General features: G+C 35.7%; 1 protein-coding gene across 3 annotated transcripts; it reads left to right on the top strand.

Moving 5' to 3' along the window:
* The first annotated feature begins 44,437 nt into the window (after window positions 1-44,437).
* Window positions 44,438-130,492, top strand: GLRA3 (glycine receptor alpha 3). 3 transcript variants are annotated; one of them, XM_036382237.1, is made up of 11 exons: window positions 44,726-44,782; window positions 64,850-65,056; window positions 65,726-65,853; window positions 71,154-71,221; window positions 89,432-89,655; window positions 92,403-92,485; window positions 102,507-102,644; window positions 114,531-114,745; window positions 116,307-116,453; window positions 121,421-121,540; window positions 125,184-130,492. In XM_036382237.1, the coding sequence occupies exons 3-11, from the start codon at window positions 65,769-65,771 to the stop codon at window positions 125,451-125,453; spliced, it is 1,350 nt and encodes a 449-aa protein (XP_036238130.1). In that variant the 5' UTR covers window positions 44,726-44,782; window positions 64,850-65,056; window positions 65,726-65,768; the 3' UTR covers window positions 125,454-130,492. The 3 variants fall into 3 exon arrangements, with proteins under 3 accessions (XP_036238128.1, XP_036238129.1, XP_036238130.1); XM_036382235.1 differs by lacking the exon at window positions 64,850-65,056 and having other exon boundaries at window positions 44,438-44,782; XM_036382236.1 differs by lacking the exons at window positions 64,850-65,056; window positions 121,421-121,540 and having other exon boundaries at window positions 44,438-44,782.
* The last annotated feature ends 13,687 nt before the right edge of the window (window positions 130,493-144,179 follow it).

The raw sequence follows: 144,179 nt of genomic DNA, 5'->3' as shown, positions 1-144,179 counted from the left end.
GATGTGACATGAAAACATTTTGTTCCCTGGTGCAATCAGCAGACACAGCATCCATTCTCATGCTGCAATAACCTAGCAACAGCAGGATGTGCCCATGTGACCAAACCCTGCAATTAACTCCCACTTCACAAGGTTTACAGCTCAGAAGCTCCACTACCTGTGGCTTGTTTCAAATATCACAACATGTTTTCCAAGTAATTGGAGCAACTGATTTGCTATGCAGACCCACACACTTTTCTTTATTTTCCTTTTAATGTAAAACATTTCAATAAGATTAATCAGTTCTCACTGTATGAGGAGCTACCATAAATAAATTAGATTTTTAAAAAATGAATACGCTGAGTAATTTTTATTTTTGTTAAGAGTTGTCATTATCTCAGGTCATTAGATGTTTTTAGGTCCTACTTGAAGTGCACAATTATACCTATCCTCAAAGGCAAAATTGCTGGCTATTCTGTACTGCTCGCAAGTTGGTGCATTTTTCATGACATGACAGGGAAAAGGCCAAATCAACCACTGAGAGGAAAAACTTGAACTGGCCAAAATTATCTCACAGAATGTGTAAAAATAGTCTTTTTTATATCATGAACCATCCACAGCTCCCCATAGGATGCTCCCCCCTATTTCACCTGCCAAATGTAGTCCCACATGCCTCTGAAGCAATCCAGTCTTTGTGTCCACAGTCCTGTGCTATTCCTGGCCAGATTACTCATGTGCCCTAACAGGGTAAAGACCAGCTGTTGAATTCCTCATGACTCATACCAGACCAGAAAGGACATTTAGCATGATGAATTATATATTTCTCAATTTTGAGCCCAAGAGGAAAGCTGAAGATTCAGGATAGGTTAAACTCTGTTTTTTGAGGAGGGGAGGAAGGCTATTCTAACAAACCTATTCAGAAAAACCAACAGCAAAGACAGAAATAAAAAATATAAAAAACAAGTAAAGACATAAGTCTTTACTTATTCTAATGCAACAAGATTAATGGGTAAACATTTTTCTTTACCCAAGATGATAATTACATTTTCCAACAGAGTTTTTGAAACAATAGCATTTGTGTGCATGGTAAAGAAACACAATAACTAATTGTGAAAAATTAGTCATAAGCAAGAGTGAGATAAATTTGTTTGCTTTCAATTTAGTATTTATAAATAGCAAATCATTTTAACTGCCAAAGCATATTACAGATGGATGACAAACAAGTGATTCCCATAGCAGATTAAGAGAAAAACATTTGTCCTATGTGTCTGGAACCCGAAAGAAATATACAGTAAAGATAACTCCAGCAGGGTGAGATCGCTGGCACCAATTCACAGCCCACCAACTCAATAAATCCACTGACTCAAAAATACTGAGCATGCAGACTAATTAGTATTAGACAACTGTGCAGCCAATGAACATTAATTCCTATGTTTGCTGAAATGTATAAATAGTGAAAATTTTTAACAACTTCTCCAGTACTGAGAAGCCATAGGTAAATAAGGACCAAAAGGGATGCTACAGGATCCATGGATGTTAACTATCTTGCACTTGATTTCTCTCTCCTTTCTATTTCTTTCTCTCTCTCTACTTCAAATTAATTGTTTAATAAAATCCTCATTATTGAATTTCGCATGCAGTCTCATTTGCACTTTAATTCAGGTGGAAACATCTCTCACTTATCAGATCTTAACCTGGGTTAACACCTGCTGCTGTTAATATTTGGCTCACTTCTTTTTCTCAAATAAAATTAATTCAAATAGCACATTTTCTTAAAACATATTGAAATGATTGCTCTTAAATCAAATCTAAGCATTTTCAAGAGATTTTTTCAGAGTCTTTGGTAAAAAGGGTCTTTTTCAAGACCCACTCCCCCAGAAAAAGAGGAAAAAAAGTCAACTAGGCATCTTTTTTTTTTTTTTTTAACAACTCTATATGATCCTTACATCGAAAATGCCACAGGACTGGTGGCTACAGTGCTAGCCTGGCACAAGAGACTGGTTTTAGGATTCTGGCTTGGCATAAGGAGCGTGGAACTTCTATGAGCACTGTTACACCTCTCAAAAGTGCTCTGGTTTTCAGGCTACTGTCTCCTCCTGCTATGGTTATCTAGTCCATTTTTATAAATCAACTTCTCACCTGGTTTTTAGGAAATGGCTTCAGGCATACCTTGATCAGGGATATTCACATTTACATTCTTTGCCAGATGAAAATAATTTCTAGAGTATTAAAAAAACCTTTCTAGAAAAAAAAAAAGGTCTAAGGTTTAAACTATAAAATAAATTATTGTCCTAACTTTATAAAATTAAGTCATATTCTAATTGTGGTCCCTTTCAGATCCGTAACATTGCAAGCAATTACTTGGTATTGGCATTGCCCAATGACAACTGCCAAGCTTCAAAATTCGTGAACTAAACTCTTATCTCAGCAGTGTTTAACCTCTCTTGTATTTTTCTCCAGATGTAGCTCCTTTTAGTCTCAAGGGAGCAAAAGTGCTATTTTTTCCTTTGGTCATTCTCACTTTTCTCTTCACACGCATTGCACCATTATTATTTTTTTCCTCCCTATAAGAAAATTTGATCAAAAACCACCCAAGGCACACCAAATGAGAGCCTAATCAAGTGACCTGTTTATAGGCCAGAAAGTGAGGAGAAATAGCACTATCAAATCATGTTACCTTGAAAGACAGAAGGATCACCTACACCCACAATGAGGAAATGTGAGGTTACAAGCAAAAAAAAAATTTGTTCCCTTGATTCAGAGATCTGTGTTTCAGAAAGAAACACAGATTTTCAAAAGGCATCTAGTTGTCTTAAGATACTTTAAGTTTCCACTCCCTAGTTACTTTTTCTTCTCTCTTTAGAGTAAAAGGAAATTTAAATCTTACCACTTACATATACAGCACTCCTCTTTGGTTTTTCTCCCCTAAATAGAACATTAGTATAAATACGAAAGAAAATAGCAAATTAGCATTACAGCATGGTTTTTTGACCCTATTTTTGCTCCTCATTACTTAATAAAGTGTTAATTTGAAGAGTAAAATGGTTTAGATCCTACTGTTAATTTTCAACATATTGACACACTTTCAAACTTAGGAAATTTCTGTGCAGAGTCAACTTACGACTTTTTATTTTTACACATCAACAAAGTCCCTTTTAGAGTTTGGCAGCTGCTGTGGTTTTGGCATTGAGTATATTTGATAAACATATTCAGTGATATTCACATAATTACTAGCTGCAGTAATTGCAAAGGTACTCTTTTAGGATTTATACAGCCTACTCAACTCAATCTGGACCAAATTACTCACATTGGTCAGTAACATTAGTACAAGATTTGTGCTTCTCCAAAGTTATAGTCCATATATCTGGACATGAGGGATACAGAAATTTTACAGTTTATATATAACATTATAGAAATTTCATACTTGCCTAAAGCAGTTTTTACATTTCTACTTGACTGAAGATTCCCTATTCAAGTCCCAGTTGCAAAATTCTAAATAGCAAAATAAGTGTTCCCTTTTAGCTACTTAAATAATTCCATTTTTGAAATGGAATATTTATTTTACTGAATTAGCTCATTTGAGAAAAATATCTGTCGAAAGAAAACCTGAATGTTTTATCTGCTACCTGAATTTCTATGAAACTCTAACCTTTAAAACACGAGTTGTCATTGCTGTGCTGGTGCTGGCTGGCAAAGGCAAAGGAGCTGTTCCACTGCCACAGACTGACCCTGCACATATAGCATCTAATTTTTTAATACATTTTTAAAAAAAGCAGCATCTTTACACTCAGAAGGCTTTTTCTCCCAAGGGGTAAGAAATGAAAATAAATGCTAACAGATTTTTATTTATATTGCTACCTTGAATCCACTTGCGACCTTCAGTACTTTTTGTTCCTGAAGATCAATTTCTTCATGTCAAAAAACAATCCAGCAGCATTAATTTTACTTTATACATTTCCTGATATCCACTGAAATCACCTGAAATGAACTGAAGTCCTCAGAAATAATAATGAACATTATGTTCACTTGTTAACTTCAGAGAAAGCAGTAGTTAAGAGCAGCCCAGGTTCGGTTCCTTATTTACTAGCAGTTAATTACAAATCTCTCCTATAAATATCTTCTTCCCTAAGAAAGGAAGGCTCATCAACCCCTCTGTATCATCTCAACCTCTTGCAGTCTATTAGCATGTAAAAAAATAAATTGGAAAAGATAAAAACTGCCAAGTAAACAATAGAATTTTTTTAAGCCTTGAGAACTCATAGGGAAATTGAGTTAGTGGAAAGGAAATTATTTTATCCTATAAAAAGTTATTCTGAATACAGAATTCTGTTATCTCAGACAATGAAGGAAAAATCCAAACCAAGAAGAGCAGTCTCTCTGATACCACAAGAAATTATTCTTATAATATCTCATATAGTCTGTTCTTCATTGCACCATTTATATTCTGGATACTGGTTTTGTGTTAATTTAGACAACATTGGGGGTTGGGATTTATTTCCTTTGGCCTTTCTTATGATTCTCATGGTCTTTTAGCTGGCCTAATACTCAATTATTTTTTTGATCATACCTAAGAATGAACAAGGATGAAGACAGCTTATTAATGCAGTAAATTTTTGCAAAGAATACCATAGAAACAGAGGATCACTGAATTAACTAGAAAATCTAGATCTTGGAAACTAGATCTTGGAAAAGATCTCTGAGATCATCAAGTCCAAACTATGACCTAACACCCCCTTATCAACTAAAGCATGGCACTGAGTGCCACATCCAATCTTTTTTAAGTACCTCCAGGGTCTCTGAATCCACCTCCTCCCTGGGCAGCCCAGTCCAATGTTCAATCACTCTTTCTGTGAAGAATTCTTTTTTAATGTCCAGCCTGAAGTTCCCCTAGCTCAGCTTAAGAATCTGTCCTCTTTTCCTGTCGCTGGTTGCCTGGGAGAAGAGACTGACCCCCACCTGACTACAACCTCCTTTCAGGAGGACCTTGACCCTTCTTAAGATTGTTTTAAAATATCTTCCATTTCTTACCATTGGTATTAGTAAAAACAGGAGTTCTGTCTTTACATAAGACAGCCTAAAATCAACAGAATATGTTTTTGTAAAAGTTTATAGGATGCAGCTAACCTAGAATGATAGAGAGTGTTAGTAACTTACATTTGATATTTTATATAATTTTAAAAATTTATCAACTCTCATCTAATTAATATATTCTTTTCATTTGAGAATTTGAAATGTTGTTTTCCAACTCTCAAGAGGAGTTGGATTTTTACAACAATACTCTTAAAATTCTATTAACATATTTCTTTAGAAGGTTTTGACATCTCAGTTACAGAACAAAAGCAACACAATTTACCTGAAAAATGTTATTCCTCTAACAAATATCTTCCTGATCTAGTGGAAAATTCAAATTGTATAAACGCAGTGAGAATAAATATTTGTATATCTCCCCAAACTGGACTTCACAAAAATAATAAGAATTTTATACATCAGTTTTACTTTTTAAAATAAAATTTATCTTCCAATTTTTATAACAAATATTTTTAAGTAATAGAAAACAAGTACTTGTTTTTCTTAAAATCTGATAATTTATTTTGAAGATTTCATTTTTTTATGAGTTCAAAGAACTACTTAAAACATAATTCAAAATGTTTTGTCATCTTAATGAAATAATATATAGAGCAGATGGCACAAATTAACTTTCATTTTCCAAGCAAGGTGAAGAAATACAGATGATTTATTTTGAACCTGGATCTGTAAAAATAATTTTCCTTAAGAGACAGCCTACACATAATGTGTGGCAAATGCAGTGAAGAGCCAACTTCTTTCCAGGATGTACTTTCGTACACACAACATTTGCAGTTCCCCAATTGGTGCTCTTCTGTGATACCAGAGGGGCAAAGTCAAATTCTGGAAAGTCCCCCAAGTCATTTTGTCTAAAACTGAACTATAGGGTATTTCACCAAATAGGTCCAGTTGTCATTGTTGACTTGACTTGTCAGATAGAGGGAGGCTTATTTGGTGAAGTAACCTGACTTTGCCAAAAGCAAGATCAGAGATTGGACATCAGAGAGGGGTTCGTTTTTTCTTTTTAAAATAGCATTGATGTTTATGAAAATAGATTCTAAATGGCATTGCTATATTTTATAAACTGTTAAAACAAAATATTATCCTATCTTCTGACAGAATTTGGTCCAAATCACAGAATGGATAAGGTTGGAAGGGACCACAGTGGGTCATCTGATCCTACTTCCCTGCTCAAAAGCCGGGTCATTCTAGAGCACATGGCGCAGGATTGTATCCAGATGTTCTAGAATATCTCCACTAGGGGAGACTCCACCATCTCTCTGGACAATTTTTTCATATGCACTCGATCATCTTCAGTAAAATACTTCTTCCATGGGTTCAGATGGAACTTCCTGTGTATCATTTTCTGCCCATTGCCTCTTGTCCTATTGCCCAGCACCACTGAGCAGAGCCTGGCTCCATCCTCTGACACCCTCCCTGCAGATATGGACGGACACTGATGAGGTCTCCTTCAGTTTCTTCTCAAGGCTGAACAGGCCCAGCTCCCTCTGCCTTTCCTTGTAGAGAGATGCTTCTGTTCCTTCATCATCTTTGTTGCCCTCCACTGGACCCTCTCCAGGTTCTCCTTGTCTCTCCTGTACTGAGCAGTCCAGAACAGGACACAGCACTACAGATATGTCCTCATCAGAGCTGAGAGGAGGGCAGGATCACCTCCCTTGACCTGCTGGAATGCTAGCGCTACACATTAGGCACAATGTCCACATTGTACATAACTCCTGCCGAGGCCAGAAATATTCTGTGTTGTATTTGAAGGACAGGAAGCTGCCAACAGGCTTTGTTAAATCAAGGCAGTAAATGGAGGCTCAAGAGAGCAGCAACAACCTGTTGTATCTGAAAACAACAACAATATCTTTAAACTGAATATCTCCATTTAGTTAAATGGAAATATGGAAAGAATTTTTGATATCCTAGCTCCAGGAAGGAGTTATTTCAATCAGGGACTAAATGTAGATATTTTATAAAAGGAAAATTGCTTCCACTGTCTCCTTAGTAACATTAAAAATACTTTAACTCAAAGTTTCATGTTATCTTTCTGACAGAGAAAATTTTACTGCTTTATTAATTATAAAGGAAAAAATCATAGAGAATTTGGTGAAGTAATTTTTCATGAAAAAACCCAATAAAACCTCCCCCAAAAAATCAATATTTGGCCACAGCTGTAGCTCAGTCAACCAGTGTATGTTTTGGAATAATCGCTGAACTGTGAAATTAACAATTGAAGCAATAAATTGGACTTTTTATCAGTTTCAAGAATTTTTTATAAAGCTTTATCAGTAGGACAATACAAAGTAGCTAAATGTGAAAGGAAACCAAAGTTCCTGTGAAAACATTGAAAAGCAATGCTTACCAAGGAAAATAAATGATGTTAGATTTCATTTAATCTAGCAGCAATTGGATTCTGCAGAATTGCTGAGCACTTTTTTTTTTTGGTAAAAAAAGTCGTTCTAATGATACCAGCTCTTCTGCTAATAACCCTTTAAAAATAAATACTGTGGATTTATGGGCTACATAAAGGAGAGATACAACAGTGAAAACACCAATCATTAACAGCATTCTTTTGCAGGTTTTTAAGAAAGGGTAATCTGATTAGTATTGTGTGGTGCACTACACACCTATTTTGATTAGGGGATCAATCTTTTTAGTATGATAGTAAGCATGTTTACAGATGGTAAATTTTAATTTAAAAAATAAAACAAAACACAACTTCCTTCCCACCAAATTGGATGCCACAGCTCTTATCTGTCAAAGCTATTCTCCTCCGCTAGTGACAAATTACAAACATTTTAACATTTTACCACAAACCTCTTCAACTTCAGACATCAGTATGACTAAAGCTATGATTTTAATCTTTGCCCAAATATAGAGACTGTTTTTGTACCTGAATAGAAAAAAAAAAATCAAAATCTAATCTACCCGGACAGGAGGTGGCAGCTATCTGAAAACTGACAAGCAAGGCACCAGCCTTACCAGATAAAAGTCTCAGTTTCTTTGTAAACTGCAGCCTTACCAATTTTGCACCATACAAAAACCCACTGCATAACCCCATTCCCACCCAAGTCACATACCTATCTGGGAATGGGGCCCTATGCACCAGGAATAGCAGGGAATAAAAAGGGATTCTCTCCTTCAAACACTGTAATATATATTGGACTCTCGTCCCTGTAAGGTATCATTCATCCCTACACTGGTAATTACAAGCACATTGTTCAAAACACACCAGAGCTTGCTTGACTAATTGTTAGACTGTGATTGCTCTGTTTGTATCTACATTCCATTATTAGCCTTTTCATTTAACCCCTTGCCAGTGGTCCTAGCCACGGCACAAAAAAACTCTTCTTTTGAATTTCACTTCCAGAGTATTAAACCAGAAACCAAATTGAATTCCTTCTAACTGATACTGTAATAGAGCTCCCTTTGCTAACACTTAAAATCTTAAACTTTTCATTGTAATGGGCAGTAAAAATTAGCAGTTCTTACTTTGTAAAGGGAAACCTAGATGAGACAGAGCTTTTAATCTGACCTCTTCTGAACACAAGCGAGAGATCTCATTATCAGGCATCAAATTAGGACTATTAATGTCACGCTTATGCCACCTTCACCAAAGTCTTTGTGGGATTGTCAGAGCAGTATCTTGTTGGTGCTTGGCTGGTCTATTTCATCAAAAGATTCAGTGGCATACGTGTTAGGTAACAGCATGTTCTTTTAATAGCTGCTGTCATATGATAGAAAATGCTCTTTTTATCCCATCCACCTATTTTAAGGCATTATTTCCACTTGAAATGCTGTTGAGAAAGACTATACTAGCCTAAGGTGATACAAATGTATTATCTCCCAGTAATAGGAAGATAAATGTATGACAGTTCAGAGAAATACATCTTTGCAAAGAGATCATATGAACAAGAGCTGTGAGCTAATTTCTTTCAAAAGCCCAGGAGCTGCTGCAGTCTAGGAGAAATAGTGTGCGGAAAATCCAAGTAAAGGGCTAAAAATATTGGGTTTGAGGTGGAAGGAGACAGGAAGGCAGAGGGAAGAAATGTGTACAAATAGTAAGTTCTTTAGAGATGGTAAAGCTCAGTAAATCCTGAGTAAAAATGAAAGTCTTCCTGAATTAAAACTTCATAGAAAATCTGTTGTGTAAGACTGCTACCAAATGGAAGAGCATAAGCAGAGAATATTTTTCTCAGGTGCCAAAATATAGAGGATCCTCTCTATTTCTCACAGGTGTGTTGACTTTAGGAAGACATAGCTACTTGTATTGGAAAAACAAAGGTAACATTTTGTAATCAGCCCTGAATGCAATAAACACAGGAGGAATGAAAACATGGCCTGTGTGTGCAGCACAATACCATGGATAGCGAATTACTTGAGTTCTGAAACAACAGAGAGCCCAAGCTCCTCTCTCAAACCTTTGCAATGTTCATGACTTTCCTGGTCAGCAGAACAGGAGTCCTTTCACTGTCCCACTGAGGCTCTGAGTGCTCATGCAAATCCTAGAGGTCTTTGTCTTTTTTGCCAGGTGATGTTACCCCACCAACTTTTCAGGATCACACTGCTCTGCATTTGCTCCAGTTCTGACAAGATGCAGACCGAAATAATTCTCTCACAAATGTCCTTCTGGAGCTACCTTCAGATTCTGAAGCTCCCCATAGCATTCACACCAGCAACATTTGCCTTCTTTTTGTCCTGTATGAAAGCAACTAATTTTTTTCTCAGAGCTTTCTGTGATGTTAAGGGATAAAATATCAATTTGTCTCATCCTTGATAGTGAAAACCCCATTTGGATCATAGATGAAAGAACTCTTCTCTACACTTTCAATACAGCTGGAAAAATATTTTTAAATGTTCTTTAGTTTTCTTGAAAGAGAACACAATTATAAATTTAATTTTCCTTTCTTGAACAAATATAAGAGGGGAAGACTGTCTTGTGAGCTACTGAACAAGGGGTAGAGGTCACAATTCAAAACTGAAAAGGTCCAGAGCCTAGGGGTACTCTTTCCCACAAGTGGCTCAAAATGTCACAGCCTAGAACTTCATTCTCTCTTCACAGGTTTCCAATTTTAAAGAATTTACTGGAAGGCTATGGTGTACTGAAAGATAGAGCAGAATCCCAAACAAAACAAACAAACAAACAAAACTTTGAAGGCCTGACAGCATGATAATTATGACAATTCCTTATAAAACTGGACAAAGTTGATTTATTCAATACAAAGATTTAAAATTGTAGGCCATTGAAACTTACACCCAAGAGTCAAGTGTTTGAAGGCATCCTGAAAACATAATAGCAGCAACTGAGTTTAACAAAAAAAACTGGTCATCATTTTGATCTTCATATGGTACAGTTCTGGGGGAAAGAAAGAATTCCTTAAAAATTCTGGTACAGGGATAGAGTTTTTTATTTGGTTTAGATTCAACATCTAATTATAGATTCATAGAATGATTTTTCTTGGGAAGGACCTTAAAGATCATCTAGTTCCAACACTCCTGCCAGGGACAGAGACATCTTCAGGCTTGAAGTCTTATCCAAACTGGCCTTAAACAGTTCCAGAGATGGGGCACAGTCTTTTTATCTTACTAAGTTTCCTGACTGTGATTTTAGTTAAAGGAGATATGTCATGGAAGAGGACTATCCAATCTGGAACTCTTACTGCTTTCCAAAACTTAAAACATTCAGTGAAAGATGCTAAAACACAAGCAATTACCTTAAAAAAAAAGTCAAGACATAGAAAACAGAATATTTGTATCAATGCCTCACTTACCCTCCAGCCCCTAAGAAATATATTATCAGTGAAAATAATGCAAGTAGTCATCTTGACTCTAACATGTACTTGAGTAATTTTGTACTGCTGTAAGAGATCCTCCATTCCAGACTTTTTAATCCATGTACAGCTCTGAAATAAGACTTTCAACATACATTAAATAAATTAAAATTCCTCACGAAATATGGAATTATATCATTCCCAATAGAAATATCAGCAATTTTCACTCCAAGCCAACAATGCTAGTAATACAACCAAATCATTGATGGATATAGAGAATTTCTTTTTTTTAAGATTTTCTATAAATTTGTCTACTTTTAATTTGGTTTACAGATCAGATCAATGTCTAAAACTCCTGTTCTTCAGGAGAACCAATTTCAGTTGTGTGTATTTCAGTGCAGTCTCCTAATTTGTGACTGTTTCTTTAATAAAAGAAATAAAACTTATGCTGTGTCTTGTAGCATTTCATCTTGTTATTTATATAAGCTGAAATTTTGTTTTGGCAATGTCCATTAATTTAAATATCAGAGTAGAAGTTAATTGGAAAGTTCTTGCCCAAGAATTCTCTAAAATATTAGCTTTCTGAAACAAGAAAATTTGATTTTTACAAACTTTTGATTAGACAGGTTTCCATCATAAGCAGCCCAATGGTTTCCTGTCCAAGAACCCTAGAAAGCACCAGAAAATCAAAGCAACAAACGTTCACCACTGCCCACTGGTGGAAAGCAGGTATCTCTACCAGCTCAAGTACTTAATCTTAAAATAAGGAAGTAATAGGGATGAGGATATGCAAGCATAGGACTTCCACATAGAATATATGCTATTACTTGCAGAGACCTTCAATTACCCAAAGCAGACCCAAAAAATTCATTAAACACATTACACTGCTTACACTTAAAATTCAAATATGCTAATTTATCATAGGTAAAATGGTCACCCCCACCAATGTTGGAAGGCAATTATTTTGTGGACAAAAATATTAAGATATTGGACATGGAGGCTAAGGTAACAGCTATCATCCTGCTCAAGTCATCCTTATTTGCATATACCATGGATCAAATTTAAGACTGTATTTGAATGCAGGTCAGTTGAAACCCATAGGAATTCTGAGGTATATATAAATAGGTTATCAAAGGCCATAATAAAATACTTAAATTTAGCCAGCAATATAATTCACTTTTAAAGTACTTACAAAAAACAACTAAAATCATTTGAAGTGCATCGAAGCAGCTGTTCCACCTTGAACACTAATTTATTTTAAAAAGTAGAAATACCACCAAAAAAGTCACAGTTTTTTTCCACTAGGAAGTGTTCCAGAATTAGAGAAAATTTATTTCCACTAAATCAAGACAATATTTTGGTTTCTGAAATATGCACATCACTCCTTGATTTTTTTGTTTAAAAAATATTTAAAAATTTAAGAATCAAGTCACGGCTATTCAGGTTTGCATTTTCAGATGTAGATGACTGTACCTAAACAACCTGGGATGTAAATTAGTTTTCTTTCCCCTGAGAATATAATTTTTCAACTCTAATGGCTAAGGCAGAAATGTGAACTAGCAAAATGAAGTGTGGCACTTCTACTAAAGTAATGTGCAAAAAGAGGACAAAACCAGTCTCATATTTCACTATCACAATACTTGCGCTATAGCAATATTTGTCTCCAATTTGGTGGCATGAAAATTCAGGTCTGAATACCCCAGGAATTAAGAATAATTGCACATTTACTTTGTAGAACATAAGATTACACTAGGCATTAAAGTTTTTGAAGTATTTATCCTGTTACTGACAATGAAAGAGAGACACCTTAGGCAAACTCTCATTTTATGGAAGTGTGGTATCATTAGAAATTTTTATATTCAAACATTCTCTTCCAGAATTTTTTTAACTAAAACACGGACACTGAAAAAAAAAGTTATGAAATAAGAAAAACCAAAATGATTTAGGAGACAAAGAGGAAGAGATCTGTCTGCATCTGTCTGATGTTGCAACTAAACAAAGACAGCATTTGCCTTGACAAATCTGCACATTTGAGTGAGCTTGGATTGAAACTCATCTTTAAGAGTACAACAGCCAGCAGTTTGGCTTTATGAGATAGATGGTTGTCTAATGGGGTATACTCCCTTATATACTCAATAATTTTGATCACACTTTACATCTATGTTGGTACATCAGTGCCTTATTATCAAGGTGTTGCAGAAAACAAAAGCCATTCGTTAATTTCACATCTTTGTAAACAGTCATACCCGCATAGGGTTTTTTTCTTGTTAGAATATAATGTGATAAAATGCTTGTCTATTTTCTAGAATATATATTTTATGTTCAAAAATTCTGACAGTATATTGAAGAAAACCTATTTACAAGTGCATTATAGGATTTAAGGACCTGTTACAAAAACAATGTAGTATAATAGTATCTGTCAATAATATCTGCGTCAACAAAATTCATGAGAATTTTGTTCTCAAATATTTCAGAGAGACAAGGAAAAAAGGACTTTGCTTTTAGCTTTGCACTGTGGGACCCAGACACAGATGTACTCACAGCCAGACTAGCTAACAGCAAGGCAAGGAATGCTGGGCCATCTTTGCTCCAGGCATGTTCCAGATAGGGCAAGGCAGTGTTGCTTGCACAAAATCTACAGCTCCTTTGCCTTCAAAAGTGCAAAAATAAATTAGACTAGGAAGGGAGCATAATTTACCTTTAAATGATTCTTTAATTTTCATTTAGGATTTGTGTAGACAGGATTTATGAAACAAAAGAAGTAAAGTGTTTAGAAGTAAAACATCCAAAAGACAAAGAATACTGATCATATATATTTTTAATACAGACCATGGATTTTATTGTATCACATGTATAACTGAAGTCTTTAAACTTTTACTTTGCTTTTACTTATACTTCAGACTATTTTGTCTCATGCTTTACTGAGAGAGACTATGCCAACTGAAGCTTCAAACCAGTGGGAAGGAAAAACAAAGGACAAGTGTGATCATCCAGAGAATATCATACCTGAAGTGAGCCAACTGAAGGCCCAGAGTGAGCAAGATAAAAGCCCAAGATGGGGAAGGAAGCAAACTTTTCTCTTCTTGAACAGTCAAACCATATGTATAGTTGCAAAGTTCATAATGTCTTTCTGAGGTCTATGCATTTATTTCTTCAGTTCTGCTATCACATTCAGCACAGGCATGTAACGTAAAAGATGGACGGTTAAAAAAAATATTTAAGACATTCTTCCGTTTACAAATGTATACACCTGAAGATCATTATCCAAGAAGGTCTAGAGAAAAAAAAAATCTTCACAGAAATAGGAGAGTGGAAACATTAATCTTAAGATGTCAGATCTTTCAAAGCCTTTTAGAAGAATCTTAGCTAGTGCACACTGACACTAACCTTGTGATCTCACCCTCAGTTCAAAAGATTTGGAGCTCAAGTAACTGGAAATCAGATCAAGTTTCCAAGTGCACATATATTTGAAAATAAAAACAGCAACAACAAAAATCCAGGGAATTCAGTTAAACTAGAGTCAAATTTTGGGATTTAGTATTACCTGTGAGCAAATGTACAAAGCTCTAACTCTGTAGCACTGTCTGCAGGCATTGGAGCACCCAGCCATTAATATTGCATCTTCCTTCACAAGCTGCCAGGATGCAGAACCTCTCATAAGTGTTATTTCAGGTTCCTCATATTGCTGTCACATGTAGTCATTTCATCCCAAAATAATCCCTCTCACAGTGTATAAGCACAAAAGGGTACGCTCCATAGCAGAAAAGGTGGGTTGAGAAAAGACATGGCAAAAAGAAACACCATAAACCTATACCTGAGACAATGCAAATCATCTGCAGTGCAAGTTCCAAACTGTCAGTGAGAAGAAATTTCAGAAAAGTTTACAAGGAATTCTTGCCAGGTAACAGGATTGGCAAGACCAAAAATACACCTCCTCTTTAGCCATGTAGATTCCTTTCCCTCTCATTTCTCATATATATTGATTTTTAGATATGATACACACATGCATACTTTTCATCAGACATTAAATACACATTTGTTCTGCACTGTAAGATTTTTCTTGAAGACATCTTTTTTATTAATTTTATGCTAAGAAATTAGGCCCAATTTCTTTCTAACACCACTCCCAAGAACAAGATTAAAAGGAAGTTATTTTGAAATCTCAAAGTGTTCATGCTGAAAACAACTTCACAAGCCAAAACAAACAATAAATTTTGTTTTTATTGCAGTGTAGTTTTCATTAACTAAGAACCAAATTCCATTGAGTTTTCTATTTGTATCTGCCTTGAAAAAAAAGGAATGTAAAAATCAGAGCAGACTTTGTAGCACAAAAAAGATGTATTAATTCTTCACACAAATTTTAAGCCCTTCAGTTACTATATTAGACTACACATTTTCCAAATAACTACATTTTCAGCATAAAAAACTAGCATAAACTCAATCAAATTTTTATCTGCTTCTCTTTCCCCTTATTAACTACTAAAATAACAGAATATAACTCAGACAGTATGTAAGCTTTATATTTCTTTCTGGTTTCACTATTTCAACACTAATACTCAATACATACCTAGTTAGTTAAATAACTTAACAGAAAACACACCAGTTTTGAATTCTTTTCTTGATACACAATGTCACACTTCTTCATTATTCCATATCCTTACTTTTGAAAAATATACTTTTAGAAGACTGTGTTGGTAGCTTTGTATTCTAAAATATTTTTCCATCCTGAGAGGTAACACAGATTTTTTTAAAAAGACCTAGAAACACGTCCATATATGTCATACACAAATTCTTGTGTTCTGTTGTTTTTTGTTTTCTTTTGCCAATGCAATTTCATCCAAAATTTCCTTTTTATTCTTTTTTCATCACCCAACATCCAAAACATCTATAATTTTCAGAGTAACTTTATTTCATGCAATAAGTAGTAAGTCAGGAGGTTGGGATGGAGAGAAGTGTCAGAAGATTCCTCCACATCCCACAGTAGTAATATTCCAGTTTCCAGCTGTCACCTGTGTCTGCAACCAGAATGTCAACAGGCAGAAATGATTTAGAAATCCCGGCTCCCTCATGTGCACCTGAAAACCTAATGTTTCCTTTACTTCTGTCATACTTGCTTCCACTTGTCTCATTCTAAATTAACTGACTGATATCAAATAAATGTTGACACAATAAATAGAATAAGGCAGGATTAAAGCAAATTCCCTATATCCCCTGTTGTTTGTAATCACTGGACAAAGACTTAGGTGGAGGAAACTCCTATCACTAAAAACGAAAGAAACCTCAAATAGCAAACAAAAATTCCAAAAAGCCCACAGAATGCTGCTTATCTCAGCAGAAATGAAGTATTTCTGGGTATTTTTAGAAAATCATGGGATAGTTTTATTGATAGATGCCAACATCATCAGGGGAATTTTTCAAGTCAAAACTTGACCTGAATAGAAACTTCAGACCCTAAAACATTTCTGGATCTCATCTCTTGTACTCCCAACCAACTGAAAGTAGACATCCTCCCACAACCCCAAGAGAGTATTGGTGTTTACTATTAAACTCTCTAATTAAGATTATTGTGTTTGGTGAAAAACAGCAAAAGGCTTATAAAGAGTTTCAACATTGTCATTTAAAAACACAGTGATGGATTCACAAACAATACAGAGTATCATATTAATTTCAATTGCATCTAATATCACTCAGGAGAACAGTGAATAAACCTAAATCATTCTGAATTATTGTAGCACAAGTAGCAATAAAATATGACAGATACTGCAACTGCATTGTAAAAGGCTGTTATATTTTATGTAACACTGCAAGTCAAAGCTCTGAAGTGATTGCATTAAAATCTTTCAAGCACAGATAAATTCAAGATTTTTATATCTCAGTAGAAAATATACAGAGTTTGCATATATCTGCAAATGTAAATTTCAGTTTTTAAATTCTAGTAAACAAAAAAGAGTGGCTAATGATTTACCAGTGTTTACAATGCTAGGTGAAATTAACTGGAAAACAGTGAAAGATTTTATTAGCACTAAGAAAAAGGGCAGAGTATAATAAATTTATGAAACTCTATACATCTGAACCTATGAATTTTTATAAAAGGTTACCTGGATACTGAAAAGAATCTGGAAAAACATTTCCAGAAATGCTGTGTTCTCCCTTTCTTATAAATTCCTTAAAATCTAGGGTCAGAATCTTACAGTGGGAAGAAAGAAGTCTCACTTAAGGAAGGGGAGAGAGAACATCTCTGTACCAGGTATGTAAGTCAAAATATGTGATTGATTGCTCTCATATACATTCCAGTCTTCAACACCAAAGAAAGCCAAATATTCATTTATCCATGTTATCATAAATTCTTACCATTATACCCAGCATTAAGTTACAATGTAGGTAGTTTTTATTTGACTACTTGGGGAAAAGGAGGTTTTCCTTGTTTCAAGGCTTAATTTGAGCCATTTTTAATGAGCCATAATTCCTAGATAATAACATTGGTAGAAGTATTAGCCTGGAGACTATTTTCTCCCTGTTGATAAAGTCTATACACAGAAATTTTTTGTCCTGTCTCTTATTAAGCCACTCATGAATCATCTGCTTTAATAGGCTCGCACTTCCAACTGATAGCTTCTCAAATGCTTCACCAGTCACTGAACATTGAGAAGACTGAGCAAGGATTGATGGTGCAAGCATAAAAGTGCATTAAAATCTCATTTTACTGTAGAATTTTTATTATTTTTCATAATAAAGTTTTGAAATTTGAGAGCACTAAGTGCCAACAAATTTAACATCAGCCATTGAGATGTGGGTAAACCATGACTGCTTATAACAATAAATTTGTCTGATCCATGCATATATTTATTATTGAGTCTAGCTTTTAGACTAGTGGACTCTACTGAAAGCAGAAAACTGAAAACCAATCAATTGTTTTCAGCGTCTAGTATATTTCTGCACTGCAACATTCAGGACACAGGACCAAAACTGGCTAAGTAAAAATTCACTTAAACCAGCATTTATTCCAAAAAGTATTAGATGATACATGGAATTCAATAAAAGGAAATATAAACCAAATATTTCGCCAGAATGTTTAATTCTTCCTTGAATACAAAACACTTTAAAAATTCTGCACAAAAATGTCTTTTGGAAACAGAAGTTTAAAATCCTAATTATTTGCAGGACACTGCTGCTCAGCACAGAGTCTTACAATGCTGTCGAACTGCCTACATAATGTTAATATTCAGGCCTTGAACCCAGAAATACCTTGGTGCAATGTATCTGTCTTAAAATGTAATCATACTAAAACTTTGTCAGGAGCAAGATCAAGCTCGAGAATTCCTTTCAGGAAGTGTAGTTTAGAGGCCACATGTAGTTTCCTGAAGTATAACAGAGTAGGGAAAAAATGAATCTTCTTTTTTGTAGAAAACACAAATGATTTAGTAGAAGTTTATCTCTTAGCAAGAGATTTGTAATAGCCTTGTAAAAGATCAAGTCACAGACAACTCAGAACATGACAATGTCAGACTGGCGCGCATATCACTCTTAATAAACCATACTACAGAAGTTCATTGGGCTGCTGTTACCCACTTTAGGCCATTTTGACAAATATGGATAAAATTAAATACAAATAAAGTCATAGTTCTCCCCTTTACTGTAAGGCATATCTTTCTTATTTTATGAATCGTTTCAGGGTCAGCAATTGGCAATGCATGATGAGGTTTCTAGGCAGATATTTGTTCCCACAAGGAGTTAACTGTTACCCTGAAACCATGTAACAATGAGGAAAAAAATCTTTTTATAGAGTTCTTAAATAGTACACCTAAAGGTTTTGTTGAGATTAATAATTAATAATAAGTACTTTGAATACTCTATTAACATTTGATAGGAGAAAATATGTGATTAATTGTATTTTTGTATTTTACTTTCTTGACACAGTTCAAGACCAAACATTGCATTGCAATAAATACTATTTACTTGGAAGAAGAAACCCAAACAAAACACCCAGGACAAACAAACAAAACTAAAAAGTGCTCATCAAAAGGTCAGATTGCAGTTGGCAAGATGAAGTTCTCTCAACCTTACTAACATTGAATATGGTAGCCACAAGAGTTAGTCTTGCATGATCACTGCTGCAGGCAATGGCAGCCTGAAGATTTTCAGCATGAATAAAGTTGCCTGTCCATGTCCACTGGCAGAGTAAACTTTGGTTTCAGGAATAAATATCCCTTAACTTCCTTATTAATTTGTTTGGAAATATATTCTGTTTTATTTAAAGTAATGCATCTTATATCCAGGTTACAAAATAGATATTATTCTCTTTTCAGCTCTTCTTAGTTCCATTCATAATGTTAAAGCACCCTGAAAGTTTAAATGTTTTATGAACTTTTCTATCTGCAGGCTCATTTTATGATTCACTTCTTGGCTACATCCACAATTTCTTATGCTTTGGCTCTCTTTGAGATATCTCATAGATTCAGCTGTGATGCCAGCCTTGTCTAGATCTTGTGCCCATGGGGACAGCACACATTATCACCTCACAAACCCATGAAGTCACAAGTAAGATCTTTATTTAAATTTCACATGATTCAAAAAAGCAAGAAGTGTTTAAATGATCTGTTTGTTTTTTTTTTATTAGAGGCATTTTATTCTAAGTGGAAGTTGATCACTGGTGTCTTGGCAACAAGCATTTAATTGTACAGCTGACAGAATTCTCTATCAAGTTAGTGGTATAAACAAACACCTTATTTCCACTAAGATATTGATCTCATCTATTCAGTTGTTGTGGAGGATTTTTGTCTAAAAAAAAAGTGTATGTTTGCAAATATCCATGCATGATCCCTTGTGCATAAGTACCAATCCCACCAGTATCCAAATTACTTGGTTACAATTACCCACCCTCCTTTGATTGACAAAAAATTCACTGTTTCCCAAAGCGTGTTTTCAGTTACTCTGAAAGTGGAAATATTTCATTCAGCAATACTGATACATTTATTTCGTAATGTCTGGATTCACTCTTGGAAATTTGTCTTGGCAAGTCACTCTCTGGCAGAACTACATTTAACTAGGATTATCTTGGGAAAAGAAGATAACAGAGAAGTACTCAGTATACTAACTTCACATTTATACAAAAACATAAAATAGAATAGAATCTATGTGGAAGGCTGCCACGAGGAGCAGTTTAAGGAAATCAGTACATGCAGCTGTCTCCTATTTCAAAGCTTCCTCTAAAGAAATTTTTTATATTTTAGCAAGACAACTCAAGGCCGTAAAAAGATAGTGAAAATGAAGTTGACTTTCCTCTAGCAACACAAAAGAGGGAGAAGAAATGAAAGATTTTACCCTTGTTACTGTACTCCTCCAAATTATTTCTAGCACTTCTGTTCGAGGCAAGAATTGTCATCAATATAGGAACAAACTGTAGAAGCATATTCACTATGACACAACCACTTAGCTCTTCATAAATCCAAAGACACTTGGATCACCTATAACAGCCTGGACGTTTATTTGTAGAAACATCAAACAAGTTTGGAAGATTCTAAAAATCAGTGTTTCAAATAAAGTCCAAGAACGTTCCATGTCATGTCCCTTGTACGTCCACTTGCTGTTGTAACTCTGTTGGATACCAAAATAACATATAAATATCTGAAAACAGTAATAGGCTTGTAGGATCATCTAAATCTTATCTCTGTCTAGACTTGTTACCAAAGTATATAAACTATGTTTTGATTCAAAAATTAACACTACCTACATTTTTGTGTAGCAAAGTTAGGTATTAAAATCCTGAGTTGGTATATTTTTTTCATTATCCAATTGTGGATTTAGTAAACTTTCTTACCAAAACCAAATGTTCATACCTACCAGCAATAAAAATGCCCAGAAACATTGACAAATAAAGCTATCAAAGACCTTTTATGTGTGTGCAAATTGACATGCAAATGAAAAATTGTTCCAATACAAAACACTCAGAATAAGGTGAATATTTGCTGAGAAACATTAACCGAATGTTAATGTTTCTCAAATTCAATATAAAAGGATTTCCCAGAGACTACTTACAGAGAAATAAAAACATAATTCAAACAAACAGCTGCATAAAAACAACTCAGTAAGTTCTTAACATACATGAGTTGGTAAGTTATTTGTCACTGTGCACTTAACAATTCTCAAGAGCTTGCAAAAGTTTAACAGTAGAAATACAAACTATTTCAGCTACCTAGAAATAAGTGTTGCAAAGCAAAACCACTAATGACATGAGATATTTCACTGCTGCCACCACAGAAGAGGTTCAGTTTTCAAACAAGGAGCAGAGCATGAATTATATTTAAGCTCCACCAGACTGAACACAGACTGTATTGAACTCATGGATTTCTGAAAACTCTGGGTGTTCTGGATTCACATTCATTTTATAGCTATATTTTCCATCACTCTGAATTTTTCTTAAAGTGCATTCCCAGCTCTCTTGTCTCCCCTCCTCCCCAGTCATTCCTTTTACAAAGGGGACTTGAGCCACAATCTTGTAGCTGGTACAAATACACTACGTCAGAGCTTTGTGCCTGAATTAAACCAGGAAAATATTAATAGTCCCTGACAAAGTGAGTTTATTGGACTATTTCCTCCAGCTAAGCCAACATAAATTCCACTGACATTAGAAGCCTGGAATGTTAGTTCACTTAATATCAGCCTCGTATGTTTAATGTGCCTACAAGAAAAAAGTGGGTTTTGCATATTTCTCTTTGTGTGCACAGATAACCATAGTCACAACAACAGTATTTTATGACAAATGAGTAAATTCAGATGCCCAAAAGAACAGAGGAGGATAATCACCTTCCCTGAACATGACACTTTGTTGTGACATCCAGGATGTGGTTGGCCTTCTAGGCTGTGAGTGCACATTGCCTAGTAATATTGAATTTTTCATTTAAAAGAAGAAACCACCCACTCCAAGTCTTTCTTCCCAGGGCTAGTCTTGATCCATTCTCTGCCCAGCCTGCATTTATGCTTGGGATTGCCCTGACCCAGATGCAGGATCTTGCACTTGGTCTTGTTGAACTTCAAGAGGTCCACACAGACTTACCTCCCAGGCCTGTGTAGGTCCCTCTGGGTGCCATCCCTTTCTTCCAACGTGCTGATGGCACCACAGAGCTGTGTGTCATCAGCAAATGTGCTGAGGGTGCACTCAGTCCCACTGTCCTTGTCACCATGTTAAACAGCACCCATCTGCTGTGAGGAAAGGGTTAAAACTGGAAGAGTGGAGAGGAGGATGATAGATTCACTCAAATGACCTCAAAGCTGGGAATGTTGAGGCCTGGAGAATGAGTGTGGGAAACCTCATGTATAAACCATATATTATGCCTACTGTTGTTTATCCTCTGTGTTTTGAGGAGTGGAATCTCTGTCTAGAGATAACATAGGTGCTTGCAGACACCTGGAGGCACTCTCACAGATGCGCTTGAGCTCCCTGTCTTGGGAGAGAGACCAAAGCTCAGAGCTCATAAAAAGCACAGGGAGATCACAGCATGGTGATAAACCAGGTGTGTGTGGACCCTCGATAAATGGGTGCAGACAGCAGCCCCACCGTGTTCTGGGGTGAACTGAGCCTGACAGGGTCTCTGTTCCTGCTTGTGTGCCTCTGCCTGGGTGTTGCTCTGGGATCCTCTGGGTAGTGAGGTAATGAAATAAATTTACTCTCAGCAATTAGGCTGTGGCTTAGGGGTTGTTCTGGCTGCCTGCCTGTGTCGACTCACACATCTCTCTGAGGAATGCCACTTGTCACTGCTTTTCACTTGGACATTGAGCTGTTGACCACAAGTCTGAGTACAACCCTCCAGCCAATTCCTTATCCACTGAGCGGTCTGTCCATCAAATCCATGTCTCCTCAGTCTAGAGACAAGGATGGCATATGGGACAGTGTCAAATGCTTTGCACAAGTTCAGATAGATGACATCTGTTGCCCTTTCCTTATCCACCACTGCTATAATTCCATTATAGAAGGCCACCAAATTTGTCAGGAGTGATTTGCCCTTAGAAGAGCCATGTTGGCTCTCACCAATCACCTCCTTATTTCTGACCATGCCCTAGCATACTTTCCAGGAGGATCCACCTCATGCTCTTGCCAAACACTGAGGTGAGACCTGTATTTTCCTGGATCTTATGTATTCCATCTGGTTCCATGGACACATGCACCTTCAAGTTCCTTAGATGGTCTCAGTGAGCAGTGCTTCATTCTCCCAATCCCTGCTTTCACCTTCTGCAGCTTGGGTGCTTGGCATGAACACTTGCTGGTGGAGACCAAGGCAAAAAAGCTAATTCACCTCCTTGGCCTCCTCCATGTCCTGGTGACCAGGACTTCTGTGTTCTTTCTGAGAGAATTTTTATTTTCCCTAGTATTTCTCTTATTGTTGGTGTACCTAAAGAAGCTCTTTTTTTGTACTTTGGATGTCCTTGGCCAGATTTAGTTCTGCCAGCCCTTTACTTTGCTAACAAGATCCCTGGCTGTTTGGACAATTTCTCTGTATTCCTCCCAGGCTACCTTCCACTGATTCCACACTCTAAACTACCTGTTTGTGTTAAAATTTGTGCAGGATCTCCTTGTTCATCCATGCAGGCATCCTGGTGTTCTTCACTGATTTACCCTTTGTAGGGATTGCATTTTTATTGAGCCTGGAGGATACAATCCTGGAGTATCATGCAGATCCCTTGGGCATGCCTTTGCCTGTCCTTCCTAAAGATCCTGCATCCTTTCATTTCAGCACTCCAGTCATAGGAGCCTTTCCACAGTGTTTCAATGATGCCAGTAAGGTTTTAGCCCTGCAGGCTACATCTCATTTCTCCTCTTTATTCCCCATGCTGCATGTGATAGCACAGAGGCATTTAAGCCTGGACACCAGTGAAGCTGGTTTTCTGACTGAAGTGACCAGAATTCCTTGGTGTGGTCCTAATGACCTGTGCAACCTCAACAAGCTCTGGGCATCTCTTGTTGGTTCTGCCATCTAAAACATGAAATTAATTGGTTTCAATTGTATGCCCTACTACTTGATTACTCTTATCTGAAGCCCATGGTCCCTGACTACAGATAATCCTCAATATTAGCATTCAGATTACATCCCTTATCTTGCTGCAGGAAAAGTGTGTTACCATTGCTCCAGTCTGCTGCATTTTAGCAGACTAAATATGTTAGATATCACCTCCTTGATACAATATCAAATGAGATAAAAGGAGGCCATGAGGTGAGACAGCTCATCTAGCTCTATGGGTTGCTGATATTCTTTTTTCCTGAGATTTGTCGTCCCCTTGGTTTTGGGATTTTTTTAATTTTTATTTTTGTTTTTAAATACTTTTGTTTTTAAAAGACAGAGGTGTCTTCATAAAGAAGAGCATGTCTTCCCAAAGTTTGATCTAATGCAGGTAGTGTAGGTGCTATTGTGTCCCTGCTCCCCTTTCCAGACCAAAGGGACATATCACCACCACCTAGCCATAGAGTAGTTCTAGCTGAGGAGAAGGACATCTCATGTTCCTCTTCCTATACTGCAGCTACAACATAGAAAAGCATTGCTAAAATTATGACAGCATATCAAAGATATCAAAGAGGCACAGGAAGCAACACTACTGCACTGACTCCCATAGGGGAAAAAAGATCCATGCTATAGTTAAAACTTGCATATATTTAGGCTATTTTCCTTAATACAGACCAGACCATCCTGAGGCATATTTTCCTCAATCCTGATCCACTTCTCCTATACCACCTATTTCTCAACCTTTTTGAAAATGTAGTTTCAGCTCCTTAGTGCCCTGCCTTTTTGTCATAAGCTTCAAATAGGAAGGAAAAAGTGAGAAAAGAAGTCTGACACAAGACAGAATTCAGTTCAGTAGGTTTGCTGTTATAAACCTGTCCCTTTATGTGGTTTGTTAAACAGAGCAACTTAAACATCTCACAACACCCTTTTGAGAAATAACTATTAATGCATGTTTTCTCATAAATATTTACAAAGGCAAGACACCATAGTTCTGATCCAGTACCATTTAAAATATTCACATGTTAAGCAAGTATGTGAGAGGGAGAAAAAAAATTAGTATTTACATCTGTTCAAATAAAGACTAAAAATCTGTTTTATATTGTGCTGTTCACATAATTTGTGTGTGGCCAAGAGGGAGTTCTGGTCATTACAGTTCAAGTCTAAAATCAGCAATAAATTGCATAGCAGTAGGCAGGATCATCTATGAACCTGCCTGTGGCTGAGTTACCTCTTTTCAGTAATAGCCAACCTCTGTTTAAGGTCACTTGCAAATCTTGGTAGAGAGCTTTGTACACAAAGACTGTCTGTGGCTTAAAAATCCCAAACAAACAAATCCCTAAACCACACATAGTATCATAAGTTCTACAAAGCAGATGTACTAAAAATAAGTGATTTACCATTATCAATCCCCACAGCCCTTGTTTTGGGTTAGAACTTGTTTTGGGTTGCATTTATTACTCCAAAAATGCCATCAGTTGCAAGGTAGTGCATATTAGGCAGAACAGGTAGCAGGTTCTGTTACCAAAGCAAATGGGAAAGAAAAATCTCAATACCAACCGCCTCTTCCATACACACTTCTTTCCTTGTTTACTATGGACTACTTTCTTCTGAGCCTACTCCTTGTTAAATATCTGTGATGGCTAACCAACCTTAAGATGACTCAAATGTATGTGGGAGTTTGTCTTTTTTAATTAAATAAGCCTTGCAGTTGCCAAGCAGCAAAGAAAACTACAGAAAAAGAAAATAATGTTGCAGCAAAACCTTTTTCAGTCTACTTCCAAAAAGATCAAAATAATAAAAAAAATTCCATGCATCTTTCTCTAGTAAAATTCTAAAATGCTCTTCCATTAATTTCATTACTATCCTTGCAAGTAAAACACTCTGTTTACTTGTTAGACTAGCATCTCTCAGGGAAAAAAAAAGTCTTAAAGCATGAAAACAAAGGGAAAACAAAAACATAGTCACAAGATGCATTTTTACTGGCTGTGAAAGACACTCCAAAATGATCTGTCTGGTCATGGAATGAAATTTCCTCTTTGAAATTCATTAAGTCAGACATTATCAGTCCAATCCTGCAATTCTGATTCAGGCAAAACTGTCATTGACATCACTGAAAGCTTTGCCTTTATGAAAAAGCAAGAACGGATTTCAGAACTGGAACCTAGTTGTGTTTCATTTCATTACCATCTTATTTCACAAACAAAGACCCCATTAAGATCAGAATGATATTCTAATTTAAAGGAAAAACTGCATATCCACGGAACACAAACCAAGCAGGGTATGAATTGCGGTGGAATTTTATTGTGGCCTTTATTTTAACTTTCCGTTAGATGTCAGGACTGTGAAAAAATCAACATATATTTTCTTTATGAGTGTTGGCTTCTCTCAAAGTGATTTATGAAAACAGATCTGCTGCTAGAAGTGCTGTAGGGTAGACAGAAGGTTGTAAGGAAAATGCCAGCACACTAAAGAGACTAAAGAAAAATAGGCAAGAACAAAGCACAAAACAAAGCAGTATAGAAATATTTAAGTATTTAATATTTTCTTAAGGTATTACAAACACTAAAGAAGCTATCCCATTTATGCATAAATAAAAATAAAATTTAAAAACCAAACATCTATTGCATCAGAGGGACTTTCTCTCAGAACTCTGCTAAATTTGGGAATACAGACCTTCATTTTTCTCTTGCTTTTCATACAAGACTAGAATTATAAATCTCCAAATTTGAGACTTCTCATTGCCTGATCAGACGTTACATCTTCTCTTCATAAATTTATAGAATATCTTGAGTTGGGAGGGACCCATAAACATCATCAATCAACTCTCTCCTCCTCCTCACATTGGTGCTATTTAGGTATTAATAAACTATTAATAGAATATAAGCAATCATTTTAAGACAGAAAATTTGCATTCACTTTTCCTAACTGAATTGTTCCCAGATCAGTATAAAGTGCAATGCTGTTGAGATACATAATAACGCTTACAGAGTAAACTCAAAAATGGTTGTGGCTGTATTTCAGACCTCCTGTGTCTGAAAGCAATCACTATATATCCCTCATTTTTTGTTTAAACTTTGCCTCCAACAGCATTCTCCTAGCCATGAAGTTACAAATGTCAACATTTGTACCTCAAATTAACTTCAACCAGAATGGGGAGTCAGAAGAAAATTCTACAAATGTATCTGCCCCAAAAACCTCACTATATAGAATCTTAGCATTTTTTGATTAGAAAAGATTTCTAAGGTCATCAGGCACAATCATAGTAGTCATCAGTCTGTCCACTTCCACAGGATGTCAAGCATTCACAGCTGAGGTTTTATACCCCAGAGTCACACACTTTTCTAACGCATAGGTATGGTCATCAACTCAATACTTTTGCTCTGAAATTAAAGTTACTGTGCTTAAATCTGCAAGATCTGGTCAAGCATTGGGGAAACTATATTGGCATTGGAATGACACCTGGAAAAACCATGTATTGTTCACTCTATTAAAACACAAGGTAACGCAAGAAGGCAGAGAATGTTGCTTAGAGAGCAACATTAGAGGTTATTATTACAGAATATCTTAGTATCACATGTTTAAGATTCATGTCACTTTACTGAATGTGCAAGACAGTTTAAAATATGAATATAATGGAATATGCAGTGCATATAAAAAAATTATAAATACAAAGAAAATATCAGCATATTATCTTAGTTATTCTATATATAAACCCAGTTTTCCAGAAGGATTATTTAAGAGAAAAAATAAATTAAAAAAAAAAGTTTGAGGGGATAGAATAGAGTTTAAAGGTTAGAAAGCAACTTTTTGCTAAATATGCCTGTTTGGAAATCTGCTCTCACTACAACAGAAAAATTCATGAATTTAAAAAAAAAAACATTCTCTTGGTAATTTCAGGAAAAGAATACATTTGAATTATCTCTTGGATACAGTTCTCCTCTTTGGACAGTCTTCTGAGTAAACATTTCAGTCCTTAGTATTGTTTGATATTAATTTTTTTTATTATTTTTGATATATCTGTTTTCACCATATATTTTTATTTGCTTTAGGAGGGGGCAGAAATAGGGCTTAAAAGCAGTCTGATATTTTCAGCAGTCATCTCATCATGTATAAATGGATTACATTAAGATTCAGTACATGAAAACACCAGATAATAATTTTTTTCAAATTTTAAAATAGTACATTGTACATCAAACTCCTTTTTTTAAATTGAAATGTAAATTGTGGCAGTTTGCATTTTGGAGACACAGCTTTCCCTCTTTTGTTTCATTGCTCAGATGTGCTATAAAGGCAATTCTAAAATACACTGTAAAGTAGACCCATGTTAAGGAAAGAGCATTGGAGAAACAAAAGCTCTTGACTTCTCTCAGTTCTAATCAAAGTTGTTACTGGGCAAGTAGAATCTTCAATAAAATGGTTTTCTATGCAACTCACAGAAGTCATCTCTATGTGGAGCTGTGTGGCCTTTCAGCACCTGTTCTGCCCAGGAGTACCTAAAGGCACTTGTTTCTACTCTTGTAGCAGTGCTCCTGCCTAGGGGCAAGTCAGCTAGACCTAGATGACCTTTAGGGTCTTTTTCAACCCAAACCGTTCTGTGACTCTGAACTGTGTCACAAACATGATGGTATTCATTCTTGAAGTAGTGGTCAGCCAGTTTCTATCTGGCCTGTCCAGCCAAATTGAAACCTACTTTTGTGTATTATATTAAAAAAGTGAAAAGAAATTTCTTCTTATGGGAAGCATAAACACGGGAAACCAAAGGACACTGCTACAGATCAGACCAATATTTTACTGTACAGTATATTGTTACAATTAAATCAAATAATGCTGAATCCCACTAACTTATTTTCAATATGCTTCACAGCCCAGGGAATTAGCTGTGTTTTGCTAAGGCTGCAGAGCAGTGCTCCAATTCTGGAAGCAGGAAGGCAGAGATTTTAGCCACCCAGATGAGATTTTGCTTTGTGATCATTACAGTCTCAGGACTGGGAACTGCAGAACCACCTGCAGCAGGTGAAGACCTGCCACTCTTGGTGATTTTTTAAGTCTGACACCATTTGTCTGTCAGTGATAAGCTATGATTTCATCCATAAGCTATGATTTCATCCAGACATTAATGCTACCAAGCTTCTGTTTTTATTCAGACAGCTTAGATGCTGCTCAACCAACACCCTTGACCAGGCATCCTGTTAAACACACCGGAGAAGTCACTTAACACCCTATCTTCTTAAAAGGATTTTACAAATTCACAGCACATTAACAGCTTTCCCTGTTACATACTACTTGGAAATTGGCAGTTAGGCAACACAGTGTCAGTAATCTCAAGTGCAACACCATATGTCAGATCTATTAGAATTAACAATAACAGCAGATAAACACAATCTCCGACATGTACATTCTCCTGAGCACACAAGTAGTGAGTACACATGAATTTTTACAGGCTGTGAAGAAGACTCTGCAAGGCCTTGGTGAAATAATGCATTAAAATTCAATTATAGTATCCATGAAAAAAAAAAGTGAGGGCATTCAGTGTTGCTTGCATTTCCATCCCTCAATTCCTACACTAAAACGTAATGTAACTGGGAACTGTCTTCATAAGATCTTATAAGCCATGAAAAATTGCAGCATTGTTTCCTCTTCAGGTAAGACCATTGTGTGAATCTGGTAGATTTTTTATTATTTTGACAAATTCCAGTAGTGAGAGGGTATCAACAAAGAAAAGAACTTAGTCCATTAAAAAGCAGTTTTCCCAGATGCCACTTTCAGGCTTTATCCATAGGCACTTCAAATCACAAAAGGTTTGTTAAAATCTCAGTTATTTTGATGACCTGGCAAGATCTAGAAAACATTGTCTTGGCAGAATAGCCCTGTCTTGGAGCTAATCAGTTAAGGGTAATAGTACAAGCTTTCCCATAAACAAATAGATCCAACTCACAATGGGTAGTTTGTTGTTTGTTTCACTATCTGGAAAGCAAATTATCTCAGATGAGGCATATCAATCACTACTGGTCATAAATTACTGTTGACTTTGACAAGCTGTCAGTGAAAAAAGAAAAAGTCATATTTCAAAATTATTATCTTAAGACAAAGAAAAATTCCTTCCCCCTAGCAGTAAATACAAACCCTTCAGAAGCCTCAGACAAGCATCTGCACCTGAAAATGGTCAGCATGAGACCCAGTCCCACACAAATCTTGTAAAAGATGTCTATTCCATAGGAATAAAAACAGCCCAGGTTGGAAGGGACCTTGATAGATCATCTGGTCCAAACTGCCATGGGAAAGGAAGCCTAGATGAGATTATTTAGTCATGTCCAATTACATCCTGAAAATCTTCAGTTATGAGGACAGATGATGATCACATCCCTGATAAGGCTGCCCCCAGTAGCCCTAGCATTTTATGAGACATTTGTAGCATTCTGAAAGTCCTCCCATTTGCCTTCATTCAATAAAAAATAGATTTAAAAATAGATTCACATTTTGTAACACATTTACACACAATAGTTGTGCCTTAAAACTTCTGAATGCTATGCTGAAAGGGGAAAAGTGGGGTACACTAAGCAATCTTCCTTACTGCATTCTAATGTCTATTGAGATAAACTCCTCGCACACATCTTGGTTTTGGAGAAAATGTTTTAAAGAACTGAAATTTGCCTTTCTTGTAGCTGGAAAGAAATTCTGGTTCACTGTAATGCCAGGCTCCAAATGTCTCATGGCTGCCCAGGTGTTTCCTGCCCACTGGCTTTGCAAGATGCCTGTACTGTATTTAACTTCAGAAATTCATTTATATGTGCAACCTATGATAAAGGAAATTATGTCTCACTACTGCCAATATGCATGAAATAGCTTTGTTATTAGCTCTGGCAACTCAACAGTTTTTCCATTTTACATTTGTTTCACCTAATGGCTATCACTTATTCAGAGTGCTTCCCACTGGTATCCAGGCATTCATAATAATAAAAAAAACATTTTTCTGAGCTAATAGTCCATAATATACTACCTTAAGAAAAAACACTGTGAAAGAAGGGTCATGCTGGTTATACTGAAGTTTTTTTTCAAAGCATACTCCCTAATCTCAGTTTTAAATACAACCATTTAAACGAAGCATAACTATAAAACATAACTGCCAAGATAAGTCTACATACTTTTCTAAACCCTTCCCCCTCATGCTGCATTGGCTACCTCATTATAATAAAAATAGTCTGTCTCATTTTAATATTGAAAGAAAAATAAACACCATAGTTGAAGTCTGGACTCTTGATAAACACTGCTCAGATATTTGAAACGCAATGTTCTACCTTATTTTTCACTGACATCAGGGTTCACTCCATTTACTGCTAATCTTTGTGAAATACTGAAACAGAATGTGAAACAAGTAAACAATTACTATTGCCTGAGCAAATAAAGAATTGAGATTCTTTCAAGAATCATTATGAATTTGCTTGGATTTTCTTCATACAGATTTTGTATTGCCACTTTTTCATTAATGTGGGACCTAGCTTGGGTTTTTTAGTGCAAACAGAGCTGAACTATGTCAAAATTTTGTCTGTTACTATAGCTGCTGAATCCCATTCAAACTAAGCGGAGGTAGCAGTCATCTTTTTCCTCAATGTGTTTTGATTTGTTGCCTTATCTGCTGACAAGGATGTCATAAAAGCTTCAACCCTTCCACCTCTATTAAAAACTTTTGATGAATGAGATATTTTTGTGAAGACTTTTTTATATAGCAAAAATATTTTGAACTTTCCTCTGGCAGAAGTATCTTGATACTGATGACAAAATTAATAATATTTCCAGCAGATCAAGTCTGCTTGAAAATGCTGTATATTAGTAACGCCTCAGACATTGGATTTCTTCTTTGCCTCCATCATCAGGGTGGTACTCAATGAGCTGGATGGATCTCACATCTACATTCAGCTATGCCAAGAAGCAGATAAGAAAGAATTTTTACTCCCATTTTAGAGTTTGGAAAGCAAACTATTTGGAAAAATAGGAATACTATGGATCAGATTTTCATAATAACTATGCACATTTTCAAGGTCAGACAACATTACAATCTCCAAAGCATTTGGAGACTCTTCAGTTTGTCAGAGAGTTAAAAACACAGTTCTGTATTCTTAAAACTGGTATGAGGCAGTGCCACAGAAACAAGAATAGAACTGTTGACAGCATCAGTTTCTCTCTGTACCCCTGAAGACTGCATCCTAACCCTACTGAGGCCCAGAAAATGCACAGCAGTTTAATTTGCTTTTTGCCATTACTGCAGTCCTCTTCCCTTGGTAATAGGCCTCATATTGTTAGATACCCTAATTGCTGAACTGACACACTGCATTTGTAATGCAAGGCTATTTACATTTGCATTACAGTTTTTCATGCAACTTCCTTTCTTCCAAGGAAGAGGTCACAAAAATCCACTATAGGATTACTCATCAGCAGAGACTATTTGAGTTTTGCACATTTATGTCTCCAGATTGAAAGTATGAATCACTCTTCTACATCATTTCTGCATATAGACCACAGCTCTCTATCAGGAAATATGAATGAATTAAAATTTGATCCACCAGGGCCTCATCTGTTCAAAAATTTCACACTCAATATAACTGGCATATTTTTCTTCTGTGTCTCATCTCCTTAGCTGACATACAGGACCATTTCTTTAAAAAAAATCCAAAACACAGTTTGATAACAATTCCAGCAAGAAGCACCCTTACTGAGAATTAAAAATGAAAAACATAATTTATATACAATTGAAACGGCGATGATAAATTTGCCTTGTTTATTCTTCCAGTATTTCTGGAGTTGTTCAGGGTTCAAACTCAAACTTTAGTATTAAATACATACTAAGAGTACATGGCACGTTCACCACAATTTTAAGATTTTAGTCGAATCTGAATTTTCTTGTCTACATCTGTGACTGAAATAGACTTGCTTCAAGTTCTGCCTCTCCTCAAGAAAAATCTAAACTGTAAAAATATACAAGAAACATCATTTAGAATGAAGAAAATTGATACTCCAAGTTTGATTGCAAGATAACATAAGCAGAACCGAGATATTTTTCAATGAAAGAATCTTCTTAATCCAGCAAAAACTTTCTTTCATTAATGACTCAAAGGAACACTAAGCAAGTTTGCTGATGATACTATACTGGGAGGAGTTGTCAACTCCCTTGAAGGCAGAAGGCCCTGCAGGTGGACCTCAACAAATTAGAGGGGCTGAGCAATCACCGATCATATGTTTAACAAGGGAAAGTGCACTTGGGTTGGGGCAGCCCTGGATATACAGACAGACCAGAGAATGAGAGGCTGGAAAGCAGTGCCATGGAAAGGGACATGGGAGTCTGGGTTGGCAGAAAGTTGAACATGAGTCAGCAGTGCCCTGGTAGCTAGGAGGGTGTGAGTCTTGAGTTGTCCTGTGCAGGACAAGGAGTTGGAGTCGATGATCCTGATGGGTCCCTTCCAACACAGAATATTCTACAACTCTGCGATTGCCAGGCTTCAATAAGGCCAAAGCTGTGAAATGCATGGGAACTTGCCATCCTGCCAACAAACACAGAACTCCCCTTCACTGGTACTGTTTTGCAGATGGAGAAAGGTTTTTCCTCTGAAGAAACTAGGCTTTTTGACACTACAAATACTGCAACGTGAGCATGGAAAGCTACAGATTTCCACTTCCTTTGATCCCCTTATCTTCGTGTCTCAAAGCATCCTCAAGGATATTGTCATTCAGAAATTTACCAAAATTAGAAATGTTTAGAAACTGCTAGCTTTCAATCCATTAGCTAAATCATTAGAGCTACAGTGAAACGTAGCCTATGGAATCCCACTGTGCTTTGTAAAATCATCCTCTGAAATATGACTCAGAAATAACAAACACCTGTTTGCTTACAGAGCAGGACACATTTTTTTTCTCCATGGGGCAGGACTACAGGGTCCCTCATGTGCCTGTGCTTTGCAAGCACCCACTTAAGGGCAAAGCAGATAATTTCTGAGTGCACAACACATGCGTGATCTAAGTGAGTGGGACTCTCTGAGTAGAGTACCTCTTCTATTTCCCAACAGCTATCCTCTTCAAGTGCTTACATTAAGTCCCCAAAATAGTTTTCTGCATCTACTAATGGAAAACCTGTATGAGGACAGTGTCTTTCTTCACATTAAGAAAACATTTGTTTAAGTAAAGCCTTGAAATAAAAATCTCAATTCTTCTGCAATTTTATATTGCTTAATGACTTTACTACAAGTGAGGAAAGAAATGCACTTCTGGAAATTTTGTATGCAGAGCCTGCTCTTTTCTGAAGTTCTTTATCTTAGTTCATATGTCTTCTTTATTAATAAATAAAATAAAGCCATAAGTTCCATATCAACTTTATAGCTACACCTGAAATAAAATTCATCTTATATTGAACTAAAAATGCAGCCAAGGATGTTGCATTTAATATGTGAAACATATATATGACTAAAACAGACTGGTTTTATGATTCATTATCACTTTATACTTCTGAAGAGTCTTTCAGTTTTTGGTTATATTAGTTTTAGTTATGTTGTAGTTATGTCAAAGAAGGCACTTAAAAATTTTAACATTATCTCCACTCAATGATAACATAACAGAGATAATAAAAAATAAATATTTGAAATTAAGGTATAAACATTGCTAATCATTAATTCAAGATAAGGCTTCAATATTTCTTTTGAGCCATATTTAAGACAAAACCTAGTGCTGTGTCATATTTAAGCATATGCTGTACTGTATTTATGCATGTGCACACCAGTCACAAATACACATCTGATTCAGGCCATGTAATTGTTAAAAAGACAGAAAAGAAACAAAACACTATCTACAGCTAAGTAGTACAAGCTGTCTGTCACATCTGTCCCCTACCTACAACTCGACAATAACCAGAGCAGGATAGTCACTCCAGCCTCCTTTAAGTGTCTGGCCATCACTCTAACCTCCCACTGTTGAAGCATCTAGGAGTGTAGAGTTAGGAATTTCTGTAACTGGATCATCCATGTACAAAATAATTGCCATGCTGGACCAGAAAGCTGGCAAAAATAAGCTGAAATAAGAACAAGCTTGCTGTTTCAGACTTTTATTATTCATTTTAAAAATGTTACAAGTCAGTTCAATGAGATTCAGTTTGTTATAGATAATTTAAAGGTGAGATGCATCATGTGAATGATCAGCACATACATTTAGAAAATACTGATCATTGAACAGAGATTTCAAAACAAAATTTACTAGATATAGATTAAGATTTATTTCATAAAAATGTAGAATAGACTGGAAACTCGATGAGTAGCTTTGAGGCAAAACTCTTTGATTACAGCACATTTGGAGAGGAAAAAATTTCTGTAACACTTTATATTCTGGCACATACAAGTTACAGAAGCAGCAGTTAACATTTAAGTCTGAGATCTTTTGAGACAAATAAAAAGCAAAAAAGTATCTTTAATAGTGTTTTTTGTTAACAGCCTAACCTATAACAGCTAGAACACCTATCAGAAAGAATATGTAGGAAGCCACATCTTAAGGGATGAAACAACATGTGTTTAATAAGTGCTACTTTGCAATCAATATCTGATAGAGAGCTATTACTGAAATAACTTCTTCCCTATGACACTAACATGTTCTGTCTTTAAAAAAATCCACATTCAGAAACACACAAGCTGTTCTCTGCAAGACTCAACAGTAATGTGCTAAATGCACTAGTACAATAGCTTTCCTCTGACCTTCCTCTTAAAGGATTACAATGAACAGTAAATCTGATGAAACCAAAGATGAGTTATGGGATATGGATACTTGAAGACACATTGGCACCAATATTGGAGTCACAGATCAGGTCAGGACAATCATCTTCATAGCTCTACAAAGACAGCTGTTGACTTTGAATCATCTCCAGCTATATAGTTTTTGTCAGTAGATAAGAGGATTTTTAATTCAATAAGTACATGTATATGATCACTTGGACAGCAAATTTAAATTAAACTCCACATTTTCTGTAAGTTATTATAAAATACATGCTCAACCAAGTTGAAACTCGAAGTATTTCATAGCCTCATTTAGAGCAATAGCATCATCATCCTTAAGAATCTGACCACAAGCCAGTACTGACACCAGTGAACCACATCCCCAAGTGAACAACTTCACATCTACACAACTTTTAAATACCTGAAGGGATGGTGTCTCCACCACTTCCCTGAGCATCCTGTTCCAATGCTTGACAACCCTTCGGGACATTAATTTTTTCCCAATATCTAAGCTGAAACTCCCCTGACACAACTTGAAGCCATTTCCTCTTGTCCTATCACTTGTTACTTGGGTGAAGAGACTGACCTCCACCTTGCCACTAGTGGGATAGTTAGAGAGAGAAGGTCCCCCTGGATCTCCTTTTCCCAGGCTGAATACCCCCATCTCTTTCAGCCAGTCCTCATCAGACCTGTACTCTCAACCTTCACCAGCTTTGCTGCCCTTTTGTGGACAGTACCTCCAAGTCTTTCTAGTAGTGAGTGGCCCAGAACTGAACACAGGATTAGAGCTGTGGCCTCACCAGTGCCATGTGCAGGGGGACAATCACTGCCTGGTCCTGCTGGCCACACTATCTAGTGCAATCTAATGTATAATATTCTCAAAACTATGTCCTATATGCATTTCTCTTTAAAGCACACATGCTGAAGAACACCCCTGCAAGCTGCACATGCCATTTCTACAGAAGTGAGCCTCAAAAGGCAGACAGACTTGTCCTAAAATGTAAGTTAAACAGGGGACCTTGAAAATTAAATTACTTTCATTCATTCCCATTTTCTAATGTTGAAGAACTCTCTGGGTGCAAAGTGCCTGGCAGAGCTTTATCATTACTGAAAGTTTATGCTTTCAAGACTTACATATTTTCAAACTACATCCCTTTGAGTTATGAATACCTGAGCAACTCACCCCTTCCTCCTTTCCAGAAGAATGAGGCTAAGAAAAAAACCTCATTAAAAGGATGGCCAAATAGTTGCATTAAGTGAATCAACAAAACAGGAGTAACTGTTTAGAATTATGTCTCTCAAAGCTTTCTAGAGCCCTCCCCATGTAAAGCAGTTTGCCACGTACAAATAAAAGCTGGACAGTGAGTTGAGAGTAGCACACCTTCAAAAAAAAAACCAGTAGTCAATTATTGAAACCATCTTCTCCCACTGTCAAGGTACTGTTAGGCAAAAAATTAGAGCACATCTCTACACAGTCCACAGCTTTAGTTGTACAGTCAAATTTTAAAGGACGTTATGAGTGCTCATGGAAAAGTTTTTGCACTTGGCTTAGAACTAGAGTTATCAAAATAGTTTTCATCTAGAGCAAAAATCAGAAAGAAAGAAAATGCCAAACAGCTCCTAGAAATAATTCCAAAATATAGGCACAAATTCAGTACCGACTCAGGAAATACTATACTAACATCAACTGATACTCGTGTTACAAGCCCTTCTCATATGGTCTTCCTCTCACGTCTATGTTTCAGTGATGAACAGCACTAGCTAGTGATGTATAAGTAGGAAGCATTAGATAAGAGCAAAACCAAACACTATCAGTTTGTTTCAGGGAAAAAAATTCAAATGATTAAACATGATCTTTTCAAAGGCATGGCAGATACTGCAAACATGAAATAAGGAACGAGACAGTATGTTAGGAGGTAGATTGATTTGAGAATTAATAGAATGCACATGAAACAAACATCAAAATAATAGCAACATGAGAAGTCCAATAAACATCTGTCTTTTCCCTAATAGTAGGCATTATTACACCTCAATCCAAAAGACCCAGTGATCCAAGCCCTTAAAAACAAGTCAAAATATGTTATCAAGCACTCATTCCATATAAAAAGTAATGAATGTAAAACCAATGTAATGTAATTGATTATCACAAAAATAATACATTTTACAGTAAATTAATTAGCTAGAATTATAGTCAATAGATGTAAAAAATTGTTTAAGAAAAGCTACTGAGGAAAAAGTGGGAAAAAATAGTTTGGTTTTCATTCACAACTCTGAGAATCAGTTTCGAGTAACAATGTTTATAAAAAAACAGCCAGCTACCAAACTAAACTTGCCTAGGTCTTACATTTTGGAATCACTTTCCAGATCTCCTAGAAAAAAGGATCTTCTGCAACCTATTTATGTCATACAGGAATCCAAAGGTTATTGAATGTTTACACAGCTCATAATATCCTTACTAGATTTGTGTCCTTTCTTTAACCTTGTGATGTATGTATTTTGTACAGTCAGTAGAAAGGAGCTGAGCACAAACCACAGCAAGAGGAAGAGAACAATCACTGGGAGATTTTCCACTGTTTTATGTCTTTAGTATTTACTCTCTCCCTAAGTTCATATTTGTGTTTCTTACTCCCAGGACATACTGAAAAAATCTGTGTACTCTCAAGATGAACAAGGAAAATGCTGTAAAGTAGGGCAGGATAAGAAAATCTGAGTATTAAGCTTTCATTCCTCTCTTTTTACATACACCTGCTGTCACTATGGCTTTGCTGCATCTCTCCATGGCCACTGAGAAGTGCTTTTAGAAAGTAGTTTGGTTTGGGGTTTTGGTGGGGTTTTTTTAACATTTTAATTTATAATACTTCAATAGAAAAAAAGGTAGTCCAGCCCAACCTGATTTCAAAAATATCTAAGCCCCTTCTTTAAGCACAAAAATCAACACAACCTAAAATATAAAGCATTGAGACATCCTTATTATAAGTCTACTCACCACAAGACCCACAGATTTTCAACTATATTAAAAAATAGTCTCAACCCCTACTATGTTTTACACATGCAAGCAATCATATTTCTAGCCTCAAAATCCATGGGAGTTAATTTGCACAGGTACAATTTGCTTCTCTGTTATTTTTTTGCATGCAAAATTATCCCATGGGTGAATTAAAAAAAAACCCACTCAAACAAAAATAAGAAACTGAAAGTTTCACACTGGGAAAATGGCAGGCTCTGGATATTTAAGAATTGTTCTAATGCGATTACATGGAGTAATTAAATTTAAAAAAAAAGAAGCACTCACTTACTAGCAGGAATGGTCTCCCTTGGGGCTTGAGCCAGCAAAACACTCACAGGGCAGCTGACTCTAGCAGAACAGCTCACTTGCTTTGAGCTAAGCAGAGTTAAATGGATTGAACCCTTGATTAATTAATGGAGCATTTTATACAAAGTATGAAATTAACTTGGAAATCTTTCTATTTTTGATTGAACTGTTAACACAATTGTTCATAGGCATCTCTACCCTCTTTATAGATTGTTCTGATGTCTGAGAGAAAATACTAAGTTCCCATTGATTCTTATTTTCTAAGAGAAATTATAAGCACATAAAGAGAAGATTAGATCTTGCTCCAAGGCAGTCAAGACACCACAGACAACAGATCAGCTACACCTCAGAGCTTCTTTTCAGTGATGACTACTTTTGGAGTACAAACTTATACTGCATTTATATCCTTTCTTAGTTGTCTTCCTATAAAGTGAATACATACAGACACTTTTTGTAACTTTTTGTAAATTACTAATATTTAACAAAAATTTTATATTTTCATATCAGACAACTTGGTGGTATTTTTATGTTTATACTTGTTATTTACAGGTTGGGGAGTGTTTTCATGTGACATATTATTACTCTGAAATAACTCTTAACATTGATTGGGATCTTACACTAAGAGTAAAATATAGACCATTTATCTGCATTTTAATTTCTGTTACTACCATAACACACCTCTCCAGATACCGGTGTCTCCTATAGATTAGCACAGATCTAAAGATCATGATGGATAAAACTGCTGCCACTGGAAGTCAGAAAATCCATCTGATGTATGAGAATTAAGGTTAAAGGTCGAATGTGTTTGAGAAGAAAAAATATCTAAAGAAAAATACGTGCAATCTGGTGTTTCACAGTTTGATAAAAGCCTGAAAGTTTATTCAACCATGAATTAGAAACAATTTATTTGTAGGCACCCTAAAATTAAATGCAATGGCCAAAAAGCCTATTTATTTTAGTTATCCCAAGTTCTTGCTTTTGAGGCAATACATTTTCAGAATGCTATGTTTCAGCCTTGTGGTGAACACACACACATTGAATTTTTTAGAGAAAACTGTCTGGTAAATTATTTCATACAGACTCCACTTTGTTTTTAGAGACTGAAATACATTTCTAAGCCTTTTCTTGCTTGTTGAGCTACATTGAACAACTACATTTTTCTTTTTAGTGAAGTTACTCTCATATTTTAAAAATGGCCCTTCTATTTTAGGACTGCGTTCATTGAAAAACATATATATTCTATTTGTAGTTTTGTGTTTAGTAATAGGTCAAAGCCTCTGGGGTTTCACACTTGAATGGATTACATCCTGGGGAATCCTGTGTACTGAGAAAGCCAGACTAATTAACATAATAAAACATGTCTCAGTAAAACCAGTATCTAAAACTACAGTGATGTCATATCCCATCACAACACCCTCTTTAAATGCTAGAATGTACAAACTGGCAATGCAAGTGAGGTAAGGAATGCATACTTGAGGTCTTTACTCCTTACCATTATGATATGTGGGGTTTTCAGCTGTCAGTTTGGAAGCCAATCTTATAAGAAAGTAATTAACTCTAACTCTGTAGCTGAATATATCATTATAAAGCATTTGGGGTTTATAGGTTCACATGTTTTAGTATTGGAGCCATGGCTGACTTGAACTGAATCTCAAGGGTCATCAGACTTTACCCAGTGGCTTCTGGACCAAATCCAGAATATACAACTGACCAAGTTCTAAAGACTTCATCACCATTAAAGAAAGGTGATCAGTTTTGCTCCCTTTTTAGGTATTTCAATAATTTAATTGCTTCAAAGTAAGGTTATTATTCTTCTATTCCTGTACTCATCTTTTATCAGGTTCCAGTCTTGCCAATTTACTACCTCTAATTATTTCAGATTTTAAAATTTTTACCTTGACTTCACAATTTCTTTTGCTTCATGCAGGTGTCTAAAGACCTTTCAGTTTTTTACAAGGTGAAGTTTAATCTTATATTTAAAAAACTATTCCAAGCTGTAACATTCTTGTAGTTCTTTCCATAAACCTTTGAAATTTGTTGGCAGCCTTTTTACAGGATGATTAAACATACTGAACCACAATGCGTTTATGATTGGGCATACTTAAATGATAATAATAACTTCTCATGACTACAACTATAATTAGTTTGTCTTAATATTCCAGAATAATGCTATGACACCAAAAAGCACATTAATTAATCCTTCTACCCATATATGCACTTCAGTTTCTCTGTGTGAATAACTTGAAGTAGCTACATTATCTTGCATTCAGTTGTATAAATTGTGCGTTAATAAACTGAGGTAGACTATAATATTGACCCATCCTATTTCTTGTTGTCCTAATACACAAAATTTTTCAAGTTTTTCAAAAGTTCCCCATTTTTGGAACAACAACAACAAAAAATATTGTTATGATTCTCATTAGGAGCATCTTCTTCCAGTAGCCTTAAACCACTTTTGCCTCACAGGCTACTGTGAACACTTGAAGTTCACTCCTGGTGAACACTTCTCAAGCTTATAAACACAAGTGATTTACTTTCATATATACCTAAACCAACTAAAACATGGCTGAACCAGGGATATAGTAGCTATCAGCCTGCTGGTTATAAGGAGAATTAGAGATTGACTTTAGAATATTTTGGTGAAACCTTTTTTTCAACATACTGATGTTTTCCATGTGTAAAGAATGTACTTCAATTCACTTCTAGTACTACTGAAAATAAATGAAGCAGCGCATTTATTTTCAGTAAATATGCTGAGTTTTATATGCATGTGACACACACCAGCTACCGTGTTTTGAATTATGAGAAATATTACTTGATTTTTAAAATATAAATAACCAACATTAATACTTGAGACAGAAGCTCTAATTTCTGGATTCTGATTTTAAAATAGATGTTCAAACAAATCTAATTTTTCAATCTACTGTAACTGCCTGAAGTATCAAAAGATACCATAAAGATCTTCTAAAGATGGGACATCTTACCAGTAATGATATGGAATGACTAAAAAGGTGGTAATTAAAACAATATAGTAAAATTAAAACAATAGGAAATATTTTATCAAAGTTTGAAGTCTACAGTAGTGTTTTGTTGAACTGGAACCTTTTATATACCAAGGTGCATTGTTTTAATTCACTCAGAAGAAAATATTTTAATATTCAACACTTCCAGCAGAAAAGTTTGAAAACAGTCTCATTTAGCAGAATAAAATATTGCAACGGTAAGCTGGCTACCTAAAGCACAAGCAAGCATATATATTTCCCACAAGGATTTTGAGAAGCTCGAACTCTGCATATCTAAAGTATAGCCTGCATTTATAATTAATAGAACTGTTCCTATTGGAGACATGGAGAGTTCGTGATGGCAGTTTCAACTAGTAGCACCTTAAAAAAAATGCATATGCCTCAGTGCAAATAAATTAATTTAGAACAATTCACTGTTGAAGTACATAATGCACAAAGATAAATAGCTCCTGGAGAAGCAGCCTCACTGCATACTCATTTTAAGAGAAAAGAGAGGAATCAACTCTTCTAAATACAGAAAGAAAGCAATCACTGATTCTGCAGAGCACCTGCATTGACAGACTGTCCCTGAGTAAATAGAGGGATTTGTTAGTTTGTTTGCTATTGTGTTTTCAGTTGAAGGTGTAAACAAGTTTCTTTCATTATCATTGTTGACATTTAGGGCTACAGAGAGAAAAAAAACCCAAAAGGATCAACTTTTTGCAAAGTGGACCTAGAAACCTACAGTATCCCTTCGTTTATGTAACCCCTACTAATTAAAAAAGTTCAGGGAATGGAGGAAAATTTGTTAGTGATGTTCTGCTCCATTCTTTGCCATAATCTTGATAGGTATCAACAAAGAAATCCCAACTGGCTCTAAAATGTGTGGTAGGCATTAATATTTAGTGATGCCTGCTTGGAACAACTTTGAAGAAGAGCTAAAAAAAAGAATAGCAATATTGTAAAAATGGACAATGTAAATTAAGAACTGTGGTGAAAGTCACATGTGGGGTATTTTTTGAAATTAAAAAAAAAAAAAGAAAAGACAATATACCTGCAGGTGGAACAGGTGATTACTTTCAAGGTTTCTAATGAAATGCCTTCTTTCTAACTCACACCTATCTTTGGATATAAGGAATGCATAAAATCCTTGTTTCTTATTTCTTTCCTGCATCTCCTCTACTTGATTACCTTATAATTGGGGTTTTTTCTGTGTTAAAAGGTTTTCTATATTTCACTCTCTCTCTTTCAATCTTCCTTTTTCTGTAATGAATGTATTATACTTCCCTCAAATTTCAGTTTCTTTTTGTTTGCTTCATGTGCCTTATCTTGCTGAACCTTTGCCTTTTTCCACATCTGCTTCTGTCTTTGGCATTCAAGTTTTCTATGTTTTTTTTTTTTAATAAGAGTCTGGCATGAGATAATCCTGTGGGCTGTGCAGTTATTGGAGCTGCCCAAGTGTTGGGGCTGCCATCTGACTGTTAGTGTTTCCTGTTTAGTGGCCACAGGGAAAAATAGCAGGCAGATCATACTGAGGAGGCAGTCAAGGAGAGGGAGATAGGCCCAGTCAGATGCTGTTCACAAATGCAGAGCTGTGTCCTGAATGGTTCTCCCAGATTTCTCTTTCCACTGGCTCTCCCTGGCATGATATGGCAGTTCAAAGGCCATTGTCTTTTAGGTTCACAGAGCAGCCCTACTCTACAATCCCATAGATATTTTCCCCTTCTGCCCTTCTCCAGGTGTAGCCCTTCCTGAAAAATCCTTCATTTTACTTGGTGCACAAACCATACAGATTCCCACAAGAATTTCTCAAACAATATTTCTCGACATCAACTCATAAAGCCTTACCCTTGCTAAGGAAAGCAGCACCTGCTTTGCCTGACATGTTTGGTTTCTTTGACAATAAATGTAATCATGTCACTTTCCTACTGCCACCTGTACTTGTAACATTGTTCTCTGTCCCCCGTGTTCTCATTAATAACTTTCTGATTTCCCTCTTAAGATGTTCCTTCCCATAATCCCTTCCGCTCTCCTTCCCAGTCAAACTTTCAGACTATTTGGGTTTCCCTATTAGCCCACCCTATGGCTCTAGATCATCTTTCTTTACTGAAAAAGTCAAATAGAACAGAATATAATGCTTTTTCTGTGTTAATCAGAACCGTATTTTCAAAGAGACTGAAATAAAGAGATGGGTTTCTCACACCCCCTAACCCATTTCCTAAGAAAAATCCTACCCTCAGACCTACAGGCAAAGCAGAAGCGCCCCTCTTTGCCCAGTCTTTTCCGAGACCCGAGGTTCAGTGAGTTCACCCGGTCTCTCTGACCCGTGTAGGCATCGGCTCGGTGGCCGCTGTTCCCGCGCCAGGGACGGCGCTCGGGCCGGAGCGGTGCTGAGCCCCGCCAGCCCCAGCAGAGCGTCCCCCGCGCCCGGTCCCGCCCCGCGCCCCCGCGCCGGCCGCGCTCTCGGGGGGCGGCCTCAGCCGGCCCCGGCCCGGCCTCCCGCCCGCCCCGCCGCCGGCCGCGCCGCGCCCCGTGCCCGGGATGCGTCCGGCGGCCGAGAGCCGGCTGCTGCCAGGAGCCGGGGGCAGCCGGGCGGGCAGGGGGGCTCCCGCCGCCGCCGCGGCTCGGCGCCGCCGCCGCGGCTGGGATTAGCTCCCGCTGGGCTGCGATGCGGAGCGGCGGGGCGGGCGCGGCGGGGCCCAGCGGGAGGGCGCCCAGGCGCTGAGGCGGCCGGCGGGCGAGGAGCCGCCGGAGCTCTCCAGGGTGCTGGGCTGCCCGCCCGCGGAGCCCCTCCGATGCCTCCGACACCGCCGCTCCCGGGCTCCGCCGCCTCTCCGAGCAGCATGGCCCGGATTAGGTACCTCCGCGCCGCTGTCTCGGGGTTTTATCTGTGGGAAGCCGCGGTCCTGCTCAGGTGAGTTGCTTTCTTTTGGGAACTAGAGGTGTCCCCCTTCCCGGGCGTCGGGCAGCTGAAGTGCCTGGGACGGGTGCGGAGAGCCGCCGCGGTCACCGCCTTTCCTCACCACGAACGCCCGGCTACCTTCGGCAGCCAGGCTGTGGGCACAGAAACTAAATGCGTGAGCTCCACGCTTCCTGAACGGCTTCATAACATTGCACTGTCCCGAATCCCATTTTGAATTTTACAAGCAGGAGGTTGTGTACTTCCTGCACTTGCTCGCAGATAGTTTCCTTGTAAGATCTGTGAATTTTATCATTGCTTTTAGCAGGAATTATAACATCAACGATATTGAAAATTCTTAAGGTGCAAAGTGTCTATATGTAAAAGTTACGAAAGATGATCTGAGTTGGGAATATAAAGACTTCTTTATTACTATCAGTTCTTTTCAGCAAAATGAAAATCACAGATTGCCTTAGGTCAGAAGACTTGTGCAGAAACAGAGAAACACTAGCTGAGTGTTTCTGAGAGGATATGGTCTAAAGAAGTTCCCTTAAGAGGGAAAGCATTTGCTGTGCTACTGACAGTCTACGATTTGTATTATGAAAGATGGCAACATATCCATAAATTATGACCTGAGTAGAAGACTGAGGTTTGTACGACTTTCTCAGCCCAGCACACTCTTTTAGGTAAAGTGATGTTACTATATCAATGTAAGCATTCTTTTAACACATAGCTCTGGAAGTGTGGTGATACCAGGCTAAAATGAACTTAGAAAGTCCATTTTAGAACCGGTATCACCACACTTCCAGAGAAAGAGATTTCAATGTCTTATATTCACTGCTGATGCAGTTAGCCATGCTTGTTATCAACAACATTCTAGCCCTGTATCACAATAAACAAACTATGGCATATAACATGACAGTGCCAGACTATTTTAAGAATCACATTGTTATTTAACAGACAAAAATTGAAACTTAAATTTGAAAAGAGAGTTTGAGGATTATACATGTAAGGGATTTATAGCCATGAAGTTAAGCCAGCAGCATGTATTCCCCACAATGATGGCACACTTCAGAAGTGCTCACAGTTTTATAGCAAACCTTTCCATTTTAAAGTTAATTTAATGATGTCAACATATGTAACATAAATATTTTATAATGCAATTTTATTGTAATTGTGCCAAAAGAAAGAGATTTTAAGAAACTTGGTCACATGGTATGAGATTGACACTGTCAGGAAAGAGTCAATGCATGTATATTACACTTTAAATTTTGCAGTGAGTATTTAATGTTCAGTGTAGGTGACCAAACACTTGTGTAGTGTAAGCAATAAAAGCAGTACTATGCTATTTTTATTCTATTTCAATGTACTTATGGAACTTATTTCTCCTCTGCATATTATTCCATGCAAATGCCATCCTACTGTTGAATTGTTCATCCTTTATTTTAACGACGTAAAAACATTTATTCCAAAGGGGAAAAAAGCTATAAAGTCAGTTATGAAAGTCATAGAGGTATTTTTTATCACATAAATCTGTACCAATACTGAATTGTTTCCAAACATATGCAGAAATCTTATGTAGCATAAATTCAAACTATTCTCTTCAACATCCAGATAACTGTGGTATTGTAATAACATTCTGCTTATAAATAGTCATTTTATGATAATTAACATGGTTACTGTGCACAAGGACTATATAGTTGGAGAAAGAGTTCAGAAAGCTGCTCAAAGTCCATGTTTATCTTCCATATCAATCTCAAGATAGAGACTGCTGATGACTTTAGGTCTAGAAATAATACATGAGAAACCTGAGCCAGTTCAAAATACATAGTAGTCTTCTCCACACTTTGAATATGGAAAAAAGTGAAAAAAATGTAAAATATGAAAATCTGTAAAATTCTCAACTTTTCTAGAGCCATTAATCCTATTTCTTTTCCAACTTAAGCCTTGTGAAATGATTCCCATTGGAGCAAAGGGAGCAGGGAATAGTAGAATGCTGCTCCTAATCTCTGTTAGACACAGACTCCAGCCTCAGAACCTGTATAACACTTGATGGGAAGGTGGGTGTGCTATGGATTTCTAGGAACAGTCAAAGTGGTTTATTTACTCACACACTTTGGAAGAAATGATATTATCTTCTTTTACATTGTGAAACTTTGAAATTTTTCTGCTCTTCATTAAGAAACTAAAGGCTGTGTGAGAAAATTGAATGAAACTAACAAGAAAAGCCTTCATTACTTGTCCAACAGCCCCGAGGCTATTTAAAATTAATGTTTAAATTACATGCCTGTGAAGATAGGAAAAAAAGATGGTTTTCAGTGTAAATTTGGACTGGCTATTTTAATGAGCAAAATCTCGAAATGCATGCTTAACAAGAAGAAACTTCACCTGATTTACTTTTTTTTGAAATAACTCATTCTTCATTCCACATCAAAAGATCCTTCAAATTGCAATGACTGAAACAAGATGTATATTGGTCATTATAGGGTCTAATTATTTGGTTTCTGAAAGATGTAGGAAAAAAAAATTAGAAGAGCAATGAAGCTGGGAAAGGGTCTAGAGAGCAAGTCTTGTGAGGAGTGGCTGAGAGAGTGGGGTTGTTTAATCTGGAGAAAAGGAGGCTCGGGAAGACTTTATTGCTCTCCACAACTCCCAAAAGGAGGGTGTAGCCAGGTGGGGATCAGCCTGTTCTCCCAGGCAACAAGTGACAGGACGAGGGAAAATGGCCTCAAGCTGTGCCAGGGAAGATTCACATTGGATATCAGGAATAATTTGTTCATAGAAACGGGTGGTCAAGGATTGGAATGGGCTGCCCAGAGGGGTGGTGGAGTCACCATCCCTGGAATGTTCAGGAAACGACTGGACGTGGCACTTAGGGCTGGGGTTAAGTTGAGAAGGTGGTGCTCAGTCAAAGGTTCTACTTCGTGATCTTGAGGTCTTTTCCAACCTTAATGATTTCATGATTATCCATAGTCTTTCACTATTGTCTTTCAATATTGTGCATGTTTGTACTGTTATGTCATAGATTAACACATATATTGATAATGTATTAATAGATTTTAAACCTGAAAAACAATGGTTAAAGCACATAACACTTTGGTTTATGCAAAATATTTGAGGATAGAGACAAAATTTATTATCAGACCCAAAATAAAAAAAACCTATTACTTATTAATATTACTGCCAGTCTGAGCCTGAGTGTGGTACTAAGAGGGTTCAGGTGCAAAAAAGAGGCAAAATCTAGGAAAAATAATGTAATGTAGCCTTAAAATAACTGTAATTTACTACCAAAGAAATAAAAAAATCCTGAGATATAGTTTGAAGTTATAATAATGTCTAAGACTGAGTATTCTCCTGAGTTTTCAATAAAGTAATAGTGTTAATGAGAAATCCTCTGGATTTGCCTGAATTCCAAAAGGTCATGATGAAATAAAATCATATTTATAGAGTAAATGCAAAGATCAGATTTGTGAGTCAAAAACAGTTTCATAACAGCTCAGGAACTTTCACAGACACCAGCACTGATCTGTTAGAGCTACGCTGTCGGGGACTTGAAGGTATTTGCTTTTTCCTTGGAGGATGTAATGTATCTATTTTATATGTAGACCTGTGTATGAGGAAAGAACAGGATGAAAAGGTAGATTGCACTGGGGAAATGCAAAATAGATTCTTCCTATGTGGTATTTCTTTATTTATCTATATTAGCATAGACTAAGAATCATGCTATAATTCGACTCTTGCCTCTTTCCTGGTTCTTTTCACTACTCCATTGAACTTACATTGAAGAAAACAGTATCACAGACACAGATAATTGCTCTTAAAAACCAGATTTTTGTGGGGAAAACCTCCATGCAACCTAACTTTGGGGCATATCTGAGTTTAAGGTTAACTGATTTTGAAATTGTTCCTGCATTTCATTGCAAATTGATTTCAGGTGAATAGCTATAAGAGGCAGAAGTCATTATCCTTTAGGCCAGTATTAGTTCCTTCAAATAATGAAAGAGAAAAAAATACAGCAGCTAAAAACTATTAATTCTGACATAGCATCACAAATATCTTTGAAAATAAAGATTTTCAGGTACTCTAATGAAGCTTCAGTAGCTTATTAATATGTTAATAATTAGACCTACAATGCTACTCAAGAAATAAAAGTGTCCAAATCAAGATGTGAATAAAAGTTTGTAAAAGAAAACCTACTAAAGCAAGATGACATCACTGAGGCACAATGCCTTCTCTTGGCAGCCCAGACTTAATATGAAAGTTAGTTTCTGTGGAATAAATCAGGTGACAGACTCCAGGTCCCATGAAAAGCACTTAGCACATCTCAGGGAGTAGCAAAGGAAGGGTAGGCGAGCTGGGAGCTCAGACTTACAGCAACGCAGGAAGGAACAGGATTCTGCCATATAAGTTTGCAGTCCCACAGCACTTGAGCAGGAGAACAGTTCGAAAGTTCAAATTGATGGGCAAAGGTGGTAATGAAGAGGTATGCCCAAGGTCAAAGCCAAAGGGTCAGGTCAGCAGGTCGGGCTCACGATGGAAATGATGAAGGTACAAGACTGGGTGAAAGCATGCTTGCATACTAGCTCGTGCAGAGACCATGAGAATCTCCCCAGCACTTCTGAGGGTGAAAAAAAAAAAAGGAAAAACAAACACAAGTCCTCAGAGAAGAGAGGTGAACCCCTGCTGAGGGTTCTACAAAACAAACATCTCTGTTTCAAAGCTGAGTTACCAGAGCTCACACTGAGCCCAGTCAAATTCCTGTAATGAAAGATCCTTCCAAAAGTTTAGGAGGAGAGCATCAGTACCATTAGGGAAGCATTGCATTTTCCTAAACTCAGACAAAAGTGACAAAAAGGGGTTTTGTGACCCCTTATTTGAATATGTAATTCAAATGCTCTTGTATTTCAGCTCTACTGATTTCTCTTGTATTTCAACTATACCACTGAAGACACAAAAATCCTTTTGTACCAAATAGGTGCAATTTTTACTTTTCATGAGTAAAAATTTGATTAGTGCTTTAGCTATCCATTCTTTATATCTATAAAAATGTGGTGATTTTTCTAAGAGATTATCATCTTTATAATTTCAGGAAAGGATTATATATTTATATATTATGTATATATTTTTGTGTTTACAGTACTATAATCTTTAAGAAAATTAAATCACACAGAAATTTCAATTAAAACCATGAATCTTTCAATTCTTACAGTGCTAGTGACATTTTCTTACTTTTCAACTTCTTATAATTCATTTCTAGCCAACTGATGGTAACAACAACTGATGGTAACAACAACAAGTAATATTGTGAGATAAGTGCTGTGCTTCTGTATGATGATAAATGTAGTAACTCCTCTATAATATTATTTTTGTCCAGGCATCCTAGAAATCATGACAATCAGAGAAAATAAAAGTTTTTACAAGATTAGAGCTTCTTATTTTAACAGATTCAAAATACAGGCTTCAATGACCTTACTGAGTATTATGTAATAATACCTATAGGGAATTATTCCTGCAAATCAGCTTTTCTCAAGTAATGCATGATGAAGAGCTCTTTTCTCTGGTGTTGCTTCTTGTTCTCTTTACTGCTTTTCCTACTAAAGTTCATGATGTTTAGTGAAAGAATCAGTGAAAGAAGATAGGAAATAGAAGATATCACTTTCACTGATAAATAGGCATCATGAATAGGTCACGTAAAAGGCACCTTTTTGAGGATATCAACTACCAGCAAAAAGGGAACATCTCAGAGAGCAGGAAAATGCACCGTAAAAAACTATGTTTAACAAGGATGCAGGACCAAAACAGAAGAACGAGAAGAGCATCAGAAAGCAGAATTGTTTGCACTGTAAATTCAAGAAAAATGGGTGAGAATCTTAAAGACTGTACTTTTTTCCTAGCATAATCTGTTATTTTTTATGGCTTTTGAGACAATATTATCCTTTCTGGCTGTCCTTTCTGCCTTTAGATGGTATGGCAATGGAAGTGTAAGAAGTGACAATAAAAAAAAGAATGAAAAAAAAATATAGATGGTATATATTTATATAAAAGAATGCATTTCATTATTACATTTCCAGTCAGATATCTAATGAATTGTTTCAACACATTATTGACAACCCATTATAGCAAACAGGGTAACAACACCCAATCTACACTTAACTGGACTTTTCACATAATGAACAGAATCACAGAATCACAAAATTCAGTTGGAAAAGACCTCTAAGATCATCATGTCCTTTGAATGAACATCCCCATATCAACTAGACCATGGCATTAAGTTCCACATCCAGTCTTTCATTAAACATCTGTAGGGACAGTGACTCCACACTCCAAATTTTTATGCAATTTTTCCACACCAAAGACCACCCTGTTACTTCTCTGAGCTTACCTCTGATGTACAAAATGAGTGGGGACAGCTGGGAGAGTCAAGGCTCTTTCTAGGTAGGAACTTCCCCAAGGAAGATCAGTCCTCTTCAATATCATTATTACAGAAGTTTCTTTCTGGTGACAAAAAATATTAGCAAAATGCAGTTTTCACAGTTTTCAAGACCACAGAAAAGGTAGAAAATTTCAAGAATGCTCTGGTCTGACATGATCATGGTCACTGATGGGGCATTGAAATAGTGGAGCTGCACAAGTAGTGGGGCTACTGACTAATACAAATCAATGGTTAGAGGAAAAAGCAAGGCAGCAGGTTATCCTGAGGCTCTTCTGGTGAAACAATAGAGTAGAACACAGGAGTACTAAATTTTCTCAAACAGTTCCTTAGGCTGAGTTAATTGCTATTCACCTGCATGGGATTCTTACAGTTAAAACTAATTTAGGAAAAGCATCATAAGCAAAATCAAAACAGCTATAAAATTTAAAAAAACAAAATTATTCTTTTCTTCTAATAAAATTCAAGCTGTAGTTATAACTACATCACCTACTGTCTTAATATTTTTTCTCTTTTTTGCATTCTCTCTTTGATATAAGATAGATATATAAACATATTTAATCTAAACAAGGTATTAGCTTGTGCTGCCCATCACAGCATTGCTCAAGGCTTCATGTACTATGTACAGTTTACATTAAGACTCCACTATGTCTAGAGTTCGAGTTCCTTATAAAAAACATTCCAAATACCTTCTCCCTTTCTGAATTTTGAAAGGTAAAATGTGAACCTAATGTAATCCTAGTATCTCTGAAGATCCACAAGTACCAGAACATGCAATTTTACAGATGATTTTCTACAAAATTGGCTGTTAACAATTTTGTATGATTTTTACCAACACTTAACTTTAATTAATTTTAATTTCACAAGTAACCACTCAGCAGAAATACCTTGCTAATACAATTATACCAGCATGGTTCTCATAGGTTTCTTTTCCTTCGTTTCTCTTTGAAAGTGTTATGATGTTACATCTTAGTGGGAGACTGCACTTAGGGACTATTTCAGGACTGAGCTTAGGGACTATTTTGTGAAAAGTTGGTTTATAATGTTCTGGCATAGAGTGGGATTCAATTTCTAAAAGGATCTTGAGTTTTTGTCCTGCTAAGTCTTGTAGTTTCATGAAGGGTTCAAAACTGCACTGTCCTTTATGGGATTCAGTAATGCACAGGAGAGTTCATCTTCTGGGCTAGGTAGGCTAAGACATCTTCAGGGACCAAGTGAACTTGCAGGTTTGTGAGTAATATATGTGCTGACTAAGAATGCCCTACTAGATAAAATAAATGTCACAAAGTGGTAAATTGCTGGCAAAAATAGAATAAATACCTTGAAATCAATCATGACTAAAGCACTGACTTCACACAGCGAAGTTGTGCCTAACTCCTGTGTTTGAGGGTAAATGTCCATTCTGTGCCTAAGCACATACATAGAACTTTTGGGAAGGGATGTGCATCTGTGGGATGTTTCTCCTGATGCTGTTGAGTCAGATCCATTACCTCTGACTCAGCAGTATTAGAACTAAATACAAAGTGGCCAGATTTCAACATCATATCTGCTATACATCCCCCAAAAGACTTTTTTTTGAAATCCGTAGTGGATTTATTCCACAGTGCTTTATTCCGCTAGAAGAATTCTTTGTGGATTGTTTCTTTTCTTTCCTTTTTTATTTTTTTTAAGAAGAGATTTATCAGAGTTTGCTTAAACTCTTAATTTGCAAGACTTAAAGTAGAATAAAATATTTTGTCATTTCCCTCAGTGCTTGCACACTAAAATTGATAGTCAAATATTTCGAACGTAGTATTGCAAGTTTTACCACACAAAATTAATATGAAATGTCCCCACTTGAGACAGTAATATGTGATTACAAAAAGTACAATATAGCGGGGAACTGGAATCAAAAATGCTATTTGGAAGTTTCTCCATACATGTGTTAAAATTTTACCTTTTCTCTTCAAAACTTAAACCCAAATTCTAACACTCTGCAAATGAGCTCTCAGAATATCCCTCTCTCTTTACCTCTTACTGTTGTTTCTCTACACATATCTTTGGATCCAAAAGTGCTCAAATTTTCATCTGTGATCAAAATGTGAGCACAAAGGCACTCGTTCAGATTCCCTAAATAATGGTTAACAGAATGCTCTTTTTCCTCCTTTTCAACAGGGATGACTCCTTCAGGAGAAAATGGATCTTGCACATAATAAAGCCTTTAACACTGTTTGGGAAGGAGGCAGTGTCCTCAATGCTTTCATGATGATCCAGGGAAGGGGAGAGGGTGCTGTGTGTGGACCCCTTGCTCATCTGGTGAAGGATTTGTGAGGGCAGTGCAGGATCAGCTCAGGTCATGACCCTTCTTTCCCTCAGCTTATTTGGAAGTTTTTACACAAAGTTCCTAATACTGGGATGATAATTTAAGTGCTGCCATAATAAAGACTAGAAAAGCAAAGACTAAATATGTATCTGAGGGGAAGTTTAAACGCCACTTTCTGTGTGTGAAAGAGAATGAGTGTAGTGGACCAGGATAATTTTGGAGGAAGTACGAAAGGCTAGCAGCACTTTTTTTTTAACCTTCACATTATTTTCTCTGACTTATTCCGTAAGGAATATGCTTCAGTGCATGCATTAGGAATACTGGGTTCTGTCATTATGTGGCATGAATTCTGTCACTCTCATCATCACCCTGAAGCTCAACTCTGTTCTTGTTAAAGAAAGTCTTATACTGATTTATTACAGTGTTGATCCTGGATAGAATTAATAGAAAGGAAAAAGTTACTTAATCCACATATCTCATGTAAATTAGCACAGGTTGGTTAAACATCACCATTCCTGTCTCACAAAAAATTCCAAAGCTCTGAAAATATTTTCTCACTTTTTAATGCATTAAAATAAGTTTAAGTTGCAGAAAGCAAGAAAAAATCTCCTCCTTCTTTGAGGAAGATGTTCAGAGTCTTTGAAAATTAGAACCTGATACTCCAACTTCAGTTTCCATTGACATTGGAAAACTGATTGTTACTGACAAAATAGAAAGGACACTGAACAATAGTCCACCCAAGGCTGTCAACATTTCATAAAGCTACATTGAAACATATATGTTTCCTTAAAACTCCATTTCATGAAAACAGTATTTTTTCAACTAGAAATATTTTGTCTCATTTGAAAACTCTAAATTATTAGTAAGAACACAGATCTACACTATAATTAGCTGACTAGTCAGAATAAACAATGTCATGAGAAGTATTTTGGGAAAAAAATACTTTATATAGTGACTTTTCAGGCTATATTGAGCTCTTCTCTAACAGAACTTTTATCAAACTTATTTTAGAGAAAAAGTCAAATCTTCTAAACAGCCATCTCACATGTTCACTCAAGATACAGGACTGATATAACCAGAGCTTCCCTAAGGCAAACAGAATATTGTGTCATTGAATTGTGGTTCAGTCTTTACAAATCTGGAGTTTTAATTCAAAATCAATTTTTTTATCTAGTTTTGATAAACCTCAATTGTTTTATTCTAATGTAAGATTTTCTGAGAAAAATTTTATGCATACTAAAAATTAAGAAGAAGAACAGCAAAGAACCCATTTTCAGTTTTGTTTAGGGTTTACTACCCATAAAAGTCAATTTTTAAAACAAAATATAAAAAAGGATCAGAATATGTATGACATTCTAATTGGCCATTAATTATGATTACAAGAAAGATGTCTCTTCTGCAGATGTACACTTTAGTGAACACTGTTCTGGTTATACTGTTAAGAGTACTGCAACCTAATAAATGCAAAGCCGATGGGGCACTCCCATAATAGTAAAAAAATCCATTAGAACTAAGAAACTCAGTGATAAGCATCTCTACAATTTAAAGGACATTTTGAAATGTATTCTAAATACAGAATCAACAAAGCAGCTATACTCTGTAGAATTTTGTTTGCAGAATTCACAGGTTCTTCCTAGATCTAGGAAGAATTGCCTTGAGAAACAGTAGTTTACAGTCAAAAGTCTCACTTGCATTAATTTGCCTTTCAGCCTTGTGTTGCCTCACTGTCAGCAGCTGCATTACCATCCATTATGGTGGTGAAAGACACCAGTCAGGTCCTGTGCAAGGTCACTTGGTTAGGGGAATCATGCATTAATCATGACAATAAATGTAATTATTCAACTCCGACAGCTTTTATAGAAGAATATCTGATGTAATAACAGAATATTCAAGAAATTATTTTACTTGGTCATTTTGCAATCTATCCATTATGCCTATAAATTTTCTGCATTATTTAGTGAATACACAAATTACTCTTTATAGTGAGATAATAATGCAAGTTCAGACTTCTAGAAATAAGTGGTTTACAGATTCTGTAATATTTTTAAAAATATTCCATTCCTTTTAGCTAAGTACAATCGATCAAAAAACCCCAAACCAAAACAAAACAAAGTTAATTGAATTTGAAGAATTTTTAATCAACAAATAACGTTGCCAAAACCTAAACCCATTCATTAGGTCCTCGGAAGAGTGAGAGATTTGTCAGAATTTGAATATTTGAAATATTCTCTGCTCCTCTTTGAGTTAGCTTTTTCCTCCCCCAAAAGTAGGCTGAATAAATTAAAAAATGGCAAGAAACTAAGACCTGAGTGTAGATCATTTATAAAAATAGTCTATACAACAGGCTAAAAGAATAGTAAGTAGGTTCTTCTGGGAAAACAATGAAAAAATATTCAGAACAGAATCATAATTTATAAAATATATTAATTCATATGTTGCATTGCTGAAACTGACAACAATAAACTTGTCTTATACAAAAAGGCAAAATTACAGAGACAACCTGTAGTTGTTAATTCATATTTTAATGAAGATAGAAAGCCTTGCCCGTAGGATTATGAATAATGCTGATAAATTAGTTTTCTTCTTTTACCCTGAGATTTTTTTCCCTAAGGAAAGTGTAAAGCATTGTGCTTATATATATGAAATAAGTCACAAACAAAAAAAATTATGTAAATCTAACATTATCTAGACTATAATATACTAGAATGATGATCATGACAGAGCAACTCATTCAGAAGACTTTAAATCACATTATTCTCTTTCTTTTCTCTCTGTTAAGATGAGCTGAAACATTCCATATCAATCTAAAGTTTTTTGAAACTGTAGCCCATCATTTATGTACTTTATGTTAACATGTGTTAATCATGTGTTCACTTTAACAAGCTATTTTACTTCCATGACAAACATGACTAGAGGAAGATTGTAGAACTGGAAGAATTCTCAACTGTATTAATAAATGCAAAAAAAATATGGCACCTTAAAGGTATCAGGAACATGAAAAAATGCATGTGACTATTGCCTAAGCTACAGGAGCACTAAAATTTAATGTTAATTCTGTAGATGAAACAGAAAAAAATCTCAAATCTAAAAGAAAAATACTTTTCTAATAGTTGCATTGAAATGCAATCCCCTATATATTTAATGTAGCTTTCATTTATAGCCACTAAAATAATAAAGAATAAATATTTAGTAAACTTAAAATAGAAAGGGTTTTTTGGTTGCACGTAGGTATTGTTACTGAAAATGTGTCGTGATGCAACTCTACTTATCTCCACAGCTGTGAAAAATCAGTAGAAAATCTAAATTTTACACAAAATATTTCAAATTTTATTGAGGGTTTTTCTTAGAAAATACCTTTTTAAAGTCTTGATGATACAATGCTTCTGCTCCTCTTAGTTGATATGACACTGGCAAACATGAGTTAAGAATTCTGTGTTTGTTCTGATAAAATTATCATTATCTAAAACATTGCAGGATATGAAAATCTGCATTTTCTTTGCACAAGGAACTGTCAATTTTATGACCTACAACAAGTAAAAGAGATTGCATCTTTAATTAGCAAGAAACACATTATTGTCAGTTTTAGCAGAAGTACAATGAAATGCACTTGCAATCTCAGTCTTTGTTAAAACACTGCAAATTTAATTCTTTCTCTGTCATTTACTATCGTTGGCTTTATTATATGCCACCCTCTTCCACTATTCTTTCACCATAGGAAACTTTTTTTTTGTCCCCCAGAATTAAATTAATTTATTCACCAATAAATCATTATTCAAATAGAGTTATTTTCATAATGGAATACAAAAGAGTTGGAAGAAAATTATCTCCTTGAATGGTAGATGGTAACATTGTCTAATTCAGGCATCTAAACTAAGAGTTCAGTTTCCCTGAGTTCACAATACAGATAATGTAAAGAGCTTGTCTTCCAAGGATAATTCAGAAAAGGAGATTAATTTTGTATTGTTTTGTTTCTCAGAAGAAAGTATCTCTATGTGAGTAGAATGGAGCAGCAGTGACAGATTATTTAGTATGTCTCTTTCAGTACTGGGTCCATGCAGCTGTGACCCCCTGACATAGCTCCTGGCTTTCCAGAATGGCGCTGGATTTTCATAAATAAATATTGCTGATGAATGGCCTCCAATCAGAAAAGTCTGTTTGTCTTTTATTTTCTATGAAGCATTTCAATTTTCAGTAAAGAGGTTGGGTTTAAATTTTATTGAAATTTAAAAAATAATTGCTTAAAAAATTTTATCCTGTCTTCTGAACTCCCTCCACAATATTTGCTAATCTTTAAGGTTTCCAAATTTAAAATTCTTTATTGCAGTAAACCACCGAGACTTGTACTTCTCTCCTGACACATCTACCTCAGTCAGTTTAAACACATTACACCTCAAAAGAATATCTGTGTCATGCCACTTAACTGAACAAATGCATTTCAATGATAAATGATGAAAAAATTTGGAAAAACCTTAGCCTTATCCCAAAAAATAAAAAAAATAGTATTGTTTATGCTTTACATTAATGGATTACATTTTTTGGTGTAAAATTGAAAGAAGTTTTTGTCTTTCTAAAAGAGCAGGGTTTATTTTTGTAAAAACAAGGAAAACACTAATTTGGATCAGCTTGAGGCCTTCAGTAATCATTCCTGTTATATTTTTTTATTTTATTTTAAGATATCACATGCTGGAACATTCTACTCTCAAAAAGGTATTTTTGTTCAGGTTTATGCACCTCTTGACTAATGTGTGCAAATTATGCTTACTATAGACTCTGATCTTGTTAGTCCTTCACCTACTTAATTAGTAGATCAGATAGTTAGAGACATTTCCATTACAAAAAAAGCCGTATTTTTGTACCATTACAAAAATGCTTCTGACCTCACCAAATTAAAAGCTTGCTTTCCCCATTAATTCTACCAAATGTATTTGATGAAGTTCTGTATCATTCAGAAGAGGCTTTGAATGCTTTCTTCATAGCACAAAAACTTACTGCTAAAGTTTTCAAAAAGCAAGACACCATCAGATGATCCAACACCTCCAGTTAGAGGATCATTTCCTTCCTAGCAGACCTCTAAATTACATGGTTACACTGAATATCTTTTGTTTTAAAAGCTGATGAATTCTATCACCATTGCTTACAGCTATAGAATCAAGGACACTAGTTATGAGGTTAATTCTCCTAGCCATTGCTGGTGAATCAGAGTAAGTACCGCTCAAATAATTTACTGAAATGCTATTGTGTAGCAATGTATGTGAGATGCAATCAAATGCATATTGGCTGCAGTTTTTGCTTTCCTTCTAAGGGTGTAATTAATTTCTTTGAACTTCTCTGGGAAGTATTTTCATATGAAGTGCATTAAAACATTCAAACATCAAGAGAATGGACCACAAACACAACATCCAGTTGCTCCAGGGGTTTGGCCACACTTGCTGTCTGAGAGAATAAGTTAAATAATGAAATGAAAGACCTACTGGATCATCACAATGCATGTAGTGGCACTGTAGTATGCATTGTAAAATGAAATGCAAAACTTCAGCCTCTCTGAATGACTAAAATGGATTGTGTTCAAGACAAAATTAGTAATTTTTGATCAGATGAAATGAATCCCCAGGACAAATGTGACAGTAACTCAGTGTTAATGTGAGAAAACATTTTTCAAGAAAAAATGCATCAGTAGTTTACCTATGGAAGGGAGAAAATGAACTTACCATATAATTCAAAGATAATTTGTATCAATTGAGTTCAAAAGTAAGTCTGCGAGACTCTGGAGACTACTCAGACCAATTTGGAAAAATTAGCAGATTGTCCTAAACTGGACTTGGAAACATCTCTCTAGGAAGTTTCCAGGAAGGTATAATTACAGCACGCCATATTCTTTCTCTGCCTGTCACATCCCTGTTGCAGCAGCAAAATGAGAAGACCCAGCAAATGGTGAAAGATGTAATTTCTTCCTTCCCTTTTGTCTATACTGTTCTTATTAAGCCCCTCTGGAGCAACACAATCTTTTTTATAGAAATGCTGATAGTACTCACCCTTTTTCTTCAATATTTTCAAACAAATATATGTATTTATAAGGCTGAAACCACACACTGAAAACAATTTTTAATATCCTACCTTGAAGATGAATGTTTAAATGAGGGAAATCAGTAAAAAACAGCACTTTCTGCAGTATAAGAGTGATAAGTCTCAAAGGTAGTAGGCCTGAAATTACATTTGAAAATGTGCCTTTTGAAATAAAGATTGTATAAAACACTTTCATATGTAAAGTTTCTTTCCCTTGTTTGTGCTTTCCTAAAAATGTGCAGAAGGTTAGGATAGATAGACACAACTTAAAGGTAGAACACAGTAGTTCTTCAGGAAAAAAAAAAAAGACATGGGAAAGCAATCTGATTATCTGATTTTTTTCAGCCTTAAATGTTTTAGAGAAGGAAACATTTGTGGTAATTGTACATGCCCTTTGAAGAGTTTTTTCCAATAGTTTTCTTTTGGAGGAAGAGGAGAGAAAGATGTTCTCTCACAAACATTCCTACTTTAAATAGACATTTCAGGAGAACAGATTCATGACCCATGCTTTATCTTATTCATGACCCGTGCTTTATCTTGGTACCTAAATTGCCAGCTGATAGATGAGACCTCCCATTTAAATTCTGTAGATTTTGGTGCTCTGGCTGTATAGCTGTGTTAACTATACTTTTTTCAGACTTCTGTAGCAGCAAATATTTTAAAAACATGAAAGAATCAATAATAATGTAAACATATTCTCAGGAGAGGATTAAAAAATAGCTGAATCCCATCACCTGCAATCACAGTCATACATGTCACACTCTCCTAAGGCCTAGTTCCATCTTGAAACACACAGGGCTATCTATCTCTGCTCAAAGTGTTATACTATTCCATAACTAAAGTGTTTCAGTGATTGAAAGTCTTTTAATTTTGATCTAAATTTATTCCTGGCAACTTCACATCCATTCACTTTCATGATAACGTTATCATTTAGCTTAAAATTCTTTATTCCTTGCAGGTGCATGTCATAGACAGAATAGTTGCCTCTCTTTTTCCTATTTGTGGTCAACCTCTGATTCTTTAAACTGCTTCTTGTTTCTGGGCAGCTCAAGTGCACTTTCCATTCCAGAGCTCAAGTTCCTACTGTGCAAGGAGCTGATGCTCATACAACTGCTTAGTAAGTCAAATACCCAACTGTGAAAGGAATTGAGCAAGATGAGCCAACATTACAGCTATAACTTTCAAACCTCATTACAGCAACTGCAAGCCTGAGACCCAACCCCTGTGTAGAAGGACCCTGAGAAGACATCATTTCACACTTGGAACTATGCCCATTGCTTCCCTTCCTTCAATCAAATCAATCAAGTGCCTTTTGACTGTCTGAAGATTTCTGCATGAGATTTGCATTGTTTAATTTGAATTTAGCTTGCTTTTCTATATATCATTCCTTTTCACCAAGCTAGCCATAGATGAAGAACAATACCTCATATTTTATTAAATTGTTTCATCCAGAAAGCTGTATTGTCTTAGTTGGTACAATCTGATCTTCTGTTATTAAATTGTGTGTCCAAATTCCCATTTGAATTTGTCCAAATCTCATTGGTTTTTCTTCTGCTTTTATTCTTTAGATAAATGTCCAGCATTTTCTGCTCTCTTGAGATATTTATACACTTCAATCAAGCTATTTTTTTTTCACTCTTCTTTTTTGATAAACTAAGAGATTAAGCTTCTAAAGTCTCTTACTTGAAGCAAATTTCCCTAACTCTCAGGTCATAGTTTAGTGGCTTTGTTCAGTACCTTTCCAAATGCTTTAATGTCCTTTTAAAACTCGGACGTGGAATTTGATGCAACATCCCAGAACTGGTCTCATTAATATCATATAAAATAATAAGTGACCTTCACGCTTCTACTCACTCTTCCAATCTTTCCACACCACTGGATAACACAGCAGCACAGTGAGAACTTCACCACAACAGTGCTGAGTTGTTTCAGGAATTCTGAATCCTTCTTCACTGCTTTCTCATGTTCACAGTTCATACACCTCTTAATATCCTCGCTCTAATTGTTTTAAACTCTCCTACTTAAATGGGCTGACTTCAGGAAAGAGGTTGTTTTCTTCACATCATCAATTGTCTCTGTCAATTCTTTTTGCATTTCTTAGTTTCAAACCATCAATTGCTTTGCATTTTCTTTCCAGATTGTAGATGGGATTGCTGAACACCATTCTTAAAAGTAGCTTGCTTTCTCAAATTTAGGATGTAGTAGCTGATCTAGAGAAGCTGCATCTAGTCTGTGTCAGGCTGCTTCTTCTCTCTAACATTTATATCCCACTTGAAATATCTTCAGCTTGACCTAACAGTTTCTGATTTAAATATGACTCTTTGTAGGTAAAGCACCTGTGATTTAGGAGAGTTTTCTATGTCCGTGATTGAAATTCCAACTTGACAGGCTTCAAGGCACTGATGCAAAGCTCATCTGTTCTCAGATTTTCAGGCAAAAAAAAGGTTAATGGACAGAATAGACCAGAGACAGGAGTAATTATAGTCCTTGTGATTCTCATTTTCTGATCTTGTCTGGTGTTGTGTGACAGCTTATTTGAAACAAAAACTCTAAATTTTAACGGTTTGAATTTGTCTGGTCAGAAATAATTTTTAATATATCTTTTGACATTTTCAATTTTTTTCTTGATTCTTTTCCACAACTTCAGCTATCAAATTTCTTTTCAATTGTTTTTGAAGGCTTAATTTACAATTTAAAGATTTTCAGGAGACATCCAGGAAATTGAAGTCAAGTACTGTTCTAAGTCTGAAATTAGAAAATAGCATAAATCCTTATAACTGATAGTAATATTTGCAAATAGCTCACAGGAACAGCTCAGAATCACTCCCAGGGAGAGCATTCTTGTTGGGAACTTTTCCTCATAAAATATGAACAGACCAGAAGACTGTCAGGTTATAATCTCTCTCCAATAAAAGACTTCAGCAATGGGAAGCTTCTACCTCCAAAAAAGTGTACAGCTTTCTTTTTCAGTAATTTAAAGTCACATTATGACTTTATGTTAAACACAAGTCCATTATACCTTGCTGATATTAAAAATCTTACTGATATTAAATTCCTATAATTCTTTCTGTTAGAAAATGCATGTACAAATTCTTTAAAGTACTGTGACAGGTCAGAATGAATTCTCTCTGGAGGCACGCAAAGCCATTCCTGGACTTATGCAATAGTTGTGTATCGAGGACAAAGTTATGTGCATTATTAACACTAAAAGGAGCTCAATTCTTGGTTCATGAAAGGAGTATACCCTCCTCTAACCCCTTAGCCAGAGGCCTAGCTTTCAGAGGCACTGTGCAGTAAAACTGAAGAGCCCTTACCATGCAGAGTAAATTTTTATATTAATCTGGACACAGAAAATCCCTTCCTAAAATGCAGTGCTTTACTTGCTTTTACCAGAATATCAAGTCTAGCTCCTTTTTAACTAGACGATTATTCCACATGCCAGCTTTGACTGATGAAAGTTTTATTTGTCGAACAGTATTCTTGAAATACATATTTTCAATAAAAGTTAAATCAAAAGGCAGAATTCTGCAGAACTCAAACAGCTTTTTCTCATTGCACCCCAAGCTTAGTAAAAGGAAAAATATTCCTTGAAGAAATATTTAGCTACAAATTACAAATGACTTTTGAGATAAAGCTTCTTTATATAAAAGGTATTAATTATGCTGAGTGTATTCTTTTCATAAGCAGGCATTGAATTATTCAAGATGCTCTGAGACTTAAAGCTTACTAATGAAAGCAAATACTAATGATTCCATCATACAAAAAGGTAAATGTCACTTTGAGAAAATCCATAGTCAGAGCAATTTCTATTTTTCCCAGTTAGCATTAGTTACCCTAATTTCAAATTACTTTATTCCATGGCAAAGCAAGAGCTACAAGTACAACAAAGAAAGATTTACAAAAATTCCATTGAAGTAAAAAAAGAGCAAAGAAACAAGTTCTTCCTTTCCAGCAAATGATATTCAAGCAAACAATGGGCCTTTCCATATTTGAGTTCTGGATAATTTATATATATTAAGAAAAAAAATATAGGATTGCATATCTCATAGTATAGAAATTTCATATACCTAAGGAGTAGAAATATAAATTCCTTACAGAAGACTACTAGAAAGAAATCTAAGTGTTTAAGTGTATATACTAAGTGTGTACACGCAGTAACTCGCTTCTCCTGCCTTCCAAGTAGATAGTACCCAACAAAGGTAATCTGACTCTTGTATCCTTTTTGCTGTATTAGTGATGTCTTACAGAAACAGAAATCACTACAAGTTGTAATAATGTGAGGAATAAGATCCGTTCAGAATTATTGATAATGAAATTATCCTATTGTGGCAATAGGATAATTTCAAACTGAACTACAAAAAGAATATGTTGAATACTTACTTTCTCAGAAATGGAAATACATTCTGCAGCTATGGGAAGAAATAAAAAACTAAGTTAGCTATTGAAAGAGAGTAAAGAAACATTTCTTACTGAAAGAGATACCAAAATATTGATAACCATTTAGAAATATCCAACAGTTTAACAATTTATGAACAATTTAAGAATATACTAATCAACTTACATATAGAATAGAATAAACACTTGCTAAGCAATTAACTCAAGGATAAAATTTAAACCTTCTGCTTTAATATTACAACTAAAAGATCTAATTTCCATTTTTAATTAAAATATGAGCAAACAATAGCATTCTAGAGGTTTCTGTGTTCATATTCTATACGTGCCCAAATTTGTAACTCTCAAGGACTAATATGAAATCTTTTTTTATTTAAGATAATAAATCCAAATTTCAATACTTGAAGACAAAAATTTTAGCTGACCTTCTAAATGGAAGTTTCTATAAAACTGTAACTTTTATCATCCTGGGTAAAAGAGTCTTGGAAAGACAGAAATTACATTCTCAGTCTGTGCTCCACATGGCCTATGCATGCACACATACTTGTATGAAATTTTTCCATTTTGATATTCCATCCATTGTTTAGAAGCAAAATTTAGCATGGTTTTTTTATGAGTCAAAAATTCCTAAAGTCTTTACATTATTCCCTGTGTTTACATCTAAACAAAAACATATTTATGTGGTTCTAAAAGAGTGACTTGATATGGAGACAATGAATTGGGTAAGTAAAGGAGGTTTAAGTCCTTCTGTAATGGATTTTTGACTTGAATTCAGCACAAACATGCAAAGCTCTTGATCTTTTTTGAGACTCCAAAAGCCACAAATAGTTTCAATTGCACCGTGTACCACAGTATAACTCAAAATTTATGTATTTTCTGACTGTTATTTTTCCAGTGTGTTGGACAGCACTCAAGAGTTGTTCCACAAAACAAAAATCTTTCCTTTGTGTCCCATGGCTGATCACAGCGCTCTCTTAACATGTGCAGAACACACTTTAGAATGTCAGTGGGAGTTGTGCATGCATATGAAGAGGGAGCTATAGGAGATGACATTTGACATGTGGCCCTGAGAAGAAAAGTTTGCCCTAAAACAGTTTCTTCAGTAAGTTGTTAGGGTTTTGCTTTGTTTTTTTGGGTTTTGTTTTTGGTTTGGTTTATTTTTGGTTGGTTTGTTTGTTTGTTTGTTTGGTGGGTTTTTTGGTTGTTGTTTTTTTTTTACCCACTTGAAGACAATGTTAAATACCACCTGCCAAGAGACTGATCTGTTTTATTACAGTTACCTATCAACATAAAACAAAAATTGGTGATAGTAGTACTATTTTAATAAATTCCTCAGTACTTCTTTTTTCTTCTGATCCAGGCTTCTCTCACAGCACACACAGTTAAAATAGATCAGTCTCAGAATAAACTCTACAATAGGACATTCCACATATGCAGATGACATTATTTAACTCTGTGATAATGATATTGATTATTGCTTACTGAAAATGTTATTAATCTTCAGAAGTTCTGAGGAAGAAGTAACCTATAACTGTGCAGAATAAAATGCATGTATGAAATGACAGATATAGAAAGAACTTACTGGTTTACTTTCTTTACTTTCTTACTACTGTTTTTGAAGTATTATCTAGCTTGAAAGACTGTCTTGGCTTTCCTGTTTTCCCATTCCTACAAAAATGAACTATGATTGACTAAATAAAATCAAAGTTTTGCTAACAAAACTTCTAACAATTTTTTGTTTGTTTGTTTGTTTGTTTTTCCTTGCTGCTAGCTTGGTAGCCACAAAGGAAACAGACAGCGCAAGATCTCGTAGCATGCCAATGTCGCCATCTGATTTCCTGGATAAGCTAATGGGGAGGATGTCAGGCTATGATGCGAGGATCAGACCAAATTTTAAAGGTAATTTCACAACTAAACTTTCAGGTTTTCAGTATGTCAGTATTACTGCACACAAAAATGCAATTTCTTAAACAAATATGAAAACTAGGAGGTCCTTTCACTCAAAAAAAAAAAGTGCCTTCTTTTGCATTTCTTTTATATGTGTGGCAGTTCATTTCAGTAGCAATACGCTCTACACCTGCCACTTTCACATCTGCCCAATTGCAGGCCTTCAGTAAATATACCTTATCCTTAGATTTGAGTTATCTGATATGATTTGTTAGTTTCTTGCATTTCCTGAAATGCTTACTGATGGATTCAGATTCCCAGCTTGGACTGCCATAGCATGAAATACTACAGAAAGCAAGATCTATGAAAGATTGGCCAAATCTTCATATCTGTCTGATTCTCAAGAGTGTGTTAATGACATTGACCATCAAACTCAAGACAGCTTATCTTAGTTACCAAGTCTACCACAAAATTATATTCCTCTTTCTTGGGCACCATTTGTGCCTTGAAATGCCAAAAGGACCATCTTTCCTCTTGTTCTTTTCCCTGTTCCCAGTTCTCCACTGAAATTTTAAGTTCTCAATACATGGAATTTTGTCTTGGCATGTTCCTTTTATGCGCTTATCACAAAGGAGATTCAATTGAAACAAAGCAGTTTCAAAGGCTGAAACAGTTTGCAAATGGAATGACTGCACTCTCCTGAGGGTCTTAGCATATTATCTAGACTCAGGCACATTAGAGTATTTAATGAAGGATTACACAAACTATATTTTTATATGAATGTGGAAAGTATCATACATAAAAAGGCCATCCATTCTAGTCTGGGAAGTCTGGGTAAATTTGACTAGTCTTCTTTCTGAAAAAAAGGAGATCCAGTCTTGTAGTGGAATCATATTTAACTATATTACTGATTTTTTAAACAAGGTATCAGTCTTTAAATTATCCAGAATATAAATAAAGTTTTGAAAGAACAAACCTATTGTGATTAAAAATTATATTATTCTTACTTTGCCTTAGTTGCTTTGTTCTATACCTATCTTCTTGAGTTCAAGAGATTCTCTTAGCTCTAGCATTTCACATAAGCCCCATATAAGGCTTTACTCCATGTTTACTACAAAAATTTTCCTTCAAGCTTCAAGCAGTGCTTTCTCCTCTAAGTCATCTGTCACTGCCTTTCCATCTTAATTTTTATTCAGCAAGAAATGTTATAATTTTTTGACATCTCCAAGTTCCAGAAACTTAAGTGGTTTTGACTCTAAAGCCACTGACATGTGCTGGTTTTACCAGAATTTGCTCAGTCTGATTCATAAGGACCATGTAAGAGATTTGTCAGATTACTTCCTCATCAGCAAACCATAAACAGTTGCTTGTGTATATGTAAACTTGTTACCCAGGATTTACTGCAGCTGGAAATGCTTTGCTCTTTTTTAAGTTAGTGGTGCTGATATTTCTCAGGAAATTATAAACGTGCACTGGAATTTTAAACACATCTCTATATGATTTGGGGATTGAATTTTATAGTTTGTCATGGATGGCATCCAATCACAATCTTCTGACGGGGCAACAGGGAAGAATAGGCAGATGGTTTAGAGATTATGAAATTAGATGCAGTACTTCTTGAAAGTATAATTCAAAGGATTTAGAGCTTTGTTTTGTAACTATTGAGACTTAAAGAGACAAAACCTAATTTGACGTTGTTCCTTTTCAAAAAGCACACATTCTAAATCTTCTGGACAGCTATGCAGTTTTAACAGATCTGCTCAGAATGATTCAGACCTACCACTAAGAATAAGTATCTCCTTAAGTGACTTTCCCACTTTTTGGTTAGTTTTATTACTCCTGCAACAAGTGCTGGGGCTTAACGCCTTTTTAAAGGTTTTAAATTGGTGACAGCTTAAAAGAAAGAGGGTAAGTACTAAAAAGATAACTCAGACATTAATTTTAAATCATTTTTTGTTCCAGTAAAATTCCTATGCAGACAAGATTTTTAATTACCGATTTTATTCATAATTAATCTTGGTCAAGGAGACAAAATTATATATTTTGTCTTCGTGGTCTGCTTTTGGATATGGAATATTGCATATGAGTTCTTGTTCAAAAAATATAATAGAGAAGACATGGTGTTTATTCAGCTGTGGAATACACCAGAAAATTGAGAATCATTGTAAAAGCTTTGTTCCAGTTGCAATTCTTTTTTTTTTAAATCTTACATTAAGCCTATAGTAAAGTGCTTCTCTTACTCACTGTCCCAGTGCAGATGATATCCATTCCTGCAAGTATGGAAAATACTTCATTGCCTTTTAAATTTGAGCACAATTATGTAATCTAGATGTAAAAAATTTAAATATTAAAGTAAAAATTTGGGCATTTATGTAGGAAAATGCAAAATATTACTTGCCCTGATAGTGGCAAGAATTTTTCAGCAATCATTAGTTTAGAAGCTTTGAAAACCAGGACCTAATTAAAAACAATTTTAATTTAGTTACATATGCTCTCCTGATCCCTTCTGGAAACTATTTCTATTTTTGGCCTTTTCCTCATTTTCTGGCAATAAAACCTTTGTTTTTTGGAATATTAAAAAGAATTTTTTTGTTTGCTTTAAATTTGCTGATTAATTTACAGATTTTATTGCCATGTGACATACTAAGACATAGAGAAGTATTACCTCCTTTTGATCTTCACAAAGTTGTGTATTTGCAATTACTGCCCACTGTATACCTTTTCCAGTGTTTTCTACTTAAGCTGGTTTTGTGTGGCAGCTTTTCATAGAATTTTTGATCCTTTTTGACATCTTTCTCCCAAATATATATATATATTAATTCATGTAATGTATTTATATATAATATTAATCTGTATCTCTTATTTATAAAACTTCTCATTATTTCTACCAGTTTGGCTGGTAGAGAGGTAAGATTTGCAAGAATAAAGTTCATGTTCACGTCCCCCACCATCATACCTGAAATCTCGGGGTTTTTTTTTTGGTTCAAGTTATACTTGCAGAACAAGGTAGGCATTTCCACTGATTACAAAATTGACACAGGTGACAGCTGACTCACAGTGAATTGTATTTCCACAATTCTGCAAAGATTTTTATAATGTCTGGATTTATATCACCTCAGCTGGTCAGTTTGTTCCTGTTCACTTGGTCTGAAATGTCTCCTACAGTCTTCATACAAAATTCCAGCAGAATGGCTCTAGTATTTGAGACAGCCAGCAATTGGAGACAAATGCTGCTACAAAGACTTCATTTGGCTTTTCTGCTCTGACCTTCTTCACTTCCGTGGACACTTTTATACCTTAATCATTTTCTTTCAGCTTTCAGATCTTGGCAGGATTCTATTTTTAATGCCTTGTAGATAGCGATCATTGTTAGCTTTTCTGTCTCTAGTGAGTTTTAGCTCTATTTCTTTTCTGCCTCTCTTTAATCTATGTTCAACTTGCCTGAATTCCTGTGTTGGAACATGACTTCCAGCTTTTACAGCTTCTCATTCGTGATTCTTTGTGACCATATTCTGGGAAGTTCATTTTTACTCTCAGCACAGTGTCTTTGAGTTAGCTCTAAAGCATTTGGAGGCTACTTTTAGCTTCTACTTTTATGTCCCTTTTAACTAGCTAGTAACTGTTTTATTGTAATTTGTAGTCCCTTTTAACTAGCTAGTAACTGTTTTATTGTAATTTGAAAGTAGGCATCAGCACTGTAGTGATTTAGAGCTTATTCTTAATAAAAGCAACGATGTTGATAAAGCAAACATATTTTAAAGTATAGTGCTATTTTAAACAAGATAGCATCACATCAAATTTGAAAGGATGGCAGGTACTACAACATGGAAGTGTTTGAATGAAACCTACCTTGCAAACAAATTAGTAATATGGGCAAGAAATACAATTTTTTCCCTGACAGTTTTTAGTGACTGCCTTCATTCATAGTCCTTACTTTTCCTTTTCCCCTTGATCCTTTTCAGGAGTTGAGCATGTAAAGCTTTTACTGAATTCTCAGAAGTACTGGATATGCTCCACAACTCTAAATCATTAACTGTGTATCAAAGTGACTGCAAGTGCTACCTCCTTACCTGAGAACTCTGCTCCATAGGTGTAGTCTTGTGTATTGCAAAGACTCAAGTATGTGTCTAAGTGTTTTGTTAGAATTGTTGTACAGGACTTCAAAACAATTTCTGCTCTCAGAAAAGAAAGCTGGATATTCCAAGTTCTCTCCTATTGGGAGAATTTTTAATGGACATTCTGATTCTTCAAGTATTTAATGTGAAATTTATTGGTCATGTTAGATTTTGCTAGTAGTAATCCACCAGTAGTGGCAGAGAATTTTTTTCTTCAGTGATACTAAAAAAGAGATATTACATAAAGGTTTATAAGACCAGTCTTCATATTCCAGATACAGATCTCTCATTGTTAGACTGCTTGCAACTACAAAAAGAATCCAGGTTCTCCAATGCTGAAGTGGTTTATTGATATAAGAATACTGAATTGTAGGAAGGTAACAAAAAAAAAACAACAACTGGAGATGGAAAAACCTTGCTTGGTTTGGACACAGACTGAAATTGATAAGGAATAATGGAAAAATTAGTATGCTTTTCCACAATGACATTTTTAAAGTGACTTCTGGAAAATAATTTAAACCCTTTTCCATGAAGAGGCAATTCCTTGTTCAGTTATCATAATGACTGCTCTGCCACTATTGATTCTTCAAAATGCAAGATAAGACAAAACAACAGTTGACTGAGGGCCCATGGTAACAAAGAATTCAGTTATAAATGGACTCAAACATTTTGTGAATTTAAGAGAAATGGGAATAGAATCTAAATGACTTTCCTGTAAGCAGTAGAGATAAGAGCAGCAATAATGCATTTATTTTCCCAGTGATGACAGATAACATTGAAGGTAGAAGCTGCCTTGAGTGAAGAAAGTCACTTTCCCCTCTAATTGTTGTGAGAAGTGACATGCATTCTCACTGAAATACACATAAAATATTTTTACTATATATTTCAAATGGGATGTTGGGTTTTTTTTTTTCATTTTTTGTATAGAAGCATGTGTGCAGGTTTATACTGAACTTTGTTTCTGTAGGTTTTTTTTTAATTGCTAAATGTGGTCAGATAGGTAGTGTACCTGTGACAAAAATCAAAAGAAAATTATAAGAAAACATTCAATTTAATGTGCGTTAAATTAGTTATGAATGTAGCATTATCTCTTCCAAAGTCAGTAAATATTGTTTACAATGGTTTATATTGAACAATCAATCAATAAGCAATAATTCTGGAACAGGGACTAGTGGGGGTTTTTTTTCTCTTTTGCAGGTCCTCCAGTTAATGTCACATGCAACATATTTATAAACAGCTTTGGATCCATTGCAGAAACAACCATGGTAAGATATTTTAACTAAGTCAATGTTTGAAGTTCAAGTGAAATATGTTCCATGAGCTCTAAAGCTAGCTAGGGCTTCTCTTCAGCTGGAACTCAGTGAAGAAGGAAATCCACTTCTGAGAATGGAAAGTGAGGATTCCTAATTTGGCAATTGATTTTTTTTTCCTAACAAAAATTTAATCATTATACCACCACACACAAGTCAAAGTAAAGGCAAGGCTAGAAGGCTTTTTTTTTAATTATTTCAACCTAAGTTTTATTGGACAGTTTCAATGAAATAATTATTAGATATATATTAATTTCAATAATGTTCCACCTTCCTAACCTCAAAAAGGGCTAATTCATTAAGCAACTTTATTAATAATATTTTTTTTTAATTTCAGCATGTACAGTGTATACTGAGATGAATACTTTATTTTTAAAATCCTTCTTCCATAGGGGTATTGCAGTGAAATAATAGAAATTACTAAAACTTTGAACTGGTATATAAAATTTGGAATAAAAAGAAGATGTTTGCATACTTTTGTACATACACTTAAAATTTGTCTACTAAAGAAAGATGGTAGAGTACAAAAAGATGAGATTTTAACAAAATGAGGAGAAGAGGTCAGCGTGTAAAGGTAGCAAAACTAGATATTGAACTGTGAATTGATAAGAACCCTCAGGATAATCACACTAAAAGGTGAGACATATGCTAGTAACTTGGAGTATATAATCACTAAAATTCACTGTGGGGAGATATTGGCATTCCTTCTCTCCCCAAGCATTTCACATTTGTTTGAAGAAAGTTAAAAACACCTCTTTGAAAACAGTTACATAGTAATTTTGGGGCAGAGCGGGTTAAAATACAGAGAGATGACAGAACAACTGTGGGAGTTTGTAAGATCCAAATATATAAAATACTCTGAAATCCCAACAATTTCAGGAGTCAGGATATGTATTTGGAATGACAGAACTGAATTGTTATAGCAAGAAAAGAAAAAAAAAGAAATCCAACCCAAACAAACAAAAACCTACCAAAAAACCCTAGTGTAACCAAGAACCAAGGGCCTGTAGTCAGGAAAACAAAAAGAAAAATTCATATGGTCAAATATTTATACCCCCTATCTTCAAGTGGTATTAACAACTGCTTGTTCTTTACCTACCTTGGAATGTAGTAGTAGATGTTATTGAGAGAGGTAGATGATTTTGTTTTCAGATAGAAAATTACTTTAATTTGTATCTGGGGGCCTTTCCAGATTGCAAATCCCAAACAGATTGACAGGGCATCTAGAGAGATTTATTCAGGTTCAATCAGAGGATTAAGCAGTACCCACATGATTAGAATAGCGTTCCACAGCTACTTCCTAATGTCTGGACAAGTGGATCTGGTCCAAAAGAGGAGACAGACCACAAGGTCAGTAAAGTTCAAAGACCTAGCCACTCAATTGCTATATAAAGGATATATACAAAGCTGGAGTTGTTAACACACAAAAATTGTCCTGAGTTTGGGAAGAAGATGATCAGGTTCACATCTCAATTGAATTTTCTCTCCAAAACCAGAGAATTTTAAACATTTCCTTTCAGTGCAACTTAGTAAAGTTAGTACAAAATTTCTATTTTATAATCAACCTACATTCTGCTCTGTGTTACCTCCAAAGCAAATTGAAACAGTCAAGGTAGACAATGACCTGGTCTGTAACAAACAGTTACAGGTAATGTAATATGTTACAGAAAATACCAAACCTGGTCAGAACCACAAGTTTTTTCATTCTCTGATTTTCATGCATTCAGAAACTGGACATTTAAGTACAACCTTGACCTTCATGATGCTTGTGTTCTGCTGAAAATGTATTCACTGACATAGCTCAAAACAGACTTCTACTTATTGTCAGCAGCTGATGACCTCTCAGAGACTCAAACATTTCTTTGCAGAACAAATGCTTTTGTCTAGATAGGACTTTCAATTGTGTGGTTTATTAGCTATTCTTCTCCCTAATACTGATGGTGAGCTTCTGAAAAACATTAAAATCTTTCTACCTTTAAATGACAATGAAAACAATCTTGCATTTCACAAACTGAAATTCTAACTATAGTTAATTCACTGCAGTTCAGTATGTCTTCAATTTTCACTATTTTATCAACTGAATGTATTGTATCCTTTAAAATTCAGGTACCTGTGTCTTAACTCATTAGAACAAATTCTTAGACTCAAAAAGACTTTAAATTCTTGATAAATACCTCTTTTTCCAAACTGTAAACAGAACTGGTTAAGTAAGCAACAGGTGCAAAATAAAAACTGGCCACTGACACCTTGTATTTAAAACTACCAGCTGATAATGGGGTACATAAATCTGTATACCAGCTTTAAAGGAGTCCAAACACATCCAGCCCTGTCCTTCGCTGTCGCTGCAATTGCCCCTGGAAGTGTCCTTCTCTGTCCGGGCCTCCCAGGGTCTCTTGCTGATGTCCAAAATCTTTGAGCTCCCTCTGCTGCCTCGGCTGTGCATAACAGAGGAAACAGGCAGAGAAGCAAGGGGTTAAAAAAGCCCACGTCGCCTGCAAAGCAGCCCGGTGCCAATTTCGCACTGCTGGGCCGAATAGCTCTCAGTAACGGCGAGGAGTGTGGCAGTGGGCAATGGGAAAGGCAGTGTGCGGCTCTCGGGCAAGCACAGTCTCTTTAACTCACCTACACCTGCTCCAACAGCTCAGGAGAGGCAGACAAACCAAAAAAGTACCATCATTTGGCTTACAGATTGTCAACTCTGTAAACTGGTTCTCCTTTCTTTTCCTTCCTTCCTTCCTTCCTTCCTTCCTTCCTTCCTTCCTTCCTTCCTTCCTTCCTTCCTTCCTTCCTTCCTTCCTTCCTTCCTTCCTTCCTTCCTTCCTTCCTTCCTTCCCTCCATGGGTTCTAGTTATTTAATATTCCATTTCTTTTTCTCAAAGTACAAATCAGAGGGTTCACAGCTGGGAAAAGAATGCCACCTCTTTCTAGGAAGCTGAGTTGGACCTAGGTGATTTTAAGTGATCATATAAGCACTTTAATTTATGTCATGTATGCTCTGAGGAGGCAGGCAAAAAAGTAAACTACATAATTGAAAGTGCCCTTAAACAAACTTTTAGCACTGGCACCACTTAGGTTCTAGCCTCACCAGTTTTCCTGTATCATCAAGCTGAATGGTAGCACTAGATCTGTGCATGATATGCACAAAGTAAGAATTTCACACTCATCCTCTAGACAAGAAAAACTCTTATTCCTTCACACATATAAAGGAAAACCTAGGACCAGTGTTTCATATTTTACATTTTGCTGTTATTCTGGGCTTTTACACATAAGAAATTAGAAATCTGGAAGAATAAAATATTAAAAAATTGCAAAAGCCCAGAATAAAATTACTATTTCATTATAATGAAATTAACATAACATATTTAATACAAATTAACATGTAAAGTTTTTAATTTGAGATAAATAGTAACACTGAAGCACATATAACATTAAAAATCTGACAAATTTGTTGGATTGCTTGATCACATAAATTAAATGTATATTGGTGGTATAGGAACTATATCCTACAGGAAAGCAAATACTTTTTTTACTGATGCAGTGGAACTTAAATTTCAGCTTTTATCACAATACCCTGAAAAATTCCTTAGAGAATTTTTGTAACTCAAGCTGCACTCAGCTTGCTTTCACACTGTATCTCCTAAAGCTAAAAGATTTTGTGATCATTAAGAGCAGTGGCATGTATATTGTTGGTAATTACCCAAAAATAAGAGGAGAGATTATTCAGTCACACAAGGTCAAAATAATATCAGTGCCAACATTTTCAGCTGCAAATGTTCAGAGTCAGAATACTGAATACACAAAACAATTAGTCTATTGGGTAAGTAGTAGGCCCTACCAAAATATCTGTTTTTATTCTAGGAAATGTGACTGATAAACTTGCTCAAGGTTTTCTGAGTTTTAAAGGTCAGGTACAAAACTGACCTTAATTCAGATTTACAGCAATTTTGACTCAGGGTGTGTTAATACGCTTAGCATAATGCATGTGCTCAAAATGCATTGAAGGGGACTCTCACAGAAAGATGTGATGGCAAATAACAACAGTGCAGACAATTAACGCTGAATTAATTAATTTAATTATAGTCTAACACTCTTAATTAATCTCAATTAACAATTGAAAGTCATGTTTCTTATTTGTCCTTACCATGTTTTTGCTCAGGGGTATTTTTTGATTCAGTCTGAAAAGAATTTAACGTTGATAAACGTTAAATAGATAGAAAGATAGATCTTTCTGTACTCCCCCCACTAATGAGATCATCTTGCATTTGCAAATAAAATATGCTTTTAAACCACACCAACACATTTTTAAGCCAACAAATTACTGTCCTTTAATGACTCACAGGTCTTTAATTTCTTTAGCTTCATCTTTCTTCAATAAGCATTCCTGATTTGGTTCTATCATACCTATTCTAGGTTGTCTTTCAGTAGATTGCTTGGAAGTGTTCTCGTGTGCACCTTAAAAACCTCAATGATAAAGAGCTTCATCAAGCATTTTCCTCAAATGAATCATTTAGGCTGATATCTCAAATACAAAGAAATAGATGCCTTTCTTTACTGAAACACACTGAAAAGTCTGTCCAGTATATATAGCAATGTGTTAATACTGAAGTGTGAGGAAGAAACACCTATGCTTTGTATCTCAGATGAGTGAAAGCAAGGCCTCTCAATAATGGCCACTTTACAGTTTCAGAATTTAAAAAAAAAAAGAGGTCCCTGTTTAACAATCAACTCCCTTCTATCATGGCACAGAAAAATGGATTGTTCTTGTGCAAGTTTGGGCATCAGATTATATAACATCTTTTAGTTTTATCATACACTGGCCACTGCCACCATGATCCTGGGTTACAGAGTCACAAGTAGACAGAGATTTTACAAATTCTAGTGGGTCTACAGCTGTCTAGTTTGTTACATGTCCAGAGTAATCCAGGCAAAACTGTTGCTGAACCTGCATTCTAAGCAGAGAGATCATATCACCCTTCTGAGATACAGCATCTATTCCATATTATAAGGAAACTCTATAGGATGCAGCCAAAGTTTGCTTGGAAAAACACATCAGTGTTTTATGCAAGATACAAATTAGCAAACAAATGGCATATTTTTTTTTTCAAATTTAAAAAGTAATTCCTATACCCATTGATTTTCCAAGCAGAAATTGAAAGCATTTTTATGTACACTTCTGCTCTGGAACTTTGAGTTTAGGATAACTTTTTAGATGGGAATTTTTGAATTATCTAGAAATTGTGGTGGAAGATATCATGTAAAACACTGGCTGGCTTTACAACAGCATAACAAAGTGAAGAGGGACAAGAAAATATGAGGCAAAGGTATCAGAGCCATGTTCCAAATGTCTCACCAAGTTGCAAGGTGTGACATGGCATTGCATTGCAACAGTGGATCAAGGGTGATGTGCTGTATTGCACATCACTAACAGGTGTTGAGGACTTGTTTTCAGAGATGCTGGTTAAGAATGAGTTCCATTTGAAACTGTGCATAGAAACATGAGAGTCAAGAATCTGATTTGCTGATATATCCAGAAAATCTCTCTAGACTACTAGCAAATGCATACAGTATCTCGTGCTTCGACTTCCTGGTCCTGGAAGAAATGTCAAATCAGGTATACAATTATCTATACCAACTTCAGGTATAAGCAAGTTCTGAAAACAAAACCCATTAGTCAGAGATTGTTTCCTAGATCAAGGGAAATGGTAGCAGTAGTAGCCTTGCTCCTTGTGCATTGGGTCACATGTTTTTTAATTCTTGTTTACATTAATGGAAACCAAATATTTTTTACCTCATTTGAAGAAAAAACTGAATCCAGACCTACAGTTGACTTACTACTCTAAGCTAGAAGCAATTGTTCTGGTTTATCTAAAATAGGTAAATATTTACCAGCACAGGTGTTATAATCAGCTCATCCAGACATACAAATGTATCCTTCTTTCTGGTGCATTTTAATAAGCATTCTTAAAGAATTTGCAAAACACTGTATAATAGAGAAAGCTGAACAGTTCAGTTTATAGGCACAAAGCTTTCCACTTCCCCATAGCACTTACTGCAATCATTAACTACAGAAGACCTGAAGTGACCTCCTACATCATCAGCTCAAGCCCTTGCTACTGCATACAGTGCTGCTTTAAATACTACTGATCACCTGTTCTAATACTTCCTAAAACAAAAATGGTTTCTTTACAAACTTATCAAAGGTTCTTCCAGAATCGTTATCTTCTCATTCCAAGGGAGACAGCCTTTAGTTAATTTTTATATCCTTTTTTACCTAAAGTGATTTAATCTTCTAGCAAAGCTGGGAAACAGTTCACACCTCTTATTTCCCTTTATCTATGTTTGTTTGCACTGATTCCTCTTCCTCAGACTGCTCTTTTTCACTTAAAGGGAAAACCATTACTTGTACAGCACTGCACTATGAAATCATGTGCATTACTCCCTTCCCTCCCAGTATCTTCTTACTTACTTCCACATTATTATATTAGTCTTTCACATTATTATATTAGTTTTCAATCTGTTTGAAGGCAGTAATCAGATAGGCTGTTCCTAAAAATCTACATCCTGATATAGCAATTGCAGCATTATCCAGAAAAAGATGTGAAAATATCTAATTTGCAAGCTGAGTTCCACTCAGTCACTATTGTAGGAAATCTTAGTATCTGTGAAAATAAGATTGTGGCATCACTACATAGCTCTGTTCACATCATATGAGGTATGCTCTTAATGAAGTTTCTTATTTTTTTATAATCGTGAAAGATTAACTCCCTTGGGCTTATGATAATGCAACATTCGTGATGATTTCTAAAATCAGAACACAGATATCAGTGTAAAAACATTATTAAAAATAGTTAAATCAAAGGAATAGGTCAAAAGTGATAGTTTTAAAAATATCTTTAGTGTAACTGCTTCATTATATGTATTTAAGCAATGGAAATTAAACTCATCATGATATATGTGGATTTTATCCTTAACTCCCATTAATGCTAATAGGAGTTAAGTCCATAAATCCCCATCCATCACTGTATGACTGTAGCCTGTCTCCCTCAGTTTTGCATGAACTTGAAATTTACTAGCTCTGCTTATAGTAACAAGAGCTGCAGTGGACTTTAGAATAATTGTTGAATGAACCTGAATTAAGAAAATAAAGGATTTTCAGATTGTCACCTTTGTTCCTAATTCTGTTCTTGAGTCTAATAAATATGCCCTGGAAAAGTTCTCGGTACTAGCATTCTACATGACCTTGAAATTCTTGATTTGAATAAATTTCAAAGCATCATTTTAGCATCAGTTAAAAACTCCATTCTCCCACCATGTTTTTATTCTATTCTGAACACTTGGTACTTCCTGCACTCTGGGTGTGCGTATGCTGGGTGTGATTTTTTAATTACAGCAGCCAAAGTAATCACTCAACATAAAAGATCTGTATGCTCAGACTCCTATGCATCATACCAATACTGCAAAGATGTATTGTAAACCATATATTTAAAAAGAAAGTTGAAACCATTTTATAATACTTTAAAATTAAACAGTAAAATTATACAATTCATCAAAAGTGCTTGTAAGAATCTGTATTTACATACCAGATTCTTTTTTTTCCATAGACAATACACAGCATGCTATCAATTATGGCTGTTAAAAGCTAGCAGAACAAGAAGTATTATGAATCTGTGAATCAGACTTTAATTTTCTTTAAAAGTCAATATGATCACAGCAAGGTTGGTATGATATGCATTGTCTACTGACATGGCACTCCCTATGTCATTACTGCATTACATCAGTAGTGTTAGACCTCTTCCTCCCCCCTCCAAATCCTTTTAGAGCCTAATACCAATCTAAAAATTAAAAAAAATCTCATAATCTCTCAAGTAGTTTGATTTCTTTTTGCACAAAGTAACCCTTATGACTTCAGAATCTCAGACATACTATGTGGGTCTCAGCAGCAGCAGCCATCTCCTTCAGCACAGAAATTGGGTTCTGTCTTCTCTCACTCCTAATCACTCCAATTTGACCCTTTATCTAGTTAACCATCTTACCCAGGAAGTGCTACTCTGCTGTTTAGATTCATCAGACAGGTGTCTCTAGACAGAGATCTACAGATGGACTCTTTCCTCCCTCTCTCCAAATTGCAGGTAATCCCAACTCACAGGCTTCTCTGCTCCTATGCCTCTAATGCTCCAGCTTGCTGAGGCTTTGAAATTCTCAACAATTTCTTCCAGGGCTGAAAAGCACTGCAAAGCCAACAAAAATCCCTTGTCATGATTTAACCCCAGCCAGCAAACAAGAACCACACAGCCTCTCTCTTATTCCTCCACCAGTGGGATCAGGGAGAGAATTAATTGCGAGGGTAAAAGTCAGAGGAATCGTGGGCTGAGATAAAGAGAGTTTAATAGGGAAAGCAAAAGTTGCACACACAAGCAAAGCAAAACAAGGAATGAATTTACTGCTTCCCATGGGCAAGCAGGTGTTCAGCCATTCCCAGGAAAGCAGGGCTCCATCACACATAACAGTTACTTGGCAAGACAAACACAATCACTCCAAATATGCCCCTCCTCCTTCTTGCCCCTCTACCCATTTCTCACCCCTGATATATACTGAGCACAATGCCATATGGTCCTGTTGGGTATAGTGCCTTGGTCAGTGGGTGTTAGCCATGCCAGCTCTGTCTCTTCCCTATTTCCCACGCATTCCCAGTCTCTTCACCAGCACAGCAGTTGGAAAAACAAAACAAAACAAAACAAAACAAAACAAAACAAAAAAAAAAAAAAGCTTTGGCTCTGTTAAAGCATTTCTCAGCAATAACAGAAGACCTCTATATTATCAACCTTGTGCTCAGCACATATCAAAACATAGCGCGGTAACAGCCACTGTGAAGTAAATTAACTTTACCTCAGCTCAAACAAGCTGCAGACTTCTCCAGAGTTGAGAAAGATCCCAACTTGCAAGCCTCTAGGCCTAAAATTTAATTTTGCCAAGGAGCTAATTTAGTCCTATATCATTCTTTCCCATAAAAAAAAAGAAACAGGCAGACACCTCCTCAAGGCATTTCTCATTGGAAACCGAGGCAGTGTGAATAAATACTAACCTAAAACTTTATTACAACAATTAAGATATTGAAGGTGAATGATAAACATATTGAACACACATAACTGAAAAAAGTAGGTATTCATTATTTCTTGTTTACCTCTTTTTGATGATAAAACAATAATCTTCGAAAGCACTCTTGGAGAATCTGAATTTATTTCCTTGCTTTAAAAAATAACCAGTCTTTACAGTGCTTGATCTTTCAGTCACTAAGTTTCTTTTTCAGTTAATGGATTTCAAAACGTAAATGTATAGGAACATATGCAAGCTAATTTATTGGCATAACAGGATTAGTTAAAGAAGATTTCTGGTCTGATTTCCATCTACAAACACTGTAAGCTACAATATGCCAGATCTCTCACAATCTTCTTTTTAGTTCCTCTATCTTCTTTTAGAAGATTTAAATTGAGTGAGGGTTTAGCTACTTAACTTCTGGTAGGATTGAAGGGCTAGAATACTGAAAATTTGATGTTTCTAGTCAACCATTATTAGGTCCCTTGTTTGCAATATATTTTTCCTTTTTTTTTGTGAATGTGGCTGCTCTACAGTTTCAGAAAAATGACTTTATTAAATACATAATTTGCATGTTAATGTATATCATATATGCATATAAAATATATACTAAATACAAATATAATGAGAGTTTTCATTGCATATATTGATATTTTACACTGGTTAATTAATTTCCCAGCTTAGCAAAATGTAGGGAAAATATTTTAGATTTTTACCTGTGACTACTGTTCTGGTATCACTGTGGTATTACAAATTACAGTCTCTGAGATCTTTTAAAATAAGGATTCACTTTTCAATAAGTTACCTTTACTTCTACCCCTTGGTAGAAGCTCATCATGGACCTAGTGGAAGGCCATAAAATGTATATTTCTTCTTTCTCCCTTTCTACTCATCTAGACCCACATGTACTCATTCACAAAGTTAATTTCTTCATGAAAGGAACAGGTTAGTAAATCGATAGTGAATGAAGCTTTTGTCTGTTGAAGTTTTATTTAGTTGCCCAAGTGTATTTAGTGTGGCCTTAATAATCCCTAAGAACCCCTGAGTTATCTGGGAAGGTAGACATATCACAGGATTGCAAAATACATGCATCTTTTTTAACCAGCAGCCAAAAGGCAAAACATCTTAAGGCTTTTCAAACGCCACCAGATGATGTCTTTGGGTAGACAAATAAATTGTTCCCTTTCTCCTCGGTACTGGTACAGTACAAATACACATAAAATTTTATGTGTTGCCAGACCTCTTGGTGCATTTCATGCATATCAACGAATTTAAGGTCAACTCATATCTGATCAAGTTTGTTTAAGTTAGAAATATATTCCTTCTCATAGCCCACTTGAGCAGGTGTTTAGACTACAGGAGTTAGCAGGCCCTGCTTCTGGGCTTGACCTAGTTTAGCTTTACCTTTTATTTTACCTTATTTACCCTATTCTAGACAATGTCATATTTGTCTACCAACACAAGGAAGGCATCAGAGAAATTTAATATGGAATTCCCAAAATTGTATTTGATCTAATTTGGTTATATTTCTCTGAGGAGATGAAACAGAGGGTGATTTCAAATGCATGTTTTCAGTAAAGAATTATAAAATTAGCCCATTCGGTCACTCATTTAAACCAGTCATATTCAAAAGTCTAACATAAAATTCATTAATAACAAAACAGAATATATAGCACCAAAAATTCATTTGAATAAATGAAAAATCATAGAAAAAATTTATTTTTAACTTAGCAAATACTTTCTGCTGTAGAGCAAAAACTTCTTCAGGGACACATCATTTGCTTGCAGAAAAAAAACAGAATCTTTTTTCAACTGAGAACATGGCAAGGACCAAATGAAGACAGAGGCTTAGTGTACGTTGTTTGTTCATGTAATTGTCATGTCCTTTATCATCTAATCACTTATCCTACTGCTTGAAAGTGCAAACATTTTAAAAGCCCCTGAGCTAAAGCTTAAAAAAGCAATTACACTGAACAAGTTTCGAAATGTGATTTTAGTGTAATGCATTAGGACTTGGGAACACACAGCTTCCATTAAATATGGGAGTAGTATATTGAATCTTTAATTAATAAATATTCTAGAACATGCAGTAGGAGCTATGACAAACATTATTATACAATATGTCAGTACTATAATTAATCTTTTTAAGAATAAACATCCTAGATATTAACTACCTTTGACTTCTGACGATTATATGTGAGCATAGAAACTGAAATCCAGTATTGCTACTGATAATAAACTCAACAAAGTAATTCAATGCTAAAATAAACCAAACTCATCCATTTGCAATGTTTTATCCTTAAAAGGTATGGAAAGTGAGTAGATATTGTAACACACTGTTGAATTCAACTGATTTTTGAATGTCTTGTGAAAAAGACAAGGGAGTAAGTAAGGCAAAAATCAAGGAGCTCTCTCAGAAACTACTGACTGTATTCTTTGTTTAGCTGTGGATTGAATGATAAAGTCTGATAGCTCTGGGCTAACAAGCATCCTGTAAATGACCCAATACTTTATCTAAGGCAAAGACAGAACTGTAGTAGTTGCAGTAGGTTCTCATCCTCCACATTTGTAGTGGTGGCAAATGAGGTATAACTTACCCCAGAAGAAAATAAAGCAAAGAGTGTTCATCTGTGCCAGCCAGAATGCTAACAGAAGCCATATCACTTCAGAATCCAATGGTATGAAAGCAGGTGGCACACCTAAGGAGAGCACTAGGTGCAGAAGTTGTGTGTAAGTGTATTTGCTGAACTCTAAATTTTAAGTTTATAAGGAAGTCTGAGAGGTCTGATATTGCAGGTAGCAATGTTGAAGTACTAGTTTTAGCCAGCTCTTTGCCAAGTGACTTCTAGTTCTATTGACTTCAATATGAATGTTGATTAATAGTTATTGGAATCAAACTCTGAAAGGAATTAGGTAAAATTGAAATAAGGTTTTAACCAAACCATTCACAGGACACCCATTAGGATGTCTACTAGCTCTTAAATGTATAAGAAACAAACAAAACCAAACTAAAACCCCAAAAATTAATTTACCAAAAAGAACCCAAAACCCTAGAAATATTAAAGACATTAATACACACCTTAAAATCTACTGCTCAGAGGAGCTGTTCATTTAAGTCCATCAACAGTCTTTTCTGAATAGCTCAAATAATTTTTAAATCTTCCTGAGATCAGAGGCAAGTTAGTTGTCACCTAAACCTCCCATCCATCTGAGCCATCCTACTTAATGGAGGGAGCAGGAGCGCCCACAATTTCCAATATAGAGTAGGATTAGAGCTTTTTCCTGGAACAGAGCAGACCTTATTGCTCATCCTCAGCCTTCAAGGGCTGAAATCTAGACATCCTAATCACCCACAGTGTGTTTAGCCAACTAACTTCAGGCAGGACCAGACAGGAAAATTTTCCATCTGTTTGCATGTGGAACTGAATCTTCTTCCTTATACAGAAGAATCACAGGAAGATTAGAAACAAAAATTGCAAGAAGAAGTAATTTTCCTAAGGCACATCCATGAAGACATTGCTGTCCGAGGGAGGAATCATGTGGTTCTAGAAAATTCAGTTACTTTGTACTAAAGAAGTTGTACAGTACTGCAGTTGCTCTCAGCCTCTCTATGGGTTCTTTAATTCCAGAATCTGAACAAGAAGGACATCCTTAGTTTTACCCACTGCCAAAATCAGTTTTGGAAAGAGAGATCCCACCTATGGATGCATCCAGCAGATCACCAAGAAAAATTCTCTTTGCTATAGACAAACACTTCATCATAATTAACAGTGTATCTGCATTGCTTCTTGTAATGAATGTCCTACAGCTCTTCAGTACAGAAAAGCATGTTCTCAGGGATGTTTGGCAAGAGTCAAATATTGGTACTCGGACACAGATTTAATGTGTCAATTAAAGCTACGTGCTAAGCAATTGATTTAAATCACATTTAATTTCTCTTTAGCTGCTGTGGTAAATCTTTGACAGATTAATGAGTTACAGTTAATGGTGGAGCTTGAAGATTGTTGCAATTGGTTTTCACTCATTAATTGAAATGCCAAACAGCTTAGATATATGCACTATCCTTACTGCAGTTCAGCCCTGGCATCATAGAATGTTAAGGGATTGGAATGGACCTTAAAGACCATGGGAAGGGACACCCCCCACTAGACCAGGCTGCTGAAAGCCTTTTCCAGCCTGCCCTTGATTGTTGCCAGGATTGCAGCATCCAGAACCTCCCTGTTCCAGTGTTGTTCTGCAGGCTGAACAGCTCCAACTTTCTTACCATGTCTTTGTAGCAGAGGTTTTCCTGTCCTCTTACCAACTTTGTGGCTCTCCTCTGGACTTGCTCAAGCAGTTCCCTTCTTATGCTGGGAACATGGGAACTTTAAATAGTACTCCAGTAATAGGGCAAAGATGTAATAAAAATAAATAATCCCCTTATTTACTATAATAAATAAGATCAATGAAAATATTACCAGTGTTTGTTAGCATAAGAAAATAGATGAACCACTTCGGTTCAGTCTAAATTTATTGAAAGTTAAGGAAGGATATTCTTGTCTTTAGATTTAAAATATTTTCTCCCTCTCCTTTGATATAGTAACAGAAAGCAACCAAGTAATAAATAAAGTCATAACACAAGTCCTTTGCATTATCAGTTTAAAGAAAGCCAACTTTTCACGTCTACTCTCACAGAACTGACTGCCCTGTCCAGTCCTGTATCAACCTTCCCTGCACTTTCTTTTACATATCCTTTTGAACAGATAAGGCTGCACCATAAGTAATCCCAGTAATGATGGAACTCGAACAATTAGGCATGCGGAAATACAAGGCAATCTCAGAATACAAAAACTATATTTACATTTCTCAAACGCGAGTGTGAATTTCACAGTTCTCCTACTTTGATTTTGCAATGGCATTGGTAACCTGCATGGAAAATGACGACAATTTGAGTGGTTAACTTCAATTTAAAATATTTGAGTTTCTGTACTAGAAATGTTTTGTCAATGGCATATTGAAATTGTTAGCTGAAAAACGTTTGGTCCAGTCTGAAATTTTCAGCTATGTAAAGGAAAACAAGAAAATTCCATCTATTTGGACAAAGTAATTGATTACCTAATATGCGGCCACAGTACTTAAAAACAGTGAATAAATTTAAAATGGAAAGATGTTATTACCACAAATAAGGCCATCCTGTCTAATTATACCAATCAAGGCAGCAATAAAAAGCATGTCAAATTGCATGTTTTTCAGACACTAAGACAGTTATTTTGGAAAATCTCAGAAGTAAAAATTAAAATTATCAATGTTTTCTTCTACAGCAGTGAAAATGAGCTTTCATTACAAGTGTCATAGTTAACTCACGAAGAAAAAATTTTCTACAAGAACAATATTTGTTATAGTGTCTTATGTTTACTCTTAACAGTGTTCTTCCAAAAATCTGTAAGAACTTTCTCATATTAAAATTTTACAGTGAGTTATAACAAGTGAAAGAAGAATCCTTTGATTACATCATGCAAAAGACAAGTCTAGATTTCACTTAGCAGTATATATATTAGGCAAAATTATTATATTTGGAATAGCAACAGAGAGAGTTCTGTAATTTATGCATGAAATTCTGAGGACTTGGTTCAAATAACAGCATACAAAACTTATGAGAACAGGTGATATTCAATGTTCAAATGAGGGGCATATTTTGGAATCTCTCAGATCTGGAAGGATTTCACATGAAGTGCATATGAAAAATGCTTTAAAGAAATAGTGAGAATTAAGAAATTAGTATCTTGAAGATTTGTGGAAAAATCTCAAAACAGCTACAGTCTGTATGTTGTGGTGATACAGCTCTATCTGTATAAGTATAATGGTAGAAATCAAAATATCCTGTAAGTGTTTCAGATTTTACTGTGTGCTGGAAATTACTAATCAAAATGTTAATACCAAGGTCCATAGTGGCCTGAGCCTTGGCATGGACAGCAAAGAGCAATTACCTGATCTCCAGTTTTTATTTTATTGAGCCTTATGAAGCAGGTGAACAGTATGCTGACCCTCTAAGAAGGTTCACCTTGTGCTAAGGTTTTGAAGCATGGTGAAACAAGTGCAGACCCACATCTCACTCTCGTTCTGTAGAACCAGGGTACAGCAGCTGTTCAGACAATGGCAGCCTTGAGGTTACAGATGAGGCTGTGGAAGTCACCACAACTGAAATAATGATTTCTCCCTCCCCTCAAGGGACTGTTCTGTCACAGTTATTTGAATTAGGAGTCAGGCAAATACCACATGAGAACACTGAGCCTCTTGTAGGATAACAAATCAATTCAGGCAGTTTGATTCTGGTGTCCGTGGCTGCATCAAACAACCCTACTTGTTTAAAGTAGTTAGGCCTTGTGCTCATAATGTGTAATTATCAACTGAGATGATGAATACTTGTCCTTCATAAAATAGCAGTCAAATAGCAGCCTCTTTCCTTTGATAGATTAGGATATGTTTTTTAAGTGAAACATGAGTGCCAATGGCAGTGTTTTCAAGGGAGATAACAATGAAAAATATCTCCAATTGCTTCAGTGAGAAGTTTAACCAGGACTTTTTCATCTTAAAAGCTGGAAACAATTTAAACCAATAAACTTTACTCATACTGACATACAGAATAACTTGACATAATTTTGAAAGGATTACATCATTTGTCATTCTCCATTTTCCTTTTTCATTTGGCCTTCATGCTATGCCTTTTTCACATGTTCTGTCAGTGAGAAGACCTTTACTCTAAAAATGATCCTGTCCATAAAGTCTTGATATTCTGCTAAGAAAAGTAAAGTAATTGACATGCCTCACGTTATATAATTTAAAATATAAAGCTTGGGTTGGGCAGAAATACAAAGTCCTGAGAGCTGCAGCATTCCCACCCCAGTGCCCCAGGTTTAGAGCTGTTTCCTTCAGTGCAAGGATTGGAAAGTGCTGGGAAAGGCAGTGGAGCCCTCATTGCTCCCACATCCTTCTTCCTCCTGTCCTTTGATTTTATACAGCAACCTGGAATGGACTCTGTTACTACATGATATTTGGGATGTCATGCAAAGAAATAAGGATATTTCAGGGGGTTTTATTCCCTCTTGTTAGAAGACACCAAAAATATAGTTCTGTGAGCACTGAGGCACAAGCTTCTCTAAGAATTTTGTCTTACTTTAGAAACACACAGAAAATACATCTGTACATCTGTAAAGTACAAATCCCTGGCTCTGGTTTTACCACATCATGGTACTAATTATAAAAAATACCAACAGGTTCTCATTAGAACTTTTTATGACTTTTGAGGCTGTCCCTACCCATGATGAAAATGTCTTTCAGTCCTTTCCTGAAAGGGGTTGGGGTGTGTTTGTGTGTGTGTTTTTAACAAATTAATTAACAGTTTATTTCTTTAAATACAGCAGTTGATTAACAATTCCAATGCATTTAATGTTGCATGCTTCCATTTTGTCAGAGAGCCTTTTTCCTCTGCTGGAAAGAGTAATCTGAAATAATTTCATTTTTCAGGTGTAGTTTTCTACTTACCTTCTTTGTGCTAAAAATTGTTAAAGTTATGTCAACATAAAATTCTTTACTGGGGCTTTCTCTATATGATTTGCAAATATTGGCAAGTATTGGCAATACTTGGTAAGCATGGTTTTAGCATATTTGGCTACCCTTACTTACTCAGTCAAGCTGAGTAATTAAATTGACCAGAACAGCAGGATGCTGAAGATATGAAAAACAGTTTCTCATGAATAAATGTTGCATATTGAGGTTCCTGTTGTCCTTTATTATGTCTGTTGGCATGATTCTTCCCACTACATGGCTGCATGGTCCAAGTTTCCTAAGAGAAATATCAATAAAATGCTGCATTTTTAACCAACAATTTCTACACCAATGGGGTTTTAACTAGTTAGTCTAACCTATAAAAACTAGTATCCATAGTTTTTGGCTAAATTTTATTCCTCAACCCTGTACACTTTATTTCCCATTCTGTCTAAAAAAGCTTTCTTGTTAAAATTAATTTTTATCATCTTTTTTAACCATAAAAGAGTGATTTATTTTTACTTCTGTTATATTTAGAATTGTCATGTAAGGGCTGGCATCCAGTTGCCATTTTCTCCCTGCAGCTAACCTATCTTTTTCTCTATTTTATTTTGATCTTTTTCATTAATGCAGTTCAAATAATGAGGAAAATCTTATTATAACGAATAAAAGTATAGTTCCTATGCCCTTATGTTCAGTCTCAGTTCTAAATGAAATGTAATGAGAAGATCTTATTCACCTTTATTTAAAACCAAGTATTTTCAGAGTGGTAAAGTTGTAAGAAAGTGGAGCCATAAATATATTTCTGACAGAATGTGTGCGCAAAATGACTTCCAGAAGTTTGAAGCACTCACTCATCTTTTCTATAGAAGTCCTCTTGATTAAGACAGGACTTTCTGAAGAAATTCAGGTGACTACACCAGTAGCTAATCTAATTTATTATAAAGATTTATAAGGTCTCTACTCTATTTGAAGAGAGGAGGAACATGTGCCCTCCTCAGACTGTTGCGTGAGCTGGCAAGCTACTGCTCACACAATGTTCCATAGGGAACTGAGGCACAGAAAGCCTATGTGATGGGTCTAAAACAAGGATTAGAGAGAGAGGAAAAAAAAAATAGTTTAACTTCCTTTACAGGGGGACAGATTCTCACTGACAGAGAGAGAGAGGGAATTGTGAATACTCCTGCCAGGTTTTGAGCAGAAAAAGGTAACACCATAAAACTCTTTTTATGCTTCTTATTTCAAATTCAAGACAAATTTGTGATAGAGTAGGTAGATAGATAAGGTAGAGTTATATGGAATTATATGAACTGTACATGGAGGTTGGATTTCCTTATCTTAGGATTTTTTTTGATTGCCCTGAAATGCATCTTTATTCTTATCCATTGTGTCCCCACTAACATAAAACATAAATAGGTATCATTCTGGCATTCAGCTAAGTAATTCTTTTGTCATCCACAGATGGACAGGGGATTACATGGCTAAGAAATGAAATAAAAGCTAAATCCCTGTGCTTGTTAAGGCTTTGGTTGATTTCTCTTTTTTCAGGATTACCGAGTGAACATCTTTCTCCGTCAGAATTGGAATGATCCACGCCTCGCATACAGTGAATATCCAGATGATTCTTTAGATTTAGATCCATCCATGCTGGATTCCATTTGGAAACCTGATTTGTTCTTTGCTAATGAAAAAGGTGCCAACTTTCATGAAGTTACAACAGATAATAAGTTGTTGCGGATTTTCAAGAATGGAAATGTACTTTATTCCATCAGGTGAGTCTCCAATTTAATGGGTTTTTTTTCAGATAGAAGCTCAAAAGTATAATTAGGATTTTCTAAAACATATATTCAGTTGCTAGTCATGCAGAACTATTATTAGTGAGTTTTGAATGCAGAATTTTGTCAGCATTCACTGTTTATATTAAAATAGAAAATTATCACTCATGCACATAGCAAAAGTAACAAGAAAAATTTCTTTCCCAATTTAAAGTACAGGTACTGAGCCAAGAGGAACTAGGACACTGCACAGAACAAACAATCCTGTAGTATTATAATCTGAGTTGGCCTATGTATGAGTTTCACAGTCTGTGGCCTCCAATGACAATCCAATTTTACTTCTTTCCCCCCCTTCTGGATATTGTATTTGCCCTTCAACGTGAAATACATGGCCTGTTTGAGGAAGTATGACATTTAAAGAACAGTCATTTACTCATCTCTGAAGACGGAGAGAAAGCTGGAAAGTAATTTTTTGAAAAGGTTTTAAGAAGCTGAAAGCACTAATCATAAGTATTGACAAAATCTAATTATCCCACTTCTATTCCCTCCACTTTCATTTTAATACAGACATCAGTAGGCATTTTACCGTTGTCATCAAAATCCCAATCTAATGAGAAACACATTAGATGTAAGTATGCTAATGCCCCACTAGATTTGGTATTGAAGCAGTGACTCACTTGTGCAAAATGTTACTCTTTTCAAAATAAATATACTATTGTTCACTCAGTGTTTTGCTTTGCATGCTTTTATGACACTGAATTAATGTGTAATTAGACTTTTTGAAGAGACATCAGGAATCTGTAAACACTTTGTATTCTGGAGAAAAAGAAAAACTTTATGAATTGCATGAATTGTGTCAATGGCAAGGATCTCCTTCCTCCTTCCCTCCTTCCAGTGCCATTAGGCAGCACTTCTCAAAGCTTACACAAGGAGAAAAGGTTGGGTTAAAATTCTTATGAGGATTTCATACCCAACAGGTTGGTCTGCCATTCTGGGAACATAATCAATCCTCAGTATCACAACATGTATACTGTCACTAGAAACAGATTCAAAGTAGATTGAAAGGATTCCTTCACTGGATTCAAGCAGAAATAGATCTAAATCAATTATCTGCAGACTGTCTGAGTCACCCCAAGAGGCACTGGCTGTTGTTCCACTCTAATCAAATAACTCCCTATCTTGCCCTGTTCTTTCCAAATACACACAGCACACAGTATAAACGCCGCCACTCAGCTGAAACAAGTTTGGATTGCAACTTCAATACAATTCAGAGCAAGTTCATGGCCACATGAAATGGGGTGGAAAACCATTTTTGGGAATGTGGGAATAATATCATATTAAATTATAAAGGAAAACATCAACTGTGCTGAAAGCAGACACCAGATAGTTCCTCTGTTTCTTATGAAGCCAGAAATTTCATGTTGCCTTGATTTAATTAAGACCTATAACAGTTTCTAAAACATTTAAAATCATATCCTTGGCATCTAGTTTAGTTATGTGCATTTGAGTGAGTTAAGCTTCTGATAAGGGGAGATATGCTAATCTCTATTGTGCTGATATTAAAAGGGAAAAAAAAAAGAAGTTTCTAAATTTGCTTCTTTCTTTCATTCCCTAATTTCTCCTCATCTCTAATTGCATTGGGACAATACAGACAAAAAAATAATGGAAGGTAACAGTTCCCAGCTCAATGAATACTTAATAGAAAATGCTAAAATATTTAGTGAAGCACAAATTAAAGTCCAGGTGCCTCTGAAATGACTTGCTGTGTTACCTACTAGCCAGAATTTGCCTTTGGAACTATTTTTAACAGCATGGGAATAGGGGATGGGTCTGACTTCCCTCTTCAGACTCTCCCCATGCAGCTCAATCACTGTTTGGCTAAACAGAAATTATAGCAACAATGAATCAAGAAGTTTTGGTCACCAACAAAAAATTAGGTAAAATAAATATACCGCCATACTTGCCAGCTACTGCCCCCTTCCCTTTAGCCCCAGTGCCAAAAACATCAATGGATACATAGGCATAGCCAGGGAGGGAAAATTTGTGCCTTTATCTCTTATAAATTCTTCTTTCTGATTCCTCAGAGAACTTTTACTCGAAAGATAAATTATTGTAAAAAATTTATAAATTATTATAATAAATAATAAAACAAATTTTTAACCTAAAATTTAAAAATACCTCTTTGCCTATAATTTGCAAAGAATTTCACAGGAACTATTAGGACTAACACTGATGCACAGCTACAGTTCAAAATTGCAGCCATATTTTTGTTTACCATCAATATCATCAAATATTTCTTTAAGCCTTTGTGTTGACATTTTAAGCACTTTATTTTAGGACAGCAACACATAAAACTACTTTTCCACCATGACTGCTGGCATATGTTATGAAATTCTTGCAAATTTGGGTAAGTTTTATGCCAAGGGTTTGAAATACTGGAACTGTGCAATAATTCTGCTGTAGCACAAAAAGGCAAACTGCTGCTGCATTCCTTTAGACTTCTCATTAAGTTAGGCAACCCTACTGAAAAATTTAGTTTTTTGGAAGTCTGTAAATTTATTTTCCATGCTGTCATACTAGGCTGAGTTAGATGGATTCAGCTAATAGAGACCTTTTTTGAGAGCTTTGTACTGAAACATGTATTCTATTTCTAATTTCTTCTGTTGTATTCGTGCACTCTTCCCACACAGTTCTATGGCTTTTTTGGGGGGTATATTTTTAATGGTTTTTTTGTGTCCTTTCAGATTGACTTTAATACTTTCCTGTCCGATGGATCTCAAAAATTTTCCAATGGATGTGCAAACATGTATAATGCAGCTGGAAAGCTGTAAGTTTGCGTAATGTATTATCCTATACATACTTTTGCAGAGATTACAACAGCTATACAGGAGGTAGGAAAACCCCTTGTAGTGGTACAAGAACAAATTTTCAAAATGAATCTTCTATTTTATCAATAGAATATGTGAAGTACACATGACTTTGAGGAAGAGGTTCTATCATACCTATTTGAACTAAAAATAGAGAGTTTTGTGTAAATCTGAAGTTACCATTAAACTCAGTGACAGTTTATGCAAAAATTTCTGCACATAGGGTTTCACCATAAGTCTTTCTGTGTTCACACATGCAGGAGGTAAATAATAAGGAGAGCATAAAGGAAACATAAGAATAACTTAAAGAAGAGATGGATGGGGCTTTATGTGAAATTAAATTATTATATTCTAACATATATTTTACTTACTGTCTACCTTGATATCTTGTTACTTAAAAGAGGATGAAAAGTGTAAAGCAGCTATGCCATTTCAAGGCACAAACACACTCACAAAAGGAGAAATCAACTATTCTGTCTGATGCATTATATTCTGATTTTTCTTGTGATATGAAGTATTTGGAATTGCTGTTTCCCTTAAATTGAGAAGACTTTGAAAAAGAGCTGTAGCAGAAAAACCCTCCTAATGATGCAAAGAACAAAAACAAAATAAAGTAAAGCATTCTTTGAAAGCTTCCAGCAATCTGAAGTTAGTGAAAATAAATGACAGGAGTAAGAAAAATTTAGAAGTATTCATCTAAAATATCTAGATTTACAGTTTTAGGGCAAATAAGTAAAATATTTCAAAAATAAAAGAATTATGCTTATAGAATGAACATAATGCATTATTTTAAATATATCATAGATCAGAAACACAACAAACATAATTTTATTAACATTTTTTGAAGTTTTTTTCTTTTACTGGAATAAAGCAGCACCTAGGGAAAGGGGAGGTAATTATCAGTCAGTATGTCAGAACTGTTTGTTGTATGGTGTGCTATTTATAGACTATTGCAGGGTGAGTACAAAAGCCAGGTCTATCGTTTACTACAATGGACAGATGGTAACATTATGAAGCAGCCTTTCAATATGAGGGCAACAGCTGAATCTGACAGCAGAAATTTTCTTGACTAAAATGGAGAGATAATTATTTGCTGCAAATGTCAAGGAATTTAGGACAATATTATATATCCAGGATTTGAGCAAAACTCCAGAGCCAACCTGAGCAGACAATCCTACTGATAACCTGTATAATTAATGTGACTAAACAAAAGGTTAACAGAAGGCAGTTGCATCAGAGTACATGCAGATGGCAGGTATACTCACTAAATACGATTATGCTTCAAAGAGGAAGTATCATAGTGTTTGAGCAAGCAAAATGTATCATTAAAAATGCTTTGAAAAGTTTTGAAGCTTTTGCTTTAACAGCTTCATAAACTCAGCTGCATTTTTCCTCTCAGCTATTGTGAGGACAGGTCACACAACAACTGAGCATTCTTGAACAAGCAGGCATCTGGTTTGCTTTAGAGAAACCTTGCAGGAGCCCACAGTTCCCACAAACTACACCACAGGGAACCAGCATTTGTTAGTTGAGTGGCGCTGTGGATGTTCTACTGTATTTTCCAGCAGAACATTTTTCACTGAAGTCTTGTTTTTAATCATTGAGTTCAGTGGGAGTAAATTCCCAGCTGCATATTCATATGGTAAAGAGAGGTTCTCACAAAAGAAGAGCTGAAGAAAATACAGATGAGTGCTTCAAATTCTTTATTCACAAAGCAAGATCAAATTTGATTTCATAAGGAAGTTGCAAGTAATAAAGCTTTTCCCATATTGCCTTGTCTAATTCTATTTTACCTGTAACTTCAGACATCAAAAAACAGACTATGGGAAAAAATGATGGCCTGAGGCAGAAAATTTTGCAGCGTGTGGGAGCTCTGGATATGCTTACATGTCTGATAGCAGAATAACCAGTTAGGTTTTCAAGACCAAGGCTGCAGTTCCCTGAGATTATTTTGGGACAGATTCAAAACAATTATGTACAGTGACTTAAGTTCCAAGATCCTAGACCTTTGAGAGCAGGAATTCACCTGCCCATAGCCAGTTTCTCAGTACAGGAAGGACAGGAAAGGAAATAAACAACTTAGAAGTGTTACAAAAAATATCTACATTCCAGGAAGAAGAGTAACCAGGTTAAAAAAAAAAAAAAAAAAAAAGTAGTTTCTATGAGAGTGAACTCTGATCAATTTCCAAAACTTAGGAAAGGATGAGCAGAAACACTCAAATTCCAGACTCTCTGGCTAAGAAAAGACATCTAGTTCTATTTAAAATTATAGAAGAAAAAAGGAGGATGGTGCATTTGGCATTTTCCCAGGCTTCACATCAAATCTCCCGAGGTAAGAAGTGACATAACCCTGAGAGCCTGATTCCATCCAAGCATCTCTAATTTCTAGGCCACAGTGTCATACTCTGCTCTGGCTGTCTGCCTTGCATTTTTTTGTGCACAGTGAGACAATGTAAACAGGGGGATCAAAGGAGTAACCCTAGTGGTTAATGCCTTGTCTGGGGAAGTGGAAGACATTTGGGTTCAAAACAGAAAACACAGTCCTCTCATGTCCTGAGTGAATGATCTGACCACCAGGCTATGTTATAAGAAACCAAAGTGTTTGCAGGAGCAAAGCAGCAGTAGCTGTGCTTCCAGATGTTTCTTTTTGAAGTGGTGATCACTGCTGTTTTTTCCAAGCTGTGTAGGATATTGTACGTTATGAATTTACAAGGCCCATTTGTCTCACAGTTTCTGTAAACTGTGTCTGATCTTGCAAGACTTGCTTCAGAATGTGTCACTAAGAAAATTGGAATCAATCACTCATCTTTTTTTACTCAGGTTACCACTGGGTTGCAAAGACTGACAATTATAACAGACAGATTATGGGTTTTGTTTCTCCTTTAAGTAGTAATTTCTTTTAGTACTAGATACTTTCCTTCAGTATTGATACTGTTTCTCCATCATAGAAAAGTCTGAGAGAAAAAATCCTGTATAGCTTTTATTCCCAAATGATATCTTTATTTTTATCTGGCTCATGTAACGTTTTCTCCAAGGTCAGTCTGAGCAGCTGGATTTGCCCCTGGTAAAAGTACTTCATTAGATCATGAAGTGTCTGAAAAAATATTTCAGTAGAAATGTCTTCTGTTTTTAAAGGATTTATTTTACCAAATGATTTCTCAGCAGCTAGAAGAGCTGCTTTTTTATCTTAAAAAGGGAACAAATGAAAATGCACATATGAAATAATCCCTTCTACAATTCTATGCCTTACACCAGGGCAGCCTATAGGCATGTGGGATAATTTTAGTTTTATTCTGCTTGAATAAGATACAAAGAAATGTCAACCAGATATGTACTTATTTCTGTGGCCTGTCTCTCCACAAAGAAATGTTTTTCTTCCATATGCTAGAGCTTGTTGTCTTTCTTTTTTAAGTCTCTCTTTTACCTCACAGCATTCCTTTACTCATAAATTACAATTACAACTTTATGTGACATTTAATATCCCTGAATTATCAAAGAATATTGAAAAGACTAAGTTACAAAGAAAAAATACTATGAAAAGCAGCATAGGTAAGGTATAAAACACTTTCTTACTTCATAATTTTAATTTGATGTTTATTTTTAAATTAAACAGTGGCCCTTTTTTTCCCCCTTCTGATTTATGGAGGCTTTTTATTATTTCTATGCAATCATGCTCCTGTCTTCTGGATTGTTAAAGAAAATTCCCTCTGTACTACATGATTATTTGCACAATTTCTTTCCCCCCAGTCTCTAATTTGGAGATTGTACAAGTGGAAAGATGGGTATGCAGGCTGCAGCAGTATAAATTAATGCATTACAGAAAAGTGCAGTGTGCACATTTTTCCTTTTCCCACAACAGCACAAAGACAACATAGGAAAGATAAAATAACTGGAGCATATTTCTCATGTGCCAGGGAATTCTCAGGTCTATACCTGAACGACAGAAATTATGGACACACTAGGCCAACTTCTGGTCTGTGGCAGAAGGTGTAGAATCATACTGCTTCTCTCCTTTCCATTCCAGCAGCACAACAATTATCAGCTGCTGAGGCTATGGTTTTTATTCTGCAGATGGGTGACTCAAACTATTGTGTCTATCTGAAGAGAGACATGACACACAGCTACAAAGATCAGCATACTTGTAGTCGTCAGCTCCTGACCAATGCAGGATAAAAGGGCAGTAGGAACTGCACAACTGCTGCTGACATACAGAAACTAGAATAAAAGTGATAGCTGAACACCTATAGGCTTCAGCAAGAATAGTAGGTCTGAGAGATGTGCTAGAGTGCTGAGCTGAAATGTTATTTTTTTTCCAAAATTCAGGCTAAGAAGAATAACCCTATAACTCCCCAGGGAGAGATTCCTTCAGAATGACTTAGAGGGCAGTGCAAGGGGCAGACACTTTTCAAAGCAGCTCAGAAGTACATTGAATAAAATCCTGCCTTCTTGGAGCTCCAACAAAAATTTAGCCTTGAAATGAATCACAGCTCATTTCTGAAGCTAATATATTTAGTACATAATGTAGAAGAATTTGTTCTAACCTCAAGCCAAAGGCAGATTCCCTAGCTCTGTCATATCTTCCCCCTGCTATGTTGCTGGGAATTTAGGACACAATTCAAATGCCTGTCATGCTCTTAAGAGCAGTAATGTGCAGGCAGCCTGTCCTGGAGGCAAACTGATGGGATGCCCAACAGAAGAGTAGTGAATAACCCTAGTCAACATGACTGTAGTTCTTGCTTCAATTGGAGACCTAAAGAACTGATGGGTTTGGACCTGTACCTTACTAAAAATTAAAGAAATGAGAATGGAATTTAGAGAAATCACTGGGATTTAAAAAAAAAAATGTAGTTGAACTAATCTCTTTTGCAAAAAAGCCAGATACTCTGCTCAGTTCTTTCACATGCTGAACATGTGTCTGTTTATTGAACATGAGGAAAAGAGCTGGGTTTTAATACACCTGTAGGTATTTTAAAATGACACAAGGGAAGCACAGCCTTCCTGTAATGAAAAAGAATGAGTAGAAAAATTTACCGGATATATTAATATTCAGGTGGATCAGAAGTTAGCTCATGGCTTGGAAAGGTGTGCTAAAGCAGGATAGACAAAGCAAATAAAACTGTGTCAGCAGATATGATAAAGGAATTATGTTGGAATTGCCATGACAATGACAGTTCAAAGGTGAAGAGTCTCTAAAGGTACAGGGGAGCTGCTTGCCTTGAATAACATGTTTCTGTAATGGTGTAGTCCTTGGAGTCCTTGGAAGCAGGAGAAGAGATTTAACAATTTAACACTTCAACAATTCTTCAAAACAAACTTGTTGGTTGTTCACTCTTTTGTCTATGAGATAATGGGTTTTTAATGCCTACCACTGATACTGAATTAGCTAAAATAAAATCTTCCTACTTTTAGCATGCAACTGATATAAACATCTTGGTTCCAATAAATTCTATAGAGTAATGTGGACTGATGTGGGTTAAATGGGACTCTATGTATTTAAGGCAGGCCTTATTCCTATACTTTCAAAACTGAATGAGTGAAAAGTTGATATTTGTTATTCATGGTAGTGCAAAAAAATACAAAGATAGTCTAATTCTTTCTTTCAGGAATCTCATACAAGTGTTGAAAACAACTTGTCAACACTGTTTCTGAAAAGATAATTTTTTCTGGGAAAGATGAGTCAGACCAAGAGAAATTTTGGGTTTTCTTTCAAGATACTGTAGTTGCCCTTGATACTTAGAAATATTTCAGTAGGATCACATCGTTTTTTCCTGAAATTTTTCTGGAACCTGTAATTGAAAATGCTGAAAATTTTCACTCTAGCTAAAGAATTTTCTGTGCTGTCTAAAGCCCAAAGTTACTATGTCTGTCTTGTCAACCATCTGCCAGTTTTTTCATAGATTACATCAACTAAATAAAATAGCACTTAAATTCAATTTTATTTGATGTCCAGTTATTCAAAATCTTTCAACAACTGTTCCAGACACAAGTCCTGAGAACTAATTTTCATCAATACCCTGTCTCTTCCACCTTCTCCCTTTGTTAGTGTGACAGAATTTTACTTGCGTTTTGTCACACTTATCACCAGCTCGGTTTCAGAAAACATAATTTTCTAAAATAATATTTCTGCAGACCAAATCCAAGTTTCCCAATTGTTTCAGGCCTTCTTCCCTTCTAGTAAATTATAAATGTTCCCTAGTTTGTCATATTCTTCTGAGGCAGAGCTCTTAGTCTGCTATTATATGCTTCATTAGCTAATTACCTGGAATGACTTCAGGCTCCTGAAAATTACTTGTCTCTTTAAGAGAACTGTGCACAAAGGCTACAGTGCCAGGCATTCATACAATTCTTGAGTTTTCCTGAGAAATACTCCCCCTGGAAACGTTCTCCTCCTGGGATGATGTCTTTTTCAAATAATTACCAACAATTTACTGCCTGCTTTTGCATTTTAAATGTGCAAGACCTCAGACTTTGGGTTAATAGAGTATTAATGTAACCTAACCAGCCCTATAACTCCTGAGCACTGCTGTTCAAACATAACAAGGCTGTTTTTTCTATCCTTTCTTTGTAGTTCCATGAGGATACCATTTAGATTTTGTATAATTAGTAATGCCTTTATAGAATCAAGTAAGAGTGAGTACTGCACAGTAGCCAGACAAAATGAAATACATTGCTAACTGCTCTCCTCTTCAGCCACAAAAGCTGGTGTTTGTCCTTTAAAACACAATTTAACAACTTTTCTTCCCTTCCCAGTCTTCATTCTTTCATGCCCTGCAAACCCAAACCCTAGTGCACTGTGTTTCAGTGACAGAAACCTTTATTAGTCCACTTGATTTAGTTTAGGTTGGGCTGGTCCTGAAGACCATGCTAGATTATAGCGTCCATTGTTTTCAGCACTTCATGTAGAATAACAATTTCACTTTTTGTACTAGTGAGCTGCACCCTCATATCCTACCTAGGCTAGTGACTGACTGTCCTTTTCTCAACAATAAAATTTATCCACTCAGAATACCCTATGTAACACTGTACTTCCCAGCCCCTGGTAATAAAAATATCTGGTAGCAATTCATAGAAGTCACCAATACAACCTCATAGTCAAAAAAAAAAAGCTTCTGGTTTAATGAGAGGCTAAATATCATGCTGGGTTGCAGTTAATCCCTTATAGGCCCTAAAGAGAAATCTCTTGCTCTTTATGACTGCTACATATTTCAGTGCAGTTCCTACAAGACGCATAATATGTCTAACAATATAAATGACACATATAGCACAAGTTTGTACAGGTAGCCACACATCCATTCAGAATAAAGCCTTCATATTTCAAGACACACTTTACTGCTCCATTTGCACAGTGATAATCATGAAATGGTTATCAACTTCTCATATTTTTTATCTCATAGACCATTTGGAAAATGCAAACAGTGTATTTCTAATCTTCAAAAGCAGACCAGTATCAGCAACAGGCATTTAGACTTTTAGTTAAATTTATGTTACTGAATGGCATTTTTTTAAATTGTTTTAAAGATAATGCACATTTGTTAATCAGGTAGCAAGTATGCAAGAATCAAAAGCTCAGGTGGACTTCAGGTTTAGTATTTCTAGAACAGGACAGGGACAGTTATTACAATTAATCAGCAGAGGTCCCAAAATTAGCTTCCCAGGGGACTGTATTTTAGGCTCATTGCATACATAACACCACATACCTAAACTCTAATAGTATAAATACTACACTGTGGTAACCACTGGTTGTTTTAAGGAGTGATTTCTATAAAAATGTCTTTTTCCCCTTATGCACAATGCACACAGTACCATGAGCATTCTGAGTGTTAAGCAGTGTACTATGTAGCAGGTCCTCTTCATAAAATTAATTGAAAAAATACATTTTCTTTTGATTTCATTCAATCTGATTTAATTTAACATACTAGTGGAAACATTATACTATTTTAAATTTAATTGGTATAACAGAAACGCACATCTCCATTAAGTTCTCTATATTTTAAGATACTTTTAATTTATGCCTCTGACCTTGAGTTACAAAACTGAAGTTACATTTTTGAATGCCAACACTGTATTTGGGCATTTAAAATGTAAACATGACAAAAACTAATTACTACAGCAGCATTTTGAATATGCTGTTATTATTTGTACTATATTGCATTATAGAAGAATTAGTGGGCAGAGTAGAAAATCAAAATTAAAAGCATGCATTAGAGATGAATGAACCTGATTTAGAGAAACAAATTTTGACACTGCAGTTGTTTCTTGCCAGTTCAATGAGTTTTACTCAGGGAATATCACTTCTGGCATAATCTACATGCTTCAAGTGGTAATCTGCTTTACACACAACTGCTTTTTGTCTGAAATCATGAAAAGTTTGATAAGATATATACTTCTGATTTTTCACAGTTTATGGCATTTAATAGTGAATTTTAACTGTGTTTATGGAATATTATGCAATTGATAAAAAAAGCAAGTATTTTATTGATATATGCTTGTAGTGGCTTGAGCAATGTCTGATCTTAATTACTTGTTTAAAAAGATATGGTGGTCTCATTTTTATCATATTTATCCAGCCTCAAAAAAAGTGCCAAGTAAATCAACATTCAGCCTGAGTTCCTGTGAATACACTCTATAAAGGTTCTCCCCAAAAGAAACATCAAGAACTTAGAAGGAAGAACAAGTGTTGAAATAATTTTTTTCATTTATCAACACTAATTCTTAGCTCCTAGTTTCATTCAACATAGATCAGAAATGATGAAATTATCTCAGTTTTCAGGTCAGCAGATCAGGTCACTGAATGCCATTTATAGGTGTATTAAAAGAGTAACAAGTCATTGAATATAATCGAGTAAGATTTGTGCCCACACAGTAAAAAGGTTCATTTTTTGCTGAAACTCAAAATGTCAGTAATTTTGTCCAGACAGTTACTCTGAGAAGGTTCTGAGCAATATACTTTAAACAATAATTTGTTACTGAAAGGTTAAAATAATTTCTGGTTCTCAACAGCTTATTAGTATTGGATGAAAGCGTAAAGGAAATATTGCAATGAAGCTGCAAGCTATATAAATCAGAGGAAAAAATTCTCCTTTTACCTTCTGGTTCCTTCTAATATATGTGGCTTAAACTTGAATGAAAATATGAAGCTTTTTTTTTCCAGTTGTAATAACCAGATAAAATTTATTTAGAGAGAAAATTAGAATTAAATGCCTGGGAAAGTTAACAGATCACATCAGAAGAAATAGGAATATTTTCCCCAATGATATCCTATGCAAACATTTATCTGAGAGAGGGAAATAGAAAGAAAAAGTACTGGTCTGTTGCAAAGTCTGGGCCTTGATTAGTATTAGTCTTTTGCTGTTATAGCTAATCTTATACACATGCATGAGGCATGGAAAAGTGCAGGAGTCTGAATATTAAAGCTGAGTGCTTAATATCATTATATGTCACAGTCAGTTAATATGAGATTATAATCAATTGCTTTTCCATGCCTTGTTCCAGTTTGGGAGAACAGCAGTTTTTCAATTCAACTAATACTACTGCAGAATTTTGAATTCATCGTTGTCTTTGGACAATTTGCACTTAACCATTCAAATTGACATAAATCCATAAGCATAACTTTGACAATCCACATTTCACCTCAAGGAGGAAGAGATCTGAGTGTCTATTTTATCCTTCATGGGTTGAGGAGAAAAAGATGTTCCCAAGCACCAAAGATATTTGGATGTTTAGCGAATTTAAATGCTTTTGTTGAATCCATTAATAGACCATATAATTATAAGTATTTAAAAGAGTTTCATAAGACATCTGTTTTGTCTCTTCCAATTCAATGTGGTATAAAATGGCAGATAAAAATTTGTGATCAACAGGTACAAGCAGACCCTCTGTATTACTTCCTTTGTATAACATTTATTAAAATATTTTAATTTGATATGTTACTGCTTTTCAAAGCTTGCAGCAGACTTAATTTGGGTTTTTTCTTTGTTTTAGTTGGATACACAATGAATGATCTCATTTTTGAGTGGCAAGAAAAGGGAGCGGTTCAAGTAGCAGAAGGTCTCACTCTGCCACAGTTTCTGCTGAAAGAAGAAAAGGATTTATGTTACTGCACCAAGCATTACAACACAGGTAATAAAGTGATTACAACTGAAAAGATATTTAACATTTTTTGTTATAATAAATGTCACAGTTGGGGTAGATTTTAAATGTTCTCACAGAATTCAGAAGAGGGTTAAAATATACTGGTGCTTTGTGCAAGGTAATGCAGCTTTAATAACTGGCAAACAAACTAAAAGAAGACTGAAGACTGAACAAACTTTAATTTTAGGTTCCTTAAGAAAATACAGAGTTGAAATAATTCAGAAACTGTTTAGTCAGGGGCTTTACTTTTTCAGTAGGTGCCGTGACCATATTTACAATGTGGGATCTGAAGAACTACTGAAATCCAGAGGTCCACATGCAGTGCACTAATCATAGCCTGGCTCAGTCAGGAAAAAGGGACACAGGGCTGCCAAGCCAAGTTATCCCTGCCCTAGTTCATACAGCAAGGGAATGAGCTGAAAGGATTCTTGGTGTGCAATGGCCAGATGTACAAACTATTCATGAGCATGCAGTGACAGGACAAGGGTGAATGGATTCAAACTGAAAGAGAGTAGGTGTTGATATCAGGAAGGAATTCTTTATTATGGGGGTGGTGAGGCACTGGCACAGGGTGCCCAGCGAAGTTGTGGCTGCCCCATCCCTGAAAGTGTTCAAGGCCAGGTTGGATGGGGCTCTGAGCAACCTGATCTAGTGAAAGGTGTCCCTGCCCATGGCAGGGGAGTTGGAGCTAGGTGATCTTTAGGGTCTATCAACTCAAGCTATTCTATAAAACTGAATTGAGGCCTTTGTTGAACTGAGATATTTAGCTCATCTCTGGGATTATTTGAAAAAAGGAGGGGATTAATATAAATAATACAGTTATTATGGTTTTAGTTTTAATTGTGAAAAACTATTTTAATTACTGAACAATCACAAGCACAATAATCCTGAAGAGCAAAGCCTAAGAATGCACAGTTGGTGTATTCTCTTAAAAAAAAACAAGCTAAAACTCTTCCATTCTAATCCATATATCTTTTAATTTTTACTCCCCAGTATGATTAAACATGTCTTAAAATTTAAGATTAGAATGATTCATATGGATTCTGCTGAAATGTCAGGGAGAAAAAATTGAATAAGTGGTGTCTGTAAGGAATGTCCTGCTATGATCAAAATTAAGGAGGAGTGCTTTCCAGCACTGAGTTTTATCACAACTGCAGTGCTGCCCTAAGAGAAAGGAAGGTTCTCTCAATTTCCATTTAGAGGAGGAAGATACTGATAGAGATATTTTGAAGTGTTCTCTAGAATAAATTGGAAATACTTAATATGCACTTTTTTAATACAAATACTAATATCTGGATGATCCTTGAAAACCTTCTAAAATTTGTGATACATATCCTATAGCAGAGTAATTTTTTCACCCAGACATTTCTTTGTTAATGATAAGATAGAAATTCCTTTTTTCCTTTCTACCATAATCCTTATGACAAATAAGAAGGTTTCATTTTCATTATTTCTAGTCTCCTTTGAGATATACAAGCAACTTAACCTTTCTCTTTAGGATTCTCCTGCTTTTGTGCCATTTTAATGAGTGTCTGTAATTGCATTCTATACCCTGTATATGGTATTAACTAATGAGAAATCATGGTATACAGTATTCTTCTCTTTTTTCTCAAGTTCTTTTGCATAACATGCTGCATCAAAAATCTCTGAGAAATTAAGACATTACTATGATGCTTAACCCCATACTGAACGGAAACTTGGTTTCAAATCTCAGAATTTCTAGCGATTTCCAAACTCTCCATCCAAAGCTGAGTTGTACTCTTACTCATTTGTCTGAGAACTTACATTATAATCATCTGAGTTTAAACCTTGTGATTTGACTAAAATTTCAGGTTTTCAATATTTTGAAGGCACTACGTTTTTCTTCACAACCTCTGTTTCAAGCCTATTTAGCTTGGTATCAATTTTTATCTAAGGAAAAGTAGGAAAATATGCTATGCCTAGGTACTTTATGTTAGGTTATATGGGTTCAACTTATATGTACTGTTTTTTCACTGTGGCCCTAAGCTGAGTGGAGAAGCAGGAGCAACAGATGTTTTTAACTGCATATGAGGCCTCATGGTTCTGAAGATGTAGCTACAAGTGTGCTTGTGTCTGCAATTCTGTCATATTTAGGAGAGGAGGGGTTTACTGCAATAAGTCCAGAGGACAGGGTGGCCAATCAGCAGCCTGTTGTATTCTGTATTGCTTTGGCCAAACTGCATTTCTGTGGCCAAACATGTTCTAAGATGTGAGTGCAACCCACAGGCCTGGAAAGATGAAGATCATGCCTGTACTGAGAAAGTAATTTGAACATTTAACTTGTCCACAAAAAAATCAAGGCATTTGATAACACGGAAACCTTGGAAGCCTGGATGCAGTTAGAGGATGGGAATGTTAAAAGACATCAGCAAAAGATAAAGCAATTGCACAGCTGTGGGACCTGCCTGTGATGGGCAGGGGGAAAAAATATGATGCTGATGCTGAGCAGCAGGTGGAAAGGTATGTCCTCACCAGAGGAAGCAGCTGAGTGGCCTGCTCTGAGTTACAGCACCAAAATTACAGGTACAGAACTTTGTCAGGGCAAATCAGAAAGAAAAGGTGGTTTTACCCAAAAAGGACTACATTTATTGTGAGAGTCTCCTCTTTGAGATAACAGTATTTTGTCCAAAGTATGATTTTTTTATTCAAATCTTCAGTATGAAGCAAATTTAATCAGATTAGCAAATTTTGGTTTCTAGGAGAATAAGAATTCCTTTCATTTCTTTGTTAAAACCATTATTATTAACATTTGTAGGCTAAAACCCCGTAAACATTATATTAAAATACAACAGCTATTTTCACTATGTTACTTGGATACATGACCCATACTGTGCTTTCTTAAGGCTTTTGCAATGAGATACTGCAGGCAGATATGACCTTAGGGTACTCCACAAGAACCAAAATTTACAAAAAGCAATTTTTAAAACATGATGTGAAGTCTGTTTCTCTGGCCTATGACAGATTAGATAAAATGAATTCTTAAAATAAAGCTAAGCAACTGCAGCTGGTATGCAGTAAGTGACCAAAGAAGAGTTTTCAAATTAAATTTAGTAACAACACAGAATGGAAAGCTCTTCTGAGACATCATTTAAAACTGAAAAAATCCCAAAATTCTCCCTGTGAAGCAAATTAGCATGAAGCTTCAGGACAGTATGTGGAAATTCATCAGTGTATGTCTCATCAGTGTTTCATGCTCAATTGAAAATGGTTCACTGTAACCAGAGTTCAAAAAATAAACTAAATATATGTCTAAATATAGAGACATACCAGTTTCAGCAACAGTACAGCAAAATGGTTCATCAAATCTTGTGTTCTGAAGTGACACAGCAATATTTCTGACAATTTTCATGTTTTGCATCCACAGACATATCCGTAGTGACCAATTTGGAAAGTGAAGTAGAATCATAACAACCAGAAAAATCACACATGAACCATTTACATTACAAGGATAGTCTTGCTTTGCCACATTCTTATGTGACATTAATTTCTTCCCTGGGCTGTTATACAACACCTAAATGTTATTTCAAACACAGCTGCAGAAAGCCCAATATACATTAGCATGAATAGATACATAATGGCATTGGCTAACAAGCATAAATGAGTCTTGGCTTTACTCCTGCATCATGGATAATGCTTTACACCCACATTGGAGTGATGCTGCTCAGAACTGGCATAGGTCTAATAATGCCTTTTGCATCAAAGAATGGGTGTAGTGGTCCTGGAAACAGCAGAGCTATGATAGCTGCACTCAGCACCAGATCTGATAGATTCTGTGTATAACCATTTCTGATAATTGCAATCTTGATGAGCAGCATGTTTCCTTAGCTCCATGCTTCCCATCTGACTTCCTAATATGCACATCCCAAACATCCTTCTAAGTCTCACCTTCAACCATCTTGCTGCCAGCTGGATGACAGTGATTAAAGAAGACATAACTTCAATATCTCACTCTGAGAACAACTTAAAACCTTGCTTGTGTTGACAAACACCTAAACCACTCTTTCTGAGACTATAGGAGTGCTTTTTAAGACATGACTTTTTAACTCCCTCGGGTTTTTTTTTTCCTAGAGCATTTCTCCAAAAAGGAGGTTTGTACTTTTTACCCAGGAGATAGTCTATGGGTGTGAAATCTCTGAAGCTGCTCATTCCTTCACTGAAAAAGCAGAAATTATAAACACTTTGTAAAACAGAGCCTATGGCAGGCTGAGGATGTGACCATGCCTAGGCACACAAAATGGCACTGTCTGACTCCAACAAGGCATTTTTCTCAAGGGCAAAGAGGCCACAATTGTCAACCCTGCACTGCTCAAAATTTGAGCATTCTACTTGAAAGATTCATTGAATAAAAATTCATCATCTGTCCTGAAGTGGAAACATTACATCTAGATGTCTCTTTAGTTTATACTTCTCCCCTCTTTGCCCCAGCTAACACAGTGCAGCACATGACAAGTCTTTCACATCACGAGACTTCTGTTCAACTTGATATCTCTCAGGCTCCCAAGCCTGGGAGACCTGCTGCCAGTCCACCCCCAGCTTGCATCAGGGCAGGGGTTTACTCTATCCTCATCACCCATCTGTGCGTTTGTCTGCTGGCTTCTCCAGCCTATGAAGGTCCTGCTCAATGCAGCTCGGTTCTCCTTTCTGAGGGACATGAGAACCACAAATGCAAATTTATCAAGATGAAAAAGAAATAGTTTTTCTTTTCCATATTTATTTTCAACTGTCTTTTACTGCAGTCATTATCAGCCTTACACCAATGTCAAGTTTACCACCTGCCTCAGTATTTTTTTCCAAAAAAAGCTATGTAAAGATACTTCCCTCCTGTCCAGGAATCTATGTAGTCAAAGACAGGTGACAGCCTCAGTACTGATTTCCCCCAATATACTGCTGATATCCACAGACTGGGACTTGAAACAAAGACTGAATGATAGTACATTTCTAGAGTCATATAGTGAATCTTGGCTTTAGATACATAGACAAGTGCCATGTAAATGAAAATTTGTCTAGTTCTATGTGTTAGACACTGGAAAATCATAATTTCTTTTCAGGCTGTATGAAGATAGATATGGTGGTTTATCTATTTTATGATGATGAAAACATGAGTACTTTTATAAGCAGCTTTTATCAACAAAATATATTCAAATTGCAATTTATATTAAAGAGCAAATTGGAAAGTTTCTAGAGACTACACTTACCAAGTGTTTTTTTATTATCCTGACTTCTTCTTAGAAACGTATGAAAATTATTTCAGCTAAGTTTATTTATATGCGATCAGTTTTATAGGTAAAAATCTTTTGAAAAAATGAGCTTTGCATACACATAATTTATGAATTTTATTTTTTGTTTAAAAAATTTCATCAATGGAAGTCAGAGGAACAGAAAGCATTTAGCTGTATTTCATAATAAGTAATGTAGAGTTGGTCTCAAACAAAAGTGTCACATTCTTGGAAGAATAAAAAAGGAAATGTCTTTACTGAAAAAGGTCAAATCAAGTGGACTGCTTTTCTTGTGGTGATCCTGATAATGACTCAAACAGGAGAGAAAGTAAAGGGGACAGTATTGCCTCACGGAAAAGTCAGTTTATATATATATATCATTCTCCTTTATCTTCTCTATGAAAATCATCTGCTATTCTGACTGCAGTCTTGGCAACATAACATGCTGTTGCCAAGAGATGTTAATTGCAATCTTAATTTTAGCAGATGAAAGAAAAAAGAAAACACTCAACAAAAGGCAAAAGGAAAGTGTTGGTGGTCTATGTGGTCCCTCTTATGGCAATACAGTTTATTTTCTCCCAAGACTGTCTATTTTCAACTAAGAGGTTTTTTCAGTTAGAAGATAAAATTGTCCTCAGAATTTCAACACTGACAACTTCAAACAAATCTTTTTTTTCACCAATCCATTTTGTCTGAATACAGCTGGAGCCAATAGCCACACTCTCACTAAAGGCAGTGACCTTTGCCAGGGTAATTCCATCCTGTGTACTAGATAAAACATTAGAGTTTGTATATGCAGGGCCTTTAATAAAAGTGTTGATTAATTACATGATGAATGATTTTGTCTCAGGACAATACTGATCAAGCTTTATCTGTCTGGGCCTTTAACACAGAGGTCTTTAAAGGACTGGCTTTCCACTAGCTAGCACACAGCTCAGGAGGAGACAAAAGCCAGAATCAGTATTAAGGAAGGGCTGGAAAAATTCAGCAAAGGGAAGGTCTGTGATGGCCTGCAGTAAGATCATATTTGCAATATCTATTATATGTCATGAGCTATTCTCGGTGTGTGTTGTCCTGCAACAGATATTTGTTTTGAGTAAATATTTGTCCTTGTACAGAGAGTAGACAGGAATACTCAAAGCATGGCAGTGACAACCATTTAGCAAGAATCTGTGAATCCAAGGTATTAAACTTTAGAAAGCAGTCACAGGCGTGAGATACAGTAGCCATGTTGCATCAATCTATACAAAATCAATTTCTTGAATACACCTATTGTTTCATTTCGGAGGAAGAGTCTTTAACTTTTGTCTTGAGAAGAAAGAACTATCATTACTTTTATCTCTATAGAGAAAAGACTGTCAGCTGGCTTTTACAATATGTTATTTTTTCCACATAAGGTGACAAAATCTGGTTTTTACATGTCTAAAAATGTTAAACACAGTAGAGGTTTAGAATAACACCAAGAAGGAAATCCTCTGTCTAACACAATTTTCAAACTCATTTTGAATTTAGGATCTCTGTCAGGATATAGGGAATAGAGGAATTGAGGTGCTTAAGAAATGGCTTTTCAGAAGACAGACAAGTGGGATAAGCTCTCTATTGTATTAAGAGATGTAAATCTAAGTTAGCCATTTAGGTTGAGCATATCTTAGCCACTGAAGTAGTCTTACTCTCCCCTTCTCCTTGCCTGCTGTCTCTCAGTTTTTTCTCTAATTTCATGCTAAGCCTTGTCTCTAGCTGTTTTTTCAAGAGGAAAAATGAAGTGTTGTTGCAAAGGAACAGAACCAGGACAGAACATCATCATAGTTCAATTGCCCCAGGATTCTGTTAGCAAATCTCCATAGCTGCAATATTTTGATTGCTAGACTGGCTGCTTGTTGGCTATCAGTCACTGGTAAAATCAGGATTGTATAGTCTACATCCATACTGACAGATGTGTTGGAATCAGAATATGAAAAATTTTCTTCCCAGATCCAAGACACATATTCTGCAGAATAAAGATTTATTCAGATTTGCTTAACTCTGTTCAATTTTGCTTAGCTTTAAAACATCTATATTCACCAAACATAAGTTTCTTATTTTAAGTAAATAGATTCATGTAATTTCATTAAGCTGTATAGTCTTTCAGCCACAGTCCTCTCTATATCCATAAGACAGTCCACAGTAAATAATTTATTAGCATTATCAATGACTTACAAAGTCAGACTACCATTTACTACTATGTAAAGCATCAAGGATCTTCAGCAGATAACTCTTCCTTCTGCATGGATTAACAGTTGAATTCCACATGCTTAGTTATTTTCTCATTCGTTTATGCTTATTAATTTCATATTTTATTATACTATTAATTTTTAATTTTATAGTAATTTAATAATTGTTACTCCTTTCTTAATTATTTCTCAGGCACACTATTTCCTTGACTCAGAATTCTGAAGTAGTTCTCCCTTATTAAAACTTTCTGTATAGCTTCAGAAACAGCTACTCAGCCTTCGTGGGAATCATAACATGTTTATGACATTGTAGGGGTACAGAAAGAAAATCTTTCCCCAAAGACACCTTAAGGGCTGCTAAAAGGAAACAAATACTTTTAACTCCTACCAACTTTTACCTCTGGGACAGTTTGTGACAGATGAAACAATAAAAGAAGACTCTTTATGGCTTGAATTTACAACTTATGTTTGATTTTTCTTGCACATTCCCCACTACTGACAGTACCTTTTAATGACACAAGCATACTGCTGCCTGCATAGCCCATTTTTTAAACAGCACATACCACAATCAGAGGAGGCTATGTAGTGTGAAGATGACCTGCAGTAAAAAAATGCTCTTCTTGGGTTGGCCATGGAAGAAACAACAAAAATAGTGTGTGATCTAGATACTGACTCCAAAGAAAAGCAATTTATGCTTTCTGGGGAAAAGAAAAATCATATAGACTGACTACAATTTTATTTTTCCACTACACTAATGTTTTCAGCATGGACATTGCATGGAATTCTTGCCAGTTCAGCAGCTCTAACGTTGTTACCAAAGAATATGGGTAAAAGATAAAAATGCACCATCACGTGCATATACTCCACTATATGTGCTTCACATGCATAGGTGCAATGCTCTTCAAGTCAGCACTTTTGGGGCCTTTCATACACTTAAATCCCTGGTTAGGCTAGACTTACAAACAATGTAACCTCAATTAAAGAAAAAAATATTTATTTTGGTAAGCCCTGCATAGTTTTTCTTTCCTTTACTTTACAAAAACCCCTTTTATGGATTGTGTGCACACTTATAATTAGCTTTAATCTGAAACTACCATCACATTTTAATTTGTTGCTCAGCCTCAGCAAAGCCACAATACCAGAAGGGATTCCTGTTCTCCTGCTAGGCACTCTCTGGGACATTCACAGTGCATATCAAAATAAACTGGATCTTACCTTTCATGTACTGCAAATGAATTTCTAGACCAATGCTCTTAGTTGCTTGTCTATCTCACTCTCCAGCTGAGATGAGTTTATGGGTATCTCTCTTCTGATCCATTCAAGCATCCAGTCAAATAGATCAAACCACAGAAAACATGCTTTGAGTTTGAAATGGAATACAGGAAGAGAAAGGAGGCCCACAGCTGGATGCTGCCTCAGGTGGGAAAAAACAGCACAGCCTCTGCTGGCTGGAGCTCACATCTGCTAGTGCAAGTGTTTTCTTTTTTCACTCAGCTTCATTGGCCAGGTTTATGCAGGTGGTTCTGATTTCAGTCAGGAAGGGCAAAGGCTAACATCAACTCTTTCACACTTAGACCAGCAACTGCTGCAAGTGAAGTGCTGAGACTGCCATGTGCAGCCTTTCTCCAACACTCGGTGGTGGAGCAGAGAAGGGTAGCTGGGTAGCCACCAGTCTTCCTGAGAAGATGCTATATATTAATTTTTCAGTGCTGTACTGGAAGAGAGGAACACAGTAGGCTTGACTAGGAATCATTGGAAGTATGCCCGGCAAGCCCATCAACTCTCTGGGTCTAAGACAAAGGCAGGACTCTAGATCACACATGTTGTGGAGCTAAACAATGGTATTTTTCTACTTTGAGACAGATTTCACTTTCTTTTTTTTCTTTTTTCAATTTTTTGTTTGGTCTTGGTGTTACAGATTTTGAGGGCTTTTTTCCTTGGCCAGTATATTTACAAAAGTACTAAACCAAGCAAAAAATGCTTTTGTATAATTCCTCTGACACATCATTTAGTTCTAGTTCTGGCCTCTTCATTAACCCCACTTTTTCTCTCCTTCCCTGTGGTACAATATATGCCATTTGCACTTCTTTCATTACAAATCTCTTTATTTTTCTTAGGAGTATGTTGCTTACAATTATTCTTCTCTTCTTCCTAAGTTCAATTGGATCTGTCAAATTTGCAATCACAGAAAATAATCCATATTAGAACTACTATATTATTTGCTGTTCACTGTTTAGGACCACAGAATTTTTGTGCTGAGTGGTCTATAATAGTTCAAATCAAATGGAGTCCTCAGGAAAGAAACTCAGATCTCTCATCCCACATTTCTGTGGATGGGAAAAAAACAGCATACAAACAGTAGCTATTGTTTATTGACACTTCATATATGCATATGCATATATTATGCAGTCTGGTGCTCCTAGTTTGATTTGAAAGGAGATTATAGGACCCTATAAGGAGAAAATATTGCATGCTGAACAATTCTTACTGATATGATGCCAAATAAAATGGCTTTGCTTAGACCTAGATTGGGCTGATGCATTTCTGTCCCTCCTCACCTTTCTGTGATGTATGAGACAGAGACTGCTGCTGTCCAAGGCTGCTGAATTAACAGAATGAATGACACAAAAAAAGAAATCCTCAGGGTAAGAACCAGTTTGAAGAATATGATTCCAACAAAGGCCAGTCAGTGCAGAACTTCTGGTTATGTGGGGTATACTGAACTGCTGAGTGAAACACTAGATTGCATTGGTGTCCTTTTGAAGACCGTGGAAGAGAAATGTAGGGGAATATCTTGGCCTTTCCTCAACTAAACACCAAAATCCCATTCACTTTTTTAAGACAGGATTTCATCCCATGACTGGGGCAGAAATCAGTCATGAAGCTGTCGTAGCAGATGGTTGAGCCAGGATCTAGGACACAGATTTTGGGAGTGTAGATAGGATTCAGAAAATGCTGGCAATTAGGAATGGAACTAACAATTGAGCTTGCAGATATAAAACTCTTGAGATACAGAATGTAACCTTGAAATTAAACATCATAGCTAATGTCTTTCTAACTTTTTTTAGTGCCTCAGAAGAATAAAATTGTGGCATCATGGAAAAAATAGTGTCCTGTTAAAAGAACTGTTATGAAAATAATGAAGTTTAAGAGCATTTAATATCCCTAGAATAAAGGATATTTGTTTGACTTTATCTGAAGTTCATTTCTGTATGCCTAACACTATTGTCACAGCAAAAAACATAATATATTAGTATAGTATAAGCTTATAAATCCATGACATATTTTTTTTAATCTGATAAATATCAAATCTCTATTAATATGGAAAAAAATTGTATAAAATGGCATTTTGGCAACTAGAAATTGATTAGGAGAATATCTATCAAAAATGAGTGGAAAACATAACCAAAGAGCTTCATAACACTTAAGAAATATATAACAATATAGCCTTCCTTATTGAATTTAGAATTAGGAAAATTTTTCACTCAAAATAAGGAAGAAATTTGAGTTATGGGTATTTGTTGCTGTGAGAAACTGTTTTATGTATACACCACTTGCAGTAACAGCATTGCCTTCAGCACCATCCTTATGTGACTGATATGGCCATTGGGCAGAATCAAAAAATCTAATGAGGCTGGATCAAGATCTGTGAAATAATCTACAGCTTGCAGGGTGGAAAAAAAACTGAACCCCACAACAATCTGGCTAATCTAAAAATATGGATTTATGAAATTTTTATGAGCTACCAATAGATTTTTTTTTCTGGTTTGAATAAGTCAGTAAAAGTTGCTTAATGTTTAGTACCTAGATAAAACAGGTCATTTAATCTCCTTCCTAAAGCTTCCTAATCTCTGGCCTTTCTAGTCTTCAGTCAGTGTTTGAATCTTGATAATTTCTCTTATGAGCTGAAACCGTTTGAATGGGGACACAGGGAGAGATTTAGCAGATCCTCCTATTGATACCCTAATGCCCATGCTGATATCACTATATTTTCCCAATTTTTAATAAAAATAAGATTAAGTTTAAAATTGAACCATGCATAAAAGAGATATTATACAATGGAGAAGCAAGCATTTTCCTTGCGCACAGAAATATTTCCAAATCATAAGTCACAAAAAAGTGTGATCTTACAGAGGAAATTTCCTATTGTTAAAATGAATAATGGGGGTTTTTATAAGAAAATAAGAATTTCAGACCTTATCGAAGTCTTAATTTTTCAGATATTTTGCCCCTTTTCTTTCCAATGTGTACTCCTGTTATATTGGGGACTTTCTTTATTACAAGTCACTGTGGGTAATTGAAAACATAAATCTTTTTCTAGTGAACAAATATATTTGACATAACATAAATTCTTTAAGAGTGTTCACTAGAAGTTGACTGTAAAAGCATTATATTTCTCTTTAATATTTCCTCTTTGTTGTAAAAAGGGAAGTTCACATGTATTGAAGTCCGGTTCCACCTGGAGAGGCAGATGGGTTACTATCTCATCCAGATGTACATACCCAGCCTCTTGATCGTGATTCTCTCCTGGGTGTCATTTTGGATCAATATGGATGCAGCTCCAGCCAGAGTGGCTTTAGGCATAACTACTGTACTGACCATGACAACACAAAGCTCAGGTTCACGAGCATCTCTTCCAAAGGTAGGCTAAATTTCCTTTGTTTGTATTATATTAATCATAATGTTGTTTGGCAAACACTTTCATTAAACCTTATGTGTTTTAATTTTAACATCCAACATTCCCAAACCAGATAAATAATTTTGAAATACGTAGGGGTGTTTTGATTCTCCAGTCAAATATATCCTATTTCTCCCCTGTCTCTACCATACAGCCAGCCACGTATCTAGTTAATTCCATAAACCTTAACAAGTAATGAAAACATTACTCAGTTTTATATAAACCCTGCTTAACAATTGACAGGCTGGTACTTTTTCACATCCCAGTATCTGGTGACATGCTAGAAGATATGATTGAAATTCTAAAGGCCATAGATTCTTACCATAGATTCTCACCATAGATTCTCAATTCTCTCAAAACTTCCTAAATTATGAATTAGCTCACTAGTTACAAACACATTTACATTAACATGTAGAAAAATGTGAACCTTAACAGCTCCAAACAATTACACAAAGTTATTCTCAACACAATGAAAATTACTTATATTTTATTTCTGTGATTATTTATTTCTGTTTTCTTAGTTGTAATTGCTTTATTTATTTTCAATTTCATTTTAAGGCTTACTCCTTGACCATCTTCATGTGCCATTGCAGCTAATAGAAATAAAATTTATACAATAAAAATAAACAAATTTCAATTCTGTATTAGTTTTAACATGATATTTTTGTCAAATTAACTTTTTTTTTTAAGTAAAACAGATACCCCAACAGATTTGAGCATGCTTTGTGTCCCAAATATGTGAAGCTAGATGTATCTGAAGTTAGCATCAACAGATAAAACAGAATGCTCTAAAAACAAAAAAACAGCAATGTAAGAGGCTAACAGAGAGCTGTAGATTATTTTTTCATATTTTGAGGCCTGAAGTTAGCTGTTTGCTAATATAAAAAAGCTCTTGTAACTCTGCAAAGACAGAGTAGGTTCGGATCATGTCCTGCATCTGGTCTTGACAATACGGAATTGCAATGAGCTCTGACCTGTATCTGATTTTTAGTACTTTCACTGTGACAAAACTACAGGACTAATTTGAAACTATACATTTGATTTCCTGTGCCTATATTAGCAAAGAATGAACTCATCAGACCTACCTCCTTTACCTATCTCCTTTCTTCTACCTAATTTTTATTCCAGGAGCTTTCAGCCACATCCATTTTAATACAGGAATTCCAGCTGGTCCCACTACAAGCTATTTTTCAGTTCCTTAGTGTCATTCACAGATCTTAGTGGGACAAATGAAGGAAGAGCACGTGTTTGAGGATTATTTCATTCATGATGTAATACACTATAAGGATCTGTTAATGATTTAAACACATTTTGTAAAAGAATACATTTTTTAAACAAAAACTGTATATTTATAGATTGAATTGTTTTTCTTATTACTGTCTAACTTTCATGAAAAGTTTTTTTCAATAAAAGTATTGCTGGGATATGGAGATATTAATGCACTTCCTCCTGACATCTGAAGTACTAAACTTTACATCTGTGGAACATTTTACCATGCTCAGGCTTCTCCTGTCTCCTCTCATAGGTGTCATACGTCAAAGCCATTGACATCTGGATGGCGGTGTGTCTGCTCTTTGTGTTTTCTGCCCTTCTGGAGTATGCAGCTGTAAACTTTGTGTCGAGGCAGCATAAAGAACTCCTGCGCTTCCGACGCAAGAGGAAGAAGAGCAAGGTAAAAGTAACAGTGTTCTCAGCTTTTTAAGGGTCTGACTGAGTTGTGCCGGGATACAGGGTTAATTTGGTCAACACACTGCAGCTTGAAGTGGCAATAGAAATAAAATGGCAGCACAGCATAAAATTCACTTTAGGCAGAAGGTCACTACAAGGACTATGAATTGCATAAATCCAACTTGAATTCTCGGAAGAGGGATTAAGAGGGATTTAAATGAGGCACGGGCCATGTGGGAGCCATCTGCACAAGCATGAATTTCACTCTGTTGGAAGAGTTAGATTATACCTCTGTGAATGAAAGTTACTGGTATTTGAGGCAGTTTTTACTACTGTGAGATTCAACAAATGTTGTTTCCCCATTTCATTCTAATACTCAATTCAAAGCCTTAACAGCTGTGTTTCATGCAAATATTTTTTAATACACAAAGTACTAATTCAAATAACATTATTGGTAGAAGAACAAACATTTTACTTTAAAATGCTGGTAAGTTTGGGGTTTTTTTCTCCTGTCCAGTCATTTTGTTTTAGTTGTTCATATTATTGGTAAGAAACTTAATTATAGTAATAGTTATTAATATTTATATTAGAGCTGGAGCTAAACAGACTACCAGTAAAATAACTCACTACCAGCATGGAAAGCCAGACAGCTGAGGTTACAAGTTTGAATTCTGAAATCTGTAGTTAAGCAATAAGGAACATTTCTTACAATGTGTAACTCCTTCTTCAGATTTTACAAAGTGTAAGTAGTTTTCCAGTCTACTTATTAAATGAGCACACCCCCCCACCACCACCACCAATGTAATGCCTGTCACTATCAGTCACTATCTAGAATATTACTAGTGGATGAAAGTCTGACCATAGCTAAATGATTCAGTTCAACCATTTTTCATTGCTGAAGGCTCAGTCTACTGCTTACATCAGCAGGAGAAGATATGTTACAAGTTTCCCTCTTGCTTAGAAATTCTGCACTGCTGTAAAGCCTACCTAATCAGTCTCTGTTAGTAAGACTCAGTGATAAAAGGCAGGCCAGACAGTCAGGTGAAAATGACATTTTCATACATTTGCCTGTCCCTGTGTGGTGAGTCCCAGACTTTTTCAGCTGAGCAGAGAAACTCATGTACTGTAGACTAGAGGATGATTCAGACTGCAAGTACCTGCGTTCAGCGTTTGATCCCGTGAAAAATGTGCTTCTTTCTTCCTGCTGACAGTAGCAGAAAAAACAGCACTTTTGTTACAAGGTGTTTTTTCTTGGAATATGGCAGCTCTCTGAAAGCTGTCCTAAAGTTTGGAATGGGAAGAATGGGGTGGGGCAGACAGGAATTACTGGATGGGGGTAGGTAAATCACAAGTGAATTATGTATCAAACAGCTGTGGTAAGTGATATATTATGTCACTATACTTTTAGTCCATTCATCTTTCTCACCATGTATTATTGTTTCTTCTGGATCTCAAGCAAATTTACCAGTTTCAACTTCAGTGATATCTCTCTTAAATGCAGGTCAATTATTATGACCACAGGATTAGGAACGGGCAGGAAGTATCTTCCTTCTTTAGAATCAAACCAAATTTCTTTTCAGCTCCCTCTTAGTAAGACTCCAAATTCACCAAAGACACTCATTCAGCAATCACAGTCAATTAAATTTCAGCCTAGAGGTATGTGAAAGAGGAACCACAATATAAAAAGGACTTCTAAGAGTAAAAGGACTTTTAAAGAAAATAGGTTTGTGCTTGAATAACCACATTGGCTTAAGTGTTTTTCTGGATCATAGTATTCTTGAATTCACACTTAAAAATCCTTATTCTAATTTTACACTTTGCTAGACAGTCTTTAGCTTCAGGTAGATTGCCTGCTAAATTCTCATAAAATTGCAGAGCTAGGATTAGAGACTTTGGAGTGCACAATAAAGTATCAAGTACTTTGCTTTGATTCTGAAGGATGGAGATGTTAATTTCAATGCTTTTCTCCACAATGTACTTCAGGTGAGGGTATTAAATATATTTGGGGGTATAGGGATTTCCCTTCTCCCTGTACCTATATGTTTCACTTGTTTCACCTATATGAGACAAGCTTCTCAGTCTAAATTTACTTCAATATTCTTTGTTCTTGTACAAGGTTATGATTTTAGGAAAATAGTAATTTTTCAGAAAATATTAATTTAACTAAATGTTTTTTGACTCACTCTAATTCCATGTAGAGTTAGAGCTCCTGGACAGAGTTAACCATTGAGAATGCAGCTTCTCAAACTCTAGAGACAGCTCAGCTAATTGTTTCTCTCTTTCTCAATGTTTTATGAAACCTTTCCTTGCACAACATGTATATAGGACTTGAAACATTACAGCATGGAGATTTTATCTCTTAAAAAGAAATTTGGATCACATCCTAAACCCTCTGTTATACAAATTATACATGAGTCTTACAGATTGAAAACTGTAGTTAAAAACTTGCCTTCCTTACCACAAATGCTATTATTTATTCACCACAATTTATAACATAAAATGCAGGCCCTAGGATCATAACTCAAAGTAACTTGGTTTTTGTCTTTTTTAAAGTCAGTTACTAGAGCTCAAACTTACAAAGTTTTGTATGTTTGTTATTCCTTTGGACTAGGTCAAACAGCCACTGGCTCTCAGGGATTAGATTTTATTGACTTTGAAAACTGCCATGTATTAAGAAATGTTCATTTGACCATAAAGTCAAGAGGTGAAAAGAGTTTATGTAAAAAGGCTGCATGTAAACTTCAGTGGCTTCCGTCTTCCTTGGCAAAGAGAAAAACAATATTGTATTCAGTATTTATGTCCAAAACTTTTAGAGAAATAAAGCAGATAGGATAACTTATAAGACTTTTTCATTCTGTATGCTTACCATCTTGGAACATTTTCCTAAGCTCAGTTTTTTTTTACCAGGTGAAGTCTAAGTGTTGAATACAGATTTTATTTTTTTTGCCACTGGCATTTTATCTACAAGGGTACAGCAAAACTTCTAGTGATTTGACATGTTGCAAAAGTGCAAAAAAATGTTTCATTTCAGGTATGTGTAGGGCAGCTGAAGAATTTCCAAAGTTTATTTTCTTTGTAATTAGTAAGATATGCTTGTTGCAAGAAATATTTTTACCAAGTAAAAAAGGTAAAAGCTCTATGATTGAATTTCAGTGTCTTTGGGAGGTAAGTGGATCCATTTTGCTGACTTAAGTTAAGATCATTCATACCTAATTCATCCTAGCCAAAAAAAAATTCACCAAGGTCCCTTGAAATCTATTCCAATTGTTTAAAAAGATTTTTTTTCTAATGTGTTTTTTTGGCCTGTCATAGCTTGTCTAGAAAAGACACAGAAACCAGATTGCTTTATTCCTTCATGTCACCATTTGCACATTTCCATTCAGTCTTTTCTATAAATATTCCCAGTAGACAAAATTTTTTGTTTTAGTTTGCATTGGGTTTGGGGGTTTTGTTTTGTTTTGTTTTTTTCTCATTCACCTTCCCTGGAAATTCTCCTAATTAGTCCATATAATTCCTCAAAACTATGTTTGCAACATGATCAACATGAAACCTATTGCATAACAGTTGAAAGCAGCCAAAGTATCAAGTGAGCAAGTTATACAGTTTTTTACCCAATCTGGTTTACAATTTGCCTTTTAAACAACATCATGTTATTGACCCATATCATGATTTTGATCTTCTATATCTTCTGGGTCTTTTTCCAGAGAAACACCCTGCAGGGACATTGGCTTTCCAACTAATACAAAGCTGGTTCTCTCTGGCTAAATGTCATACTTACTGATTCTCCTGTATTTTTCAAATGCTTTGTTCGACTCATTGCATTCAATTTTATTTCTAAACATACATTCAAACAAATTTTCATGTTTTCATAGTTTGGAATATTTTTAAAATTAATTTAAACTGTGGGTTATGTCCTTCTGAAGACACAGGAGAGCTGGAACCTCTCTTTTAAGAAGCATATGCTTGAATTCGGATAAGACCGCTGCAGTAAATTCTATTATTATGAAAATTGCAGTTCTGTACAGAACTGCAATAAGACATTTTGGCATCTAGAGTTCATCTATCTTTCCCATTTTCCTTATGCTTTTTCCACTTATAGTCACTGCCTTTTTTACATACCATCTGGTTCATTTGGGACTCCCTTCCCAGACAACAATAGCAGCATCATCAAAGGCAATTCTTAGGTACCATTGCACCCTCTGGCTACTGTTTTTATGATTGTAAGTATGGACTTCATTCAGTGATTCCAAATTATTTGAAGACAAATTTCTTTTCAGAGGCCCAACCCAGTTTGCACAGAACTAGCAAAAATTTTGAGGTGTCTGGGGTTATGTTATAAATTCATTTACAAATTAAAACTGTTGTTGCAACATAATGTGCAACCTACTCAATGCTTTTTTCCAACAAGCATCACAGTAGGTATAGGAGATTTTTTTTAAAGTCTATAATGTCTTTATGATTACACAAATGGCGTAACAAATCCTGAGAACAAGGGACTTTTGGTTCCCAGTTTGAGACTTCATCTGACTCTTAGTATATGAGACACAGTTCTTTGACAAAAAAAACCTGGCCAGTGAAAAGAACTATTCAGAAATATTATGTTACCACTCCTTCAGAATGAATGTTAAATATTCATTTCCTTCCTAAAAGACAAAAGAAAAAAAAGGCAGAAAAAGAAGTCATACCGGGATACTGAAACACACCTATGATCATTGTTTTTTCTTAGTTGCATTTACATTGTATGGGCAAAATATTAACTGTGTTCATATACTGAATAATAATTTGATTTTAGGTTAGCTGTTAATTTATTTAGGTTTTGGGAATATTCAGTCTATTAGTTCTATTTTCAAAATCTAAAGATCACCATATCTTTAGAGAGGAAAATAGACATGCAAACTAGATTGTCTTTAATGGTAATCACACCTTTTTTCTTTTGTTTTCTTTTTGGTCAACCATCCATTTTGATGAAAGTATTTTGAGGGAGTTCTTGATGGAAATGAAATCAGTGAATCATTACAGCATAGCAATGGCTTGAGAAGTGCAGGACGTATAGACGGGACTTTGCCTCAAATCTACAGTACAAATTTAAGGGTAAACTATTGAGAAGATGTCCCATTTGTCATACTGTGCTATCCAACCATTAACAGAGGCCCTGTCCTTTTGTCTTCAATAACATCTTCCCATGTGAACTTCATATACCTTCATTGCTACCTGTATGTGATGACGTGAAATGTTAATAAAGGTACTGTCTTGTTAATTTTATAATCCATTTTGATCTGTTTAAATCTGGATCAAAACATAGGGCTAATTTTCTGCACTGTTTGTAGTGCAAAACAACTTAATACCACTTGTCTTCTCAAAACTGATCAATAAAAAAGAGAGTGTTCAAATTACCAAAGTCAAGGCTTCAAGTTAAGTTTTTGAGTTGTTACGACACTTTCCAATCAAACAGCTATGGAGTTATTTTCAGCCCTTATATACATGTTATTTCTCAAGATAAATGTATTACTAAGCACACTAACTGAAAACACCACAGTCAAAAGACCACAAGACTCACAGTTTTCTTTTAATTTATAGCTAAGTATTTTGTACAACAACACTGATACAGAAGTAAATGGATTGAAATTATTTTTGTCAGACCACCAAAGAACTCCAGCTTTCCAAATAAAACTTATCTAAATTTTTTCCATTCCTTAATTACATTAATTTAATAGAAATTATAAAGCATTTAAATGTAACTACATGCAGAACAACTTTCAAGTTGTTAATTCTGTAGCTGAACTGGTGGAAAATGTATTCAAATCAAAGTTCATTCATAATAAGGTTTTTTAAGTTCTATCAAAAATCTATAATATATAGCTTTCTGTAGTGATAATGCACTAAAAAGTCGCAAAAGAAACAAAAGCTTCCTTATTACTTAAGAAAATAATTCTATTCATTCAGCCAATAAGCAGGACTTTTTCAGGAAGATTCACTGTAAAGGCTCTCAACTGGGTCATACAGGGTATTGTCCTTCAGATGATTTCTACATCTGTAGACTCAGACACATGCATTCTGAGACATATTTCTAGTCAAAAAGAGGGATTTTTGCCAAGTCAATCAATAGTAAAAAAAAGAAAAGGGGTGTCACGGACATAAATGCCTTTAAAAAGGCACTCAAAGCTAGTATTGATAACAACAGCAACTGCATCTTTCCTCCTGTGCACAAGCACCCTCCGATATGAATCTGAAGCTAACCTAGTGATCTTTCTGCATTATGGATCTGCTCAAAAACTTGCAGAACCCCATTCTGAATGTACAAGCTGCTGCCCCTCAAAGGAATTCTGGTGGCTCTCAGTATGCTCCAGAAGGTCCTTTCCTGCACATCCACCAGCCCTAGCACTTGGGCATGATTTGGATGGCTCCAGCCATCCTGCATGTCTTCGTGGAGACACCATCCAACAGACACTGGGCAGAAATGCTGGACTCCTACAAGGAGCTTCACATCAGTTCAACTACAAAGAGCATTTCCAGCCAGACTGCTTGCAGATGAATTACAGGAGGTCTGCAAGCACAAAAGTAAGGAGAGACCTGGCCTTTAAAACATTCTAGGGGATCATTCCATTCAGGTAAACCTGAAACAAAGACAATAAAGTCTTAATATATGTGCCATGAAAACATGCACAGCTGAAATCTGGTAGTCAAAAGCATCATTATATTATCTTACTCAGCCTGCGCAGTACACATGAAGGTATTTAAATAGCAAGTTTATAGTAAATTCTCACAGTACATGCATTTCTAACTTAATATTTCTCTTAACTGCAACACAAGACTACAACTATTATAGAATACAACTATATTAAAGATGTTATTTTCCATTCTTAGCTGACAGGAGAGGAACACTATTGCCGTAATTAAATCTCGGTTTATCACGTCATCAAATAATGATCCTATCATTTTGTATTTCTGTTTTTCATTTTCATAGTAAAGTCAGTCAGTGATTTTTCCTCCTCCTTTTCTTTCATGTTAATTTTTCTTTTTTTTTTATTTTTTAAAGGCAAATTCTAATATAGATTTTAGATATAGCATTTTCAGTGAACTTTATCACTCTCACGATTTATTCAATTTACATATATGAAGTATTTCAGTAGGCTGATATCTACAGCTCTGCTGGATGGTCATGCTGATGGCCAAGTAGTTCACTTCAAATGTGGTAATTTATCTGCATTCTTTTGTAGCTAAAATATTCAATTAATATTGATAATAAAAGTCGTTTTTTTTTAAACAAAGTAATTACCAATTATTTCATGAAACTTTTAAATTTTTAAAATTAACTCTTCATTAAAAAGTTTTTTCAGATTTTCAAAATGTCAGACATTTTCAAAATGAAAAATTTGCAACTTTGGATTTAATTTGTGCTCATTGAGAAATTGCATTTTTATAAAGTAAGAGATTAAAGAAAAACAAAAAATGCTTCTAACTATTGAATTGAGATAGTAATTATTTGACTTGCTTGGGCAAGTAAATATTTTTTGGATTTATTTTAATTTCAGCTAGGAAAAGCTTTAAAAAAACAAAAATTCTCCTACAAAAGAAAAATTGACAGCTGCTCAACTGTTTTTATAATAGTTATAAAAACCATTTTTCAAAATACTTATTTAAGAATTAATGTAATAATTTCTATATTTCATAAAAGTGTAAAATCCTAAAGCAAAGAGGCTAAAATTAGACATGAAAAATAGAGATTCCTGAATTTAAAATTACTATTGAAAAATGGTGAATGCCATCAAAATCACATAATTATTCTTGAATAGTTTACATAAAGAAGGAGTACACTGGAATATATTTCAGAACCAAATCCAGCCCTGACTTCACAGATTATGTATCATTTATTTGTCTGCATATGTGCCTTTTTTATTACTTGAGGACACCTAGGTACAGAGAAGTAAAAAAGATGTCTCCAGGCACAAGATACATTTTTAAATTGTATGCTATGAAAATATGTGTATCTTCAAAACATCTTCTGTTTCTGTGCCATGTGATTAAGAATCGCTTTCTTTTACAGTTCTCTAATCCGGAATGTCTTTGCCAGTTTTCCCCTCAATTGACAAAAGAATGAGTCAGAAGAAAAATCTGGCCTGTAGCTTTCATTTCCTTTATTTTAAACTAAGACACTTTGCCTACTATTCTTTTTATTTGATGCATTCACAGGGAACAGCAGAAATTAAGCATACAGATAAGATTAATTAAATATACAGTGGCCAAATAGGCAGAATTCTCACTAATATAATGAATGCGCATATCATTAGTGATTTTATGATGAGCATCCCTAGAGGCCAGGATCCTGGGTCGTGAGGCAATGTACAGACTTAATAGATGTTTTCTAAAACAGCAGTGTGAAATTTGTCCTTTTGAAGACTGGACATATTTACTGTAAATGGGGAAACTTAAACCAAATCAGAAGTTGTGTCCCCAATTGCTACTAGTTTACTAGGCTTTCTCATTTCTCTAACTAGATTACAGAATCTAAACAAACAGAAAAATTCTGTGCTTGTTAACAATCCAGCAATATTTTTGGCTGAAATATTTTGGATGAAATTTCAACAAGTTAAGATAAGGTGTGGATTCAAGAAGTCAATGAGGTAATGGTGCAACTGGTATTTAGCAGCAGGTGAGATTTCTGTAAACAATAATTAAAAAAAAAACAAACACTTCTTGCTCTTTTTCTCTCTTCTCTTCTTCTTTTTTCCAACAGGATGATGATACACGTGACAGTCAGTTTAGCATTACAGCATACGGAGTGGGCCCATGTGTGCCAGCAAAAGACGGAATAACACAAAAGGGGCCAAATAATCCTGTTCAACCTGTACCAAAAAGCCCTGATGAGATGAGGAAGGTATTCATTGACCGGGCCAAGAAGATAGACACAATATCCAGAGCTTGTTTCCCATTAGCCTTTCTGATTTTCAACATTTTTTATTGGGTAATCTACAAAATCATCAGGCATGAGGACATTCACCAGTAACAAGATTGAGGCTTGCAGTACATAAAGATCTGGCTGTCACACTCAGCAGGAGGCTTTTTGTTAGAAATGCACATCAGACGAGTGATTGGAAGAGTTAAAAACAATGAGGGGAAGAAAAAGGATCCTGCATGGCCTGCAATGACCAGCTACAGTGGGATGGAAGAATGAAACCCAGAGAAGATACATCTGCTATTGCAAACTTTCCTTGTCAAACTAAATATTAACAACTTTTTCATTGAAAATCACTCTCTACTGAAGCTTTACTGCCAAGTATTTATACATATTGTTACATAGTGGTATAATTGTACAGTACTCTTTGATGGTCCTTAAATTTTTTAAATTCTGGTGTATTTTTAATTTTAAAAATGTTTCCAGAATACTCTAGGTAAATCCCACAGTATTACAGAATAAACTAGTGTTTGTTTGTAAGTTTTCTTTTAATTTTACAAAATAATGACAAATTACAGATTGGAGAAAACAGCTTAAAGGACTTGATGTAGTCTTAAGGACAGTACTGGTGGTTTTACAGTGAACATATTTAACCGTTTTAAGTCATTTAATTTATTCAATGTACTTCATATTACTGTTCCCCTGGAAGGTGTACGTTGAAATAATCTCAGCTCAAGGTATACAGCCTAACAGTCTACATTTCATATGAGAAATATACTAAAATTTCTAAAGTATTGATTCCTGCAAAGGATGTTTTTTCTTTTAATTTCCTATTCTTTGATAATTGAAGCATATTCTTTAATCTTTTTTTTATATTTTAAGGAGTTTTTTTTTCCTCAATTCATAAAACTGATACAGCTTGTGAAATAGACAAATTACATCAAAATTTTACGTGCTTCATTTTGATTCAATGCAAAGAGATCTTGGACCAAAACTGAAAGCAGAGTCAACTGTTTCACTGAAGCATTTGGAGGGTGAATACAGTTATGCTTATGCACATTCATCTCCTATATATTACATAATTCCAGGAAGTTTAATTTATGAATGTGTCAAATTTTCTGACTCATTCCTTGAAGTTTGCTAATGTGACTTAGATACTGGTTAAGAAGCACTTCAAAGCTTTGGAAAAACACACAGCTCTTCTAAAACAAAAAAGAGGAAGACCTGGATGGTCTTTTACTTTACTGGATTTCACATTAATAAATAGGAGAACAACTATTAAAACTCTTAGATCTTCCCTGTTTGGGTTTAAATAAGCCATGTTAGTTGCTTCTTTGAATTGTAACACCATAGAACACATTTATGGCATAGTGTCCAGGCAAGAATATTTACTTTTGTCAATCTATTGGCAAAACAAAACCATGCTATGATGTGGAAATATAACATTTAGTTATTAGATACTCTAAGTCCAGTCAGTGAGGCTGCTTCTCATTGCAAAATATTTTTATTTTGGACATGTTTAAAAATTGTGCTTCTTTGATGATCAGAATGTGTATACAAAGGCAGAATGGGCTGGAGGCGAACATCTGGTGCACTGCCAAAGGCATGGTGCATATGAAGTAACAGAAGCAATGTAACTCTGTTCTGGGGCTTGTAACATAGCAACCTTAGGTTTGGTTTGGTTTGTTATTGTTTTTCTCCCAGGATTACTTAGAGAGATTCTATAATAGTAGCTCTCATATTTTGTTAAATTGTGTCAGAAAGAACATATTTACACATATATATATATATACTCCACCTTTATTTTAAAACTATTATGGTTTTATATTTTGCTTCATTTAATAATCTAAAATTATTTCAATTCACTTTTTGCTTTCTTTTTTTCTGATACTGTGTCTGCTTTTTTATTCGTTTCTTTCTGTGCATGTTCCAAAAATCTTATTCGCTTATGAAGGTGTGAGGGGGTATCACAAATTTATGACTGATATTCAACTCTCTCAAAGTTAGGGTTAGTTATATTTTATGGAAAGGGTTGTTAACATGTTTCTGTTATCAGCAAAATCAACTGTATTTTGTTTAAGGGTTGTTTTCAAATGCACATAATATTTGGCATGTGATTCTATTTTAATACAATGGAACCAAAATCTGTTCTCTCTAGAGCTGATGGTTTTGTAGACTTTTTTAATGGAATCATAACATTTACCAAGGTAACATAAGCCTCTGTAGTCCACTAATGTGTTTTTCAAAAGAAATAATAACTTTAAATTTAAGCTTCATTTAGATTATTCCTAAATTACTTAGTATAAAGTCACGTGGTAGAGAAAGAGAAATGTCATCTGAGATGATAAGAAACCTCAAGGCACAAATGCCTGCTATTCACCACTTACTACAGGAATAGTCCAAAACTGCCAGCAGGCATGCCAGCCCTCTCTGCAAAGCTGGAATCAACAGCTACTAACATCAGCTAAGATTACTGTGAGATGACATTTTTGCAACTGTATCATGAAGCATCAGGAAATGATGTTAAGATGCAAGAATTGAAAGGTACTCTGCAGTACTTACCAGACTGCAGCATTTTTGTTGCCCTCCCATCAAGAGATGGGAAATGCAGAAAAACACTCATCACAGAGATAATGCTTGAGGTAAATGGTACTTATCAGGCTTCCTCCTACATATAAAAAAGACCCCATTCATTAGGCAGAAGTGATAGCTACCGCACTTAACTATCACTGGACCTGGGCTCTGCTGAGAACGAGTCCTTGGCAAGCCACAGACAGCTTCTCATAAGCACAATCCCTGTGTGACAGCATAATGCAGCTTCGTCCCAAGTCATCATTCAACATAGGAGTAGACCCTGTACTTCTCAGGTCACGTTTTTTTGGACCAGCCCTATGCTTTGAAAATCAAATACTGGCACTAGAAGGACATTGTAAGACAATGAGAACAGAGACACTGTAGGATCTGGAGGAATAGCCCAGTAACAGAGCTACTGAGGAGCTGACACAGTTACCATGAGGGGAAAAAAGAGGTCAAGCACCCTTAGTATTTTTCCCAGACCTGCCATGTCTCCATAGGAACATTTGCTCAGGTAGAAGTAGTAACTGCAGGGGGAAACAATTTATTTCATCTGCTGCAAAGTTTATGCTGTTTTGTGACAGTGATTTCTACCTGCGCAGATTGACTTCCACAACATCCTCTTTCTTGATAGAAAGAGAAGCAAACAGGAAGGTACAGGATGAAAAGTCTGGGCTGTGCATAGCAGAACAGGAGCCACAGGGAGTAAGAAAGCCCAAAGCAGAGCCTGGAATCCCTCTCACATGACTGTCTTTTCATTGTGCACTAAAGAGAGATGTGCCCAATCCGTGTCACCCCTCAGAAGGCAAAAAACTTCAGCACCTTGAGAGAGGAGAAGAAAAGCCCCTTAGAGGTGCAGTAGAAATATTCCACTATCACTGTGCCAAACTCCTACTTAAATTGCAAATAGCAAAATGCATTTTATTTTTAAAACTAGATTCAAATATCAACACAATAGGCTTGCATGGTTAGAGGGATGTTTTTTTCTCTATAATGCTGATAAATTATGTGAAGATGTAAGGGAATTAGGAATACTAATATTGTACTACTTAGAACTCAGCTATTTTAACACCAAAATAAAGTACATTTTACTTTCAAGGACTTTTGACAGCAAGCAGTATTGTTTAAACAGGTTAGTGCAATTCAGGAGGAATAGAGCATTTACTTAAGATTTAATTATTTTTCATACATTAGGTTTCTTTGGATTCCTTTTCTTATCGTTCCTTCCAAAATCTGCTTTATAAAGAATCATTTGTGATGTGTGAGAGATGATTCTGTTTACTCACTAGACAGAAATATTTAGGTGATTAAATGTGCACTTTAAGGAGTGAGATATTGCTTCCACTTTGTGTATAACCCCTTACAGAACTGTAGACTGATAGTGTAGATAAAGAGAGAATATAATAAACTGTACAAAACCTTATATTTTTTAACAGTAGGGAAAGATAAAAAGTCTAAGGTTAAGACCTTAGAAAAAGAAAAAGTATTATTTTCAGCAATAATTTTATAGTAGAAGGAAATGAATTTATTTATACCATTCCCAGCCTAAGCTGACATGATTGGTTGCAAAAGATACACTTTTCGTCCAGCTTCTACTCTCATTTGAACTATCATAGAAATTAATCTAATCCAACAGAATAGAATTTGGCCTTAAAATGTGAAACTGCTGAATGAGCTAGTAATACATACAGTAACCCTGTGAGGTAGTAAAATAAATTTATCCACATCTTACTGCACAATCATGTGGTTATTTAGATGAGTACAATATCCGATTTCACAGCTTTTTTCCTTTTGAAACAACTAAGAAGAAAAATATAAGTCTCAAACCAGCCTACCTGTTAGTAATAAAATGGGTGTTCTGTTTTGGAGTGGTTACAGAAAAGGTGTCTTCAGGCAACAATAATCTACAGTAATTACTGAAGTACTATCAGTTTGGAAGGCTTGTGGAAGCAGGTTAGATGGCTAGAAGCAGTAGATTAATGCCAGAAAAAGTGTTGGCTCATCCTGTCTTCTTTACATTCTTGAATATTACTGCACTTCTTCACTTTCATCTCTGTGAAATATGCAAGAAACATTTCTTATGTTTGTATTTTAATGTACATCAGAGTGATATTAACAGATGAAATGGACTCAAGTAGCTACTGATATTCCATGAATGTGGAATTGTGAGCTGTATAAAAAGAAATTGTGCCATAAGCTTTTGACATAAAGGTTTAACATAATATATGGTATTTTGTGTGTTAGTGATCCTGGCTTTTTAAAGGCTACAGCGAGAAAAAAATAAAAATTTATATGATAGTGTATTAATAACTTGTCTGTGACTTTTCAAAATATTCTCCTGTGAGTTCTCTCTGACAGCAATTTCATCTCAAAGTACTTCCTTTTTTGTAAAAATCTATAAATGTGTTGTGCATGGATTTTATTAGATTCCTTTTTATTGTATTACAGTATCATATTGCACTTAAACTGACATTCTCTGCAGTCAGAAGTCTTTAAAATGTGAAATTTATGGTGTCACCCATGTCATTGTAGATATTTTGTTCAAAAAAGAAAATAAACTTATCTTTTTTCAGAGACTGTGAAGTAATTTTTATTATATTTTTGAATTTAAATTATTTAAAGTCAAAAGAGGAACAGACAACACCATTGGAAAAAAGGATTAAACCCGAAGCAGTAGTTACCATGCACTACCATTAAGTATTTCAGGAGTGAAAGCAAGAGAGAAAAGGAGTAGAGTGCCTTTGAGTAGAGTGCCTTTGATTGTTATATGGGCTCTAGCTCTGAAAAAAAACCCTTGTTCTGAAAGTCGGGGAATGTTATCTTGATAAATGCCTATTGAAATAAGTACAACCACTCCAAAATAGTTCTGCTGAACTTATTATCAAAAAGGCAAAGAGTTTCACTTGCAGCAAAATAGCCTCATGGAAATTTTATAGGTCTCTGAGCACCTCCTATGTACTCCTTGATAGAAAACTTGAAGTTAGCAGATAAGAAGTCATTTGAGAACACTCTGAGTTCTCCTAATCTGATTACAGCAGTGTTAATGCTCTTATAAAGAGCACAGTCAGTAACAGCCCTGTCTTTAGGAGACAACTCAGATGTTTGTCGCTCCCTGCCCACAAAAGGTGACGTCAGTTCATGCCTCTCAATTTGCTTATCGTGTCCACGGGACGCCAAACAACAACTTTGACATACTCACAAATGAAGTGTTTCCATTATCAGTTGCAAGTAATTCAGTACAGCAAGCCTGTAGCTTGGAGCTTTATAGAATGGAAATTTCTCAAAGGAACAGTCAAATGAAACAAGAGCACGAGAGAAGCCTTAGCAGAAATCTTGAGTGAGCCTTCACAGAACCTGCAGAACTCTCAGATCTTTGCTATTTGTGACAGCTGTTGCTCCAGCAGATCTGTACCATCTTGTCTTCCCTAAAGCAAAGCACAGCTGGTACCTCTGCCCTTGTTCAGATATATTCACAAGCAACAATGTCATGAAACTACTGCAGTAGCAAATGTTTCCATGATGAGGTACGCAGTTCCCAGAGCATGAAAACTGCAAACGTGCCATACCAGGTGTGCAACAAGCAATTAAAAAGGAAAGTAACAGCCAGGCAATATGACCTGAGAATCATAGGAAAAAGAAGTAACAGATCTTAAAGAGATCAATATGTGATTTATGGCATAAACTATATGGCCCTTTCAAGACAATGACCTGGAAAAACATATCAAATATCCTCTTTTTACTATTGCATATATAGTGACCTATTATTTAGAAATACCTAGATATTTTAAAATATTTTTAAAATATTTAATTTCACATGATCCATACAGTGGATTTTATTCTGTATTTTCTATACATGATCAGATCTGAGAACATACTTTTTTTTTTTCTGAATAAGACACAAGCTCGTGAATTTAAAACCCAGGACAACAATCCTCAAAAGTCACAGACGTAGAAGTACAGAGCGATTTTCCTTTTGGAAATGAATCACACCTTCTCAAAAATTTATTAATACTTCCAAAAATGAAATATTTAAACATTTATTTCACAGAGTTACAAAGTCACAGACTGGCTGAGGTTGTGAGGGGCCTCTGGAAGTCCTCTTGCACAAACCCCTGCTCAAGAAGGGCCACTTACAGCCAGTTGCCCAGGGCCGTGTTTGGAGAGCTTTTGAATATCTCCAACAATGAGGACTCCACAGCCTCTGCAGGCAGCCTGTGCCAGTGCTCAGTCCCCCTCAGAGTAAAAAGTTTCCTGATATTCAAAGGGAGCATGCTGTGTTTTGGTTTGTGCTCATTGCCTCCGATCTTGCCACCGAGCACTGTTTAAAAGAGCCTGACTCCATCATCTTTACATACTGCACACAAATTTTTACATGAGTTGATGAAATCCCCCAAGACTGGACACTGTAGTGCAGGTGTGCCCCTACCAGTGCTGAGCAGAAGGGAGCAATCACCTTCCTCAAGCTGCTGGCAACACTGTTAGGGCATTAAGCCCTAATCCAAGCCTGGCATTAGGGGTCCTTGTCACAAGGGCACGTTTCTGGCTCATGGTCCTGCTCTGAGCACCCCCTGTCCAGCTGCTCATCCCTCAGCATACACTGGGGCCTGGGGGTTGTCACTGTCCTGGGGCAGGGCTTTGCACTTTCCCTCACAAGGCTGAAAATACTTGTTGTATTAGTTCCCATTTAAATAATCTGCATTTAAAATCTCTACTGAGATATTGAGTTCAGCCTCAAACCCACTTATGTTTTATTTCCTCTCGAAGCAAGCCAAATAACACACTGACCTGCCTTGAAAATTTCTCAGTGTTACTTTAGATGTATTTGGTTATTCTCATTAGGCAGGTTCTGAAGACATTAAACAGTTGTTTTTAAAAGTGCATGATAGAGCTGATTTTCCACCTGAGTATGAGGAAGAACTTTACTGTGTGGGTGAGTGTGCAGGGTAACAGATTTTCCAGAGACATTTTGGAATCTCCCTCCCAGAGATATTCAAGAGCTGTCTGGACACAATCCTGTGCTATTTGCTTTAGAATGACCCTGTTTAAGCAGAGGGATTAGACCAGATGAGCCACTGTAGTCCCTTCCAACCTGACCCATTCTGTGATTCTGTATGAGGAGTAAACCTCATGTAGGGATCAGAATAAGTCCACAAGTTTCTCGAGCTAGGCTTAACATATTTAAAATAGGAGGTTACTGGACACTTTTACCAACCTCAAAAACACTTCATTAGTTATACACGAGCCAGGTGTCCCTCCCCATCGATTTCTTGTTTTACTGTAGCAAAGGCACCGCGGTTTCTCAGGACAGTATAAATTACACCACAAGATGGCGCGCCCTCATACGGATTGCGGCACGTTTTGGGAACACGCGTTTTGTTCAAGGAAAAATACTTAGCAAAATGCATTCTTCCTGAAGATATTTCACCCACTGACAGTCATTATTAAGAAAGAAATTTATAGACTATAATTGCTATTCATGCTACAAATCATAATTCATTTTGAAAGTGATGGAAACATTTTGGGGTGATGATGTCTCAGAAACAAAATTAAACGTTGAAGGTCTTTGGAGCAGATTCTCATGGTAAGGATGCCTTCAGAGTACAGGTGCAGCTACAAGTACAAATGCATCACTTATTAGATATGCAAAACAGCCACTCCACTTATTCCAACACATGTGTTGTCACACTATCATAAACACAAAGAAGGAAGTACAAGAAAGTTTCAGGGTGACTTAATTGAGGCTTTCCAGGAGCCTGAGGGAACATTCCAGAAAGATAGAGACTTTTTGCAAGGGCATGAAGACTTTTGACATAGGTCAAGGGGAAGTGGATAAAAACTAGAAACTAAAAGACATTAGGTCTAGAGGAGATATTAGGAAGAAATTCTTCCTTGTGAGGGTGATGAGGCACTGGAACAGGTTTCACAAAGAAGCTGTGGATGCCCCACCCATGGAAGTGTTCAAGAGCAGTTGGATGGAGCTCTGGGCAATCTGGTCTACTGGAAATTGTCCCTGCCCATGGCAGAGGGGTTGGAACAAGATCATCATTAAAGTCCCTTCCAATCTAAGCTATTCTATGATTATATGACATACATGTTTCATTGAGGAATAGATAATTTCATATTATCTCATAACTAAGATGAGGTGAGCCCATATACTTCAGCAACATTAATGATGCAAATCTGTAACTCAGTTTGTCTTGTAATAGCTTGTTGTATCACCACCCTCTTGCTTTCCTAGCAAACTTCACCCCTTCACACATTCACTGAACAAATATGGAAACAGCAGTAAGAACCCTGAACTTTGATCTGAAATGATACTGAGAATGTTCTCATAGATAGATACTACAGAATAGGTGCAGACTAGAATAGATACTACATTTTACCACTAACATATTTTTGTTGTTTTTCCTTCTCAAGGGAGTACAACATACACTTTCTTTCATGATTTAGATGCTAATTAAATAGGACCATTATGAAGATTACTAATTTTTAATTTAGTACTAGTCAATAATTGATGAATTGTATGTTTAAGATTTATTACTTAAAATCAATGAGTATTGAGATGTTTCTTTTCCCCATAGGCTTTGCAGGCTCTTCCTAATGATCATTCAATGAAATACTTCACACTTTGTATTTAACTTCATTGATAATAAAAGAAGGTCAGTAAAAATAAGTCAAGAACGGAATCACACCTCAATAGGAAACTTTTGAATTGTATATGACTGTGGTCAGACATAATACAGAAACAATTTTATACTACACACTGTTTTGAGAAAATAAATGTAAAAGCACTTTCAAAAATAATCTGTCCCCTTTCCAATAGCCTCAGATTTAATTAAGGTTTATAAGTACCAAAAAACCCTTGTATTTTGTTATTGCAATATATGAGACCAAGTAAATTTCTGAAGAGTTCTGAAGCAGTATCAGGCAGCTGCTAGATGAGGGAACAGGGAGGCTGTGGCAACAATTCTGTGCTCAGGCAAAGTCTTGATATATGAAGGCCCCTTTCTGAGAGGTTCTTACATTCTGATTTCACCCCTGAGTTAATTCCTTCATTTCTTAATGACACCTCCAGAACGCTGCTGTCATTTAAAAGGCAGTACATTCCAACACCACCCTGTGACACAGGGCAAGTGTATTAAACTAGTTTGTTATCCCTGCTCACCTTCTAATTACTTCTGCCCTGTGACTGGCACCAACACTTGACACAGCTACTCCCCTTGTAGAACAGTTACATTGTCTTTCAGATTATTAAACCACTAATACTTTATTCTTACTTGACAGTACTCATGCTTATGTTCCTACTCTGGCATCCCCTCCAAGGGAAAGTATGGGCTCAGATTAACATGAAAACCCCAAGCACTCTCTTGGCATAAGTGTTACTAGAAAATTTAGGTACTTAGATCCCGTCCTCACCTCTTTTCTTCATTTACTACCTAATCCAGGAAAAGCTTTTCAGTATTAGCAAGTCCAAGTTGTCTTAAGTCTTCTATAAGTATCTTTTTCACTACTCATTTTCAAAGTATCAAACCTAGGTCTAAATTGTGTCTTAGCTTATATTTTTTTTTCCTTCCCTGGGGGGCACAAATCTTTACAAATCTTTTGGGAGGCCCAAAGGGGCTGCAGGATAATTACTGTAAATACACAGAAAATCCTATACACTGTCTTTTCCTGTCTACCCTCATAATCTCTCCTGAGGCTGTACTAGCTCTCATCCAACCATATCCCACTCTCTAATACTTGGGAGATATCTACAGGGTAATTTCAGGGTACAGCCAGCATTAGCTGATCTGTGACTTTTGTAAGGTTACTTAACCTTTTTTAAATTAACGCATAATATTTTACTTGTAACCACCAAAGCAACATAACCTGCATGCCTCTCGGGGCATGTGCAAAACCACCCAAAACAAATTTTTTACATAGTAACTAACCAGGCTACCAGACCACTCTGAGCTACCTGGGAAGAAACAATATCACCTCTATGGGAATGTTACAAATTATGCATGCTCATCCATATTGCCAGATACAAATCTCCATTGAAAAGGTAATTCAAATTGCATAGCTAATACTTTAAATCAGCGGGTGAGTCAGTTAATTCTGTGGTTGCAATTTTCTGAGCTTAATATCCTTGACAGAATTTTAGTGGCTGGAACTTCTGTGAATCTATTTTGAACTAGAATTTGCTGTCAAGGCTGTTTGGGAAGTTACCAATAGCTCTGTTTAGTGGGTCTGAAGTAAATGAAAAAATGTCTGAGAAATTGGATCAGGATTGTCTACCTGCTTACAAAAGGCAGTGGTTATATATCTCATTGTAGATGGAATTTTAATAATTGTTTTTTTCAAAGGAAATTGAATCACCATCTTTGACATACTCTTTCTGAAAAAAGAGTTTAAAAAAAAGAGTTTTAAGAAAACCTCAGCTTGCTTCTGACCCTAACAGATGTTCTGAACTCAGGGAGTTAGGCAAATTGTGAGTCCTTTCCAGTGCTTAATTGTTGTGTGCTGCAAGTTAATGAGCTATTTATTCTCTCCATAAAAATAAAGTGCCACAGAATCTAAATTGAAACTTGAGCACCTGAACCAAACTTGAACATCTGTAAAATATGCTTGCCATCATACCTCTCTTAATTCTACTGCCATCAAATCTAGCTCTGCCTTAAGCGAAAATATTTCTACAGACCTCAAGTGTGGCTGGTTTCAATTATGCTATAATATTTTAACTAGTAAAATAAACATGGAAAATATTGTCAGAGATGGTAACATAATAATCATGCAACATCCAGAAACACTACCAAAAAAAATTATTTTCATCATAGCACTTTTTGACACTTCTTTTATCCACCAATCTATTTTTTTGGTTGTTGTTTGTTTCATTTGTTGCTTATTTTTTTTTAATTCTAGGAATAAAAACCTATGGAAACAAAGTAAATATTTTTGTTTGTGCTGTTTATGTCTAGACAGTAAATAGTCAGCAGAGGTCAGAACAAGGAAAGAAACACTTAAATCACCTATCTCTAAACAACATATTTGACTTCAGATTTAGAAAAAGATTGCTTTTTTCTTTTTATTTTAAATTTTAGAGAATATTCATAGCTACCCCAAATGGGTCATGCTTTTGTTCCTTTCCCACTTGAAAACCCAAAATGAAATTTTCTATATCAACATTTTAAATCTATTAAACTATAACAACTCTTGTCTTTCCCCAGACAGTAATCTTATTAAAACAGAGCAAATTCCTTAGGAAGGAAGTGGACTTCAGACTCTGCATGTACCCTCCAAACAGAGATACTATTGAACAGAGATATTTCTGACACTGCTTGAAGTCCCAACATATAAGCTGCCTCCTTGGAGTTTCTGTGCTGATAAGAACTTCCCTTTGGTCATCAGAAACAGGGTGATGCACAGGCAATGAGATTTTACTATTATTTTACCTGCAGAGGAATCATCCTGGATATTGTGGAGAGTAAAAATTACTTATGAATAGATAGATCTGTCTAAATAATTAATTTTCCTATAAATGGACAAATAAAAATTTGAAAAAAAAATTCAGCCCAATGTTTGTTTGTTTTTAATCAAAGTAAAATTTATTTCTATGTGAAATCAACAATTTTATTGGAAACATAACTAGGTGATAAATAAAATACATTGAATAAAATTCAAAATTATAACATTATTATTTTGAGATATTTTGTAGTGGGATGACCCATTGTGAATGTCAGATACCCACCAATGCCACTCTGGCACTCTTCTCCTCAGCTGGACCGGGGAGAGAAAATATAAGGAAAGCTTCATGGTTCAGTATAAGGACAGAGAGATCGCCCAACTGCTACCATAACAGGCAAATCTCAGCGTTAACTTGGAGAAATAAACTGAACTTATTACCAATCAAACCAAAGTAGGATAGTGAGAAACAAACCCAGATCTTGAAAACACCTCCCCACTACTTCTCCCTTCTTCCCTAGCTCAACTTCACTCTGATTTTCTCTGCCTCCTCCCTCTCAGTGAAACAAGAGGGGAATGGGGGGTTGCAATCAGCTCATCTCACATTGTCTCTGCCACTCCTTCCTCCTCAGGAGGAAGATTCCTCAAACTCCTCATCTTCTCCCGTGTGGGGTCCCTCCCATGGGAGACAGTTCTCCATCAACTTCTCCAACATGAATCCATCCCCCAGGCTGAGGGATGCACTTGAAATATTCCATAACAAAATGTTTTGGTTAAGGAAAAAGGTCTAGTACCAATTATGTGATGCAAGTTTATATATTTGGTGTACTTAAAATGTGCATTGTAAGTGAACATAAAATCATGGAAGTAAAAGAGATTTCTGAGTTAGCGTAGAATCAGATATGTATGTGTGGACAGACACTTGTTAAACCTATTTTAAAAGAACTTCCCAGCTTCTCAGCAGCTGATTATTCTTACTCTTAGAAGTTTTTTTCTAAATATCTTATATAACTCCTTCTTTTGCAACTTAGGTTATTATTTCCCATTTTATCTACAACAAACAGGGAAAGCATTACTCCCTTCCTCTTTGCTAATGGCTTATTTATTACGTTCCTTCTCCACACCATATTCCTTTTTTTTTCTCTTTTGCTCCTGAAGAAAAAAAAAAATCAAAATCACTTATTCTTTCCTCGTAGATCATGGTTTCCAGAGTTGAAATCATTGTTTCTTCTCTCTTCTACGTGCATTTCAGCCAACCCTCAGTGTGTTTTGGAGAGGAAAAAAAGAACAGAACAAATTATTCTAATGAAAGCTTTGCTAGAGAGGTGCAGAGAGAGGGATTACTTTGCATGTTTTAGTTATACAGTTCTGTTTATATGTTTTCCTTTTCATAGCTGCATGCCTCTGCAAATTCATGCTGAGCCATACTAATCCATAGATTTTCTTTTGTCCAGAAATACTAATAAGCCTCCTACATCACTTATTTAAGCAAAATATTTTTCTCACTTCTTGTGAACCTTCCTTTTAAAATTCCTTCCCCAGCTTCAAAACTCTTCAAAAGTTTTGAGACTTTGTTGGTAGAGCTGTCCTCACCACTCAATTATAACAAAGTTTCCCTATCATAGCCAAGATACATATTATTCACATGCTGTAATAAGAGTTTTTAAGGAAGAAAGCATGAAATTTTGAACAAATATTCATCTCATGCCATTTCTTGCTTTCAGAAAATAAAAACCAGATTTTCCATCCTTCCCTTTTCATACATATATGCTCACAGGCACAAACCAATTTTTTATGGAGGATTCTGTCAGTGTTAGAGAGCTATTAGAATGTTCTCAGCTTACATCTGGCACCTAAAGAGGGGGAGTTTCTGTTATTGAATGGAAAATTTTTGTGATAGATGTTAGAACAACATCTTAGGTGCAATTCCTCAAAGTGTGTTGACTGCATGATAATACTTTTTTAGAGAGAGAAAAGAAAAATCTGAAGTTGCTGATTAAAGCACTGACACATTTAGGTCGTCACAGTGTCATTTACAGAAAGACATCTGGATGTAGTGAGAAGAAAAGGCTTTGAAGAAGGTGAATTCAGAAATCTGTAGCACCTCCACAGAAAACTGTTTTTGAAGTTGTCTTTCCCACCTAGAGGGTATGTAATTCAGTATTTTGAGGTTTTATATAATTGCAATGATCTAAAGTGCAATAAAATGCAGCAAAACAATTTAATATTCTTACATTTGGGTTTCCAATATTTCCAAGAATACACCCACACCTATATTCCCTCCTTCCCGTTGCTAAGGGCAATGTGTTCAGAATCAATACTTATTTTTAATTTTTCTCTGAACCTGCCAAACTGTTCTGCATGTCAAGAATTATGAAATGGGACTGCCAGTTATTTCAGAGAGAACATGAGGGAAAAAAGACCTAGATACCCTTACAAAATCCAGAAATGTCAGCAAGTCCAAATGCTTCCCTTGATGTAATTTCAAACATCTGAAAAAACATTAGTAACCCAATGCTAAGGATTTTTCCTGAGTTATTAAAGAAATAAGAAAAGAGACCTAATTCTTAGTACATTTTGTCCCATATAGTTATTATCTGTGCAAAACATGTACAGAAGAAGACACTAATTTTAAAATTGAGAGGGAAGGCAGAGAAGTATTTCCTCTATCAAAGTAAGCTTTTTGATGTAAACTGTGAAGTGATTTTATATCAGGTGTCTCAGATCCACTGTGGAATATTTGCCCTCTTAAGGACATTCTAGAGAAAAGACAATAACCATTAATTGGGGATGGTGAACTGTCCTTTTGCTTCCCTCTTCCATATCAGTCGCATCTCTGATTTCTTTGTGAGAAAGGGAACATGAGGTTATGTGCCTCCTGGGAAACAGAGTAAGTAGCAAGGTGTAATATGACACTGAGAATTTCAATATTTCAAAAAGAGTCTTTTTTTTTCTTCACCTTAATTTATTTTTCTAATAAGGTTCTTATCTTCTGGTTCATACTTAATGGCTGTCATGGTTTACTAAATATATTCAAATAAGTGACAGAATGCTATTTCAGTGATGCTATATCTGTGATGCAGAGAAATGGGTTCTATTGAAACAGGAATGAAGTCAGAATTCATTATGTAGCATGGAAGGAAGAATTCCCACCCCTTTTTTCTGCTTGATTTGTTTATTAGTTTGCTTGTTTTCCCTAGAATCCCGGCATTGTTGTTTTTACTTACAGCTCATCCAAGAGGTTCTTTCACCCTGACACCTTGACTTTGCTCTTTTCCATGCTTGCAATGGGGCAAATTTCTATAAAAAATACAGGCTGATAGAGAAGAAGGGCTGATTGTGACCACAGTTAAGGAAACAAAATAGCTATCTGAAAACTAATTGTAACTTTACAGTGACTCCCTTCACTTTTTTTTTTTTTAGCCATAAATGAAAGGAGATTATGAAAAGATAAAAAGGGATAACTGGATAAAATTTCCATGTAAGTATGAAGCTTCAATAAAACACATTGCACTGAACATGGAAATTCTCTGGGTGGTTCTGCACTCCTGCCACACTTGGGCCATTATGAAGTCATAGGCATATATTTTTCCTGGTCTCAAAAACTCCTTCCAAGAACTAGATGCAATAGATTAAGTTACATTTAATAGCTGCTGCTCAGTCAATCCTGTGACTATTTAGAAGCACATGGTACAATGCCAGATCAACATGAGCAGCGCATGTGATCCATCGCAGCAAGTTCTGTAGCTCTCCAACAACGTGTGACTTGAAATTCAGTTTCACCACTTCCAAACACAGCTGTTTGGAAATGTGTAAAACAGTTTCCATAAACTACTCGATGACCTTGTATGCTAGAGAAGAAAGGAGGAGACAACTTCCATTCAATAATATAAAAGAGAAAGTCTTTAAATTATTCAATAAACAAGAAAAAGGGTTTTAGAGATGACTACAGAATAGCACTAAACTGTCACGCATTGCAGGAGAGAAAAAGGCAAAAGGAATCATAGGAATCATAATCAAATACACTTTTGTTACAAAAATATCCCTTTCAACAATCCTGGAACTGTTCTGAATTATTATGTTCTAACACCTAAGGCAGATCCAGAAGAGGACTATTTAGATTACAAAAAATATGAAATTTGTCTTTCACATAAGCTTAATTTTCTTAATCTAGTAATACAAACAGCAAACAGATATGACTGATTTGCAGAAAGTGAACATATCCTTGTAATTCTGATGAGAGATAAACACCACGAACAAAAATAAAAGAACTCTTTTAAGATAAGAAAGGATGTCAGTGGGAAAAAACCAGGTCATTAGTATTTTAAACTGTCTTCTTACAGAAGAATGAGTCCTAACCTGTAGAGCTTTCAGTATTTGGAATACACTTCTAATGGAATCAGTAGAAGTAAAAGCCTTCAAATAGAGAACTTTGAAGGAACATAATGTGTTTTCCTACAACAGAATGGGATTTCTCTCAGTGACTTATTTCCCTCTAGATCACTGTTTCCATTACTGTGTGAATATGTACTTGTGCACATACATACACATACATGCGTATGCAGATAAAATTTGCATTGTGTAGAAACTACATGTTATTGTACAATGCATTTTACTCATGGCAGTGTGTTTTTATCCATGGCAGTATGTTTTTACCCATGGCAGTATTTGATCTGACTGTATGCATGTGAAGAGTAAATAGAGATATGGGAAAAGTTGGCTAGGAATTAAATGTCATAACCTTTTGCCACTGAAAAGCAAACTATGTACTTTGGGTGTATAGCCCTGAGTCAGTGTTTTTATTGACATTAAATTGTTATACAATATTTTTATTTTAGATAAACACAACGACAAAGCAAGAACAAACATATTTTTCCAGGAACTATTTAGGATCGAGTGTACCTTAGTATACCCTGAAAAAACAGTGTATAATTTAAGAGTGACTCATTTGGGCACCAGCTTTGGAGGACTGTTCAATTCCTGCTCTATCATGGACTTACAATTAGTCAGAAGAAAGCCAAGTGGGGCCTATTTTTACTATTGTTAGTTCAACCATAGTGTTGATGGAATTACTGAAATTGGGACTAACTCACTCACTGTATTGAGTGCAGCATAGTCTTCAAGAAGGTATGATAAAAATTAAGGCAGTCCAGCAACTTACTGACAGTGAAAGAGGTGATGTCATCCCTTCCAGCCTCCTCCCTGATACCCAGATACACAGCCCTGCCCTCTCCCTCATACCAGCTGTGTGGCTGCCCTTAAGAAATCTAATTCAGGTCACTAAGCTCACTATTTCTGTTTTATCAATAAAATCAGGGAAGGGAGAGTCAATTCTAGGTGCTCTAAGTCAGGACCATGGGAGACAAGGCTATGCTATTTAGTATAAAATATTCTTCAATTGATTGAGTCATGTGAAACTGCATTCACAAAAGGGATTTAAAAACCCTATTTTTCGAGAGCAATAATGCCCTTTCCACAAATGTCTTTTAGGCAATCATTCTTCCAAAACACTGAGGAACAGAAAAAAGGCCTAATTTTTTAAGGATTATACCAAAAAATATGCTCATTTACATTTAGCATTAATCTTTAAATTACTTCTGGATGGGTAAAAATTTGCACGTATTTGTGAGTGTACTGTATGTATATAAAGAATAGCCCAGTTACCCATTTCATGTTTCAAACTCATTATTAACATTTATAGCCAAAAATACCTGTGGCACTGGTGATTAGAATATTATCCAGAATAGCAACCCAAACTATCTAAAGAAGCAACATTATTTGCTCCATAGTACTGAAGGATTTCTTGGAAATTCTAAAGGAGGAAAAGAAATTGTAGTATTTCTTGAAGGAGCTGGCAAGGGCCCTACCCAAGGCCCTTCTCAGGCTTGCAATCTGTTAGGCTCAGGTACTGAAGTCCTAAGCAGTCCTCAAATTAAGCTGGATTAGTTTGAGTAACTGGACATTGACTTGTCCACTGTGACTGAAATGATCCCAGGAAGTAAAACGTGAGTAGTTCAGCTAACAGAGCTGATGGAAGTGTGGTCTCTGGCAAAATTTCATAATATGCTTCCAGGTTTAGACAATTCCAGCCAGCTTACTTCTTTTGTGATGTGGAACTATGCCTTAAGTCCCTCATGAGACACAGGAAAAAAGACCCCTGGCCTGCTGTCTCCAGTACACTCAGCTAGTTAAACCTGAGCCACTCAATCACTACTACTGCAAGGCAGAATCTGGAAATCATCACTAAAAAAGCTGAAGTTCTTCTGCACTAAATTCTGCCATTTTTAATTGTATCTTATTTTTTTTATAGATACAGTGTATTTTCTACAATACTGATCACCACCTTATCTAACAGCTCCATTTGTATTTTTACATTACATCTTTGGGTGGGAAATTTTTTTTCTATATATGAATACAGAAATTATGAATATTTACCATGAGAAATTATTTTTAAAATTTAAATTGAAAAAAAAATTCACCAAATTACTTAATATTAAGCCAATAGCAGCATCATGTCCTGCCCTTAAGTTCTTTAGTGATGTAATTTTAACAAAAGAAACATGGGATACACTTAATGCTTTTATTTTGCTGCCTTTATCCTCAGTGGTATTAGCAGGAGCAGTGCAGCCTGCTCTCAAACACTCCCAACAGAGCAACCAGGAATGACCAAGGCAGTTGGGACAACCTTTCTTTCTCTTCCTAAAGAATCAGCATCCATTGACTGTGCATTTGAATAGCATTGTTTTTCAATAAAACTTTGTAAGGTTGTGCTCATTTATTTGCATTTTCTTTTCTATCTAACTGGTAGAACAAATCCTACAA

The sequence above is a fragment of the Molothrus ater genome, chromosome 4 (genome assembly GCF_012460135.2).
Source record: "Molothrus ater isolate BHLD 08-10-18 breed brown headed cowbird chromosome 4, BPBGC_Mater_1.1, whole genome shotgun sequence".
Lineage (NCBI taxonomy): Eukaryota > Metazoa > Chordata > Aves > Passeriformes > Icteridae > Molothrus > Molothrus ater.
This window is presented reverse-complemented; position numbering and strand designations above follow the sequence as displayed.

Excerpts from the sequence above, each read along its gene's own strand:
- GLRA3 (XM_036382235.1), top strand. The coding sequence starts at position 44,664 with ATGCCTCCGACACCGCCGCTCCCGGGCTCCGCCGCCTCTCCGAGCAGC. Across the intron at positions 92,486-102,506 it reads TATAATGCAGCTGGAAAGCT|TTGGATACACAATGAATGAT; the intron begins GTAAGTTTGCGT and ends TCTTTGTTTTAG. Across the intron at positions 114,746-116,306 it reads CACGAGCATCTCTTCCAAAG|GTGTCATACGTCAAAGCCAT; the intron begins GTAGGCTAAATT and ends CTCCTCTCATAG.